The sequence below is a fragment of the Sapajus apella genome, unplaced genomic scaffold, assembly GCF_009761245.1.
Source record: "Sapajus apella isolate SASKATOON/1434 unplaced genomic scaffold, GSC_monkey_1.0 scaffold45, whole genome shotgun sequence".
Lineage (NCBI taxonomy): Eukaryota > Metazoa > Chordata > Mammalia > Primates > Cebidae > Sapajus > Sapajus apella.
Window position 1 is genome coordinate 15640581 of NW_022436985.1, and position 144179 is coordinate 15784759.

Genomic DNA, 144179 nt, shown 5'->3' on the forward strand with positions numbered 1-144179 from the left:
TGGGTTTCCTTATTCTTCTGTACGATGGCTATGTAATTCTCCAATTCTTTACTATCTTTCTTATGCCTTCAAACAGATTTAAAAAAAATATTTATTCAGTTTTTCAAGTAGTTTTCAGCAACATGTTTGGTCTGATCACTGTATGCATTAGTGAACCCTCTTTCATATGCCTTTAATTCTCAAAGGACTATATTCTTGGTACTCAAGAATTTCTGGAGTAAACACAGTGCCTACTTTAAATTATGATAAGAATATTCATTTAAATGTGCTTGAGATTGAATGAAAAGATGTGCCAATTTATAAAATAATTATACAATTGAACTATCTGTCTCCTTATGTCCCAAGTTTCCTTTTAAACTTGCCCCAATTATAGGCAAAATGACCCTAAATTTCTTTCCTTTTTTTAAAAAATGGCACATTTATTTTTGGTATAGTGTGAGTAAATCAAGTCCTTCCCGTAGTCTTTTAGCACGTCTGAGATAGGATTTTAAATAAACAGGGCTTCTGAACCGTCTATGTAAGTCAGCTGAGATCAGGAAACTATACTTTGTAAGTTGAAATCTTTTTAGGTTTCTTATGTTTTTTAATCCAATTTAGAAATTAACTTTTCTGGTCTGCAGACAAATGAAGTGGATTTTGCTCACATTTGAGCCAGAATATTAAAGAGGAAATAATATCCTCCTGAATGTCAGAGTGTTGACAACAAGGTGGATTTGAATAAGAGACTCTTTCAGAAAGAGACAGATGAAAATCAATAGGAAATAAACAAGTTTCCTACAAATCTACTCACCACTGAGAAAATTTCCCCCAAGAGCTTGTTTGTACTCCATCATTGTAGAGATTTTGTCACCTTCATGCAATTTCTCTCATTTGGTAGACAAAGCGCAGTGTGGATTTTACCATTAGTTATCATGTATGCCATATTATAATTTCATCCCCACTTATTAGTTGCATTGTCCTAGTTAAGCATTGTACCACAGTGTACCCCCAAACCAAGAAAAACTGAACTGATTTAGTAATTCTTCCTGCTCTCCTGAACCTAGAACACTTGGGGTTTGACATTTTTTGTTTGTGTACTGGGAAAATCGTGTAAAATTTATGTAGAAAGCATCAATTCTCCAGAGATATGAGTGAGCCAAAATCAATTTCTTTTCATGTTATATAACTATACTGCAAATGACTGGATAAAATGGAGGGAAGTAAAATGAAATGTATAAAGTGGGTTTCAATGGAAGAATTTTAATGTTATAGTTTATCACATATGGGTATATCACCCATAATATTTAAACAGCTATGGTTAGAAAGAAAAACAAGATAATTTCATATTCTATGGGGCAGAAAATATGCTCACAGTATTTTTTTTATTTAGTAAGGTTTGTGGCCCATTTTCTAGAAAACGTTCCTGTATTTAATGATATGTATATATTCATAAAATCCTACACATTACTTCTTATTATATTGGTTACTTACAACTTTTCATGTGGGGGTTATTATCGTTTTATAGTTTATATATGCACATTATATTAAATATTTCTTTAGTGTCGATGAGAAAATAAATCATCAGTATGAGAAAACACTGGCATTGTAAGGTATTCTTCTGGAATTATTCAACCTTTCACAAACAAATGAGAAAGATTATAGGATTAGACCAAATCCTGGATTTCTTTTCCTCTCTGCCCATCTGTATTCATTATAGTTGAAAGATAGACAAATGAAGCTATTGGTAGCTCAGTCTTTAAAGCTTTATTACAATTTAAAAGCATTGAAAGAGAGAAAAAATGGAAAAATTTTATCAAAGGCTGGAAATATCATCACATTAAGTAGTTGAATATTCCTGTTTAAAGACAATGAAGAATGAAGATAGGGTTGTAAAGATATGACTTCATTATTGGTATTACTCTATATTCTCAATTTCAAAGAATTGAGCACAGAGCTGTTAAAGGCCTGTGTCAGAATGCAGAACTGACAATTGGGCACGTAAATGAAATCGGTCAGTGATTTTCAGTTCTATATAAATTGCACCAGGCAAGTCCACAGCCCTGGCTAGAACTCTCACCAGAATCAAATACTTCTCTGGAGTGTTGATCTGGCTCTTGTTATACTTCCTGGATCCCAAGAGAGTAGACAGAGAAAAGAACAAAGCCAGGGAGCACAAAGCCGCCCCGGGAAATGCAGAGGCTATCATTAGTCTTCTCCCCACATTCATTCTTCTCTCCTTTTCCCAAAGCACCCTTCTTTTAATACAAGATTCAACTTTTGTCAACACAGTCCATGGGCTCTAGGGGAAGCTGAGTACATCTCTGTTTCCTGGGAATCCCTGAATGGCATCAACATAATTCTGTCTCTACTGCCACAGTGATTGATTCTGGAATAGATATGTGTCACAATAACAGATGATTGCTGGGGATCTTGGATAGAGTAGTTTCTTCATCTTTAAGAGAGGGCTTCTAGGAGAGATGCTACTTTTCCTCTGGATATGTTTTTGATGTTAAGCCTGAAACTACTATGGTCAACTTGAAGAAGACATATGGAAAAAGAAGGAAGAGAAATAGGCCAGAACCCTGACCAGACCATATCTGACAAATGCTTTTAGAGCTGTGAGCTAATAAATTTCCATAATTGTTCATGCCAACTTAAGGGTTGTTTACTTCAGCGAAGATTATCTCTCCTGCTAGAGAAAGGAGGTCCACTTTAAACCCAAGCGGTTCTTTATCCAGAGGACCACCCACAGGGTCTGTTTCAAGGACCCCTTGGCCTATTTGATCTAATAAGAGAGCTACAGAGATGCTCTCCTCTGCTCCAGATCTATTTAAAAATTTCACCATTTGTGGTCACGCTCTTCAAAGTTCTCTGATTTATAAGCCTAGAGCACACCTCCATAGGCCATGCCTGCTAGAATGGATCCTCTGCATGCAATCTGATCTAAATCCTCATGCCTGGGGCCCGAAATGCCTGCCATGGTCACCTCCACGTTTTGGAATACAGATCAAATGGTTCTTCTTTCTGCTAGGGCCTCATTTCAACACAATGTCTAAGAAGAAGACCTGTTGGTGGAAAAGACTCATTCTCACTCATAGACTCCTTCCTGCCTTCTCTAATTCCCATGTCACTTTTGTGTTTTACAAAATATTAGTCCAGGCACATAATCAGTTTCAGGAAAACCTGTTGAGTCCTTCTCATCTGAAAGTGGAAGCTTTTGTGATAGAAGCAATTTGCCAGTGGAAAGGCTTGGTTAGGTGTGATAATAAAGCTGGCACCTAAATGATCTCTAAGTAGGCCCAGTAAGAGATCGTTATAGCTGGTTTGTACTCCAAGGGTAAAATATCTGTACTGGGGCTATGATATGCTACAAATAAACTTTTACAGTGAGAGATCCATGATATTTGTGTTGTAGCATATTATAAGCTTGTAATCAGATAGGGATGTATTTTGTACTTTCTTTTAATATTTACCATCAAGTCAAGAGTAATGGTTTTTATGCTTGGTTGAGAATTGGGGGTAGAGTAGAACAGAGCATGTGAAAGTCATAACACTTTCGATATGACACCTTAAAGCACTGATGTATTTATTACCATTCTAAATACTAGGCAGATTTTGCAGGTAGAATATCTGACTCTATTACGTATTTAATTCCAGTGGCACTAAGCTTCTTTGTTCTAACCATAGGGCCTTTCTCTGTTCCTTGTTCTAGCCACAGAAGTACCAGTCTAACATCTAAAACAATTGCAAAGCAATTACAATTTTTACTATAATCTCTTCGACAATGCCAAATAAAGATGACATAATGCACTGCAAGACTTCTAAAAGCCTTTTACCTATCTTGCTAAAGTCTCATGTATCAGGGTATGGTAGATGACTTGAATCACTCCTGCTCTCTCCAAATTCTTCAGAACTTCAACAGCAGCCCTTACTGGCATTTATTTTCTTGTCCCTACTCTCTTATTTTCTGAATCTATTTGCCTAGAGTAAATTTTGGCCCTTTCCTATAAAAATCAGTCAAGCCAATATAGGATTTTCTGATTTCTCCCTGTCACCCATTTTTAAGATCTGCATAGTGAGACCTAGGAATTGTGCATATGAAGACATAATTCTCCTTAGCAACACTTAAAAAATTGTACTTATTAATTCTTTTTAGCATCACCTTTGATGTGTCCAACATTTGCCTCTCCAACATCTCTTCCCACCACAGCCCCATTTACAGGCACATTTCTGCCATCAAAGTGTTTTAAACAGAGGAGTGACATGATCATACTTCCATTTTAGAAAGATTGCTCTGACTGTTTTTTGAAGAATAAGTTGGGATTTACTTAGAGTGGGGAGGAGGAGAAGAGTAGGGAAATCGATTAGAAACCATGGGATGGTCCAGAAAAGAGATGTTGATAGTTTGGACCAGGGTGGTACTAGAGCGGCAGCAAAGGAGATAGAAATAAATTAACAGGTTTGAGATATATTTTGGTGATTTCTGGCTAGGGAGGAAATAGAACTGCTATCTAGAGTAGGGAATGTAGACAGAAGATCTAGTTTATAGGGTAAAATATTGAGATTGGTTTGGAGCATGTTGAGCATTACTTCTATGGGATAGCTAGTTGAAGTGTTCATTCAGCATTTTACTTATGTAAGTTTAGGGGTGAAGGCTAGAGATATGGTTTTTGGAGCCATCAAAGCCAGCTTACAGATGGCTTTTGAGCCCATGAATTGTGATGGACCTATCTTGAGAAGGCATACGGACTACTGAGGGTATTACAGCAGCAGGCCTGGGAGTACTGCCATCTAACAGGTGAACAAAGGAAACTTGAGGGAAAACCAGGAAAAAATAGGATAGCCTCAGAACTACTGGTTTAGACCAAGGGAAATAGAGTCCTTGGTCTGATCAATGAATAAATTAGACCACTGCAGATACAATGCTTACTTCTGAGTGCCAGCCTTTTACAAGGGCAGCGATAATCACAGTGTGTCAGAAGGAAAACCATCGGATGGTGTGGAATCTGGAACCCATATCAAAACAGACTGGTGAATACTTTCATATAGAGATGATATTTACGGGGAGCCTATTTGCTATGCTGAAGAGGGATTTAACTTTGTTTTTTTAGTTCCAGAAGGAATAATGAGGGATTAAGGAAGCACATTTCAATCAATATAAAGAATAATTTTTACCAGCAATTAAAAAATGGAATAGATTTGTTTAGAATGAGCACCCTTTAATAGAAGTGTGTGGGGAGGGTCGGGCACGGTGGCTCAAGCCTGTAATCCCAGCACTTTGGGAGGCCGATGCGGGTGGATCACGAGGTCAAGAGATCGAGACCATCCTGGTCAACGTGGTGAAACCCCGTCTCTACTAAAAATACAAAAAATTAGCTGGGCATGGTGGTGCATGCCTGTAATCCCAGCTACTCAGGAGGCTGAGGCAGGAGAATTGCCTGAACCCAGGAGGCGGAGGTTGCGGTGAGCCGAGATCACGCCATTGCACTCCAGCCTGGGTAACAAGAGTGAAACTCCATCTCAAAAAAAAAAAAAAAAAAAGAAGTGTGTGGGGAGGACCTGGGTGACCCCTAATGAGCCATGGTGGAACAGGGACTCCCGTCCTGAGTAAAAGGTTTAACTGTTGAGGTACCTTCTTAGAAGTCAGTGATTCCGTTAAATAGTTGTCTTTCTACATATACATATTTAATGCATATATTGTAGGCCACCACACACACAGGGTCCGTGTTTGTGTCATTCAGTAAGCTTAGGGTGAATAGAAGGAGTGACATTTTATTCTTTGGAGACTCTAAGTGAAAGTGACATGAATCTTCACCATGTTCACATGGGCACTTATGAAATTTTGTTGAGAATTCCTCTGAGGGAGAATGTCTCAGTATTGCATCAGTTTTGTGGCCTTGAACTGAGACAGTTGATGAGACATCTTATAATAAGAATAAGAGGGCAAGATGCCCTAAGGGCTTCACATACATTTATATCAAAATGCTGTGAAGGAAAATCAATGTTTTGCTTCTGGCAGTGAAAATCCAAACCTCACCAAATTACTAGGGATGAACATTTTGTTTTCAAACACTAGAGAGAAGAAAAAAGCCCCCCCTAACCTTAGCAAGTGCTTCACTATGCGTCTGGTTATGACATGGTATGATAGGCTTGGCAATGACCCTATCTTGGAATTGTAATTCATTCCTTATTTCATTCAAGTGTTTTTTTCTAAATTGCCTTGGTGAAATGCTTCCCAATCACCCAATGTAAAATCTCACATGATGCAATATTTCATTTCCTCTTTCTATGAATTATGTTTTTCCTTAATACTTGTCTTCTCCAGAAAAAGGATCTGTTCTGCACAGTAAAAGAAACTATCATCAGAGTGAACAGACATCCTACAGAATGGGAGAAATTTTTTTTTTAAATTTTACTTTAAGTTCTGGGATATATGTGCCAAATGTGCAGGTTGTTACCGAGGTATACATGTGCCATGGTGGCTTGCTGCAACTGTCAACCCGTCATCTACATTAGGTATTTGGGAGAAAATTTTTGTAATGTATCCATCTGACAAAGGTCTAATATCCAGAATCTACAAGGAACTTAAACAAACTTACAAGAAAAAACAGCTCCATTAAAAATTTGGCAAAGGACATGAACAGACACTTCTTGAAAGGAGACACTTATACAGCCAAAAAAACATATGAAAAGAAGTTCAGCATCACTGATCATTAGAGAAATGCAAATAAAAACCACAATGAGATACCATGTTGCACCAGAGTGGCAATTATTAAAAAGTCAAAAGACAACAGATGTGGGCTGGGCATGGTGGCTCACATCTGTAATCCCAGAACTTTGAGAAGCCAAGGTGGGCAGCTCACCTGAGACCAGGAATTTGAGACCAGCCTGGCCAACTTGGTGAAACCCTGTCTCTACTAAAAATACAAACAAACAAAAAGTTGGGTATGGTGGCAGCTATTCGGGAGGCTGAGGCAGGAGAATCGCTTGAACCCAGGAGGCAAAGGTTGCAGTGAGCCGAGATCTCACTACTGAACTCCAGCCTGGGCAACAGAGTTGAGTGAGACTCTGTCTCAAAAAACAAACAAACAAACTAACTAACAAACAAAGCCAAAAAATAAAACCAAAAAACAGATGCTGATGAGGTGGTGAAGAAAAAGGAATGCTTTTATACTGTTGGTGGGAGTCCAAATTAGTTCAAACATTGTGGAAGGCAGTGTGGCCTGTCTTTACACTGGGTCTTGTGGAGGGTGGGTGGAGAGAGGGACAGCATCAGGAAAAATATTACAGCCAATGCACACTGGGCTTAATAGGTGATGGGTTGGTTGATAGGTGCAGCAAACCACCATGGTACACGTTTACCTGTGTAACAAACTGACACGTCCTGCACATGTAATCTGGAACTTAATAAAATAAAATAAAATACAAAGAAGGATCTCCTAACAAGGATTTGAGTGCAAGTAGTTTATTTGGGAGGTGACTGCAGGAAGCCCAGTAGGGGAATGGGAGGGTGAGACAGGGAAAGGAAGGAAGCCAATTCAGGGTGTGTCAATCAACAGGTTACTGCCGCTGACAGCTGGGATTCAGTCCCACTGGGGATATTTGGGAGCCTGCACAGTATGCCTTGGAGTTGCTACATGTGTGAGGCAAATGAAGCTGGTGTGTTTATCTACCCACTCTCATCACTCTGTGATCAAAGGCTACTGTGTGGGGGATAGGAGCTTTAAATTCCCAACTATTCCATTCTCTGTGCTTGGACATGTGTCTTCCAGCTGTCAGAGAAAGCCCCCTGCTTTGCTTTGTAGTAGAAGCCTTGGGGTCAGAGTGGATGAGAATGGGGAGTCTCAAGGGAATTTGAGAAGGGCACTGACAGTATCTGCTAGAAAGCGCGTTATTCCCTAATGGACTGGGTATTTTACTTGTTTATCTCTATCGTGTCTGTCTCCCATTATCACATAAGCTTCACGAAGACAGAGATTTTCTCTGTTTTGTTCACTGAGTAGTACTAGAAGCATGACCACTGGGTTATCCATTCAGTATTTAACAATTATTAATTAGTGCCTACTCTGCCCCAGGTGAGAGTACTGCTCTCATACTCTTTGATGCTGCCATGTCCAGCAGGCTAGGTAGATCTCTGCTGTTTTTGCAGCTAATCCTTAGCCTATACTGGGTCAAGAAATTAAAAGGGTAAGATGATAATTAGACACATACTTTGCTGTAATACATATTTTTGGTAGCTAAATAAATAATGACAGCATGACCTGCTAGGCCAGAGAAAGATCAGTGGGGTGTGGGAAAAAATGCAAACAATAGGTTATAGAGCTTACTGTAACTCTGACTTCCATGTATAGTCTTCTTGCTAACTGAGGGGGTCTGGACACATGGAAACCCAAAACCAAAGCCTACCATTGGCCAATGATTAGATTCAGGTCTCAGGAAGTTGCAACCTTAGGATCATAATCAAGGAAGATATTTTTGCTTAAATCTGGCAAATTGCACAGAAGACTCATTGAGTTTATAATTAACACCTCTTTGGGAGCATTTTAAAAAACCATGTACAACTGTTAAATGACATTGAGCCTGCCCTGAGCTTTTTTCCTGCTACTGATTTTTTTCTGCCTAAGTTTAGAATATTTATTTAAAAATCTTTGGCCCATCTTTTCAGCTCATCACTGTTCTCTTTCTGAGTTCCAGTTTTATCACATCTAGCTTCCTATTATTTCTTAATTTACAAGCCAATGTTTAGTTCTCACTTACCTGCTCTATTCTTTGACTCTAAACCAACCAAAACTTACTCCATCCCATACCCATGACCAAGCTCCTATTCTTTCTGAACACATTATAGATAATTAATTATTATTCTCAAAAACTATGAGTCCTAGTGTATTTTTAAATTTTAATCAATAGGCAAATGAATTTTGATTATACATTATTTATATATAGCAATACCTCTTTTCCCTTCTATTAGTGGTGTTAATCAAGGGTTGACCAGATTGAAAACACTTTCAAGTTACATTTCTACAGTTTCTACCTTTGAATTTTCCTCAGTGGCCAAATATGTAGGCAGCCAAATGTATAGCTAGCCCATAGCTCTAGTAATCATTCTTGTTAACACTCTTTAGTGTTGCTTCTAACAGGAGACTTTCCTGTATCCAGCACAAGAATATGTACTGTTTTAAAATCATTAGTGGGAACCTCTAGACTGTATCCCAAAATGGGGAGGAAATTTATTTCCAAATGCAAATTGAAAACATTTTAAAGTTTAAAGCAGGGAGAAAAATTTAAGAGTTGTTTGTTTTATGTAGTCACATCTGGCTTGGTAATAAAACTTCAAGAAGAGGCAATTTAGGGAGGTTTTGGTAAATTAGGTTATCATCATTTAATAACATTTTTGAATATTATTTATCATGTGTTATTAAACTAGGCATCATGTGAAACAAGATGGTCATAGCTAAATACCTGTAGGAGAATTAAACATGGTTGGAAGGTTCTGTACCCCAATATGTTAAGGTTTACTAACAGCGTCTGTGAGTAGAGCTAGTGTTTACTGGGTCTTTTTTGTCCCAAAGATGGTATTTAGACCACAGCAATCAGCCAAATTATTAGGCCATGTGGGATCCACTAAGGCCTTCTTGGAGACCTTAATCTTTCTTTTTTTTTTTTTTTCATTTATTTATTTTATTGCATTTTAGGTTTTGGGGTACATGTGAAGAACATGCAAAATTGTTGCATAGGTACACACGTGGCAGTGTGATTTGCTGCCTTCCTCCCCATCACCTACAACTGGCATTTCTCCCCTTGCTATCTCTCCCCAGTTCCCCATCCCCCACCGTCCCTCCCCTATTTCCCCCCAACTGACCACAGTGTGTAGTGCTCCCTTCCCTGTGTCCATGTGTTCTCATTGTTCAACACCCACCTATGAATGAGAACATGTGGTGTTTGATCTTCTGCTCTTCTGTCAGTTTGCTGAGAATGATGGTTTCCAAGTTCATCCATGTCCCTACAAAGGACCCAAACTCATCGTTTTTGATGGCTGCATAATATTCCATAGTGTATATGTGCCACATTTTCCCTATCCAGTCTATCGTCGATGGGCATTTGGGTTGGTTCCAGGTCTTTGCTATTGTAAACAGTGCTGCAATGAACATTCGTGTGCACGTGTCCTTATAGTAGAACGATTTGTAATCCTTTGGATATATACCCAGTAATGGGATTTCTGGGTCAAATGGAATTTCTATTTCTAGGTGCTTGAGGAATGGCCACATTGTCTTCCACAATGGTTGAACTAATTTACACTCCCACCAACAGTGCAGTAGTATTCCTATTTCTCCACATCCTCTCCAGCATCTGTTGTCTCCAGATTTTTTAATGATCGCCATTCTAACTGGCGTGAGATGGTATCTCAATGTTGTTTTGATTTGCATTTCTCTGATGACCAGTGATGATGAGCATTTTTTCATATGTTTGTTGGCCTCATGTATGTCTTCTTTTGTAAAGTGTCTGTTCATATCCTTTGCCCACTTTTGAATGGGCTTGTTAGTTTTTTTCTTGTAAATCTGTTTTAGTTCTTTGTAAATTCTGGATATCAGCCCTTTGTCAGATGGGTAAACTGCAAAAATTTTTTCCCATTCTGTTGGTTGCCGATTCACTCTAATGACTGTTTCTTTTGCTGTGCAGAAGCTGTGGAGTTTGATTAGGTCCCATTTGTCTATTTTGGCTTTTGTTGTCAATGCTTTTGGTGTTTTGGTCATGAAGTCCTTGCCTACGCCTATGTCCTGAATGGTTTTGCCTAGATTTTCTTCTAGGGTTTTTATGGTGTTAGGTCTTACGTTTAAGTCTTTAATCCATCTGGAGTTAATTTTAGTGTAAGGTGTCAGGAAGGGGTCCAGTTTCTGCTTTCTGCACATGGCTAGCCAGCTTTCCCAACACCATTTATTGAACAGGGAATCCTTTCCCCATTGCTTGTTTTTGTCTGGTTTGTCAAAGATCAGATGGTTGTAGATATGTTGTGTTGCCTTCGAGGCCTCTGTTCTGTTCCATTGGTCTATATCTCTGTTTTGGTACCAGTACCATGCTGTTTTGATTACTGTAGCCCTGTGGTATAGTTTGAAGTCCGGTAGTGTGATGCCTCCCGCTTTGTTCTTTTTGCTTAGAATTGACTTGGCTATGAGGGCTCTCTTTTGGTTCCATATGAAGTTTAAGGTGGTCTTTTCCAGTTCTGCAAAGAAGGTCATTGGTAGCTTGATGGGGATAGCATTGAATCTGTAAATTACTTTGGGCAGTATGGCCATTTTCACGATATTGATTCTTCCTAACCATAAACATGGAATGTTTCTCCATCTCTTATTTTGTTGAGCGGTGGCTTGTAGTTCTCCTTGAAGAGGTCCTTTACGTTCCTTGTTAGTTGTATTCCTAGGTATTTTATTCTCTTTGTGGCAATTGTGAACGGAAGTTTGTTCTTGATTTGGCTCTCTTTAAGTCTGTTATTGGTGTATAGGAATGCATGTGATTTTTGCACATTGATTTTGTATCCTGAGACTTTGCTGAACTTGCTTATCAGTTTCAGGAGATTTGGGGCTGAGACGATGGGGTCTTCTAGATATATAATTATGTCATCTGCAAATAGAGACAATTTGACTTCCTCCTTTCCTATTTGAATGCCCTTTATTTCTTTTTCTTGCCTGATTGCTCTGGCTAGAACTTCTAATACTATATTGAATAGCAGTGGTGAGAGGGGGCATCCTTGTCTGGTGCCACATTTCAAGAGGAATGATTCCAGTTTTTGCCCATTCAGTATGATATTGGCTGTTGGTTTGTCATAAATAGCTTTTATTATTTTGAGATACGTTCCATCAATACCTAGTTCATTGAGGGTTTTTATCATAAAGCGCTGTTGAATTTTGTCAAAGGCCTTCTCTGCATCAATTGAGATAATCATGTGGTTTTTGTCTTTGGTTGTGTTTATGTGGTGAATTATGTTTATAGACTTGTGTATGTTGAACCAGCCTTGCATCCCCGGGGTGAAGCCTACTTGATCATGGTGGATAAGCTTTTTGATGTGGTGTTGCAATCGGCTTGCCAGTATTTTATTGAAGATTTTTGCATCTATGTTCATCATGGATATTGGCCTGAAGTTTTCTTTTCTTGTTGAGTCTCTGCCAGGTTTTGGTATCAGGATGATGTTTGTCTCATAAAATGATTTGGGAAGGATTCTGTCTTTTTGTATTGTTTGGAATAGTTTCAGAAGGAATGGTACCAGCTCCTCTTTGTATGTCTGGTAGAATTTGGCTGTGAACCCGCCTGGACCTGGGCTTTTTTTGGGTGGTAAGCTCTTAATTGCTGCCTCAACTTCAGACCTTGTTATGGGTCTGTTCAGGGTTTCGGCTTCTTCCTGGTTTAGGCTTGGCAGGAGGCAAGTGTCCAGGAATTTATCCATTTCTTCCAGGTTTATTAGTTTGTGTGCATAGAGTTGTTTGTAATAATCTCTGATGATGGTTTGAATTTCTGTGGAATCTGTGGTGATATCCCCTTTATCGTTTTTTATTGCATCAATTTGGTTATTTTCTCTTTTCTTTTTTATTAATCTGGCTAGTGGTCTGTCTATTTTGTTGATCTTTTCAAAAAACCAGCTCCTGGATTTATTGATTTTTTGAAGGTTTTTTTGTGTCTCTATCTCCTTCAGTTCTGCTCTGATCTTAGCTATTTCTTGTCTTCTGCTAGACTTTGAGGTTTTTTGATCTTGCTCCTCTAGCTCTTTCAGTTTTGACGATAGGGTGTCAATTTTTGATCTCTCCTTGCTTCTCATGTGGGCACTTATTGCTATATATTTTCCTCTAGAGACTGCTTTAAATGTGTCCCAGAGATTCTGGTATGTTGTGTCTTCATTCTCTTTGGTTTCAAAGAACATCTTTATTTCTGCCTTCACTTCATTGTTTATCCAGTCAACATTCAAGAGCAAGTTGTTCAGTTTCCATGAAGTTGTGTGGTTCTGGGTTAGTTTTTGAATTCTGAGTTCTAACTTGATTGCACTGTGGTCTGAGAGACTGTTTGTTATGATTTCCGTTCTTTTGCATTTGCTGAGGAGTGATTTACTCCCAATTATGTGGTCAATTTTAGTGTACATGTGATGTGGTGCTGAGAAGAATGTATATTCTGTGGATTTGGGGTGGAGTGTTCTGTAAATGTCTATTAGGTTTGCTTGGTCCAGGTCTGAGTTCAAGCCCTGGATATGCTTGTTAATTTTCTGTCTTGTTGATCTGTCTAATATTGACAATGGGGTGTTAAAGTCTCCCACTATTATTGTGTGGGAGTCTAAGTCTCTTTGTAAGTCATTAAGAACTAGCTTTATGTATCTGGGTGCTCCTGTATTGGGTGCATGTATATTTAGGATTGTTAGCTCTTCTTGTTGCATTGATCCTTTTACCATTATGTAGTGTCCCTCTTTGGAGGCCTTAATCTTTCAATTCACAGAAGAAACAAGCAACAGCGGTACAGACATGCAAATGAACAAACCATCTGGTTCTGCAAACACTAAAAAATAAATTAGAAGAATAGAGAAAAAGCCTTTACATTATGTTAAAAATTAGGAACAACAAAATGTACGTTTTAATCTATAAGCTCCGTTGGTATTCCATAAAGGTTTTCTCTCAAGTAAAACAATGCACTAGCTGGTGTGATAAATTAGCAGACACCTTCTTTGGCATGAAGTATTCCTGTGTTGCAAATCACTGATTTTATTAGATGGTAATACTAGCAGCAGTCTATTGCTGCCTCATGAAAAATGCATAATAATTCAATTTAATTTTAATGATCCTGGAAAATAATAGTAGATATTTGAGAACAGTCTACTTGCTCATATTTCTAGTATCTAGTCATATTTGTGGAAGGGAATGTGATTCATAAACTTTTGTTGCTATTTTTTTAACAATGGATGAATCCAACTCAGTTTATCTTCACCTGTCCAGTTCAAGATCATCTCTCCCCTCAGCATATTTCTTGCATCTTTTTTACAGCTTTTTTGCTTATTCACTTGGGTTCTAAACTCATTGGAGGAAGATCAAAGGTAACTCAGTTGAACATTTAAACCCATTATAACTCTTGTGCGTGGTAGAAATGCACATAATGGTTTACATTTTTATTTTGGAGAATAACTGAAAATAATTGTGTGGAGTATTCTCTTTGGACATATCTCTAAGATAAATAAAGAAAATGGATGAATGCTAGTCTTGGAGTAGATTGTAACTCTGTCTTACTTGCCTTCTAATTTCATTTGTTTACTGATATGTAAATCTTTATTCATGTGACACCTCCACTGTGTGAAAGTCATGCTATTCCTGCTAATGCAAACCCTCTGGGAATTCACAAGCGCTTGATGAGTTCTCTCAAATAGGGCTCTATATCTTTTCTCTTTGACTATAGGGAATGATTTATCCATCACAGGGTCAATATTGGAAAAGAACAGGGCATTACTATATTTTTGTGTGTTCTGATTCTTGTGTGTTAGCACCACTATCTACCCATCAATTAGACCATAGCATTTTTCAAATATCTCACAATAAATGAACATGCTATTTCTCAAGTTCCACAGTTGTTTAAATTACTTTTCTAGATACAGATAGTTATATTTGTTATATACATATAGTTATCAGAATATGTTCTTCACCTGATTTTGCCTGTTTGAACTATCATTTACCAACAAAAACTGCAGTTACTTTTGCACCAGCCTAATATTTACTTTAATAAAATATTACTTGATCAGTTACCCATGTTTTATTACTGTCCATTTTCTTGGACATATGCTGTTAGTATGATGTATATTTATTGGTGTACAATTTCAGCAGTATGAAGACTGATATTATTCTTTTGTTTTATTACATTTTATATTTATTTATTTGAGACTGTGTCTCACTGTGTTACCCAGGCTGGAATGCAGTGGCATGATCATGACTCACTGCAGCGTCAGCCTCCTGGGATTAAGCAATCCTCCCACCTTAGCCTCCTGAGTAGCTGGAACCACAGGCATGTGCCACCATGCCTGGCTAATTTTTGTATTTTTTGTAGAGATGAGGTTTTGCTATGTTGTCCAGGCTGGTTTGAATTCCTGGGCTCACATCATCTGCTTGCCTCAGCTTCCCAAAGTACTGGGGTTACAGGCGTGAGCCCCTGTGCCTGGCCTGTTTTATTACATTTTAATGGCTTTAACAACCATTTGTGTCTGATGCTACTAAGAAACTTATCCTTTAATAGATATGTAATACTTTGAAAATAAGTGGTAACTGGAATTTCTTAAGGGAAAATCTGATTACTAGAATTATGATAAAGGGGTCTTTTCAGTTTCCTCAGGGAGACTTAGAATAGACTCTAGGTAGAGAAATGCTGATCGAAAAGTAATGCAGAGTTTACTTGTTAAGTTTGCTTTATGGGTGTGTATGCCTATATCAGACTGTTTACCTGACTCACTATTTGGAGGCTGCATTCTATTCTCTGACATATTGGATAATTACTGTTTCTGCAGATATTCGTGACCAGCCCTAGAAGTCCTTGTGTTTTTATGGCTCAGATTCCATCTATTTCTTTAGTCTTACATTAATATACTTTTACAGCCAAATCTACTTGGTCCATCCTATTGTTCCTCGGTGAGTAAAAGGTTGATTGATCCTCTAAAGATAGAGAACATATTCCAGATATTCTCTTTATCTGGAAAATAACTGATTTGGACCAAACCTTATAATAATCTATTCTCATAAACCTAAAGAAGAAATAACTGTCTTAATTTGTAAATTTTGGCTAATCTTTCTTGTGGCAGATGGAAATGTCAGTAACCATTCATAATCTCTCCAACTGAAATATGAAGTGTATTTTGTTTTTAATTGGATTTTTTTAAAGTGTGAAAATATCTTACTACAGCACATGGTTTTTGCTGTTGTTGTTTTCTTCCTGAAACATCTGCTAGGACTTAGGCTACAGGATAGTTGACTCTATCTTCTTCAGCGAATACCAGTACTGGTACTGATATCTTCAACATATAGGCTCAGTCTCTCCAGCCCCTAAGTCAAATCTTAATTGATCCTGAGCAAGGTAGACCTTCTATTAGACTCTCGGGCAGTTGGGTAAAGAATGCAGCTGTAGTTGTACAGCTGTAGTTTCTGTATCCTGTGTGATTGAGTTGTCAGGTAGAGTTGGACTTTGGGGGGTATGCATGCTTTAATACACATACAGCTTCTTACCATCATGGTTCTTTCTTTCTTTCTTTTTTAATTTTTTAAAAAAATTTTACTTTAAGTTCTGGGGTACACGTGCAGCTCTTGCAGGATTGTAACACAGGTATACACATGCCATGGTGGTTTGCTGCCTTCATCCCCTCGTCACCTACATTAGGTATTTCTCCTAATGTTATCCCTCTCCAATCTCCTCACCCCCTGCTATCCCTCCCCTAGCCTCCCATCCTCCAACAGACACAGTGTGTGATGTTCTCCTTCCTGTGTCCATGTGTTCTCATTGTTCAACACCCACTTATGAGTGAGAACATGGAATGTTTGGTTTTCTGTTCTTGTGTCAGTTTGCTGAGAATGATGGTTTCCAGATTCATCCATGTCCCTGCAAAGTAGGGTCAAAGATGAGTCCCTATGAACTCATCTGCATAGTATTCCATGGTGTATATGTGCCACATTTTCTTTATCTAGTCTATCTTTGATGGGCAGTTGATTTGGTTGCAAGTTTTTGCTATTGTAAACAGTGCCACAATGAACATATGTGTGCATGTGTCTTTATAACAGATCAATATATTATTCTTTGAGTATATACCCAGTAATGGGATTGCTGGGTCAAATGGTATTTCTATTCATAAATCCTTGAGGAATTGCCACAGTGTCTTCCACAATGGTTGAACTAATTTACACTCCCACCAACAGTGTAAAAGTGTTCCTATTTCTCTACATCCTCTCCAGCATCTGTTGTCACCAGATTTTTTAATGATCACCATTCTAACTGGTGTGAGATTGTATCTCAATGTAGTTTTGGTTTGCATTTCTCTAATAACCAGTGATGATAAGCATTTTTTCATATGTTTGTTGGCCACATAAATGTCTTCTTTTGAAAAGTGTCTGTTCATATCTTTTGCCCACTTTTTGATGGGGTTGTTTGTTTTTTTTCTTGTATGTTTATTTTAGCTCTTTGTAGATTCTAGGTACTAGTCCTTTGTCAGATGGGTAGCTTGCAAAATTTTTTCCCATTCTGGTGATTGCTGGTTCACTCTAATGATTGTTTCTTTTGGTGTGCAGAAGCTCTTAACTTTAATTAGATCCCATTTGTCTATTTTGGCTTTTGTTTCCATTGCTTTTAGTGTTCTAGTCATGAAGTCCTTGCCTGTGCCTATGTCCTGAATGGTATTGCATAGGTTTTCTTCTAGGGTTTTTATGGTGTCAGGTCTTATGTTTAAATTTTTAATCCATCTGGAGTTAATTTTTGTAGAAGGTGTAAGGAAGGAGTCTAGTTTCTGCTTTCTGTACATGGCTAGCCAGTTTTCCCAACATGATTTATTAAACAGGGACTCCTTTCCCCATTGCTTGTTTTTGTCCAGTTTGTCAAAGATCAGATGGTTGTAGATGTGTGGCATTACTTCTGAGGCCTCTGTTCTGTTCCATTGGTCTATATCTCTGTTTTGGTACCAGTACAAGATGGTTATTTCTTTTATATACTGATTCATCCTAATACTAGCTTTTTGCCTTCTTCTTGACCACATTTCCAAATGTTCTCACTTGGAGCCCTACTTCCAAGAGATCTAAGTTGCCTGGAAATAAAAATAAGATAGAAGGAATTCAGTTGTCCAGAAGGTAGTAAAGACTATCTCTAGAGCATGTGGGGGAACTTTTTCTGGTTTGGCCTAACCCATATCCACTGTCTGAATTCTTATACTACTCCTTATATCTGTGGTGTTTCCTAAATGATGGATAGCCTAACTTGGGAGGCACTTCGTACCCTATACTTACTGTCTCTTTTCTTTCTATTTTTTTTTTTTTTAATAGAGGTGTAGTCTCACTATGTTGCCCAGGCTGGTCTCAAACTCCTGAGCTCAAGTGATCCTCCCACCTTGTCTTCCCAAACTGCTAGGATTGCAGGTGTGAACCACCATGCCTGGGCATGTCTCTTTTCTTAACTTTTCCTCAGTTTCTGAAGTTTTTCACAGATTAGAGCAATGAATAACATGAACTTTCCTATCTGTGATGTTGTGGTGGCTGGTGCTAGAGTATAGGGAAGATATTTAATAGCATTCCAAGGGATATATAAAACCACAAGATAAGTTGTTATCATTTCCCAAAAGTTAAGCTATTATTTCCTAAAGTTCTCCAGTTTACTTTGGGCTCAGTGCAGGTAGTTCTGCTGCTCCACTTGGTGACCACTGGAGCTAGAGTATTTAACACAGAGTGTTTGAATGACTAAATCAGAAATGGGATCCTTGGTAAACTGAAGACTTTATTTGGGAACCAAAAAACTTAAAAACCAAAACCTTCCGTTCATTGCTGAACTGTGTATTTTTCCTGAAAAGTATGTGTTTTTCCAGAGCAAAATTTTGTTGGGGGTTATGTTACTGAAGCATGAACAGAGATGAATAAGTGGAGGTGTGATGTAAAGGCATACTGTACTCAAAAAACAAAGACCTGCAGCAGATTTAAATTCCAACTCTTGTTATAACTTTTCAAAAGATTGTGAAAATATGAAAATGTACATGAATCAAGTTTTAAAATACTGCATGATGGGTGGATGAGGCTGTTCATTGTACCATTTGTTTGAATTCTCAGGCATGTTTTGGCAGTGCAAGAACTCTGTAACTTTAACAAATTCAATAAAAAGTAAATATAAGAAAAAAAAAAGATGGAGTGTTTGAAATGGTTTCTTTACTAACGTGACTGGTGCTTCAGCTGCAAGGGCAGCTGGAGCTGGTGGTTAACCAGGCATCTCTGTCTCTCTCCACACAGTCTTTCCATTAGGGTAGCTGAATCTTTTTACATGGTGGCTCAGGACATCAAGAGAGAGAATTCCAGGAAGACAAAGCTCATTGTGAAAGTATTTACTAAACTTCTGTTTGCATTATACTTGCTAATACCCCACTGGGCAAAGGAAATCACATGCCCCCGCCTAGAGTCAACATGGAAAGGGCTTGAATACTGAAGACATGATTCAGTGGGAGTCAGCAATGGAGTAATGTGCCATGAATTTTAAAGATGAAGCATGTAATTTCAAGATAAATTTACTCTTATGGTAGGCCAGGACTCAGCTATACTGGATAGTGCATTTCCTTTTTCTGTTGTTGAGAACCAGTCCAAGCCAGTTTAGTATGCACAACTATTCACTTCTTTTTGGTATATATTGGGAGTTGTTAATGATTGGTGGTAATGAGGGTTAATTACTCTCTCATAACCTTGTATCAGGTTATTAGAAAAGCAAGTCCCAGACCAAATTCTACTATTCACATAGAGTAGCATGTCTGAAAGCAGGCACAAAACAATATTGAACTACTCTGTAAACATAGTTTAGGGATCTAGCCTAGGGCTCTTTTCCTAAGGATGTAGTTTCCAGAGCTCGCTAGAATCTCTCATCCTCTTTGTGTAAGCATGGAGAACATCCATAAAATATTTCTAATTTCCCAAGTGGAAGCTGAATTTTTATCAATTAACCAGCCACAAATCCCACCAATAAAAACCCACTTCTAACATTATGCTGATTAGAAAAGCTCCAACATTGAAGGAAGACAATAATGACTAAAGACCTTTTAGTCTTTTCTAGTGTATGACCTTTCTAATAAAATTAGCTAATCATCCCTAAGAGTAGATATATGATCAGGGCAATATCCTGTAGCAAGAAGGTAGCTGTAATTGACACACACAATCTATATTAAAGAATATTAAAATAAAATGGGGATAAGTTGGTCAAAGGGTACAAGTTATAGCTACACATGATAAATAGGTTCTGATAATCTAGTGTGCAGCAAGAGGTAGATACTAAATATTCTCCCCATAACAAGGATGACAATATGTGAGGCAATGGATATATTAATTACCTTGATTTAATCATTTCATAATATATACATATATTAAAACATCACTTTGTACACCATAAGCATATGCATTTTTAATTTGCCAATTATACCTTAATAAAGCTGGGGCTAAAAATGTATAGATACAATAATATGTGCCTTAAAGGGTGCTTTGGTGGAAAAATTGGAGAAGGCTTTACCAGCTTCACAGAAAATTAGGACCTTGAGGATTATGCCCTGTGGATGAATTGCTTCTGAGAACAGCATCTTCCCAGTTCCCAAGTAACTGTTTCCAAAACCAATCTAAGTTTCATGCACATATGAAAAGTCCATAATGTTAAAATATTTTATAAAAATATTTTATTGTATTTTAATTGTTTATTTTCAAACACACACAAAAGTAGAAGCTGTACTGATCACCCAGTTCCGTGAATATCAGTATATGACCAAGTTGCTTTATCTCTAACTCCCTTTCACTTTCCTCCCTGCTCTTTACATCGGATACATTATTTAAAAGTAAATCCCAGATATAATGGCATTTCATCTCAAAGCACTTCAGTGTATATTTCTAACAAGGGATAAGAGTTTTCCTATTAGCCTAAGAATGATACTATTAATACACCTAAAAATGAACAATTTCTCCATGTTGTTAGTGTTCAAATTTCTCTGAATCATAAATGTGTATTTATAATTGCAGATGCTCCTCAACTTACAGCAGAGTTATGTCTTGGTAAATCTACCATACATTGAAAATGTTACAAGTCAAAAGTACATTTAATATACCTAAGCTATGAACATCGTAACTTAGCCTGGCTATGTGCTTAAATATGCTTAGAACATTTGCATAAACCTACAGTTGGGTAAAACCATTTAACACAAAGCCTATTTTATAATGGTGTTTAATAGCTCATGTAATTTATTGAGTACTGTTCTGAAAGTGAAAAACAGGATGGTTGTATGGGTACTCAAAGAATGGTTTCTACTCAATGCACATCAAAAAATTGTAAGTCAGGGACCACCTGTATTTTGATTCAGGATTCAAACAAGGTTGCATTTGGTTGGTATGTACTTTGGGCCCCATACTTCCTGCAAATTGGTAAATTCAGAGCAGGGTTTTTCAGCCTCAGCACTCTTATCAATAAGTACTGGATAATTATTTGTTGGGTGGGGGGCACTGTTCTGTGTTCTAAGTTGTTTAGCAGCATCCCTAGCCTCTGTCTACTAGATGCCAATAGCACTGGCCTCCAGTGTGACAACGAGAAATGCCTCTAGACATTTCCTAATGTGCCCTGCAGGCAAAATTACCCCAGCTAAGAGCCACTGAATGAGATTAGATCCCACTGATATTTAATATTTTGGCAAAAATATTTCACCATTGATATTTCTTATTGCACCACATTACAAGCATCTCGTTTTGATCATGGGTTCAAGTGTTAGGAACATGATTCATTAAGTTTCCCACTTATCTTTTTTTTTTTCCTTTTTTTTTTGAGATGGAGTCTCTGTCACCCAGGCTGGAGTGCAGCGGCGCCGTCTTGGCTCACTACAACATTTGCTGCCCAGGTTCAAGTGATTCTCCTGCCTCAGCCTCCTGAATAGCTGGGATTACAGGTGCCTGCCACCATGCCCAGCCACTTTTTGTAGTTTTAGTAGAGATGGGGGTTTCACCATTTTGATCAGACTGGTCTTGAACTCTTGACCTCATGATCCGCCTGCCTTGGCCTCCCGAAGTGCTGGGATACAGGAATGAGCCACCATGCCCAGCCAGTTTCTCACTTATCTTATGCCAAAGCATTTCAACAGCTGTTGATGATCATTGCCTAGGCTAACTGTTTTATTAGGGAATGCAGGAGAGATTTTCCAATTTTATATTCTTTCAGCACTTATTTTCTGGAATTGTTCTATATAGCAGAACTTTTCCTCATTAACTATCTGATCATCATAAAACAACTTCTACAGGAGTGGGAGAATAAATTGGGTTAATTCTCATTATTTACCATTTTTCTGAAAAACGAATTGGTGTCCAATGAGTCTTTTTTTTTTAGTATAACTGAATGCATGGCTTTAAAAATATATTTGATGCATTTTAATCCACTGTGATCATTATTTTTTTCTGATGCTCAAATTGCCCTGTGGGAAATATGAGCTCCTTAAAGTTTGCTCCTGTCTCTTTTGACAAGAGTGTGGTCTTTAGTAAGTTTTCAATTTTCTGGTTTGACAAGGTGTTATAGGATCATCTCATACAATTCCCTTTTCTAGTCTTGAAGTCAGCCATTTTCCTAATAAGTCTTGGTTTGTTTCACTGGGAGTTTTTATTTAGTGATCATGATCTGTGTGCTAGGGATGCTCATTGATTTTGAGTTTGTTTCTAGGTTTTTCTGGAGAATAGAGCTTGAAAGTAAGTTTTTTCTTTTAAAGGGAAAAATTCAGTGAGTTCTCACTGATGTTTCTAATCAAGTTTAATATTATAAAGATTTTTATTTAATTCCTTTGATATACTATTTGCATTTCATTTCTTTTACACTAAACATTTTGTTTCTAATGACTTAATAATTACTTACTGGATGGCAGAATAGTAACAGCTCCAGAGTGCAGTTCCCAGCAAGAAGAATGCAGAGGGTGAGTGATCACTGCATTTCCAAATGAGTTTTTACTGCCCACAGACCAGGATATTTCTGGGCTGAAAAGCACCACGAGTTTCCAGCATGGCTGTTTCAGCCAGTGCCATGGGTCTCCAAACAAAAACTTGCACAAATCTGGGCAGCTGTTTCAACAGGTACCTGGAACACCTGGGAGATAGAGCTGCCCATTCAACTGAAAAAAAGGAGGCTGAAACAGGGAGCCAGGTGATCTGGCTCAGTGCATCCCACCCCTCAACAAAGACCAGCAATCTGAAATGCTCTGGATTGAGAGTTTCACAGTAAGCACAGCTGGACCTGAGACAGTACAGCTCAGTAGGGGGAAGGGCATCAGCCATTACTGAGGCAGTGCGCTATTACTGAGGCAGTCCGCCATTACCGAGGCAGTCTGCCTTTACCGAGGCAGTCCGCCTTTACTGAGGCAGACCACCATTACCAAGGCCGTTCTAACAGGAAGTTCACACAGCAGTTGGGCAGAGCCTACAGCAGCTCAGTAATGCCTCTGCTGGCAGACTGTGGCTAGACTACCACCTTGCTGGGGAGGGCATCTCTGAAAAAAGGCAGCAGCACATCAGGAACTTATAAATAAATCCCCACCTTCCCAGGACAGAGACCCTGGGGAAAAAGGAGTTTATGAGTTCCACTGCAGCAGACTTAAATGTACCTGCCTGAAGCTCTGAATGGAACAATGGAGCTCCCAGCTCAGCACTTGAGCTCCTGTAAGGGACAGATTGTCTCCTTAAGCAGCTCCCTGACACCTGTATATCCAAAAAGAACCTTGTAAAGGAGAGCCCAGGCTGACATCTTACAGGTACCCTTCTGGGATGATGATAAAAGAAGAAGAAATTGGGAGCAAGCCTTACTGTTCTGCAGTAGCTGCGGGTGATCCCCAGGCAAGCAGGGTCTGGAGTGGACCTCCAACAGGCCTACAGCAGAGGGGCCTGATGGTTATAAGGAAAACCAAAACAAAGAAAGAAATAACTGCAACATCAACAAAAAGGACTTCCACTCAGAGATCCCATCAGAAAGTCACCAACTACAAAGACCACAGGTAGATAAATTCACAAAGATGGGGAGAAACCAGTGCAAAAAGGATGAAAATACCCAAAACCAGAATGCCTCTCCTCATCCAAGGGATCATAACTCCACACCAGGAAGGGAACAAAGCTGGATGGAGAATGAGTATGATAAATTGACAGAAACAGGCTTCAGAAGGTGGGTAATAACAAACTTATCTGAGCTAAAAGAACATGTTCTAACCCAATGCAAAGAAACTAAGAGCCTTGAAAAAAGGTTTGATGAAATGCTAATGAGAATAAAGAGCTTGGAGAGAATATAAATGACTTGATGGGGCTGAAAAACACAACAAGAGAACTTCGCAAAGCATGCATGAATTTCAATAGCTAAATCGACCAAGCAGAAGAAAGGATATCAGAGATCGAAGATCAACTCAATGAAATAAATGAGACGGGAAGATTAGAGAAAAAAGAGTGAAAAGAAATGAACAAAGCCTCCAAGAAATATGGGATTATGTGAAAAGAACTAATCTATGTTTGATAGGTGTACCTGAATGTGACGAAGAGAATGAATCCAAGCTGGAAAACACTCTTCAGGATATTATCCAGGAGAACTTCCCCAACCTAGCAAGGCAGGCCACCATTCAAGTCCAGGAAATACAGACAACACCATAAAGATATACCTCAAGTGGAGCAACCCCAAGGCACATACTCATCAGATTCACCAGGGTTGAAATGAAGGAAAAAATGCTAAGGGTAGCCAGAGAGAAAAGTCAGGTTACCCACAAAGGGAAGCCAATCAGACTCACAGCGGATCTCTTGGAGGAAACTCTACAAGCCAAAAGAGAGTGGGGGCCAATATTCAACATCCATAAAGAAAAGAACTTTCAACCTAGAATTTCATATTCAGCCAAACTAAGCTTCATAAGCAAAGGAGAAATAAAATACTTTATGAACAAGCAATTGCTGAGAGATTTCATCACCACCAGGACTGCCTTACAGGAGCTCCTGAAAGAAGCACTAAACATAGAAAGAAACAACCAGTACAAGCCACTCCAAAAATGTACCAAATAGTAAAGACCATCAACACAATGAAGAAACTGTGTCAACCGACAGACAAAACAACCAGCTAGCATCAAAATGGCAGGATTAAATTCACACATAACAATATTAACCTTAAATGTAAATGGGCTAAATGCCCCATTCAAAAGACACACACTGGCAAATTGGATAAAAAGCCAAGACCCGTCAATATGCTGTATTCAGGAAACCCATCTTACATGCAAGGACACACATAGGCTCAAAATAAAAGTATGGAGAAAAATTTGCCTAGCAAATGGAGAGAAAAAAAAAAAAAGCAGGAGTTGCAATCCTAGTCTCAGATAAAATAGACTTTAAAGCAACAAAGATCAAAAGAGACAAAGAAGGGCATTACATAATGGTAAAAGGATCAATGCAACAAGAAGAGCTAAGTATCCTAAATATATATGCACCCAATACAGGAGCACCCAGATATATAAAGCAAGTTCTTAATGACCTACAAAGAGACTGAGACTCCCACATATTATTATCAGGAGACTTTAACAATCCACTGTCAATATTAGGCACATCAGTGAGACAGAAAATTAACAAGTATATCCAGAACTTGAACTCAGACCTGAACCAAGCAAACCTAATAGACATTTACAGAACTCTCCATCCCAAATCCACAGAATATACATTCTTCTCAGCACCACATCACACCTACTCTAACACTGACCACATAATTGGAAGTAAATCACTCCTCAGCAAATGCAAAAGAATGAAAATCATAACAAACAGTCCCTCAGACCACAGTGCAGTCAAATTAGTACTCAGGATTAAGAAACTAACTCAGAACTGCACAAGTTCATGGAAACTGAACAACTGCCTCTTGACTGTCGACTGGACAAAAAATGAAATGAAGGCAGAAATAAAGATGTTCTTTGAAACCAACGAGAACGAAGACACAGCATACCAGAATCTCTGGGACACATTTAAAGCAGTGTCTAGAGGAAAATTTATAGCAATAAATGTCCACATGAAAAGCAAGGAAAGGTCTAAATTTGACACCCAATCATCAAAATTGAAAGAGATAGAGGAGCAAGATTAAAAAAAACTCAAAAGCTAGCAGAAGACAAGAAATAACTAAGATCAGAGCAGAACTGAAGGAGATAGAGACACAAAAAACCCTTCAAAAAATCAATAAATCCAGGAGCTGATTTTTTTTTGAAAACATCAACAAAATAGACCGAATGCCAGCCAGATTAATAAAAAAGAAAAAGGAGAAGAATCAAATAGATGCAATAAAAACCTATAAAGGGGATATCACCACAGATTCCACAGAAATAAAAACTACCATCAGAGATTACTACAAACAAGTCTATTTACATAAATCAATAAACCTGGAAGAAATGGACAAATTCCTGGACACTTGCACCCTCCCAAGCTTAAACCAGGAAGAAGTTGAAACCCTGAATAGACCAATAACAAGGGCTGAAGTTGAGGCAGCAATTAAGAGCCTGCCAACCAAAAAAAGCCAAGATCTAGATGGGTTCACAGCTGACTTCTACCAAACTTACAGAAAGGAGCTGGTACCACTCCTTCTGAAACTATTCCAAACAATCTGAAAAGAGGGAATCCTTCTCAAATCATTTTATGAGACAAACATCATCCTGATACCAAAACCCGGCAGAGACTCAACAAAAAAAGAAAACTTCAGGCCAATATCCACGATGAACATAGATGCAAAAATCTTCAATAAAATACTGACAAGCCGACTGCAACAGCACATCAAAAAGCTTATCCACCATGATCAAGTAGGCTTCATCCCGGGGATGCAAGGCTGGTTCAACATACGCAAGTCTATAAACTTAATCCAACACATAAACAGAACCAAAGACAACAATCACATGATTATCTCAATAGACGCAGAGAAGGCCTATGACAAAATTCAATAGCCCTTTATGCTAAAAACTCTCAGTAAACTAGGTATAGATGGAACATATCTCAAAATAATAAAAGTTATTTATGACAAACTGAATGGACAATATCATACTGAATGGACAAAAACTGGCAGCATTCCCTTTGAAATCTGGCACTAGACAAGGATGCCCTCTCTCACCACTCCTATTCAATATAGTATTGGAAGTTCTAGCCAGAGCAATCAGGCAAGAGAAAGAAATAAAGGTATTAAGTTAGGAAAGGGGGAAGTAAAATTGTCTCTATTTGCAGATGACATGATTATATATTTAGAATACACCATTGTCTGAGCCCAAAATCTCCTGAAAGTCTCAGGATACAAAATCAATGTGCAGTAATCACAAGCATTCCTATACATCAATAACAGACTAAACGAGAACCAAATCAAGCGTGAACTCCCATTCACAATTGCTACAAAGAGAATAAAATACCTAGGAATACTACTAACAAAGGATGTAAAGGAGCTCCTGAGGGAGAACTACGAAACACTGCTCAAGGAAATAAGAGAGGATACAAACAGATGGAAAAACATTCCATGCTCATGGTTAGGAATAATCAATATTGTGAAAATGGCCATACTGCCCAAAGTAATTTACAGATTCAACACTATCCCCATTAAGCCACCTATGACCTTCTTCACATAACTGGACAAAACCACCTTAAACTTCATATGGAACCAAAAAAGAGCCTTCATAGCCAAGACAATCCTAAACAAAAAGAACAAAGCTGGAGGCATCATGCTACTTGACTTCACACTATACTATAAGGCTACAGTAATCAAAACAGCATGATACTGGTACCAAAACAGAGATATAGACCAATGAAACAGAACTGAGACCTCAGAGGCAATGCCACACATCTACAACCATCTGATCTTTGACAAACCTGACAAAAACAAGCAACGGGGAAAGGATTCCCTGCTTAATAAATGATGCTGGGATAACTGGCTAGCCATGTGCAGAAAGCAGAAACTGGACTGCTTCTTGAAACCTTACACTAAAATTAACTCCAGATGGATTAAAGACTTAAACATGAGACCTAACACCATAAAAGCCCTAGAAGAAAACCTAGGCAAAACGATTCAAGACATAGGCATAGGCAAGGACTTCATTACTAAAACACTAAAATCATTGGCAACAAAAGCCAAAATAGACAAATCGGATCTAATTAAACTCCAGAGCTTCTGTACAGCAAAAGGAATAATTAGAGTAAACTGGCAACCAACAGAATGGGAGAAAATTTTTGCAATCTACCCATCTGACAAAGGGCTAATATCCAGAACCTACAAAGAACTAAAACAGATTTACAAGAAAATATCAAACAAACACATTCAAAAGTGGGCAGAGGACATGAAGGGACACTTTTCAAAAGAAGACATATATGAGGCCAAAAAACATAAGAAAAAATGCTCATCATCACCGGTCATTAGAGAAATGCAAATCATAACCACATTGAGATACCATCTCATGCCAGTTAGAATGGCAATCATTAAAAAATCTGGACACAACATATGCTGGAGAGGATGTGGAGAAATAGGAATTCTTTTATGCTGTTGGTGGGAGTGTAAATTAGTTCAACCATTGTGGAAGACAGTGTGGCGATTCCTCAAGGACCTAGAAATAGAAATTCCATTTGATCCAGCGATCCCATTACTGGGTATATATCCAAAGTAGTATAAATCATTCTATTATAAAGACACATGGACACATATGTTCATTGCAGCACTGTTTGCAGTAGCAAAGAACTGGAACCAACCCAAATGCCCATCAATGATAGACTGAATAAATAAAATGTGGCACATATACGCCATGGAATACTATGCAGCCATAAAAAAAAGATGAGTTTGTGTCCTTTGTAGGGACATGGATGAATCTGGATACCGTCATTCTCGGTAAACTGACATAAGAACAGAAAATCAAACACCACATGCTCTCACTCATAGGCAGATGTTGAAGAGTGAAACACATGGACACACGAAGGGGAGCATCACACACTGGGGTCTGTTGGGGTGGACTGGGGGGGACAGTGGGGTGTAGGGCAGTTGGGGAGGGATAACATGGGGAAAAATGCCAGATATAGGTGACGGGGGGATGGAGGCAGCAAACAGCATTGCCATGTATGTACCTATGCAACAATCCTGCATGATCTGCACATGTACCCCAGAACCTAAAGTACAATAATATATATATATATAATAATAATTACTGTTTTATCTACCACATATAAATTTCAAAATAATATCATTATTATTATTAACAATATTATTATTGAATGTAGTTTAGGATTTCCCTGCAGTTATTTTTATTCTTAGGCTATATACCTTTGGGGAGAGAGATTGTTTTATTCACTTTTTATTTTTAGAGTTTAGTTTTATTTTCCATTTTAAATTAATTTTTTAATAATTATGTAAAACATTTACTTGGTTTCTCAATAAATCCTATGAACAAAAAATAATCAGAGAATTTGCTTGCTTATGCTGCTATAACAATATACCTGAGACTGGGTAATTTATAAATAATAGGAATTGATTTCTTACAGTTTGGGAGGCAGGGAAGTTCAAGATCAAGGTGCCAGCAGGTTCAGTGTCTGGTGAGGCCTCCTCTATGCTTCTAAGATGGCACCTTGTTGCTACATCCTCCTGAGGACATCACCTCTATGTCTTCACATGGCCCCACCCTTAATATTATGACACTGGTAATTAAGTTTCAACATATGAATTTGGAGGGACACATTCAGATTGTAGCAGAAGTCTTGCTTCCACTTCTGCCCCCTCTACTCTATTCCCTCCCTTTTCTTAGAGCATGTACCCTCAATGGGTACCTTTACTCTTCCCAAGGGGGTAAAATTTTTTTTGGGTGTTGTGGGAAAAAATTTGAATAGTCATAATAGTTTGTGGCCCTCCAAATCTCAAATTTACACAATGAAATCTTGGTTCTTAGTATTTAATTTCTGTCATTAGAGAGAATTTAAACACTTTAATTTTTCCTTCAGGAAGATAATAAAGAGATTTAGAAACACTGCTTACAGATGATCATGTTGTTATATTTGAATATCCTTCCATTGAATCAAAAATGTATTCATATAAGCATACAATTATATGTATTTGTGTTTTCTTCTTTCTTAGTTAAAAGGCACAAGCCTTATACATGTGCATACATACTGCTTTGCCCTTGCTTTTTTTCACTTAACAATATATTTTGGAGAAAACTCTATGGCAAAATGATCTCCAGCTGAGAGTACTGCTATATAACAACACAGAGCTTTCTCATCTCAGCATCATACCATTTTGTGCATGTACCATAGTTTATTCAAGCAGTAGCCTATTGATAGGCATTGAGTTGTTTCCAGTCTTTTGCTATTACAAAAAGTGCTACAATAAATGCCCTTATGCTTACTTACATCATTTTACTTCTTTGCTAGTGTATCTTTGGTAGAATTCTTAGAAGTGGGATTGCTGAGTCAATTTATAGAAGTATATGTAATTTTTCTAGACATTGCCTGAATTCCCCTCCTTGGGGATTGTACTACTTTACATTTACAACAGCAAAGTATAAGGGTGTCTGTTTTTCCATAGCCTCACCACAGAGCATGTTGTTAAATATTTGGAATTTTGCCCATATGTTTACGAGACATTTACTTTTCTTTTTCTGTGAACTGTATCATTTGCCCATTTTTCTATAGGTATCTTCATATTCTTTTCTAACAATTCTCTATTAGAGATTTAAGACCTTACAAATAATTTATATTGCAAATCTTTCCCCAGAAACCTCCACAAAAGTTTATGTTTGTCTTTTGATTTTGCTCGTGTTATTTTTCAGTACAAAAGTTTCTTTTTTGTTTGTGATCAAATTTATCACTTTTCCTTTATCACTTCTGGATTTTAAGTCAAAGAAGTTTTCTCAAATTCCAGGTAACAAAAGAGTAACCCAGGCTTTCTAATAATACTTATATCATTTGTTTATTCATTTATTTAACATTTAGATTCATTTGGAATTAATTCTGGCATATAGTGAAAGAAATGACTCCAGTTTTACATTTTTATGCATAACTAACCAGATGTCCTTTAGACAGTACATTTGTTCCCTACTGATTTGAGATGCTGCTTTTATAACATTCTAAACTTCTGTATTCAGTGTAGTATACTTTTGGATTTTAATTTCTTTTTCTATTGGTCTATCTATCAATTTGTATGCTTATACTGAAGGCTTTATAATACGTTTTAATATCTGGGGGTGGGGGGCTAGCCTCCCTTCCCCATTGTTATTTTTTAGTGTTTCCATTGATATTATTGCTTGTTGTTTCATACAAAATATATAGTTAACTTGTCTAGCTCTGAGAAAAAAATGATAGATACAGGCATACTTCAGAGATATTGTAAGTTCAGTTCCAGACCACTACAATAAACAGAATATCACAATAAAGGAAGTCACGTGATTTTTTTTGGCTTCTCAGTGCATATAAAAGTTATGTTTACACAATAGTATAGTCTAAGTGTGCAATAGTATTATATCTGAAGAAACCACATATATTTCTTTTCTTTCCTTTTTTTTTTTTGACACGGAGTCTTGCTCTGTTACCAGGCTGGAGTGCAATGGTGCAATCTCGGCTCACTGCAACCTCCCCCTCCCGGGTTCAAGCAATTCTTCTGCCTCAGCCTCCCTCAGCCTCCCGAGTGGCTGGGACCACAGGCATGTGCCACCACACCTGGCTAATTTTTTTGTATTTTTAGTAGAGACGGAGTTTCATCGTGTTGGCCAGATGGTCTGGATCTCTTGACCTCGTGATCCGCCCCCCTTGGCCTCCCAAAGTGCTGGGATTACAGGCGTGAGCCACTGTGCCCGGCCCATGTATATTTCTTAATAAGAAAAATACTTCATTGCTAAAAAATACTACCACCTGAGGCTTCAGCACGTGGTAATCTTTTTGCTGGTGGAGGGCCTTGCCTCATTGTTGATGGCTACTGACTGATCAGGGAGGTGGTTGATGAAGGTTGAGGCAGGCGTGCAATTTTTGAAAATAAGACAACAGTAAAGCTTGCTGCATCCATGGACTCTTCTTTGATGAAAGATTTCTCTGTAGCATGCAATGCAGTTTGATAACATTTAACCCACAGTTGAACTTCTTTCATAGAGTCAATCCTCTCAAACCTTGCACCTGCCTTATCAACTAAATTTATGAAATATCCTAAACTGTTTGTTGTCATTTCAACAATGTTAACGGAATCTTCACCAGGAGTAAATTCCATCTCAGGGAACCACTTTCTTTGCTCATCCATAAGAAGGAAGTCCTCACCTCTTTAAGTTTTATTGTAAAAGTGCAGCAATTCAGTCATATCTCCAGCCTCCCCTTCTATATAGTTCTCTCGCTATTTCCACCATATCTGCAGTGACTTCCTCCACCAGAAGTCTTGAACCCTCAAAATCATCCATAAAAGTTGGAATCACCTTCTTCCAGACTACTGTTAATGTTGATATTTTGCCCTTTTGTGAGTCAGGAATGTTCTTAATGGTACTTAGAAGGGTGAATTCTTTATAGAAGGTTTTCAATTTACTTTTCTAAGATCCAGCAGAGGAATCACTATTTATGGTAGCTATAGCCTTACAAAATATATTTCTTAAATGTTAGGACTTGACTGGGCACAGTGGCTCAGCCTCTAATCCCAGCGCTTTGGGAGGCCGAGGTGGGTGGATCACCTGAAGTCAGGAGTTAGAGATGAGCCTGGCCAACATAATGAAACCCATCTCTATTAAAAATACAAAAAATTAGCCGGGTGCCTATAATCGCAGCTATTAGGGAGGCTGAGGCAGGAGAATCGCTTGAACCTGGGAGGAGGAGGTTGCAGTGAGCCAAGATCACGCCGTTGAACTCCAGCCTGGACAACAAGAGCAAAACTCTGTCTCAAAAAAAAAAAAAAAAAAAAAAAGAAAAAGAAAAAAATTAAGAGTTGAAAGTTGAAATTACTGCTTGATCTATGACCTAGAGAATGGATGTTGTGTTAGCAGATGTAAAAACAACATTAATCTTCTTGTACATCTCCATAAGAACTCTGTGTGTCCAGGCAGATGGTCAATAAACAGAAATATTTTGAAAGTATTTTTTTCCCCCTGAGTAATAGATCTCAAAATTGAGCTTAAAATATTCAGTAAACCATGCTGTAAACAGATGTACTGTCATCCAGGCTTTGTTCTTCCATTTATAGAGCACAGGAAGAGTAGATTTAGCATCATTCTTTCTACCCCCCCAAATTCCTTTAAACTTTATTTCTGTGAATAAAAGAACTTGGGACAATTTAGCTCAATTATAATAAAATATTTACCAAGCATTATTTTGACCAGGTACCCAGGTTTAAGTTATGAACGTTGACAGTGTTCATTATATAACCACATTTGAAGTTATTAAGGACTTAACCATTTTCTAATATTAGCCTATTTTCTTTATTTTTATTTTTATTTATATTTTTATTATATTTTTTATTGCATTTTAGGTTTTGGGGTACATGTGAAGAACATGCAAGATTGTTGCATAGGTACACACGTGGCAGTGTGATTTGCTGCCTTCCTCCCCTTCACCTATATCTGGTATTTCTCCCCTTGCTATCTCTCCCCACCTCCCCACCCCCCTGTCTCTCCCCCATTTCCCCCCAACAGACCCCAGTGTATAGTGCTCCCCTCCCTGTGTCCACATGTTCTCGTTGTTCAACACCCGCCTATGAGTGAGAGCATGCGGTGTTTGATTTTCTGCTCTTGTGTCAGTTTGCTGAGAATGATGGTTTCCAGGTTCATCCACGTCCCTACAAAGGATACGAACTCATCATTTTTGATGGCTGCATAATATTCCATGGTGTATGTGTGCCACATTTTCCCTGTCCAGTCTATCATCGATGGGCATTTGGGTTGGTTCCAGGTCTTTACTATTGTAGACAGTGCTGTCATGAACATTCATGTGCATGTGTCTTTAAGAGTAGAATGATTTATAATCCTTTGGATATATACCCAGTAATGGGATTGCTCGGTCAAATGGAATTTCTATTTCTAAGTCCTTAAGGAATTGCCACACTGTCTTCCACAATTGTTGAACTAATTTACACTCCCACTAACAGTGTAAAAGTGTTCCTATTTCTCCACATCCTCTCCAGCATCTGTTGTCTCCAGATTTTTTAATGATCGCCATTCTAACTGCTGTGAGATGGTATCTCAATGTAGTTTTGATTTGCATTTCTCAAATGACCAGTGATGATGAGCATTTTTTCATATATTTCTTGGCCTCATGTATGTCTTCTTTTGTAAAGTGTCTGTTCATATCCTTTGCCCACTTTTGAATGGGCTTGTTTTTTTCTTGTAGATCTGTTTTAGTTCTTTGTAAATTCTGGATATCAGCCCTTTGTCAGATGGGTAGACTGCAAAATTTTTTTCCCATTCTCTTGGTTGCTGATTCACTCTAATGACTGTTTCTTTTGCCGTGCAGAAGCTGTGGAGTTTGATTAGGTCCCATTTGTCTATTTTGGTTTTTGTTGCCAATGCTTTTGGTGTTTTGGTCATGAAGTCCTTGCCTACACCTATGTCCTGAATGGTTTTGCCTAGATTTTCTTCTAGGGTTTTTATGGTGTTAGGTCTTATGTTTAAGTCTTTAATCCATCTGGAGTTAATTTTAGTGTAAGACATCAGGAAGGGGTCCAGCTTCTGCTTTCTGCACATGGCTAGCCAGTTTTCCCAACACCATTTATTAAACAGGGAATCCTTTCCCCATTGCTTGTTTTTGTCAGGTTTGTCAAAGATCAGATGGCTGTAGATATGTTGTGTTGCCTCCGAGGCCTCTGTTCTGTTCCGTTGGTCTATATCTCTGTTTTGGTACGAGTACCATGCTGTTTTCATTACTGTAGCCTTGTAGTATAGTTTGAAGTCTGGTAGTGTGATGCCTCCCACTTTGTTCTTTTTGTTTAGGATTGTCTTGGCTATGAAGGCTCTTTTTTGGTCCCATATGAAGTTTAAGGTGTTTTTTTCCAATTCTGTGAAGAAGGTCATTGGTAGCTTGATGGGGATAGCATTGAATCTGTAAATTACTTTGGGCAGTATGGCCATTTTCACGATATTGATTCTTCCTAACCATGAACATGGAATGCTTTTCCATCTGTTTGTGTCCTCTCTTATTTCGTTGAGCAGTGGCTTGTAGTTCTCCTTGAAGAAGTCCTTCATGTTCCTTGTCCTTCATGAAGGACAAGGCAAGAAGTCCTTCATGCCCATGTATTCCTGGGCATTTTATTCTCTTTGTAGCAATTTTGAATGGCAGTTCGTTCTTGATTTGGCTCTCTTTAAGTCTGTTATTAGTGTATAGGAATGCTTGTGATTTTTGCACATTGATTTTGTGTCCTGAGACTTTGCTGAAGTTGCTTATCAGTTTCAGGAGATTTGGGGCTGAGACGATGGGGCCTTCTAGATATACAATCATGTCATCTGCAAATAGAGACAATTTGACTTCCTCCTTTCCTATTTGAATACCCTTTATTTCTTTTTCTTGCCTGATTGCTCTGGCTAGAACTTCCAGTAGTATATTGAATAGGAGTGGTGAGAGAGGGCATCCTTGTCTAGTGCCAGATTTCAAAGGGAATGCTTACATTTTTTGCCCATTCAGGATGATATTGGCTGTTGGTTTGTCATAAATAGCTTTTATTATTTTGAGATACGTTCCATCAATACCTAGTTTATTGAGGGTTTTTATCATAAAGCACTGTTGAATTTTGTCACAGGCCTTCTCTGCATCAATTGAGATAATCATGTGGTTTTTGTCTTTGCTTCTGTTTATGTGGTGAATTACGTTTATAGACTTGCGTATGTTGAACCAGCCTTGCATCCCCGGGAAGAAGCCTACTTGATCATGGTGGATAAGCTTTTTGATGTGGTGTTGCAGTCGGCTTGCCAGTATTTTATTGAAGATTTTTGCATCTATGTTCATCATGGATATTGGCCTGAAGTTTTCTTTTCTTGTTGAGTATCTGCCGGGTTTTGGTATCAGGATGATGTTTGTCTCATAAAATGATTTGGGAAGGATTCCGTCTTTTTGTATTATTTGGAATAGTTTCAGAAGGAATGGTAACAGCTCTTCTATGTATGTCTGGTAGAATTCGGCTGTGAACCCATCTGGACCTGGGCTTTTTTTGGGTCGTAGGCTCTTAATTGCTGCCTCAACTTCAGACCTTGTTATGGTCTATTCAGGGTTTCAATTTCTTCCTGGTTTAGGCTTGGGAGGAGGCAAGTGTTCAGGAATTTATCCATCTCTTCCAGGTTTACTAGTTTATGTGCATAGAGTTGTTTGTAATAATCTCTGATTATGGTTTGAATTTCTGTGGAATATGTGGTGATATCCCCTTTATCGTTTTTTATTGCATCAATTTGGTTATTCTCTCTTTTCTTTTTTATTAATCTGGCTAGCGGTCTGTCTATTTTGTTGATCTTTTCGAAAACCAGCTCCTGGATTTATTGATTTTTTGAAGGGTTTTTTGTGTCTCTATCTCCTTCAGTTCTGCTCTGATCTTAGCTATTTCTTGTCTTCTGGTAGGTTTTGAGTTTATTTGATCTAGCTCCTCTAGCTCTTTCAATTTTGATGCTAGGGTGTGAATTTTAGATCTCTCCTTGCTTCTCATGTGGGCACTTATTGCTATATATTTTCCTCTGGAGACTGCTTTAAATGTGTCCCAGAGATTCTGGTATGTTTTGTCTTCATTCTCGTTGGTTTCAAAGAACATCTTTATTTCTGCCTTCATTTCATTGTATATCCAGTCAACATTCAAGAGCCGGTTGTTCAGTTTCCATGAAGCTGTGCAGTTCTGAGTTAGTTTCGGCATTCTGAGTTCTAACTCGATTGCACTGTGGTCTGAGAGACTGTTTGTTATGATTTCCGTTCTTTTGCATTTTCTGAGGAGTGATTTATTTCCCATTATGTGGTCAGTTTTAGAGTAGGTGTGATGTGGTGCTAGGAAGTATGTATATTCTGTGGATTTGGGGTGGAGAGTTCTGTAAATGTCTATTAGGTTTGCTTGTTCCAGGTCTGAGTTCAAGTCCTGGATATCCTTGTTAATTTTCTGTCTGGTTGATCTGTCTAATATTGACAATGGGGTGTTAAAGTCTCCCACTATTATTGTGTGGGAGTCTAAGTCTCTTTGTAAGTCATTAAGAACTAGCCTTATGTATCTGGGTGCTCCTGTATTGGGTGCATATATATTTAGGATCATTAGCTTTTCTTGTTGCATTGATCCTTTTACCATTATGTAATGTCCTTCTTTGTCTCTTTTGATCTTTGTTGCTTTAAAGTCTATTTTATCAGAGATGAGAATTGCAACTCCTGCTTTTTTTTGCTCTCCATTTGCTTGGTAAATCTTCCTCCATCCCTTTATTTTGAGCCTTTGTGTATCCTTGCATGTGAGATGGGTTTCCTGGATACAGCACACCGATGGGTTTTGGCTTTTTATCCAATTTACCAGTCTGTGTCTTTTGATTGGGGCATTTAGTCCATTTACATTTAGGGATAATATTGTTATGTGTGAATTTGATATTGCCATTTTGATGCTAGCTGGCTGTTTTGTTCGTTAGTTGATGCAGATTCTTGATTGTGTTGATGCTCTTTATCATTTGGTATGTTTTTGGAGTGGCTGTTACTGGTTGTTCCTTTATATGTGTACAGCCTCTTTCAGGAGCTCTTGTAAAGCAGGTCTGGTGGTGATGATTCTCTGAGTACTTGCTTGTTCACAAAGGATTTTATTTTTCCTTCACTTATGAAGCTTAGTTTGGCTGGATAGGAGATTCTGGGTTGAAAGTTCTTTTCTTTAAGGATGTTGAATATTGGCCCCCACTCTCTTCTGTAGGGTTTCTGCTGAGAGATCTGCTGTGAGTCTGATGGGCTTCCCTTTGCGGGTAACCCACCCTTTCTCTCTGGCTGCCCTTAGCATTTTCTCCTTCATTTCAACCCTGGTGAATCTGACGATTACGTGCCTTAGGGTTGCTCTTCTTGACGAATATCTTTGTGGTGTTCTCTGTATTTCCTGGACTTGAATATTGGCCTGCCTTGCTAGGTTGGGGAAGTTTTCCTGGATAATATCCTGAAGAGTATTTTCCAGCTTGGATTCATTCTCTTCTTCACATTCAGGTACACCTATCAAACGCAGATTAGGTCTTTTCACATAGTCCCACATTTCTTGGAGACTTTGTTCATTCCTTTTTACCCTTTTTTCTCTATTCTTGCCTTCTCGTTTTATTTCATTGAGTTGATCTTTGATCTCTGATATCCCTTCTTCTGCTTGGTCAATTCGGCTGTTGAAACTTTTGTATGCTTTGTGAAGTTCTGGCGTTGTGTTTTTCAGCTCCATCAATTAACTTATATTCCCCTCTATGTTGTCCATTCTTGTTAGCATTTCGTCAGATCTTTTTTCAAGGTTCTTAGTTTCTTTGCATTGGTTTAGAACATGGCCTTTTAGCTCACTGTAGTTTCTTATTACCCACCTTCTGAAGTCTGATTCTGTCATTTCATCACACTCGTTCTCCCTCCAACTTTGTTCCCTTGCTGGTGAGGAGTTGTGATCCCTTTTAGGAGGAGAGGTGTTCTGGTTTCAGGTGTTTTCATCCTTTTTGCACTGGTTTCTTCCCATCTTTGTGGGTTTATCCACCTGTTGTCTTTGTAGTTACTGACTTTCAGATTGGGTCTCTGAGTGAACTTCCAGTTTGTGGGTGCAGAAGTTACTTCTTTTTCTTAGCTTTCCTTCTAACAGTCTGGTCCCTCTGCTGTAGGACTGCTGAGGTCCACTCCAGGCCCTGCTTGCCGGGGGATCACCTGCATCAGCTGCAGAACACTAAGGGTTGCTACCAGTTTCCTATTCTGCTATCTTTGTCCCAGAATGATGCCAACCAAATGTCAGTCTGTTCTCTCCTTTATGAGGTGACTCTTTGGTTGTATGGGGGTCAGGGAGCTGCTTGAGGAGACAGTCTGTCCTTTATTGGAGCTCAAGTCCTGAGCTGTGAGCTCCATTGTTCATTCAGAGTTGCTGGGCAGGTACATTTAGGTCTGCTGCAATAGAACTCATAAACTCCCTTTTTTTTTTTTTTTTCTTGGTGCTCTGTCCCAGGGAGTTAGGGCTTTATTTAGGAGTTTCCATTGTGCCACTGCCTTTTTTTTTTCTTTCAATGCTGCCCTGCCCAGCGAGGAGGCAGCCTAGTCACTGTCTGCTTGCAGAGGCTTTGCTGAGCTGCTGTGGGCTCCGCCCAGCTGCTGTGTGATCTTCCCTGCAGTCCTTTTTATATGGGTGTAGTTAGAACTGCCTTGGCAATGGTGGCCCACCTCTGTTATGGCAGACTCTCTCTGTAGTGGCAGGTTGCCTTGGCAGTGGTGGGTTGCCTCAGCAATGGCATGCTGCCTCAGTGATGGCAGACTGCCTCCATAGTGGTGGAGTGTCTCAGTTATGGTGGACGCCCCTCCCCTACAGAGCCAGACTGCCCCGGGTTCAGCTGTGCTTGCTGTGAAACTCTCAACCCAGAGCGTTTTCAATTACTGTTTTTTCTTTTTTGTGGGGTGGAGGGGGGGGTGGAACCAGCCAAGCCTGATTACCTGGCTCCCTGACTCAGAGTCTTTTTTTTTTTTTTTTTTTTTTTTTGTTGAATGGTCAATCTCTCCCAGTGTTCCAGTCACCTGTTGGAAAGGCGCCAGGATCTCCCGTGCTGCGACTCACTGAGCCAGCTGAAACAGCGGCGCTGAGATTCCTGGCGGTTTTTTTGCCTAGGAATCTCCTGGCCTGGCTCACTATTTCAGATGAATGGGCGACTCTGCCATCTCAGGGCTCCAATCGCCAGCTAAGAGGGCACCCGGGCCAGTGTCTTTTGTACAGAGAACCGCTGTGCCAGGGCACGGGCCGAAACAGCCGTGCTGGTAACCCGTGGGGCTCCTCCACCTGGGAATCTCCTGGTCTGTGGGCAATAAAAGTCCATCTGGAAATGCGGCGTCCACTCACCATCTGTACTTTCACTGGGAGCTGCAATCCTGAGCTGTTCCTAGTTGGCCATCTTCCCCCGATCTCCTCTTAGCCTATTTTCTAACTGCTTTTCACGTATATGCCCATTAACAAATGGAATGTCTGTTACATTTATTGGTTTGTGAGTGTTTCTGGAAAACTGCAGTATGTGTGAAGACCAATTTCCATGCTAGCATTGCATGCATCCAAATATTAATGCACAGAGGCACAGAATTAGTGCAACAAGAGAGCATATTCAGACATGCCTCATTCCCCTTTTTATTGCTTGTTTTGCTTATTACTTCTTAAAACAAAAATAAGAATCTTGAATTCATCGTTCAACTGCCAAAGTAATGGCAGGGGACATACTCAGGGCTTGAATGAAATTGTAAGCACTAGCTGGTGCAAAACAGTAGACATTGGTGTATATATACCATATATAGATATGACCTTATTATCCAAAACTCTTCTCAACCAGGGCCTTTCAAACAAATTGGTAACAACATGATTTATGTTAAAATATACACAGGAAATAACAGTGCGTTCTTTGGGAATTTAAGAACTCAGACTATCCAAATTTGAATTCATGTCTGTAGGAAGTGAGAAGCTTGTACTAAGCAACTGTGCTACATTTCTGCTGCAGCTAGGTTATTTTGGACAATTATACCTAAACTATCCTTGGTTTCATCTAGCAAAATCTATAGGGTACCAAGAGGAAAGCATGCCAGCCAGTTAGGGGTTTAATAATGCATTATTTTTATTCTCTCACTCTGAGAAATTGAATAAAAAAATGTAAACCAAGGAAAATAACTCAAGATGTATGGGCCTCTTACGCTTTAAAAAAGAAAAAAAAAAGGCACCCATCAATTTTGCTCAGATATAGCAGGCTTAATCGTCCTATATTTTGAAAAGTTTTTAAGAATGGTTTCTAACATAGGAGAGGGAAAACATCCACTATCCTTTTTCAGAATTTTAAATGGTGGGAAGTAAACATTCTTTACACCCAAAACCTATGGCAGCAGTTCAAATTTGACCAAGGTAAATGTAGAATGGAATTGTTCTAAACACAGCTAGGACTCAGCAAGTCTAACACACTAAAATAATATGATTACATTTTAAAAGAAAATACGCAAAAGCCAAATATAAATTTTGAGATTTTTTTATTCGAAGGTAATCTTAATGCTATTCAATTCACAAATGCTAATTTAAATACCCAATCCCATTTATCTAAAACACACACTGCAAATACATAGATATTATTCTCTTCACATGTCAGCATCTATTCATCTCATGGTTTGGAAATGGGGAGAATAGATTCCCCTTAAACGCAAGTCAGCAGGTGTTTCTTCACAGTTAACTTTAGTAAAATGCATACAAAATAGTAATTAACAATGATCTTCTTTACTTGTTAACTCACAAGGAAACACCTTCAAAACTGCATTTTGTTAAAGTTTCTGTACTAAAGTGTAGAAAGACTGAAGTACACAAATATTGAAAAGTTAAAAATTCCTCAGTTTTTTATTCCTGGTACCACTACCACAATTTACAGGGCAATATACCTGATGTAATGAAAAGAAAAGGACAAAGACAAAGCTACAACAGATAAAAGACCTCAGGAATGTACATCTAATTGACACTACATTGTACTTATCAATAGCTGCAGTTTTTGCAAACTGTGGCTATGACAGTCCTGTACGAGAAGGGTTTCCTGTTTAAGCTGCAGTAACTTTTCTGACGATGGATTATCGTTCCTTCTGTGGCAGATTTTTACAGTACCTCTAATGCACTGGGGACAACTGTCTCAACTTGCAGCTTTTGTGAAAACTATTCACTCTCCCTCCTGCTAACAACTGTAGCCCTTTACTGCTGTTTTTAGAACTTTCTGCTATCATATTCATCACTTCCACCACCAGATCCACAACCACCACCGCAGGAACTGCCTGAGCTTCTTCCACTGAAACTGCCCTCTTTCATGGGTCCATAATTTGATTGTTGTTGTCCACTATAATTTCCAAAATTATTATAGTTCCCACCATCACCATAGTTACCACCGCCAAAATTTCCTCCTTCATTGTAACCATCATGTCCTCCACCACCATCACCATATCCACAACCTAGGTTTCCATATCCTGGTTTACCACCACCACAGCCCCCTCTACTACTGTAACAAAGACCACCGCCATAGTTGCCACCATCATCTCCAAGTGTATTATATCCACCATCACCTTCTTCATAACTACCTCTGCTGCCACCACCTCCACCACCATAGTGCCCTCTTCCACCAAAGTTTCCACCACAGCCAAAATTATCTCCACCACCTCCAAAGTTTCCTCTGTGACCCATAAAATTGCCAGATCCACTTTCACGACCTCTCTGTGATCCAGCAAACTGCATCTCTTATTTAGAAAGGGCCTTTTTCACTTCACAATTATGCCCATTATTAGTGTGGTATTTCTGAACAACAATTTTATCAACTGTATCATGATCATCAAAAGTCACAAAAGCAAATCCTCTTTTTCCCACTCTGCCTGTCCTCCATAACTTTTATGGTTTCAATCTTGCCATACTTTTCAAAGTAGTTTCTCAAATTATATTCTTCTATGTCTTTAATACCACCAACAAAAATTTTCTTCACTGTTAGTTGGGCACCAGGCTTTACAGAATCCTCTCCAGAAACAGCTCTCTTTGGTTCCACTACATGCCCATCAACCTTGTGTGGTCTAGCACACATTGCTGCCTCCACCTCTTCAACACAAGAATAAATTACAAAACCAAAGTCCCTGAAACGTTTTGTTTGGGCGTCTTTCATTACTATACAATCTGTGAGTGTGCCCCATTTCTCAAAATGTTCTCTTAAACGATCATCTGTAGTTTCACAGCTCAGACCACCAATAGACAGTTTTCTCAGCTGCTCTGGTTCATTTGGATCATGGCCCTCCTCCCTACTGCGGTGGCGACAGTGATGGATAAAGTTGGCTGGGTACACCCGGGCAGTGGTTTTACCTCAATTTTGAGAGATTTAACATCATTCTTAAGGGCCCTAGGATTTTTGGAGTGGTAAATGAGCATCAACTTCAACCTACTAATTCAACCTGCTGTATTAGCCCCTAACAAGAGTCATCCTGTCCTTTGAAACTTTTAAGCCAAGCATTGACTTCTCTCTAGCTGTGAAAGTCCTAGGTAGTGTCTTCTTCCAATAGAAATCTGTTTCATTTACATTTTGTTATTTAGCGTAGCTACCTTCATTGATGATTTTGGCTAGATCTTCTGGATGAGTTGTTACAGCTTGTATATCGGCACTTGCTGCTTTTCTTTCCACTTTTATGTTATGGAGACAGCGTCTTTCCTTAAACCTCATGAATCAACCTCTGCTCCTTTGCCAGTTTCCAACTTTTCTTCTCTAGCTTCCTCACCTCTTCCAGCCTTTGCACAACTGAAGAGAGTTAGAGCCTTGTCCTGGATTAGGTCTTGGCTTAAGGGAACGTTGGGGCTGCTTTGATCTTCTACACAGACAACTAAAACTTTCTCTAGATCAGCAAGAAGGCTGTTTCACATTCTTATCACTCATGTGTACACTGGAGGTAGTACTTTAATTTCCTTCAAGGTCTTTTCCTTTGCATTCGCAGCCTGGTTAACTGTTTGGCACCAGAGGCCTATCTTTCAGACTGTCTTGGCTTTCAACATGCCTTCCTCACTAAGCTTAATCATTTCTAGCTTTTGATTTAAGGTGAGAGATGTGCAACTCTTCCTTTTGCTTGAATACTCAGAGGTCATTGTAGTGTTACTAATTGGTCTAATTTCAATGCTGTTGTGTCTCAAGGCATAGGGAGGCCTAAGGAAGAAGAGAGGTGGGGAAATGGCCTGTCAGTGGAGCAGTCAGGACATACACATTTACTGATTAAGTTCATTGTCTTGTATGGGCTAAGTTCATGGCATCCCAAAACAATTACATTAGTAACGTCAAAGATCATAGGTCACAGATCACCATAACAGATATAGTAATAATTTTTTTTGAAATAATTATGAAAATTACCAAAAAGTGACACAGAGACACGAAGTGAGCACATGCTGTTGAAAAATGCTACAAACCATCAATATGTAAAAAATGCAGTATCTGAGAAGTGCAATAAGGTGAAGTGTATTAAAATGAGGTATGGCTGTATTTTTCATTGGGATTATGTTAAATTCATAAAGTCATTTAAGGAGAACTGACATTTTCATGATGTTGAGTTTTCCTAACAGAAGCACAACGTGCCTTTTCATTTGTTCAAGCCTATTTCTGTGTCTTTCCCAAGTGCTCTACAGTCTAGACACATTTTGACTGTCATACACTGTAAAGAGCAAGGCTGTCTCTCTCCCATCCCACACACAACTTCCAGTACATATGTTTTCAGACTCATCCTCTCATTTTTGTAGTCAGGATCATTTAAACCTGATTCTTCCTTTCTGGAAAATTTGGGAGATAGGGAGAAGAACTGCACCTAGAATGGTAAGGATATGGGCTTTGGAGTCAGACTGCCATTGGTTTAAATTTGGTTCTGTCATTTATCAGCTCTGTAACCAACAGCAAGTCCTCATTGACAAAATAGAGATTTTTACCTGAACATTACTTCATTCTTATGCTGCTATAAAGACATATCTGAGACTGGGTGATTTAGAAAGAAAAGAGGTTTAATTGGCTCATGGTTCTGAGGGCTGTACAATATTCTGCTTCTGGTGAGACCTCAGGAAACTTAACAATTGTGGCAGAAGGCAAAGGGGAAGCAGGTAGATCTTACATGCTGGAGCAGAAGGAAGAGAGAGTGAAGTGGGAGGTGCTAAACACTTTCAAACAACCAGATCTGGTGAGAGCTCTATCACGAGACAGCACTAGGGGGATGGTGCTAATATTAGAAACCACCCCCATGATCCAATCACCTCCTACCAGGCCCCACCTCTGACATTCGAAATTACAATTCAACATGAGATTTAGGTGGGGAGACAGAGCCAAACCATATCACACCTTTCATGAAAATAAGAATTGGATAGGATAACATATATGAAGCGGCTAGCACAGTGTCTGATACGAATAAGAGCCCAGTTTAAGTGATCGTTGTTACTTGCCCTGGGCAGTAGCGATTCTGGTAGTGAATAACTTCCAGTATGGAATTGAAAACCCTATCACAGGCCTCCTGATGAGTTTGTAACATATCATACACTGTTACATATATTTTTAAAGAACCTCTCCAACTTCCACCCATGTTAATTTCATTGATTCCTGGCAGTATCGTGCTATTTTGAGGTTTTCTTATTTTACCATGAGTTGGCATTTTTCAGACTCAATATTTTGTCTCACTTTTACAAAATGCTGGAGTAACCTGAACATAGTGGCAGAAGCTTCACTAGTCTGAACAGTGATGGATCATGTTTTCCTGGAAGCCATCAGTCAACAGTAGCTAACAAGAATATGGAGTGGGGCAGGAGTGGGAGGGGGTACGAAGGTCACTTTACTTGGTTCACTGACTACTTGCCGAGAGCCCTTTTGATTGATGTAGTAAAAATTTCTGCTAATTGCATTACTATTTCAAAAGAGTGTTGACTTGCTTTCCTCAAGCAGATTTCTGATTTTAGTTAAGAATCAGCATTCTAAACTTTTACCATTTCATGCAGACAGCAACATTAATTGAGCACCCACTGTCTACTGAGTGCTACTGAGTGCTACGCAACAGAGTTAATAGTAAGTAGAAGGCCACAGATGGCTTGTCTTAGGGGTTCGGGCTGGCTGTACTGGGGGAACATGGGTCTGGCTGATGGGTCAATTTATTGATTTAAGGAAAGTGGGCTGGTGAGTGCTCAGACACCATGGAGGGTGCAGGGCTGGGTATGCTAGTTGACCTGACATGAGGGCCACCACAGGGAAGCCAAGGTAGGGGCAGGAATGAAGATTCTTTGTTGTAGATGCAGGGAGTGAAGCTTGGTGCTATGGCCAATAGACCAAGAAGAGGCAGTCATGTAGTCCTAAAGCCTCGAATGAAAGCTATGGAAATCGAGCAGATGGTGGGGCAGAAGGTATGTCAAGGTCAGAGGCAAGTAGCCAGCATTTCTCTTGGGAGGTGGGTTGCCCTGACAGGCTGTGAGGGGAGGTGCCACCCTTTGCAGAAGACAGCACAGGACAGCCCTGGGAGTCAAGCCAGTGAGCAGGGTCTCAAAGGGACCCTGAACTCAGGGTGGGAGAGGCCCTGTACCTGGAGCTAATGGGCATCCAGCAGGGATGGAATCATATCAATAATAGGAGCATCTTCATTTATTTAGTGCTTTTAATGCTTCAGAGAGCTTTCTCCTCTTTTACCGCACGTGTATAAAGTGCTGCCCTTTCCCTGGGAAGACAATGCCAGTGGCTTCCCATCAGCTCTTGCCCTTTGCATTGTTTTCCCAGAAGTGCTTATAGACTTGTTTGATTAAACCACACTTTTCAGTCTCATGATAACCCACAGGAGTTAGAGATGTCAGAGTGAAACCACGTACTGTCCTTATCCTTACACTTTTTGAATTAAAAAAAAATTTTAAATAGCTTTGGGGGATATAAGTGGAGATTTTTTTTACATGCATATGTTGTGTGGTGATGAAGTATACTCACACTTTTCTGAGATATGAACATACACATATTCATTTTATCAACTGAAAATTCGTATTGTGCATGCACAAGGTAGCAGGAATTGCTTTGGTGCTATACATGTATGCATATTTCGATGTAAAAGATGTGTGTATATGTTATTATCCTAGAAAATCTCCTACCCAGAGGTCAGACTGGCAGTGGCCTCAAACATTCAGAACACAAGTTGGAAAAGGGTCATAAGGGAGGCTAGAAGCTGCAGAGGGGTAGAGACTTTATTCCATAGGAAAGACAGAATTGCCCTCAGGCAGTCGCTCAGAACCACTGTGCGTATAACGCAGCAGATGATAGCAGCAGGACTCACCGACCTCGGTGAGAAATGACAGCTGACAGCAGAGGGAAGGGACAGAAGAACTCTTGAAAGCAAAATCATTTCTTTTGAATTCTCTCTGGTTCTTCAGCACAGTGGTTTGAGGCCATTTCATTCTGAGCAGTGCTGCATTAAACAGCACAATAATTAACAGCTGTAATGCTACTAGCTCCTATTTGCATAGCTTTAAAAAAAATACAATTCTTTGCACTATATCATCTTATTAAATCAATGCAAAGTCCCTATGGCAGCATTCATCAGAATCACCTGAATGTTGTTAAAACACTCATTGCTGCTTCCTTGTCCTACCTCCTTGCAACTTGAGTTTCTATTTCAGTAGGTATGATGTGGGGCTCCGAATCAGTTTTCCTGACAATTGCCCACATAACTCTGCTGCTGCTGGCTGGGGCCACACTTTGAGAACGACTGCCCTCTGAGGTATGCGTGGCTTCTTGTATTATTATTGTAAATATTTTACATAGGAAAAATGAAGTTTCAGAGAAGTTGAATTACTCAACCAAAGTCACCCAAGTGGCAGATTTCAGACTTCAGTTTGTCTTTGAAGAATAAGCCGTATGTTTTTTCAACTATATGCTATTGTCTCAGATTTTTTTTTCCTAAAAAAAGAGAGTTTAACACATGCTAGATTTTCTTCAAAATACTTGAAATTAAAACCTTGTCATTCTAGTTTATTAGAAAATTTATGAATGTAACATATATTTTTCCTTCACAATACTGGATGGGATTCTTGGTATGTCTAGGTTCTGGAGCACTTAGAACACTTAAATAAATGCTAAGACATTAGGGTGACTGAGTAGAAAAGGAACACATGGAGGAAGTAGGAGTTGAAGTGACTGGGGCAGGTGCAAATCCTTTGGAAAAGAGCCATGAAGTAGTGGAAAGGTATGAGAGTTAGGAGATCAGAAGGAAGCTGGTATTTTAGGAGCATTTCCCTGCATGGATAATTTACCTAACCCAGAATGATTGTATTGACTTTGATTTGATGTTGCTCCTCTCTAGAGGGAGTCTGTAAGGGTTTTCTCCAACTAAACAAGCATTCTGCTTCCATGTTTAGAATGCCTAAGAAAATATCCTATTATGTTCATGGAAAATATCCTATTATATTCAAGAAAATATCCCTTATGTTCATGTTAATGTATCTATTTTTCTTCTCTGTGAGTGATTTCCCAAGTCCTTTCTAAACCAATTACAGAATTATGAAGAAGCTTCTTAAAAAGCATCTCTAAAGGTATTTTAAAGAAAATTCTGAGATCACTTATGTCCTTTCATTTCAAGACTGTGATAGCTGCCATTAGTGCAGAGATGTGACATAAGTCTTTCATGGTGTAACTAGGCTGGATCATGTGGGGTTCAGTCAGGAAAACAAAACCCCTGTAGGCATTTTAAATATGGAGAGATTTAATATAGGTATTGAGGTGTTTACAAAACCACGGGAAAGACTGGAAGAGTGAAAATCGTAGGGACTGCCATTGGCTTCGGGTTTACAGCTACAGAAAAGCAGAGGGCTATTGCCGTTCAGAATCAGGAACCTGCAGGAATGCTGACGGTGGCCTCACAGCTTTCTTCAGCCCTAAGGGGCTGAAATGGGAAGGAAACAAAGAGGCCACTGAATAAACATTATCTGTGAAACACATATTTGTCTGCCAGTGCTGCCGGAGGAAGAAAAAAGAATGTCTTCTTCATCTCTTTCACCTTACAAATCTTGCAGGAGTGCAGTTTTAATGATGAAATTTAAGACATTTCAAGTTTGCAGGATCCATGTGGAGTAAAATTTATGTCACTGCACAGATGTGACTTTTTCTTCAAATTATCAAGTAGGGGTGGACACATGGAATTTTGCTGGAAGTAGATGTGTTCACATCTCATTATCAAACCTCTGAGCTATGACATTTCACTGCATTTGCAGTTTCTGTATTTGGTTTTGCTTGACAGGTATTAATGACTTACTGATTATATTTTTAGTTATAATAAAACTTTAATTCTTAGGAAACATGCTGAAGCAGGAGCTCCCATTAATTAGATTCCCTCTCCCATAGGCCTTCTTTGGAAAGAAGTTTTATCACTGGTAAAACAGGAAAGTTTTGAATTTTACCCCCAAAATTTAACAATATATCTAATCACTCAATTAATACAAGCCTGCTATGGTTTAAATGTGTCTGTATTGGAAACAATCCCTCATGCAACAGTGTTGAGAAATGGGACCTTTAAGAAGTGATTAGGTCCTGAGGGCTCTGCCCTCATGAATGAATTAATGTCATTCTTGCAGGAATGGGTTAATTATTGTGAGAGAGGCTTTATTATAATGGCAAGTTTGGCCCCCTCTCATTCTCTGGCTCTTGAGCATGCTCTCTTGCTCTCCACCTGCTGCCCTGGGATGATGCAGCAAGAAGGCCCTTACCAGATGCAGGCCCCTCGACCTTGGACTTCTCAGACTCCAGAAATGTAAGAAATATATTTCTTTTCTTTGTAAATTAATGTTTGGCATTCCGTTATAGCAACACAAAATGGACCAATACAATGTCTGTTATACAAAAGTGGGAAAAAAATAATATTTTATATATTTATATAACTAATATATATTTGTTTAATCTGTGCTCCTTTATTGGCATTCTAATTGGTTGCAGGTTTTGTTTTTCACTTTAATTACCAAAGCTAATAAAAATCTCTGATTTTTGCATCCTACAATAAGCAATATCCTTGGATAAATTCCTAGTAGATTTTTAGCATCTAAAATGACATACTTTTAGAAGATTTTAAAATACATATTTGGAGGAGGATCCAAGATGGCCGTTTAGGAACAGCTCAGGATTGCAGCTCCCAGTGAAAGCGCAGAGGGTGAGTGGGCGCCGCATTTTTATTGCCCACAGACTAGGAAATTCCCAGGCGGTGGAGCTCCACAGGTCACCAGCGCGGTTGTTTCGGCCAGCGTGGCTGTGCTGGCCGGCGCCGCTGCTTTGCCCCGCGCGGCTGCTTTGTCGGCGCCCCGGAGCAGTGGTTCTCCGTACAAAATACACCGGTCCGGGGGCCCTTTTGGCTGGCAATTGGAGCCACAGAAAGTTGCCCATTCATCTGTTTAAAAAGGGGACTGAGCAGGGAACCAGGACAGTAGATTCCAGGGCAAAAAAAAAAAAAAAGCGCCACAAACCTCAGTGCTGCTGTTTAAGCCAGCGCAGTGAGTGGCCGCAGGGGAAAACAAACAGACCCCGGCACCTCTTCAACAGGCGACTGGAACACCAACTTAAAAAAGGCTCTGAGGCAGGGAGCCAGGCGATCAGGCTCAGCTGGCCCCACCCCCACAAAAGAACAGCAACCAGAAACTCTGGATTGAGACTTTCACAGCAAGCGCAGGTGAACCCGGGACGGTCCAGCTCTGTGGGGGAAGGGTGTCTGCCATTACCGAGGCAGCCCGCCGTTGCCAAGGCAACCTGCCACAGCAGAGAGACTCCGCCTCAACAGAGGCGGGCCACCATCCCCAAAGCAGTTCTAACTACACCCATATAAACAAGACTGCAACGAAGTTCACTCAGCAGCTGGGCGGAGCCCACAGCAGCTCAGCAAAGCCTCTACAGGACAACAGTGACTAGGCTGCCTCCTTGCTGGGCAGGGCAGGCCTGAAGGAAAAAAAAAGAAGGCAGCAGCATAACGGAAACTCATAAATAAAGCCCTAAATCCCTGGGACAGAGCACCTGGGAACAAAAAGCAGTTTATAAGTTCTGCTGCAGCAGACCTAAAAGTACCTTCCCAGCAGCTCTGAATGAACAACAGAGCTCACAGCTCACCATTTGAGCTCCTATAAAGAAGAGACCGTCTCCTCAAGCAGCTCCCTGACCCCTATATATCCAAAGAGCCACCTCATAAAAGAGAGATCACATTGACACTAGGTGGGTATCCTTCTGGGACAAAGATAGCAGAAGAAGAAAACTGGTAACCACCCTTACAGTCCAGCAGCTGCTGCAGGTGAACCCCAGGCAAGCAGGGCCTGGAGTGAACCTCAGCAGACCTACAGCAGAGGGGCCAGACTGTCAGAAGGAAAACCAAGAAACAGAAATAACCTCATCATCAACAAACAGAACGTCAATCTGAAAGATTTGAGACCCAATCTGAAAGCCAGCAACTACAAAGTCGACAGGTGGATAAATCCTTAAAGACGGGAAGAAGCCAGCGCAAAAAGGATGAAAACACCTGAAACCAGAACACCTCTCCTCCTAAAAGGGATCACAACTCCTCACCAGCAAGGGAACAAGGTTGGAGGGAGAACGAGTGTGATGAAATGACAGAATCAGACTTCAGAAGGTGGGTAGTAAGAAACTTCTGCGAACTTAAAAAACATGTTCTAATGAAATGCAGAGAAACTAAGAACCTTGAAAAAAGATTTGACGAAATGCTAACGAGAATGGACAAAATAGAAAGGAAATACAAGTGACTTGATGGAGCTGAAAAACGCAACACGAGAACTTCGTGAAGCATGCACAAGTATCAACAGTCGAATTGGCCAAGCAGAAGAAAGGATATCAGAGGTCGAAGATCAACTTAATAAAATAAAACAGGAAGGCAAGACTGGAGAAAAAAGGGTAAAAAGGAATGAACAAAATCTCCAAGAAATATGGGACTATGTGAAAAGACCTAATCTACGTTTGATAGGCGTACCTGAATGCGACGAAGAGAATGAATCCAAACTGGAAAATACTCTTCAGGATATTATCCAGGAAAACTTCCCCAACCTAGCAAGGCAGGCAAACATTCAAGTCCAGGAAATACAGAGAACACCACAAAGATATTCGTCAAGAAGAGCAACCCCAAGGCACATAATCGTCAGATTCACCAGGGTTGAAATGAAGGAGAAAATACTAAGGGCAGCCAGAGAGAAGGGTTGGGTTACCCACAAAGGGAAGCCCATCAGCAGAAACCCTACAAGCCAGAAGAGAGTGGGGGCCAATATTCAACATCCTTAAAGAAAAGAACTTTCAACCCAGAATCTCCTATCCAGCCAAACTAAGCTTCATAAGTGAAGGAAAAAATAAAATCCTTTGGGAACATGCAAGTACTCAGAGAGTTCGTCACCACCAGGCCAGCTCTACAAGAGCTCCTGAAAGAGGCTCTACACATATAAAGGAACAACAAGTATCAGCTCAACTAAAGGGCAAAACACCCAGCTAGCACCAAAATGGCAGTATCAAATTCGCACATAACAATATTAACCCTAAATGTAAATGGACTAAATGCCCCAATCAAAAGACACAGACTGGCAAATTGGATAAAAAGCCAAAACCCATTGGTGTGCTGTATCCAGGAAACCCATCTCACATGCAAGGATACACAAAGGCTCAAAATAAAATGCATATTTATAAATTGACTCCTAGGAAGATTAGAACACTTTTAATCTACTAGCTGTGAATAATAGTTCCCAGTTCTCTGAACTCTTACCAGTATTGGGTCTTATATTTTAAAAAGCTTTGCTAATCTCATATTTAATATGTATTTAATTGTTTTAACTTGGTTTTCGTTGATAACTAGAGAGGATGAAGATTTGTTTATATGTTATTATCTTTTTACATGTATTCTCCTAATAAAATTACATCTTTAGCCTATTTTTCTATTGGGTTGTTAGAGTTCTTTAAAAATTGACTTATAGTAGCTCTTTATTAATTAAGGATAAAATCACTTATTCCTTATTTATGTTGGAAATATTTTTCTTAAACTGCTGTTTCCCTTTTTATTTCATATTTTTATTTCTGAAGAATTTAAATATTTTAGTTAATGAAAATTTCTGTCTTTCAAGTAAATGGTGTCTGCTCTTGGGGTCATACTTTAAAAGTCTTTCAGCACTCCAATATTATGTAAATATTCAGCTATATTTTCCCATGCTTTTAGAATGTTATTATTTATTTTTATTTATTTATTTTTGAGAAGAGCCTTGTTCTGTTGCCCACACTGGAATGTAATGGCATGATTTCAGCTCATTGCAACCTCCACCTCCAGGGTTCCAATGATTCATGCCTCAGCCTCCCTAGTAGCTAGAATTATAGGCATACACCACCATGCCCGGCTTATTTTTATATTTTTAGTAGAGATGGAGTTTCACCATGTTGGCCAGGCTGGTCTTGAACTCCTGACCTCAAGTGATCTGCCAACCTCAGCCTCCCAAAGTGCTGGCATTACAGGCATGAGCCACCATGCCCAGCCTAGAATTTTATTTTTAATTTACACTTTAATTCCATGAGGAATTTCTTTCTTCTTCTTTTTTTTTGGGGGGTGGGTGAGAATTTCTTTATTCAGGTTGTTCATCTTTTATATCTAGATTCCTTCCCAGTTCTCAGAACCCTTTACCTCAGGAAAAGGGTTTTTCAATGATAGTTTGGCAAGCAAGGAGTTAGAGAACGGGGAATGCTGATTGGTTGAGCTGGGAATGAAATTATAGGCAGTAAGCCTGTTTTCTTGCACTGAGTCAGTTGAGGAATTTCTTTCATTATGGAGAGATCAAACCAGGGACCATGTTCAAAGTATTTAACAACCATATGCTGTAGGTACTGGCCAGTTATAATGAATGCCAGCCATAGAACCTGGGTGTGGCCAGATTTGTAGTTCTTACCAAATATCAGCCCTGGATGAGATTTATTTTTTTTTCCCAAACAGTCAGTGATTGCCCTGATACAGATTACATCCTTTCCCCATTGACTAAAAATGTCTTCTTTATCCTATATCAAATATTTTTGTATTTAGATCTCTTTCTAGACTTCATGATTGACTTCCATTTGTAAAGTCAACACTGATTATTGTAGTTTTATGTTTGAATATACGGTGCAACAATTCATTAATTCCAGGGTGGCAGGGAGACCATCAGAAAAAATAGCTAATGCACACTGGGCTTAATGCCTAGGTGATGGGTTGATAGGTGCAGCAAACCTCCATGGCACGCATTTCCCTATGTAACAAACCTGCACATCCCGCACATGTATCCCAGAACTTAAAATAGAATAAGTGAACATAATGTAATAACCAAGTGAGTTAGAAGGAAACACCATGCTCTGAGTTCAAATTATGAGTCCTTTATTCAGCGGGCGACAGAGAGTCAGCTAACGCTCAAAATCTGTCGGCCCTGAGGAAGGGGCTTGATTTCCCTTTATACCTTGATTTGGGTAGGGGAGGGGGCAGCCTAGCTGAAGCAGAATTTTACAGAAGCAGAACAAGCAAGTTAGTAGGAAGAGGCTGATAACCAGAGGGCAGGAGGTTCCCAAGATTTTTGGTTGCTAAGGGTATTTCCATACAATCACTAAGAGGGGTAGCAGGGGGAACTTTCCATACAATCAATCACAAGGAAGTTATTCACAATAGCAGGTAGACTTGCCAAACAGTATGCGGCTACAGTGGTTACAGGTGCTGTGAACAGTGTGAACCACTCTCAAGGTTCAAAGCTTAGAGTGCAGCGTGACCCAGTAATGTATCTGAGGGGCTGCGGCCGGGAGGGACAGGCTTGAGAGAGCTTGACAGGTTTGCAGGTAAGATGGAGTCAGTTAGGCTAACCTAGGTTAGGTTATCACAATAACATAAAAATTAAAACTGATAAAAGACAAACCAACAAGCAAACAATTCATTAACCTTCTTTTCAAATCACTGTGACTAGCAGGCAAGGAACAGTGTCACCATACTGGTGACACCTAATCTTCAGGAGGTAATAGTGCTTCTGTTACACAATGAAGGCAAGAAAGAATATGTTTTGCTCTCCTGTGTCCCATTGGCACGCCTTTTGATGCTGTCATCCCCAGTGTCAAAGGTAAGTGGACAAATACAACAGCTATAGTCTTAGATGGACACCATAACAAAGGGCTTAGACACTACAAGAGTGTGGGTGTGAGCCACCTCACCAAGCAAGTGCCCAGACCAGAGGAGTTGCTAGTCTGTCTTCCCTTCCTCCCTTCCTCCCTCCCTCCCTCCCCTCCTTCCTTCTTTCCTCTTTCCTTCTATCCATCCATCTTTCTGTATTTTTATTTCTCTCCTCTCCCTCCCTCTCTCTTACCCCTTCTCTCTTTCTCTCTTTCTGAAAAAAAGGCAAGATACTGGTTAAGTGGGCTCATACATTTTAGAAAGGCCCAAATAGAATTGCCAAGAATTGCATAAGAACGTTCTGTTTCATAAAACTCATAGTTCTGTAAGAAGCTTCTATCTAGATAATGACATAATTAGGGATGATTATGTCATTAGGGATGATGTAGGCAAATATGAGCTCGGCAACCAAAGTCTACAATAGAACATATGTGAAATGTTTAAAAATTACTGAACAAATGCCATGAAGGAATTGCTTCCTGTCTTTTGGAAGTTAAAAATAAACTAGATGTAGGTTTCTCACCTATGAAAGTAATGACATAATTTTCGTAAAAAATTAAGAAGGTCGTATGGAGGCCTTCTCACACAGCAAGACCTCTTCCCAATAGTTTCTTGTGTATCCTTTAGAAAGTTTCGACATATGTACAAAAATAAAGAATATCCCTTAAAATATCTCCTTCATACAGACATGAGATAATACTGAATGTAATATTCTGCAGTTAATTAACATCAAATTTTAGACCTCTTTTTACATCCCTATATAAAGACCTATTAGTCTTTACTGTATACAGTAATATGCTCTATAAATAAATCATAATTTATTTTACTAGGTGTTTTTAGATGCTCATTTGATAGGTTCCAGAATTTAAAATTTTATTATTATTTTTTAAAGAGATGGGTCTTTCTGTGTTGGTCAGGCTGGTCTTGAATTCCTGGTCTCAAGTGATCCTCCCACTTTGGCCTTCCAAAGTGCTAGTATTACAGCCATGAGCCACCACGCCTGGCCCTGGTTCCATATTTTTGTTCTAAGAAAAGCTGCTGCAATGTGATTATTGTACAGTTAACTTTTTTTTTTTTTTTTTTTTGAGATGAGGTATCGCTCTGTCACCCAGTTGGAGTGTGGTGACATGATCTTGATTCACTGCAACTTCTGTCTCCCAGGCTCAATAGATCCTTCCACCTCAGCCTCTGAGCAGCTGAGACCACAAGCGTGTGCCACCATATCCTGCTAATTTTTTGTATTTTTAGTAGGTATGGGGTTTTGCCATGTTGTCCAGGCTGGTCTCAAATTCCTGAGTTCAGGCAATACACCTGCCTTGGCCTCCCAAAGTGCTGGGATTACAGGCATGAGCCACCACACCTGGCCTATTGTATAGTTAACTCTTAAATAACACAGGTTTGAACTCTGTGGGTCCACTTATAGGTAGATTGTCATCCACTTCTGCCACCCGTGAGACAGTAGACCTCCTCACCTTCCTTAGCCTACTCAACACAAAGATCATGATGATGAAGACCTTTATGATGATCCACTTCTACTTAATAAACAGTAAATATATTTTCTCTTTTCATGATTTTCTTAATATTTTCTTTTCTCTAGCTTACTTTATTGTAAAAACATAGTGTATAATACATGTGAAAATCAAAATATGTTTTAATTAATAGTTAATGTTATCAGTAAGGCTCTGGTCAACAGTAGGCTTTTTGGCAAGTCAAAAGTTATGCATGAATTTTTGCATGGGGGAGTCAGCACTCCTAACTGCATGGGGCAGTCAGCACTGCACTTTCAAGGGTCAACTGTATTTATAGTTATTGTGTATCGGTCAAGAAATTTGTGGATAAAATATCTGAAGTAAATTCCTGCAATAGAAAGTATGTGCATGTAAAACTTTGGTAGATAGTGCCAAAAGCCCTCAAAATATGATGCCAATTCATTTCCTTACTGACAGTGTATACAAATATAGAGGAAAGGTAAACATACATATTTCAATTAAAAATCGTTCACAAAATAGATTGGATTTGCCTAGTTTCAATCCAGAGTGCTACACCAGGCTCCTAGAAGCAGAGGTCTATGAGATGCTAAATCAGAAATTACTAAAAATCAGAATTATTTCAGAAAATAGGCTAAGTAGACATTAAGTCCCTCTGTTTTCCATTTTTGAGTCATAGTTCTTACATAATTTTCTTTAGGAGATTATTTCTAATATTTCTCTTTTTAATAATTTCAGCTTTTATTTTAAATTCAGGGGGGGTACATGAACAGGTTGTTACCTGGGTATATTGCATGATGCTGAGGTTTGGGGCAAACTTGATCCCGTCACCCAGGCACTGACCATAGTACCCAATAGTTAGCCTTTCTGTCCTTGCCTCCCTTCCCTTCCTTCCTGCTCTAGTAGTTCCCGGTGTTTATTGTTGCCATCTTCAAGTCCATGTATACTCAATGTTTATAACTTATAGGTGAGAACATGCAGTATTTGATTTGCTCTGTTCCTGTGTGTATTTGCTTTGTTTCTTTTAATCACATATTTTGTTGGCTATTCATTTCCCTTCCTTTGAGTTCCTTTTGATTGCCCTGATTTAATTCCCTTTTAATCATATTGAATACTCTCTCTCATTTCCTTTAGAAGTTATTTGTTTTCTCCACTTCTCAGGTACTGCCTAATTATTTGCTGTGTGAATTGTGGGTGCCTTCATGCCTGCATGCTTTCATATTTGCCTACCTTAGTTCAATGATAGTGTCACTGATGTTATCTTCAAATGTTTCCATATTTTCCTTGATCAGTAGAGCTTTATCCATGTGCGAGATTAGTGGTCAAAGTAATAATTATTTATAAGACTTAATGTGATTGATTTTATTATTTCTGTTATGAATGTAAATAATGCATCTCAAGTCAGATGTGATCTTATGTAACTCTTTTATTTTATAAAACATAATCTCTGTAAGTAATTAACATTCACATTATTTTAAAAAAATCACTTTATAAGAATACAGCTGTGGGGCCGGGGGTGATGGCTCATGTCTGTAGTCCCAGCACTTTGGGAGGTGAGGGTGGATCACTTGAAGTCAGGAGTTTGAGACCAGCCTGGGCAACATGGTGAAACCCTGTCTCTACTGAAAAATACAAAAATTAGCTGGGCGTGGTTGTGCACGCCTGTAGTCCCAGCTACTGGGGAGGCTGAGGCACAAGAATTGCATGAACCTGGGAGGTGGAGGTCATGTCAAGATCACACCACTGCACTCCAGCCTGGGTGACAGAGCGAGACTCTGTCTCATAAATAAATAAATAAATACCATGAAACCATCACCACAATTTATGCCATAACATACCCATAACATGCCCATATGTGTCACCTCAAAAAGTTTCCTCCTACCATCTTATTTTTTTGTGATAAGAATACTTAATATAAGATCTATTCTCTTGGCAAATTTGTAAGTAGAAAATATAGTATTGTTATTGTTTATATTCTTTATGAACATTCACTAATTTCTCAAAACAATTCTGACAGCTTTACATTTCATATATTATTAAGCAATCTGTATAATGAGCTTGTTTATTTGGACAAGTTCAAATTATCATTCATGGTTTTGTGGAAAATATTAGATTGAGATCTGATAGCAATGAAAATATGGTAACAAATATTAACAATTGTTACCTCTGGATAGTGGGAGTCCTTTTTATTTTTTTTGCTTACCTATATTTAAAAATTTATTAATGATAACCATGTATGGCTTTGTTTAAAAAATAAATAATATTTTAAACACAGTGTGTTTTTCAAGAGAGCTCAGAGAATACCCATGGAAAGAGAAAGAAAAGAGTGTAGAGTGTATGAGATGCTGGCTCACAATTTATGATTTTGTTCCTTCACTGATTCTTAAGGGAGCTGAGAAAAAATAATTTTTATGTCTTTTATTCTTACTAGAAATGGATTATTTAAGCCGGTGAACATACTTAATTTTTCAAACTTTATGACCTTGTATATGAAAAAAAAAACCTGTGAACACTGGAGAGACTTTCTACTTGCAAATAGTCTTCAGTTTTTCCTGAGCAGAATTCTTTGCGTTCCAAAATGAATATTTTAAGAATCTGTATTAATTTGCTGGACTGCCATAACAAAATACTACAAACTGAGTTGCTTATATGACAAATTTATTTTCTAACAGTTCTGGAGGCTAGAACTCCAAGATCATGGTGTTGGCAGATTCCTTCTGAAGGCCATCTTCTTTTTAATTATTTCAGTAGTTTTTGGGGTACAGATAGCTTCTGATTACATGGATGAGTTCTTTAGTGGTGGTTTCTGAGATTTTAGTGCACCCATAACCTGAGCAATGTACACTGTAACTAACATGGAGTCTTCTCTCACCCTCTTTAAACTTCTCCCTCCCCCAAATTTCCAAAGTCCATATCATTCTTATGCCTTTGTGTTCTCATAGCTTAGCTCTCATTTATAAGTGAGAACATATGATATTTGGCTTTCCATTCCTGAGTTACTTCACTTAGAATAATGGCCTCCAGCTCCATCCAAGTTGCTGCAAAAGACATTATTTCATTCCTTTTTATGGCTGAGTAGAATTCCTTGGTTATATATACCATATTTCCTTTATCCACTCGTTGGTCAATGGGCACTTATTTGGTTCCATATTTCTGCAATTGTGAATTGTGCTGCTATAAACCTGCACATACAGGAATCTTTTTCATATACTGACTTCTGTTCCTTTGGGTAGATACCCAGTAGTGGGATTGCTGGACTGAATGGTAGCTCTACTTTTAGTTCTTTAAAGAATCTCCATACTGTTTTCCATAGTGGCTGTACTAATTTACATTCCTATCAGCAGTGTAAAAGTGTTCCCTTTTCACCACAGCCACACCAGCATGTATTTTTTTTGACTTTTTAATTATGGCCACTATGGCTAGGAGTAAGGTGGTATCTCATTGTGGTTTTAATTTGCATTTCTCTGATGATTAGTAATGTTGCACATTTTTTTAATATGATTGTTGGCTGTTTGTATGTTGAAGGCCATCTTCTCTTTGTGTCTTCACGTAGTCTTTCACCTGCCTGTGTCTGTGTCAAATTTCCTCTTCTTAAAGAAACATTAGTCATACTGGGTTAGGACTCACCATAATGGTCTAATTTTAGCTTAATTCTGTAAAGATCCTATCTCCATATAAGGTCACATTCTGAAATACCGGGGTTAGTACTTCAACCTAGGAATTTGGGGCTGGGGGAACACAGTTCAACCCATTACAACATCTGAAAAACTTTCCTCTCTGTTGAGAAGCCTTTTAGTTCTGTAACCACACAGTGGACGTTATATAGTAGTATTTAACGTTTTTTGAGTTAGAATTTTTTTTGAAAATGAAAAGTAGGGGCATGGCACCCAGGAAAAAAAAAAGCACATATATATTTCCACATCAAGGAGTTTACAAACAGCTATCCCCATCCTCAACCCTCTTTCTCTCTATGGATCCCTAGGATCAAGAATCCTGGTACAAATGCTATTAAAACCACGAAGTCAGGGAATTCAGTGACCAAATTCATCAACTAGCTCTTCGTAAGTCACACAACTTAGCAAGCAAAGTTCATTGGTACTAAGTTACAATTTTATATCTTTCACCTGAATATTGACAATTGAAGAAACTGAAAGCAGTCCTGTAAAACTCATCCTCAGTCCAGCAAAACCAAAGTCTAAGCACAGGTCAGCAGCTCTTCCAAATGACTGGAGCAGTTCTCCCAGTTTCTAAAGATGTCTCCTGATGCCAGATTTTAATCACAGATCAATTGTAAGGGATGACAGTCCTGCTTTTGGGCATTTCCTGGGTTTGAGCCTATTAAGGGTGAGGTGCAGCTATGCTTGGCTACATCTGGAACTCCAATGAGGGGTGGTCCAGCTTCGGTTAGTAGTAGATAAGAGAAATGTTGGCTAATTGGGCAGACATTCCACTTGAGGCTTTTTTCCATATAGAGCCCATCAATGCATGAGGCTCAAAAGGAATTTAATATTACTTGAAGCTGGGTCAGATTTCCTGGGGCTGGGCCTCTAATCAGTTCCTGAAAATGAGGAGGATTAAGATATCCTTAGCTTTGTTATCATTCGTAAATAAAGAAGATGAAAAAATTAAAGTCAGCATTTATGGAAGTGAGCTTGAGATGGGCCCTGTACCATATCAATAGAGCTTTCTATAGAATATGTGGACTTGAATTAATGTTTGGACCTGGTGCTGAAAATATTTGAATGATTCTGTTTTTTTTTTTTTTTTTTTTTTTTCTGGTACATTATATGAATGTGTCCAACTGAGGCCAGTCCCTCACTTTTTGTTTTGTTAGTACAACACCTTGGAAGGGTTTGTGAGGAAAAGTAATTAATATTTGGGTTCATTTTATTTCAGTGTTCTGAGACATTATGTAGTTCTAACTTTTGCTTTACAAGTCATTTAGATTTGATTGAAGTCTATTGTCAAAACAAAATTTAAAATGCTTAGTCAAGAATACAGTGAAACTGGAAATCATATAAAATTCTGCAGTATATAGCTACATCAAAATTCTGTACACAGGCCAGAAATACAGTAAAACAAAAAAGCTTGCAAATATACCAGAAAATTTTAAATTAAATTATAAACTTTTAATGGATCTGTAGTTTTATACCAATGTATTTCATTTTCTTTGTCTTTTTATTCATACGAAAATTTATGTACTTTTGAACCTATGTTATTTTATTTTTTTTTTCTGGAAATTAATTGCTCATTAAAAATTATTAACAAAATCTAATTTTACTTAAAACAAATTGATTCATTAATGTATGAAATAAACCTATGTAATGCATAAAACAAACTTATTTAAAGAAGGGAATTAGAGATCCTATACTGGATAAATAAATCAGTATCAATATATTAATATTTTTTTCTTTTCTTAAATTTGAAAATCCTTTCAATGTACTGGCTGATTTTTTTTTGTCACTTAATTAACCTGCAATTGTCTGTGCTATTTAAGTTAAAAAAAACATCACAAATATACAAAATTAATGTTTTTCTCTTCCTAACAAGACTCTTAGGAAAATGTTTATTGGTTTGACATTACATGAAATACTCAAAACAATGCTAAAAGACTGAACATTTTAACCTTACTACTGGAAATAGTATTTACAGTTTTGCATACAGATGTCAAGAGTTCCATAGAATTATTTTTTTAAAAAAATCTGACTTGGAGTTTATTCAGATTTCATCAGTTTTCCTAACATCGTTTTTCTGTTCCAGGAGTTAAGCCAAGATACCTCATTGCATTTACAGTGCATTTTATTTTAGTCATTTATATATTTAGTCATTTCTATTGTTCCCATATTTTATTATAATCGCCAAGCAGCAGAAATCTTGACTGGTGTGTGTTTGTGTGTGTGTGTGTGTGTGTGTGTGTATGTGTGTGTGTGTGCATGCACGCATGCTTGGATTTTTTTTTTCTTTCCTCCTGTATGGAACAATGGTAAAAGTAATCTTTTGGGATTTATGGGATTTAAAATCAAAGTGACCTGAATTTTTGTTAAGTGACCGGAATTTAATCCCAATTTTGCTACTTAATTTTGGGGCATTGATTAAATCACCCAAGCTCTCTAAATTTTAGTTTCTTCTCTGTAAAATAGAAATAAAAATGATAATACTTATCTCAGTGAGTTTTAAGGACTAAATATGAATATACAATAAACTAGTGTTTATACAATAAACAGTAGTGATTGTTGCTATTATTATTACTTATTGTGTAGTGAAGATGCTAAAGGAAAGAGAATTATCTAGTGAACAGATTGTCAAGGATGATTTTTAAAAATGGGGGTGGGGGAATGGCACAGAAAAGCCACAACTTGAAAAATCAACTCTGAAATAATCAAGAATCAATTGCTTGGTAAAATTAAGAAGGTTTCCTATTTCCTGCCAGCATATTTATATCAAAGTGTGTAACATGGAACCTGTTTTGTTACTTGGCATGTTCCCGGCCATTTGTAAAGAAAATGTTTAGCAGCTGTTGCTCTGGGAGGCAGATGGATGGATGACATTTATGAATTGTATTTTTCTGATGGAGAAACTGAGGTACCAAGTGGTTAATTGTTTTTCCTAACCTTCCACATCCATGAAACATCAAATTTGAAATTATAGTTCATGAATATCTTCTGCCTTCTAGCTATGTGCTGCAGAAAGGAGTTACCAGTGGATGAGACGGGAAATGTCGTGGGGCTTGCTCTCAGGGAGGCCAGCTGAAGAGCGGTGCTTTTGTATTTGGTACAGATGGCCAACTGGTAGTGCTTACCAGGGCTTCCCTCCCCTGAAGCCCCCACCCTCAAGTGACAGCTTTCTGCATCTTCTTGTCTAATTAAACTACCAACAGAGAATGCCAGTTATCTGCTTGTGTGACACCTCTGAATATTAAGTAGCTTTTGTAATTAATTATTTTTTGAAAGCTTTGATCCTCCATAATTAAATAAATCTTTGAGAATTAATAATTAAATAAATCTTTGAGGTTAGCACAGAATATGGACTGAAAACCGCCATGAGTGACAACTTGGCTGCTAGGGAAGAATTTTGCATCCAATATAGTGTCTCTATTGATCAATCTTTGAGGCTCTGAATGCTCCCAATGCTAACATCACAATGTTTTTCTTTCTCTGTATTCCTGTGCACCCAAGTGGAACCAATAGTTTTGCACAGGATAAGATATAAAAATGCAGATTGGCTTAAATAACTTACTGCCCAACAAGGCAGCCTGTGTAGTACATGAGAATATGCCATAAGCAGCTGTCTGGTTCATGTCACCCTTAGAGTTGTGACTGTGATGCTGTTCAGTAACTTTTGTGTCCTTTTGTACTGACAGTGACATGGAGACCAGATAATGGATGCTGGCAAGATCTGGAAATCAAAGCCATGGAAATGGTGGGCTGGCTCACCCCAGAGGACAATCTAGTATGTCACCACTAGTAGCTCTAGATGGGGAGTTTGCTTTCTTTTTTTGCCTTGGTGGGGTCAGACAGCTGGGGAAGCAGGACAGACCTGCTGCTGCAGGGATATTCTGTCTCCAGGACCTGGCATCATGTGATTCGGTTTGTTTGATGAAGCTGTTTAATCTTACTCTTTAGGGGTCTAGGCTCTTTGCTGCTTGAATTGTATAGCGCACGTGTTTAACCAGAAGCAGTGTGGTGGAAGGAACTGTGAGTGGAGTTAGGTGAGCAAAAGTGGAAAACAGGTCATACCCATGCATACCTTTACAGACTATTTCCTGTCCCCTTCTCTTTCTTCCTTACTGCTTTCCAGTTCCCCATCTTTCCCCTTGACCATGTGTCCTGAGTTTGTATTCTCGTTTGGTTGGCATCTAATCATGTGCTTAGATTTCATCTTTGAGAGTAGTGGGATTATACCTTAGCATTACAGAATTTTACATGTAGATGGTGTCTTAGGAGTTCTGGACAAGCCATGGAGACTCTTGAATCTTACATATTCTGAAAAGATTCCAGGGTTCCTCCCAGGGGTTTGACTTTTTGTTAGATAAACTAAGAGAACCCGTGCAAATGCAAATCAGCAAGAACCTGGGAAGTTCTTACCAGCTTAAAGGAGGCAGTATAGCCTAAAGACAAAGATTGTAGCTGATTAAGTTAGAGGGGGTGGGAGGTAACCCAGCTCCACCATCCTGCTTTGTTGCCCTGCGTAAATTACTCAGCTAGAGCTCAACGCTAGTTGTAAAATGAGGTAATAACAGCTATTTCACATAGGGCTGCTATTTACAATAGCAAAGCCATAAAACCAACCTGAGTGTCCACCAACAGTTGGTTGGATTAAAAAAAATATGTATATACCATGGAATACTACACAACCACAAAAAAATGAAATCATGACCTTTGCAGCAATGTGGGTGGAGCTGGAGGCCATTATCCTGGTGAACTAACACAGAAGCAGAAAATTATATATCACATGTTTTCATTTATAAATGGGAGCTAAATAAGGGGTGCGCATGACATAAAGATGGCGAAAATAGACTCTGAGGACTCCAAAGGGGTTAGAGTGGGAGGAAGGTAAGGGTTGAAAAATTACCAACTGGGTACAATGTTCAATATTTGGGTGATAGATACACTAGGAGCCCAACCCCCATCATTACACATGTAATATCCATGTAACAAACAAGCACATGTGCCCCCTGAATCTAAAATTAAAACAAAAACCTAGGAGTGCTATCTGGCTCAGAAATTTAGGTGTAAGGATAATGGTTCTAATGATAATTATCATTGTAATAATATACATTGAATGATGTGTACTCCATATATCTTGTTTTTTGACATAGTTGTTTATTTTGAAAAAGTACTATATCTGTATGGCTTAAAATTAAAAAATTTTAAGAGATATTTAGTAAAAGTTTTCCCCCTTTCATCTACTGAGTTACCATCTCCCAGAGAAATAAATAATGACTGCTTTTCATTTCTTGTATAAACTCCCAGAGGTGTTTTACACATAGACAAGAAAATATGAATACACACACACACACACACACACACACACACACACACACACACACAAACACACATCTGTATCTTTTTCCCCTCCTTCATGGCACACATAGTAACACATTCTATGTTGTTCTCCACTTTGTGCTTTGTCTTTAGTTAATCCTCACAGCAGTCCTACATGGAATAGCTGTTATTACCTCATTTTACAATTAGAATTCAGCTCTAGCTGAGTAATTTGCTCAGGGCAACATAGCAGGATGGTGGAGCTGGGATCACCCCTGCTGTCTAACTTGATCAGCTATGATGTTTCTGCCTCACTCAGGCTGGTACGGGCTCCCTAGGGTTCCTCCTGACTTGCACAAGTTCTCTGGGGAACCCGTGCAGTACTGAGTCTAACCACAGACTCCAGCCAATAGTTAGGAGCAGAAAGACTCATTCAGCTCTGCACCCATTGGCAATTTTTCCCATGAAGTAATGATTTTTAAAAATTGCAGTCAAATACACACATAACACATAAAATTTACCATTTTAACCATGTTTAAGTGTGCAGTTTCGTGTTAAGTACATTCCCATTGTTGTGAAACCTATCTCCAGAACCCTTTTCGTTTTGTGACACTGAATTTCTATATCCATTAAACAACTTTCCATTCTCCCCTTCATCAGCCCCTAGTAATCACTCTTCTACCCTGTGTCATTAAGAATTTGACTACACTATGTACTTCTTACAAGTGGATTAACACTGCATTGTCTTTTTGTGACAGGCTTATTCCACTTAGTGTAATGTCTTTCAGATTCATCCATGTTGTAGAATGTGTGAGATTTTTCCTTTTAAAGGCTGAATGCGATTTCAACGTATATACCACATTTTCTTTATCCATTGATTACACTTGGGTAGATTTCACCTTTTGGCTGTTGTGAATAATGCTGCTGTGAACATGGATATACTAATATCTGGGTCCCTGTCTTCAATTCTTTTGGGTTATATGCCCAGAAGTGGAATTTCTAGATCAGGTGGCAATTCTATTTTTACTTTTTGAGGAACTACCATACTGTTTCCACAGTGCCCACACTAGTTACATTCTTACTGTCAGTGCCTAAGGGTTCCAACTTCTCTATATCCTTGCTTACACTGTTATTTTCTGTGTGTGTATGTGTGCTTGTGTATGTGTGGTTTTTTTTGATAGCAATCATCCTAATGGGTGTAAGGTGGCATTTTTTACAGCATGCCATTAAACATATTTCTTAATTCTTGTATTGGGCACGCCTGCCACAGACTTCAAAGTTCTTCTCACCTCCCCGACCTTTTTTTTTTCTTTTTTGTAGAGATGGGATCTCACCACATTGCCCAGGCTGGTCTTAAACTTCCAGGGTCAAGCAGTCCTCCTGCCTCAGCCTCCCAAAGTCTTGGGATTACAGGTATGAGCCACTGCAACTTCAAGAGGGAGCCTGGCCAGGCCCTTCATAGTAAAGGGCCTATGGAGGAACATCCAGCTCAAGGCCAGGCAAGGCTGGCAGCTCAGCCCAGCAAACCTGCTCAGACCCCTCCACCCACTTGGGGCCCTTGGTGGCCTCACTGTGACTTAGTGTGGTTGCATCTTTTTGCTTGTGATTCCCCAGCAGAAAGACTTTCCTGACCTTTGCTAAAAAGAAAGGATGGGCTTCCAAATGCAGAGGAGCCTTTCCTGTCTCATAATCCTTCCTGGATGATTACTTGCTTTGTTAAATTTTCCATTCAATAAGCAAAGTCATTGTGAGATATGTCCACACTCCACTTCACGGTGTCCTTTTTTGTTTGAGACAGAGTCTCGCTGTTGTCACCCAGGCTGGAGTGCAATGGTGCGATCTCAGCTCACTGCAACCTCTGCCTCCAGGGTTCTAGCAATTCTCCTGCCTCAGCCTCCCATGTAGCTGGGATTACAGGTGCCCACCACCACACCCAGCTAATTTTTTTATTTTTAGTAGGGACAGGGTCTCACTATGTTGGGCAGGCTGGTCTTGAACTCCTGACCTCAGGTGATCCACTTGCCTTGGCCTCTCAAAGTGCTGGGATTACAGACGTGAGCCACCACGCCTGGCCCACAGTGTCCTTTTTAAAAATCCTCCCTGAAAGAAGATGGCAATATTTTTCTTCTTCAGGGTATATCATGTCTTATGCAGACTCCCTAGGTCAGTGACTCAGTTGGACAATTTATTTATTTGTTTTAAATTTATTTTATATTCCAATAGGTTTTTAGGAAGCAACTGGTGTTTGGTTACTTGAATAACTTTAACAGTGATTTCTGAGATTTTGGTGCACCCATTGCCTGAACAGGATATACTGTACCCAATATGTAGTCTTTTATCCCTCACCCCCGTCTCACTGTTTCCCCTGAGTCCCCAAAGTCCACTGTATCATTCTTAAGCCTTTGTGTCCTCATAGCTTAGCTCCCACTTATGAGTGAGAATATACAATGTTTGGTTTTCCTTCCTGAGTTACTTCACTTAGAATAAGTGATAGATAAGGGAAATGACCCTATAGCCTTAAGGTCACCATGCTTACATTACTTCAGATGCAATTAATGACAGTTTTTTTTTGGAGACGGGGTTTCGCTCTTGTTGCCTAGGCTAGAACCTCCGCCTCCCGGGTTCAAGCGATTCTCCTGCCTCAGCCTCCCGAGTAGCTGGGATTACAGACATGTACCACCACGCCCAGCTAATTTTGTATTTTTAGTAGAGTTAGGGTTTCTCCATGTTGGTCAGGCTGGTCTCGAACTTCCAAACTCGGGTGATCTGCCCACCTCAGCCTCCCAAAGTGCTGGGATTACAGGCATGAGCCAGTGTGCCCGGCCTAATTAATGACAGTTTTGCTGCCTTTCTTAGAACTTAGGTGCAGTGTGGTATGCTTATCAGAAGCCTTCTGTTTTTATGTTATTATGGAGGGACTTATTACAGAAGGACTTATTACTCCAGCTGTAGGAGTGTTGGCCTTGGACAGCACCCAGCCGAGTCCCTCTCTGGGACTTGCCCTTGGCGGCAGACCCTTGCTGAACTTGCTGATTCTTTACCCAACGTCGCCTTCCTATCCCCAAGGCATTTTGCGTCTAATGACTAGGATGTCTGGTTGATGCAGCGGTATAAATGCCTGGTGTCTTCAGCCCTAACAGGAACAACTCTGAAAAGTCAGTAGGATCAGCTGAAGCCATAGTTGTCCCTGCACTGTGACCCAACTCTTCCTTCTGCCCAATGCTGCTCTCTTCTCTCCCCTCCAGGCATTGGTCCTGAGAGCACTGCCCAATGAATGTCCTGCATGCAACTTCCATTTCAGCCTGCTTCTCAGGGAGCCGAATTGGGGCATTAGACAAACCTTTGAAGAATATTCTGGATTAATTGGGTCTTTTAAAAAATTGTACCAAGAAGTTTGAACTGATGTCTTAAACTCTTTGTAAATCTTCTTGGAGAGTAAACATGAAAGTGATAAGTTAACTCAAGTTTCAATATATATGTATATGAATACATACATAATATATATATATTACTATTGTTATTACTTCTTTTTAGAGACAGGGCTCTGCTCTGCCACCCAGGGTGGACTGCAGTGGCTTGATCATAGCTCTCTACAGCCTCCAACTCCTGGGCTCAAGCAATCCTTCTGCTTCAGCCTCCCCAGTCACTAGGACTGCAGGTATGTGCCACCACATTCAGCTATTTTTGTTGTTGTTGATGTCGCTGTTGTAGAGACAGGGTCTCCCTGTATTGCACAGGCTGGTCTCAAACTCCTGGTCTCAAAAGATCCTCCCGTCTTGTCCTCCCAAAGCACTGGGTTAAAAATATATGCCACTGCACCCAGCCTATAACATATTATATACAAGGTATGTTATCTACAAGTTTATATGCAGACACATTTCTAGTAATACTGCAACATCTCAAAAAGAACTTTAATTGGGACAGTTTGGAAATGATATATTCTCTTAATTTACTAGGTTTTTTTTTTTTGGCATTCTTTCCTTTCCTTATGCAACAAATGTACAGTTATCAAAGGGAGCAGGAAACTCCTTGGGTTTTGTGTTTGGGAGAAGGGCAGGATGATTGGTGGGAATAAGGATATGGAAGATATTTATGAGCTGGTTTTGCGAAAATTAAATCTGAGGATTAAAAAAAGAAAATACAGAAAATAAAATAAATATTTGTGGATCCTATTATCTAGAATTAATAGTTTTAAAAAATTGTCACATTTGATCTTTAAACACATGAAATAAGATATTACAGACACAATACTTAAGATTTTCTCTTAACAACCTTTTGAAGCCCTTGTCCTTTCTGCTCCCAGAGCTTGGCTGAATCACTGGCCAGCACAGCAGCAGATCCTTGGCATGAAGAACACTGATGGGTAAATGTGGGCAGGAGCCAAGGCTGGGGGTTTACTATTTAGCATCAAATGAGCAGAGTGATGAAATCAGTGCTGAAAGCAAAACACACCTTTTCTGAATATGGACATTCAATGATAATGGAGTTAGGAAAGTACAAATCGAATTCCAGACAATGAAACTTCAGTGAACAAACCCTTTGGGAAAACAGCTCTTTTATGAAACTGCCAGTAATATTCTTAAAGTCTTCAAAATTTGCAGGGATTGCTTGGCTTGCGTAAAGGGGTTTGGAGTTCATAATGAATTCATGCATAGCACATCCCAAGTAAATGTCTTCTCCTCCTTTCCCACTCCAGTAAACCCACTGCTGAGTCACATGAGTCAGAAACCTGGGACTCTTCCTAAAATTCTTCTCTGGCATGTCCAATTGACTTAGCCTCTAAAGAGTTGTTCAAATCCCTTTCTTCCTCTTTATGCTCACTTCTGTCTATTTGGACCCTCATTAGTTCTGGATTGTTCTATTGCAGAAGCTTCCAGATGGCCTTGATACTTTGGATCTTGCTCCCCTGCCACCTACCCCACCCACCATGGTGCAGGGTTTACACCACCACTGTAGGTGCTTCCCAAAATGCAAATCTGGCAGAGCATTTCTTAAACAAAAACATACCTTGGCAGTTCTCCACTGCTCATAAATTAAGTCCAAGCCCTCCCCCATCCCCCCAGGGAGGGCTCCAGCCCTCTGCCTTCTGGCCTCCGCCTGGTCTTCAGGTTCATGCACCATCTCTCCAGCCTCATACTTTATATTCCTGTAATGCTGAACTGATTGTATACCCCCACCCCCAAATATTTTACAGCTCCATGCCTTTCATCAGGCCTCTTTTTTTGTCTTGTAATATAACCCTAGATTTGACCACTTCAGTTGGCTAGCTCATGCTTCGAGACTCAATGCTAGTGATTCAGGAAATCTTCCATCATCTCTTTCAGTGGGGCTCTCTGTCTGTTTTTATGTCTGTACCTCCTACTCTACTGTAAGCTCTGAATCTTATTAAACTCTGCATCCCAGCATCAAAAACAGTACCTATATTTAGTTGTCCTTATAAGTGTTCATTGAGTGCCAGATCAGGGTGGGTGGGAGAGAGGTTGAATTACTCTTCAGAAACCAGGAGTGTGGCCAGATCTAAGCAGTGTATGAACTCCCTGTTGCTGGATGGAGCATTAGTGAGACAAGGGGATGCCCAACACGGGCGTGAGCAGAAGCTTTTGCCTTACCTGCAGTGGTCTCCTCTCTAAGGAGGTAGAGGGCTGGGCTCCAGGTAAGTTTGAGTATTTGCTAAATCTCTGAGAGCCTCTTGGGATCACATAGGCTAGATCACTGGAGCTGGGAGAGATAGCATGGACTTCGTTTCATGGGGCAAGTGGAAGGGAAGGGTGAAGGTGGTAGATGGGACAAGATGTTATTGAGCACTGCTGGAGTACAAAAAAACAGTAGCAAATTTTGCATGGGAGGGACTGCTCAGATGACATATTCCTTTCTTTTTCTTCTTCCTCTTCTTTTCCTTCTTTTCCTCTTTATTATTCTTTTCACTTCATCTTCCTCTGCCTTTCCCTTTAGTTTTGCAGACATGCTACATTTTGTGTTCCAAATGACCCTTTAATGGTAGTGATATATAAAAAAATGTAGAGAACATCTGTAGAAGTACAAAATAAATTTGGGCTCAAAAGGAGGTTTGAAATTAAAATGAAGGAAAGTAAAGTAGTTCATTAAGCTTGGCATCACCAGCTTTCAAATCAACTGTAAATTAAGCACTGCATTACACAAAGCACATTGCCTTGATGCATAAATCTAGTATTATTCTTGCTGCTAAAACAAAGTACATGTTCAAGATGATGAGTTGTGAACCCCAATGGGAAAATACATGGGGTTAGGTGATACGGTACAATGCTTAATTTCCCCCAGCCTCTGTCCAATATATGTAAGGTATTGAGTTCCATTGGTCATTAGTGGATCACAATTGGCATAAAATAGTTACGACTTTTCGTCAATGGTTTGAGATGCTCAAGATGAATACTAGACTTTAGAACATTTATATTGCAGATAAAACCACCAATGATCGGACCACATAAATATCTGATGAAATTGAATTTATGGCATTTTTTTGCATTTTCCGTGTTTAGTTTAAAATATGTCCAAAGGCCAGGATATCATTTCAGATTCTTTTCACAGTATGGTCTTTTGACTTGCATTAGAATAACCTGAAATGTCATTTTGATCCCTGGGCCCCACCTCAGAGCTACAAGATCGGAATATCAGGGAGCAGGTCCTGGGCTCTGCGGTTTGTCTGAAAGCCCATTAGGGCCCATTTTCCATGTATGCTCACTTAGAGTCTTCTGATTGTGCATTATGAAAGTGTTGGCTGGTATCAGAGTAGCATGGACTGAAGCAATGAAACATACCTTAAGCTCCAAATGCTGTTGGATGGAAGATATAGTTTGCTGCCAGAAATAGCTGAATTGGAGTTAGAAAGTATAAATGTGGTACCCTTTGTGCCAGACAAATGGCAAAACTAGTGAGCTTTGAGGAGGCTGACTTAGTGGTGGGGAAGGGTTCCTGGGTGGCCACGGGAAACTCTTAATGTAGTGAGATGACAAAGCAGTGGCTCAAACAGTGTCATGACCCAGGAGGTCAAGGTCTTAACCACTGTCAGAGAGTCTTAGCCACAATTGTATTTAGCTGCCTGAATCATGCACAGGAGGTTTTTTCTGAGCACAGTCCTGACCTTCAACAAAACCGCACAGGGAAGTGGGCTGTTTTGTAGGCTGTGAATTGCATCTCAGCCACAGCCGGTTTCATCTGCTGCTCTGTACGGCTCCTGGGGCTTCAGCTAGCCAGCCCTTCTGCCACTGTGGTGAGGAAAGCCTGCAGTAAAACTGCGGTGCCAGATGCATATGCAGTCGGCCCCTTTTTCTTTGTGCATGAAACAGAAAGTCATATCATGATCCATCTTCATGGCTTCCAACCCATTTGGGGGTATCTCAGAAGCATTTAAACACATTTTCCTGCTCTGATCCATTTCTTCTTCTGACACTTGAACAGCACTCTTTTATATAACTCCTGTATCTAGCAACATAATTCCTAATAAAGTATATCAGTAAAAAGGGACCCTCTATTTTATTTAATAGAAGCATCACTGTCCATGATATACTTATATGACATCTTAGAAAAAGATATTAGATTTATTGCAAAAATTTTTCAGGCTACTCTAGCACTGGGAGTATGTGAACACTCACTACTAACTTAGAAGCTGTTGCTTCTCCAGTGCTCTGCCCAGATTTGTCATGAGCAGATCGAGAGGGTTATGGCTCACTTGTTTAAACTCTGGGTGTTTCTTTCTGGCTACAAGAGAAAACATTTGGGCACCATGAGGTCTTGGACGTGCCACCATCCTGATCTCACAGAGAACCCAGAAGCTCTGCTTCTGTGCCAATCAAAGCTAGAACATTCTTGCAGACCTCCAGATTGTGGTGCTTACAAAACTTTTCGGGGACGCAGCAAGGCTGCCTACACTGAGCTGAGAGGGAGGATAAAATAAGGCAGAGAGTAAAGGGCTTCTACCTTCAGGGTCTGTGAGAGTGTTGCCCACTGGTTCTGCCTTCTTGCTGAATCTCTCTGATATTTCTAGACTCTGGGCCTTGTCTGTCTAGAGCTATGACACCTATTAGTGCCTCCCAGCTTACCTGACCTCCCTGGGATGCACTTGTTTTTTAATTTAATTTTCAATTTCATGCATACATAGTAGGTGTATGTATTTATGGGATATGAGATGTTTGATATAGGAATGCAATGAATAATAATCGCATCATGGAAGATAGAGTATCCATTTCTTCAAGGGTTTATCCTTTGTGTTACCAACAATCCAATTATACTCTTAGTAATTTTTAAATGTACAATTAAGTTATTATTGACTATAGTCACCTGGTTGTGCCATCAAATAGTGGACCTTATTAATTCTTTCTAACTACCTTTTTGTACCTATTAGCCATCCCCACTTCCTCTTCACCCCTCCCACTCCCCTTACCAGCCTCTGGTAACTGTAATTCTACTCTCTGTCTCCATGGGTTCAATTGTTTTGATTTTTAGAACCGACAAATAAGTGCAGTGTTTGTCTTTCTGTGCCTGGCTTTTTTCATTTCACATAATGACCTCCAGTTCCATCCACATTGTCACAAATGACTGAATTGAGTTCTTTTTATGGCTGACTAGCGCTCCATGTGTATAAGCACCGCATTGTCTTTATCAACTCATCTGTTGGTAGACACTTAGGTCACTTCTAAATTTTGGTTATTGTGAACAGTACTGTAATAAACATGGGAGTGCAGGTATCTCTTCCATATGCTGATTTCCTTTCTTTTTAGCATATAACCAGAAGTGGGATTGTTGCATCATATAGTAGTTCTATTTTTAGTTTTTTGAGGAACCTCCATACTATTCTCTATAGTGGTTGTATTACTTTAAATTCCCACCATCAATGTATGAAGGTTCCCTTTTTATTCCTCCACATTCTCGCCAGCAATCATTATTGCCTGTCTTTTGGATAAAGGCCATTTTAATTGGGGTGAAATGATATCTCATTGTTGTTTTGATTTACATTTCTCTGGCAATCAGCGGTATTGAGTACGTTTCATATATACCTGCTTGCCATTTGTATGTCTTCTTTTGAGAAATGCCTATTCAGATATTTTGCCCACTTTTTTTTTTATTGTACTTTAGGTTCTGGGGTACATGTGCCAATCATGCAGGATTGTTGCATAGGTACATACATGGCAAGGTGGTTTGCTGCCTCCATCCCCCTGTCACCTATATCTGGCATTTTTCCCCATGTTATCTCTCCACAACATCCCCACCACCCACTGTTCCTCCCCTAGTCTCCCCAGTAGACCCCAGTGTGTGATGCTCACCTCCCTGTGTCCATATTTTCTCATTGTTCAACACCCGCCTATGAGTGAGAGCATGCGGTGTTTGATTTTCTGTTCTTGTGTCAGTTTGCTGAGAATGATGGTTTCCAGATTCATCCATGTCCCTACAAAGGACACAAACTCATCATTTTTATGGCTGCATAGTATTCCATGGTATATATGTGCCACATTTTCCTTTCCAGTCAATCATTTATGGGCATTTGGGTTGGTTCCAGGTATTTGCTATTATAAACAATGCCACAATGAACACACACATGCATATGTCTTTATAATAGAATGATTTATAATCCTTTGGATATATACCCAGTAATGGGATTCTTGGGTCAAATGGAATTTCTATTTCTGTGTCCTTGGGGAACCACCACACTGTCTTCCACAGTGTTTGAACTAATTTACACTCCCACCAACAGTGTAAAAGTGTTCCTATTTCTCCACATCCTTTCCAGCATCTGTTGTCTCCAGATTTTTTAATGATCGCCATTCAAACTGGCGTGAGGTGGTTTTTATTTGCGTTTCTCTAATGACCAGTAATGATGAGAATTTTTTCATATGTTTGTTGCCTTCATAAATGTCTTCTTTTGAAAAGTGTCTGTTCATATCTTTTGCCCACTTTTGAATGTGTTTGTTTGTTTGTTTTTTCTTGTAAATCTGTTTTAGTGCTTTGTAGATTCTGGATATTACCCCTTTGTCAGATAGGTAGATTGCAAAAATGTTTTCCCATTCTGTTGGTTGCTGGTTCACTCTAATGATTATTTATTTTGCTGTACAGGAGCTCTGGAGTTTAATTAGATCCATTTGTCTATTTTGGCTTTCGTTGCCATTGCTTTCGGTGTTTTTGTCATGAAGTCCTTGCCTATGCTTATGTCCTGAATGGTATTGCCGAGGTTTTCTTCTAGGGCTTTTATGGTGTCAGGTCTTATGTTTAAGTCTTTAATCCATCTGGAGTTAATTTTAGTGTAAGATGTCAGGAAGGAGTCCAGTTTCTGCTTTCTGCACATGGCTAGCCAGTTTTTCCAACACCATTTATTAAATAGGGACTCCTTTCCCCATTGCTTTTGTGAGGTTTGTCAAAGATCAGATGGTTGTAGATGTGTGGCGTTGCATCTGAGGCTCTATTCTGTTTCACTGGTCTATATCTCTGTTTTGGTATCAGTACCATGCTGTTTTGATTGCTGTAGCCTTGTAGTATTCTTTGAAGTCATGCAGTGTGATGCCTCCAGCTTTGTTCTTTTTGCTTAGGATTGTCTTGGCTATGCAGGCTCTCTTTTGGTTCCATATGAAGTTTAGGGTGGTTTTTTCCAGTTCTGTGAAGAAGGTCATTGGTAGCTTGATGGGGATAGTGTTGAATCTATGAATGGCTTAGGGCAGTATGGCCATTTTCAAGATATTGATTCTTTTTTCTTTTTTCTTGCTTTGTTGTCCAGGCTGGAATGCAATGGTCTGATCTTGATTCACTGCAACCTCCGCCTCCTGGGTTCAGGCAATTCTTGTGCCTCAGCCTCCGGAGCAGCTGGGATTATAGGCATGCACTGCCACCATGCCTGGCTTTTTTAAGTAGAGGTGGGGTTTCACCATATTGGCCAGGCTGGTCTTGAACTCCTCACCTCAAGTGATCCAGCCTCCTCGGCCTCCCAAAGTGCTGGGATTATAGGCGTGAGCCACCACGCCTGGCCTGGACTTCTTATTTGTTCTGTTATTAATCTCTCGTCAGATGGGCAGTTTGCAAATATTTTTTTTCCCATTCTGTGGGTTGCCTCTTCACTTTTTTCACTGTTTCCTTTGCTCATGGGATGCCCTTTTTATTAAGGCTGAATCTTGCAGCCTTGTTTACCTGCCCTCGCCTCTCTTGCTGGCAGTATCTATCAGATCCCCACCTAGGAAACCAGGCCTTGGGTACTGACTCCTCCTGGCTCTCCAGCTTCTGTTTCCATCAGAACCTAGATCCTACTGAAAACTTGACTTAGGCCCTATGTGGGCAGGCATTATGTTGATTTGCTCATTGTCGTATTTCCTGTGTAGTAGCTACTCAATTATTGTTGGTCAAGTGTAGAATGAAGCTGTGTACAGACTATGGCATTTCAAAAAGGAAATCTACATTATGGGGTTTGGAACCTTGAAGGAAAATCATTTGAATAAAAGAACATGAAAGCTATGATTCCATTTCTGTTCACAGTAATTCCTATAGTTCCCTATAGTTTTCAAGAGATATTTCCTACATTCTTTTCAGCTCTTAGGACTAACAAAAAAAAAATAGCTTTAGCATTCCAAAATACTGACTTAATAGCATTATCCTTTCCACGCCCTCTGTAATATGAACGTACACAGAAGGTAAAAAAAAACTCTCTAAATCAGAGACTTAAGTTGAATAATACTGAGGCTTAAAATCTAGAAGAGGCCACTGTAAGTGATGTTTCTAACTCTGAAAAAAACACTCTCATCCCTCGCCCCAGCTCAAATATTATAAGAGCCACCTTTTCCACCTAAAACTTCTTGGTAAACAAGATTGAAAAATGAAACCAATGATACATATTTTTTTAATCCCAGTTCTTATATATTGTAAAATGAGAGGAAAAATCACTTATGACCCTGCTGCCTTAACTAAATCCACTTCTTGCCACTATATTCCTAATATTGGGATGTTAGTATCTTTTCTGAATTAAAGCCTGAGCTGAACTAACAATTCATCCTTTTTTCTTTTATGTTTTAAATTGATTGGATTTGACTTCTTGTTGACATCCCACCATTTGCAGCATGGCAAATGGACTGAGGCTGATATCACAACCAAGTTTTTCATGATATAAATTAGAAATTTTATTCTTCTTAAACAGAAGGAACTAAAGAAAGCAAACAGACTCTTAAGACAAACCAAATCTCAATAAGAAAATATGTTTTTACATCAATTTTAAAGGAGCAGAATGTACCTTAAGATAGGAGCCCAGTGAATCGTTAAGTTGGTCTCCGTATGTGTTTATGTGGGAGAAAGATGGACAGAAAAGGGATTCTACTATCTTTCCCATGACAGTTTCAAGGAGCAACCATCGTCATAGTGATTAGTACTTGTAGGAAGCTGTAAGTTTGCAAATGTTTTCCCATCCCAGCCTCTCAACAATCTTGTGATGTAGTAGGATAGGCAGTCTTGTTTCCTAACCTCATCTTATACATAAGAAATTGGTGCTCAGGATGTTATAAATCTTAGCAGTAAGTAAGCAGTGGAATTGCGAATCATGCATTTTGCTCATTTCCACATACCACCTCCTGAGATAGTGACTGCTATAGTTCTTTGGAGGCTGACCAATTTCGTTAGCTATGGATGGCCTGAAGATTGGGGTTGGTATGAGATATTTACTTTTCATGCAGTTTTTTGGGAAGTTTCTTTTTTTTTTTTTTTTTTTTTGAGACTGAGTCTTGCTGTATCACACAGGCTGGAGTGCAGTGGTGTGATCTCAGCTCACTGCAATCTCTGCCTCCCAGGTTCAAGTGATTCTCCTGCCTCAGCCTCCTGAGTAGCTGGGATTACTAGGCACCCACCACCATATCCAGCTATTTTTTTTTTTTTTGTATTTTTAGTAGAGGTAAGGTTTTACCATATTGTCCAGGCTGGTCTAGAACTCCTGGCCTCAAACGATCCACCCACCTTGGCCTCCCAAAGGGTTGGGATTACAGATGTGAGTCACTGTGCCTGGCTCTGAGTGGGCTTTTAAGGTGTAATTTTGTCAGGCTGCTTTCTACCCAGACCCCTTCCTAAGCTTCCCTTGCCTCAGGAATGATGACGCTACACCATGTGGCCCCTGCTCCAGCCTCTGATCCTCCAGTTTGGCCCCCTGCTCACAGCATGCACCTGCCTCCTTGAGTCTCTGGAGCAGGGTGATCTCCGCTGTCCAGCTGGTCATTCCTACTGAAATCACAAAAGTCTGCTCCCGGAGAGACATCCTGACCATCCTTTTCTGAGCATGGGGTTTCACCATATTGACCAGGCTTGTCTCAAACTCCTGATCTAAAGTGATCTGCCAGTCTTGGCCTCCCAAAGTGCTGGGATTACAGGCATGAACCACTGCACCTGGCCAAGTTTCTTCTTTTAACACGTACTTAGGATGGTTGCCCTAGCATACCATTGCTTATTTGGTCCATATTCTGGAATAAACATTGGAATTTTGTCTACCTGGAGTTTATTCAAATAAACTATTATCTTTGATATAAATTATGTCAAACCTACAATAAAAATAAATTTGAAGGATGTTCAAATTTGGTTTGATTTCTTTTGGATGCTTTGTTGTTGGGTTTAAGTGATGACATAATTCACAGTTCCTGATAGGAAGTAGAATGAAAGTCTCATGGTACTGCCAAAATATGTCATTTTCCTTTTAAATTCCTTACTCACTTGAGTTTTGTTTTTTTTTCTGTTGGAGAAAGAGACATTAGAGCAGATTTACTCTATAGCTAATTCTTGGTTATATTTGCCCACAGTCCATTACCTGCAATTCTGGATTCCTGAAAGCATTGAAAATCCTCAATTTTTCTATAAGTTTGGTACAAACTTATTTGGTGGAAATATCAGACCTAGACTAAAACAAGGCTATTTCTAGTTATTATTTATTTCATTGAATGTGAATATTTATGTATTTTGCTACAGAAATACTAGTATAAGGTGCTGTTCAAATCTTGTTTAGGGTATTACCTAATTATGATTGTACCATAAAATCAAAAAATTCTGAATTCTGAAATGCATCTAGCCCAAGGTTTTTGGGTAAGAGATTCTAGACTGGTTCTGAAGAAGAAGAGGGAGAATAGGTGTGGATAACACAGAACAGTGGAGGAGTGCAATAGGGTAGACTACGTTACCTTTCATCCACCTGAGTGCCTTCCATTGTGGAAGCCTACACATCTATACCCTGTTGGACTCAGATACACCCATATGACTTTCTTTGGCAAATAAATATGAACAGAAGAACCACTGTCATACAAATTTTTAAGAGGCAATACATAGCTCTCCATTCTCTCTTTTCCTTCTGCCATGGGCTCAGCAATCCTCCAGATGAAGGCTGGAGTCCTGCCTCCTGGGTCCCCAGTGATGCCTGACATGGAGCTCTGGCTGATCTGCACTGGAGATGTAGCAGGAATGAGAAAAACACCTGTGTTGTTTAAGTCTCCACAGAATAACTTAGACCATCTTCACCGACACATACAAAATCATATGCCCTGGGATGGAGACATCCATTCATGTAACATCTGTGGGTACTGCCACAACTAAGGTGACCAATGCAGTCATTGTCCTCTAGGGGTCTGCCACCTTGCTACACAAATGAACGGTTAAGGAGATGCCGTATCAGGCCTGACCTGCAGCACAGCCTTTTTTCCTTCCCAGCTCCAGTTCTGGTTCCCATATGTAGGCCCAAGGCCAAATGTTCCCTAAGTATCCAAATACATGCTTAGATATGAATACATACATTTTTTTCTTACCTTACTGGATTTAGTAAATTATATAAGTAAGTCGTGCTTATTATCATACATCAAAGTATACATAGAAAAAAGGTTATTTTCCTTTCGTCTTATTCCAAGGCCACCCCTAAGGTAACCAATGTTAATAATTTGTTGTGTACTCTTCCATACCTTTTTCTGTACAAGGCAAATATATGAGATACATAGGGTTAGTTTTTCATGTTATTCTACTTGGAACATTACTTTGCCAAGGACATCCATCCAATTCAGTTATTGGATCTAATTAGGCTTAATTAAGTCTTTTAATTATTAATAGCTTCCTTTATTGAATGTTTAGGCTGTCCAAATTACTCTTATAAGGACTTACATATATGGAATCCTTTCAGCAACTCTGTGAAGTAGATACTATTATTATTGGCATTTTCAGTTTGAGAATGAAAATTGAATAATTTGTGAGTCACCTAGCTTAGAAAGTGATAGAGCAAGAAACAGGCAGTCTGGCTCTTAACCTCTGAGTTATGTTGCTTCTCTAATTGCATAATAATCCACAAATGAGGGGAAAATAATTTATTCAATCATTTCCCTTCTGATTGGAGATTGAGGTGATTTCCTCTTTTTTTTTGCCACTGTCATTGATGCTGAAATAAACCATACTGAAAGAAACAATGCCAAAATACATACTGATACTCTTATTTCTGTTGAAAAGAATATCACATTGATTTTTTCTTGTGCCTAATTTGAGAGTATTCTACCCACTGTGGCAGTCTCAGTCCTGGTTAGGCAAGGGGTCCTGTTTCTCATAATTCCTACTCCAAGGACCAGTTAGGAATTCTTGTTTCACCAGATCCTCTGAACACCCTCTCCAATACAGGACAGTGTGGAGAACATTGTTTAAGTCAATGCAGCCTACATTTAGAAACAGGAAGAAGTGAACTGTAAGGGATTATCTTCTCCTAGATGTGTCAGATGCAATCACACGACATGAATTTATGAAGTGAAGTGAAATATTTGTTTTGATTGTTCACTGATTAAGAATACACTCTAATGCACAATCTTGACAGACATCTAGGGCAGCTGCTCTTACTGTAAGAATCTGGGTCAGGGTTGCCCAACTTCTAGTGTAGCAGTCTCATTTCATTAAGGAATTATGCAAAGAAACCTCAGTTGGGTCTACACAATTGGCTGCTTCATCTTCAGTATTTAATATTATGGAAGCCCCAGCAATTGCTGTTGTTATTGTCCATTGATTTGTAATGTTTTCTTCTTTGTTGTTCAGTATAGAGTTTGGAAAAGCAATTAGCTGGGTACTTTAAAAAATGGACATAGTATATTGAAAGTGGACAAATAATTTAATATTAAATAATTATTGAAGATATTTATGTCAGACAAACCCCCACATGTTGAAGATGCTTAAATTGGGGTATTGCAGAAACCTGAAAATGATTTAAATGGAAATCACTAAAAATCTCTAGAGGTATGTTTTAAAAATTTAATCTAGAAGCACTGCAGGGTAGGTATTTATCAACAGATTGCTACAATGTGCTACCGTATGAAAATTGGACAGTGAAACAGACTCAGTTACTTTTAGGTAAATTATTCAGTGCAATGCAGAGAACAAAGTCATTGCATAAATTGAAAGATCTTGTATTTGTGGTTGGGAAGTGTATTTTTGTGTTGGATAGGGGTTGAGGGTAATGTGTTCTCCTTTAAATTGGTTCTTTTAGTATGATGTAGGATTTAGGATAACCAATAGTCTCTCCTATTGTATGTATTTGAAAAAAATGCATTCAAAATCTTAAAAATTGAAGATTGCATAGTTAAGAAATTCTGCTGTCAAAAGCAAAGCATCACAGCATCTCTGTCCTGGAATGCCAGTTTGTTCATTTCTCCCCTCAGCACTTCCTTCCATTCTGTTTGCATTTCTGTTAATGTAGGGGAAGGGCACAGGACGATTTAGGTATGAAGCCTCACACAAAGCATTCAGGATGGAGGCCTCAGTTCTTTTACTCTGTTTATGTGAGGGTAGGGAAGGTGACAAAAATTTTAACCAATCTTACATTATCTTGAATACCACTATTTTCACTAGCAGGAGCCTATTTCTACATTCATGGTACTGATTAAGATGCCCCCTAATTTAACCAAAAGAACTCTCTTTCTGGAATTCTTTATTGTCATTAGCAAAGGCCAGGTGATGGCCAAGATATAAATACATGAAGTGCAAGCAGTAGTCCCTCTGGTGTGTGGACTTTTACCCCATTAATGTGGGTTCCTGATTGGGACGACTGGCTGTCTTTGAGCAGAGCTTAAGCTAACTGATATGGTTTGGCTCTGTGGCCCTAACCAAATCTCATCTCAAGTTGTAATCCGCACATGTCAGGGGAATGACCTGGTGGGAGGTGATTGGATCATGGGGGCAGTTTCCCCCATGCTGTTCTCGTGAAGGAGTTCTCACAAGACCTGGTGGTTTTAAAAGTAGCAATTTCCCTTGTGCTCTCTCTGTCTCCTGCTGCCCTGTGAAGAGGTGTCTGCTTCCTTTTCATATTCTGCCATGATCGCTAAGTTTCCTGAGGCCTCCCCAGCCATGTGGAACTGTGAGTCAATTAAACCTCTTTTCTTTATAAATTGCCCAGCCTCAGGTAATATCTTTATAGCAGTATGAAAATGGGCTAACACACTAACACATTCTTGTGTTCCATTGTCTGTGCTGAAGACTTTTAAAGTAAATGATGGTTCTTTTAAAGAACCATGATGGACTTATGCAAGCCTTTAAACTCAGCTGCTGTCCATGTTGTTGCTATCTTTCCATATTCATGCAGATTTTGCCTTTGGCCACGTACTCGTTTCCATTTCTAGCACAGCTCCTGCCCCAGTTTTACTCATGACAGCAGTTTTCCTTTTACACCTAACTGGATGAAGAGCGGTAATCTGGTTACTTTTCTGAGTAATCATTTAAGTTACTTTATTTACTATTGCTATTGTGCTAAATGCGGTTAGTTTGGGTCTGAAAGATTTAAAGATCTGCTAAAACAGAAAAAATATTTAGAAGTTTCCCTTTGGTGGGGAAAGGTTTCCACTTTAATATTTTGGGGTTCTGCTTCCTTTCACCTTTAAAGTGAGGGGTTTGGACCAGAGTAGCTCTTCCTTCCCTGTAGCTTTGATAATCTGAGGAGGTCGTCCTTGCCCCAGCAGAGGCTTTCTAAGGCTAAGCTTGCAGCTGCCTGAGAAGTAAAGCCATGGAATGGGGCCTGCATTTTAAATGGCCTGCTCACTTGGGTATGGGTCTTTTCCCTCATGATGGTGAATCAGAGAATTCTTGTCATCGCTATTTGATATTTCAGTCAGCTCTGTTCTGGTAGTGACAAATGGATGTTTATGGTAATAGTACCAAGGCTCTGCTATCGGTGGGGCATCCTTTAGACTAGGAAGTACATCAAAGGGGAAATCTGTGGGATTCAACTCCCTTCCTTCAGTTTTTATGCAGTCATCGATCAAAAAAACACGATGAGTATGGCACATCTCTCCATTTTTGCTTTTAAATAGAGTTCTGCAGTCTTAGCAGGTTGCATAATTTGTTCAAGGCAGAAAAATCTCTTTGCTTTTGAATATTGAGAGTTGTCTTAAAGGAATAATGGGGCTGGCATTGATGTCTGCATTTAATCTCAATTTAAATATTATTTTATAGTAGGCTTTTACTTCAATGTCCATTTGTTCTTTAATGATAGAGTAATTCCTCATTATACAGAAATTCATCATAGTGAAAATGGAAAGAACTTATAGATATTTATTTGAAACACAGTATCTGTTGATTAAATTCAAGGAATGTGCAGATTCCTTGTCTGATGTTCTAATAAAAGGACTCCATTTGTTCTTTTGTTTCTGTACTTTCTTTGTTGCTTTCCTCTCTGTTGTCTCTTCTTCAGTTCCTGAGATTTTGCTCATTTCAAAAAAGGGAGCAGCTTAGACCATGTGGTTGGGCATTGTCTGAGCCTGCTAGTCATTAGAAAATATAGAAAAAAGAATTTGCAGAGATTGACTACTTTTCCAGTCCGTTTTTTTTCCTAGAGAGTTTAGCTTAACTCTTTCTGCCTTTCCTTTAAGTCATCAAGCCATCAGGTTAAGCAAGGACAAATCATATACACTTAGAGTCATATTTTGATTATTCTTAATTTATCAAATATTTAAAATTCAAGGATGTAATGTATTTTTTCTATAATCTTAAATTGTAATTTGTATTATGTTTTAATTGAAACTTTCTCTCTCTCCACCTCCTGTTGTATCTTTTGGAATAATATATACTTTTCTTTGCCTTTTGTTGCTGACCCTGAAGACATCTCATGACACCCCAATTCTTACTTAAATTCATATTTGGTCAACCTGTTTGCTTTCTCAGGCCTACTCTTTGCATTTTCCCAACATGTTCTATACCCTGTTTCAATAGGCTAACCTCACACTCTGGCTTTAGGTTGGCTTGGCCAATGGGAGTGATGGCAGGGATTAGAGGGAAGAAGGAGGCTGAGGCCTGAAGGTGACCTCCCTTCCCTCTTTTTGTAGTGTTCCATGGGTTGGCTGTATTTCTGGACTGGGTTATAGTTTCTGAAAAATGCCCCTAGACACATACCTTCTTTGTCTCCAAATTATAGTAGCCACATTGCCCCTTTAGGTTTACGGGTATTAACAGGGACCACTGATACTAACTCTGCATTGTCTCTTAAAGTTTCCCTACCTGCTGGCAACCTCACTGTAGATGGGCCCTTTATTACACTTTCCAATTGGTGTTTGCCATCCGTTTCTTGCAGGGATCCTGATATGGTTTGGCTGTGTCCCCACCCAAATCTCACCTTGAATGGTAATAATCCCCATGTGTCAAGGGTGGGCCAGGTCAAGATAATTAATTCATGGGGGCAGTTTCTCCATACTTTTCTCATGGTAGTGAATAAGTCTCATGAGATATGATGGTTTTATAAATGGGAGTTCCCTTGCACAAGCTCTCTTGCCTGTCTCCATGTAAGTCATGACTTTGTTCCTCATTCTATTTCTGCCATGATTGTGAGGCCTCCCCAGCCATGTGGAACTGTTTCCTGTATAAATTACCCAGTCTCAGGTATGTCTTTATTAGCAGCATGAGAACAGACTAATACAGGTCCTGATAGATAAGCTAATTCAATGATACTCATGTTACTGAGAATTAGTACGGTATAGTGGTTACTTCCATTTGGAGAAAGACTGATCTAGGTTTGACTACATTCTCATCACTTACTGACTATGAGTAGAAATCACTTAACCACTCTGAGCCTCAGTTTACTCAAATTTAGAATGGGGATATTACCAACTTTACAGAATTGTTACAAAAATATGTATGAGTTATCAAAAATGCTATTATATTAGTTTGGATATAATATATATAACATAGTGTAATTAATATAATATAATATAATATAGTATACTATAATTATATAATGGTTAAGTTCCCCCTTAATATACACTGAATACCTTCCTACTGGTAAGGTCTGGTAAATTACCAAGCAGTTATTTATTTATTTTTTTGATGGAGTCCCACTCTGTCTTGCTCAGGCTAAAGTGCGGTGGCACGATTTCAGCTCACTGCAGTCTCCACCTCCTGGATTCAAGCAATTCTCCTGTCTCAGCCTCCCAAGTAGCTGGGACTACAGACGTGTGCCAACACACCTGGCTAATTTTGTGTTTTTATTAGAGACGGGGTTTCATCATGCTGGCTGGGCTGGTTTGAACTCCTGACCTCAGGTGATCCACCCATCTCAGCTTCCCAAAGTGCTGGGATTATAGGCATGAGCCACCATGCCAGGCCCAAGTAGTCATTTTTATTTTTCTTTTTTAGCTCCCCCATACTTTGCACTGCTGATGTTTGTGTTTCGCATCATGTGGACCCCCACCACACACATGCCCCACAAGTTCCTGCTTATCTAAATGGCGCTATGTTTCCCATGGGTGGTGGCAACTTCTTTGATGATCTTACCTTAAGTCTGTGGGATTTTCAGATGAGTCTTCTTCAGATGATGAGTGGTGGAAGCAGGGGTCCCTGGTGAAGTAGAAGTCATTTGCTGGTGTCTTCATTCTGAGCATTGGCTGCTGCTGACTGTTCAGATACTATGCATTACTGGGCAATCCAACTGCTTTAGAGGATAGCTTTTTTTTTTTTAAATCTCTGTCTCAAAAAAAAAATCTCTAAAATATTATACCATTTGCCAAACCCTGAGAGGTGTTGCAAGGATCAGCTAATTGATGATTTTAAATGTTTTGAACTGGCAGAGTGTTAGTAAGAAAGGCAGGCTAAATAATTTTAGCGGGCTCAATGGGAGTACAAACTGTACAAAATGACTCTCTTAATTTGCTTTGGTATCTAATAGAATTTGCTTATTGTATAACATGCCCCATTAAAATGAGTTATGTGTGTTATTACATTAAAACATGACCTGGGAAAATGCTTTAAGATAAAAAGAGGTATTTGGGAAATATACAAAGCTTTTGTCAAAGGGAGTTGCAGCTTCAAAAGCCACTTGGGTTTTTCTGACTCAAGGGAGGCCCTGTGAAGCATGATTCATTTGTTAAGAGCCTATTGTGTGTCAGGTGCTGGAGATGTGTTACCATAGTTCCCAGCCTCAAAGGCCCATGGAGTAGAAGAAGAGGCAGATATACAAACAGTCAAAACTCTTTAAGTATGTGATAGGGTTGCCATGGATGAATATACAAGGCACAGAGTGATAAAATAAAGTGGTAATTAGCTCAATCTAGGGGGAAATCGGGAAGGATTCATAAAAAAGTAAAAGCTTGAGTTGATCTTTAGGAATAAGAAAAATTTGCCACCTAATAGAGGGGTGAAGAACATTCCAGACAGAGGGAACAACATATGAAAAAAATTTCTCTCTGTGTCATTCAAATATCTTAAAGAATTTCAACTTCCTTTATATCTGGCTTCTATCTTATTCTTTACACAAAGTAGATATTCAATTAATACTTGTAAATGAATGGTAGTGGGTGGTAGGATTATACACAGTGATTTCAATTTTATTCATTGGGCTTGTCTATATTTTCTAGATTTTTGGCAATGAACATGTCTTTCTTTCATCATTAGAGTATTTAAAAATATTTGGGGTAGGGTTGTCAGAGCCTGGCTGCAGTGGAGGTGAAGGTTATTGTGGTGAAAGAAGTCAGTAGACTTTGGGCTTTGGTGTTTGGGGACAGCGGTGGGGCAGAGGCTCGATTGTCAAGCATATTGTTGGAAATGAAGCTAGAAGGATGGGTCGGGGCTCATATTTCTGGACTTTATGTTATAGATGGAAACCACTGAAATTATTAGGCAGAGGGACCATAATAAGTGTACTCTAGCAACACTGAAAAGCATAATTTGGTTATGGGAAAGATTTGAGGGAAGAGGACCATTTGTGAAACTTTCATAATCCAGGTGAGAAGTATGGAAAGTTCTGTTTGGGTAGGGGAAGAAGATGATAATGCATTTGGTTTCAGACAGGATAAAGTTACAGTGTTGATGAGATCATCGCAGGAGGGCTAAAAAGTCCTCAGCACTGCTGCAGGAGACAGATCAGCACCTAAAACATCACTGAGGCTGGAGACCTGGGAGAACTGGGGGAGGAGGACGTCTGGGATGTCACAAAGGCAAGAGAAAAGCAGGATAAAACGGTCCTGTAAAAGCGGGGGGAAAGGAGGGGAAGGTGGTTTGGAAATGAGCAAATTTGTCAGGAATGAGGTCATTTTCTTTTCTCCAGACATGCCTCTCCCTCTCTGCTTTCAGGTTTCTGCTCAAAAGACCTTGCTTCAGAGATGTCTTCCCAGACCATCTACCTAAAACAGCACCCTTCGTCACTTCCTATCACCTTCCCTGAGCACTGTTTTAAAATGTAGATTTTAGTATTATTCAGATATGATGAGATCAACAGATTAGGAGAGAGCTGCCCTCAAAAAGGTAGTTTGTTACTCACAGTTCTGAAGAAGACGGGGTATGGCATGCCATGGGAGGCTGATGGCGGCAGGGTGTCACTCAGGGAAGGACCCAGAGTCAGTCAGGAGGAAGAGGGATGGGAGCAACAAACATCAGCAGGAGCCTTTATTGTGGTTTTCATGGGAAGGAACAGGAGAAGCAGGGTGAGCAGATTTAGGATTGCCTAGTTTGAATAATTTCACTGCTTTGGGTAATAGGGCTTGTCCCTAGCTGTTTGGTACCTGGTTCTGGGATGACTAGGGCAGGGAAATAGTGACCTGAGTGTGAGAGCCCAATAAAGGAGGTGATTGGGGTATGGGCTTCCAGTTGGCTGGTTTGCACATGAAAGACACACTCTAAGAATTGGCCACCTCTGGGAGGAGCAGTCTCTCCAGAATCAGTACAGCCCCAGATGTCAAAGCATCACAATAAAAAGACAGACTTTCTGTTCCTGAATTAATTCATTTAGGATGTTGGCCTCCAGCTATATCCATATTGTTGCAAAAGACATGATTTTGCTCTTTGTTTATGGCTGCATAGTATTCCATGGTGTATTACGTACCACGTTTTCTTTATCTAATCCACCATTGATGGGCCTCTAGGTTGATTCCATGTCTTTGTAGAAGCTAAACATTGAAAACATATTGACATAAGCATGGGAACAAGAAACACTGTAGACTACTGGAGGCAGGAGGGTAAGAAGGGAGTGTGGGTTGAAAAACTACTTTTTGGGTACTATGCTTACTACATGGGTGACAGACTCTGTACCTCATGTCAGCGTCATGCAATATACCCATGTAAAAAACCTGCATGTGTACCCCTTGTATCTAAGACAAAAGTCAAAATTAAGCAAAAATGAGTAAAATAAAGTCATGCTTAGTATGAGCACCAGCTGTCATTATACTGTATTTAAGCAAATACATTTATTTGCTTAAATGAAGTGGTGCCAAGACTGGAACTAGGGTAAGTGAGTAAGGCACTCCCCTTGGACACAAAATGTAAGGAGGGCCCCAAAACAATAGTCAAGATTTAAAAAAATCTATTTATTATAAGAAGCACAATTAACACAAAAATATGATGAACAAAATATTAAAATTTTATGTATGTATTTATTATTTTTGAGATGGAGTTTTGCTCTAGTTGCCCAGGCTGGAGTGCAGTGGTGTGATCTCAGCTCACTGTAACTTCCACCTCCTTGGTTCAAGCGAATCTCTTGCCTCAGCTACCCAAATAGCTGGGACCATAGGTGTGTGCTACTATGCCTGCCTAATTATATATTTTTAGTAGAGATGGGGTTTTACCATGTTGGCCAGGCTGGTCTCAAACTCCTGACCTCAAGTGATCTGCCTGCCTCTGCCTCCCAAAGTGCTGGGATTACAGGCATGAGTCTCCATGCCTGGCCAAAATATTAAAATTTTAAATAAAGACAGGATTAGTAGCAGTGTTGTTCTGAGCCATGAAACAAAAGAGCCTGAAATAAAAAGAGAAATCATTATCTTTTGTTTTTTAAGAACTCTGGTATTAAAATAGTGTTTATCTTGGTTACTGAGGTTTTTTTTTGGCACACCCTTACCTTTTGCACGATGGGCAAGTGCCTTGCTTGCCTCACCCTCCTCCTGGGTCTGGGAAACACCGTGGGGGACCCTGGGAAGGGGTAGAAGGTGGGAGAGAAATCAGGAGCTGAGGTTTGGCTGTTCTTCAGAGGAGGTGTGCCTTTTACAATTATCGTTGGCTTAGATCCATTTAGTTTTAATGAGAACCATGTTAGTTAAGAATATGTTTGGCAGAAAATAACATAACACTTTGGCTTAAGCAAGTGATGATTTATTTTTCTCACATTGCAAAAAATCTGGAGGTGACCGCTGATGGAGTTGTTTCAGTGGCAGTGTGGTCAGATCTGATGTCTTTCTGGGTTTAGTTTTTGTTTTTAGAAGAAGGAGCACCGTCCACCTCTTTCCCTGACATCAAGAAAGCTCAATTCTTATAAGAAAAATGATTGGGAAAAAAAATCAAAGAAAAACGAAAAGAAAAGTCAGTCCTTTTCAGAAACATTCTTCTTCTTCTTCTTCTTCTTCTTTTTTAATTGTACTTTAGGTTCTGGAGTACATGTACAGATCATGCAGGATTGTTGCATAGGTACATACATGGCAAGGTGGTTTGCTGCCTCCATCCCCTCATCATTTATATCTGGCATTTCTCCCATGTTATCCCTCCCCAACCTCCCCAAGCCCCGCAGTCTTTTATATCTCCCATGTTATCCCTCCCCAACCTCTCCTAGCCCCCCAACAGACCCCAGTGTGTGATGCTCCCGTCCCTGTGTCCATGTGCTCTCATTGTTCAACACCCGCCTATGAGTGAGAACATGCGGTGTTTGATTTTCTGTTCTTGTGTCAGTTTGCTGAGAATGACAGTTTCCAGATTCATTCATGTCCCTACAAAGGACACAAACCCATCATTTTTTATGGCTGCCTAGTATTCCATGATGTATATGTGCCATATTTTCCTTGTCCACTCTATCATTGGTGGGCATTTGGGTTGGTTCCAGGTTTTTGCTGTTGTAAACAGTGCTGCTATGAACATATGTGTGTATGTGTCTTTATTATAGAATGATTTATAATCCTTTGGATATATACCCAGTAATGGGATTGCTGGGTCAAATGGAATTTCAATTTCTAGATCCTTGAAGAATCGCCACATTGTCTTCCACAATGGTTGAACTAATTTACACTCCCACCAACAGTGTAAAAGTGTTCCTAATTCTCCACATTTTCTCCAGCATCTGTTGTCTCCAGATTTTTTAATGATCACCATTCTAACTGGCGTGAGGTGGTATCTCAATGTGGTTTTGATTTGCATTTCTCTAATAATCAGTGACGATGAGCATTTTTTCCCATGTTTTTGGCCTCATATATGTCTTCTTTTGAAAAGTGTCTGTTCATATCCTTTGCCCACCTTTGAATGGGCTTGTTTTTTTATCGTAACTCTGTTTTAGTTCTTTGTAGATTCTGAATATTAGCCCTTTGTCAGATGGGTAGATTGCAAAATTTTTTTTCCCATTCTGTTGGTTGTTGATTCACTTTAACGATTGTTTCTTTTGCTGTACGGAAGCTCTGGAGTTTCATTAGGCCCCATTTGTCTATTTTGGCTTTTGTTGCCAATGTTTTTGGTGTTTTGGTCGTGAAGTCCTTGCCTACGCCTACGTCGTGAATGGTTTTGCCTAGGTTTTCTTCTAGGGTTTTTATGGCGTTAGGTCTTATGTTTAAGTCTTTAATCCATCTGGAGTTAATTTTAGTGTAAGGTGTCAGGAAGGGGTCCAGTTTCTGCTTTCTGCACATGGCTAGCCAGTTTTTCCAACACTATTTATTAAACAGGGACTCCTTTCCCCATTGCTTTTGTGAGGTTTGTCAAAGATCAGATGGTTGTAGATGTGTGGCATTGCATCTGAGGCCTCTGTTCCATTCCATTGGTCTATATCTCTGTTTTGATACCAGTATCATGCTGTTTTGATTACTGTAGCCTTCTAGTACAGTTTGGAGACAGGTAGTGTGATGCCTCCAGCTTTGTTCTTTTTGTTAGGATTGTCTTGGCTATGTGGGCTCTATTTTGGTTCCATATGAAGTTTAAGGTGGTTTTTTCCAGTTCTGTAAAGAAGCTCATTGGTAGCTTGATGGGGATAGCGTTGAATCTACAAATTACTTTGGGCAGTATGGCCATTTTGAAAATATTCATTCTTCCTAACCATGAGCATGGAATGTTTTTCCATCTGTTTGTGTCCTCTCTTACTTCCTTGAGCAGTGGTTTGTAGTTCTCCTTGAAGAGGTCCTTTATATCCTTTGTTAGTTGTATTATAAGGTATTTTATTCTCTTTGTAGCAATTGGGAATGGGAGTTCACTCTTGATTTGCCTCTCTGTGAGTCTTATTTGTATATAGGAATGCTTGTGATTTTTGCACATTGATTTTGTATCCTGAGACTTTGCTGAAGTTGCTTATCAGCTTCAGGGGATTTTGGGCTAAGACAATGGGGTCTTCAAAATATACAATCATGTCGTCTACAAATAGAGACAGTTTGACTTCCTCCTTTCCTAATTGAATACCCTTTATTTCTTTTTCTTGCCTGATTACTCTGGCTAGAACTTCCAATACTATATTGAATAGGAGTGGTGAGAGAGGGCATCCTTGTCTAGTGCCAGATTTCAAAGGGAGTGCTTTCAGTTTTTGCCCATTCAGTATTTTTTTTGAAGGGTTTTTTGTGTCTCTATCTCCTTCAGTTCTGCTCTGATCTTAGTTATTTCTTGTCTTCTGCTAGCTTTTGAGTTTTTTGATCTTGCTCCTGTATCTCTTTCAATTTTGATGATTGAATGTCAAATTTAGATCTTTCCTTGCTTCTCATGTGGGCATTTATTACCATAAATTTTCCTCTAGACACTGCTTTAAATGTGTCCCAGAGATTCTGATATGTTGTTTCTTCATTCTTGTTGGTTTCGAAGAACATCTTTATTTCTGCCTTCATTTCATTGTTTATCCAGTTGACACTCACGAGCCAGTTGTTCAGTTGCATGAAGTTGTGCGGTTCTGAGTTAGTTTCTTAATCCTGAGTTCTAACTTGATTGCACTGTGGTCTGAGAGACTGTTTGTTATGATTTCTGTTCTTTTGCATTTGCTGAGGAGTGATTTACTTCCAATTATGTGGTCAATTTTAGAGTAGGTATGATGTGGTGCTGAGGAGAATGTATATTCTGTGGATTTGGGGTGGAGAGGTTTGTAGATGTCTATTAAGTCCGCTTGGTCCAGATCTGAGTTGAAGTCCTGGATATCCTTGTTAATTTTCTGTCTCGTTGATTTGTCTAATATTGACAGTGGAGTGTTAAAATCTCCCACTATTATTGTGTGGGAGTATAAGTCTCTTTGTAGGTCCTTAAGAACTTGCTTTATGTATCTGGGTGCTCCTGGATTGGGTGCATATATACTTAGGATCATTAGCTCTTCTTGTTGCATTGATCCTTTTACCTTTATGTAATGCCCTTCTTTGTCCCTTTTGATCTTTGTTGGTTAAAAGTCCATTTTATCAGAGGCTAGGATTGCAACTCTGCTTTTTTTTTTTTTTCCTCTCGATTTGCTTGGTAAATCTTACTCCATCCCTTTATTTTGAGCCTATGTGTGTCCTTGCATGTAAGATGGGTTTCCTGAATACAGCACACTGATGGGTCTTGATTTTTTATCCAATTTGCCAATCTGTGTCTTTTGTTTGGGGCATTTAGCCCATTTGCATTTATGGTTAATATTGTTATGTGTGAATTTGATCCTGCCATTTTGATTCTAGCTTGTTGTCAGAAACATTCTTCTAAAACAAGTTCTTCTTCAACATCTTGCTCAATCCTGAGTCAGATGACACCCTCACCCCTTTCCTCCAGCCACAAAGGAGGCTGAGAAAGTGAGGAACAGGACTGTCAAGATTGAGTAGGACCAATCTTGTTCTGTTGCTTGTGGTTGGGCATTTTGTCCTTTTTACAGGGTTGGAATTCTTAGCCTGAATGATTATGAAAGTAATTAATGGTGTCTGCCACAGGACCTTTGACTGCTGATGTCCTTCCACAAAAACAGGGATATTGGTACCTTGGCATATTTATATATTTTTCTCCTTTGATATATAGTAAACATCTTCCTTACTGTCCTGCATGGTATCCAGCCTACTGATTTTTATGGACTTAGAACCCTGTGGTATTAAAGGGTCAGTGTGTTGTACCCCTGGGGATCAAGCCCTCCAGCCCCGAGGAGAGGTGAACACGGAAAGCATTACAATCATGGCCTGCTTTCTCATAAATGACTCTGAATTGGCTGCGTGTTTAAATCTTTACTCCTGTTGGGACTTCTGTCCAGGAACCTTACCTCATCACTAGAGACAGATGCTGTTCCTGGGTTGAAGACCCAGGAAAATGGATCATTACATTTTTCTCCTTAGCTGTACACTAAATAAGGAATCGCTATTTATTGATTTAGAAAAGTTCCTGGCTGGGATTTAAGATCCAGTAGAATGTGATAGAGGTATCTGGGATTCTTACAGCATCTCCTTAAAAAAAGAAGAGTATGCAAATTCTATGGTCTAGATGTCCAAAAGTCAAACCCATGTCTATCTACTCCCTATATGGGAGTATTTTAATATGGAAGAAATGAGTTTACTAATACTGTTTGGAAGGAGAAAAGAAATGGAGAACACATCTGAACAAGTAGCAAGGAAGTTTAGATGTGTGTCTGGAAAGAAGATCCTGCTTGGGTGAGTGTGGAAGAATCTGTGTTGATGATGGACGTGCACTGTGAGTCTCCATATCAGCTTTGACTGCCACTTGCTTCTTTATCTTTTTTTCTCTGCTTCTCTGAGCCACGGTAGATCCATTGCTTGTTCATGTGATTGCCTTCTCTGGTATATTTGCCAAGGAAAGTCTTCATTTTATGCACACATAGAATACTTTTAAGTTGAACCATGTTTTACTCTAGATCCCTAAAGTTAGATGAGTCCTAACTGAATAACTCAGTCTAGAATTTCTTTCTTTGCCCTTTGAAGGACTTTTACAGAGATAGTGTCTTCATAGGAACAGTGAAAAAGACTTTGGCAGGGCTGATCCTAACTGCATTAGTTGCAAACCAAATGTGAAAGCCTTGGTAAATATGTAACTGCACTTGGTTGTTTTCTAGGTAATGTTCAAAGAAAGAGGCCCAGGTCCTGTCTTTTGGGTACATATTATCTAAGATTTTTTAAAAGTGTAGAATAATTGATGGAGGTGATTGTTCTACTTCTTATCTATAATGCGAGACTTTGTTATCTTTATTATTATTATTATTTTTCAATAGTGAGAATCAGAGGAACTGTCCTATCAGCTCTGTAATTATAACCTTAGATTGCCTTGCTTCTTGCTCAGAACATTTCCTTGCTTGCATTGATTCACTTTAAGAAATCAACCTTCCAAAGATGCACCTGCTTTTCATACCCTATCTAAAAACTCTGAGCCTAATCTGTAAGCTGTGAAAAATGGACACTCACTTCCCCTAATGAGACAGTATTTCAGAACCTGTGTGGTGTTCTCTCTTGCTTCAGTAATTCAATAACATTCAAAAGAATACTAAAAAAATAAAACCCCAAATAAAAGTTAGTGTGTATTCTCATCGGGGATTTTCTACATAGCTAAAATAAATACATCTTTTGAGTTTGAGGGTGAAGACTGAGGAGCAAGTCCACTGAAGCTCACATCCAGTCTAGATCTTCTGACTAGACAGTGTGATTGGGTGCTTTTGACTATTCCAGCCTTCCTCAGTTGGGGTACTAACTTTTCTAGGTTCTCTCTGATATCCCCAAGGGAGGTTCTTCCAGAATATTTTCAGTACAGTTTTATAATTCCTGACATAAATATTTGTTGGATGATCAAATGTCTGAATACCATGGCTCTCTGAGCCTACAACGGACCCTTGACATTTCTGGTGACCATCTCTGGAGACATTCAAGAATCCCCAGATTTATGCATACCAAACACTTCTGTGGCATATAATTACCTCACGAAAAGGATATTTTTCCCACTGGCTAGAGCAGTCACTGAAATTTCAGGATTTTCTACCCTATCTTCATATAGAGCATACTGATTCTTTTAAGTCCTAGATCCAAGTCCATTGCCAAATTTGACATTCTACTCTTTAATGTGTTAAAAATTCTAGTGGGAACTCAAACCTGGATTTCAATTTGAAATGCCCTTGAGATTTCCTCATTACGCTGCAGGTACTAGGTCTCTTTCTTTCGTCTGGTGACATTTACTCTGGTATTACAAGATGGCACCTTGTCTGTCTCATGGCAATTACTCTGTCCCACTGTGGCAATGTTTCTGTTTGCTGTTTGTCCTGAGAGTGGTTCCTACATGGCTGATGCCCACTGAAGGTGCTGCTGAAGCTGATGCCTCTGTTGCTAATGTCAGCCAACTCCTGTGCCCAGGAAGCACAGGATGCCAATGTCTGATGTCAAGGCCCTGCTATCTGTACTAGGAGTGCTGGTTTCTAGGCCACAGAGCTGCCAGCACGAGGGCTTGGAGGCCCTACGATGTTCTATCTCATAAAGGGCAAAAGATTATAATTTTGTTATTTTTCTGCTTCTTAGGCACCCATTCCTTCCTTATCCAAGCCAAAGTACAAAATAATTCAAGTTATAGTTCAGAACTCCTTATAGCATAAGAGTGTATAGGAGAAATGCAATTTAAAAAAAGGTCAATTTAAGCAATGTGAAAAATCTGGTAGTCTTTCTAATCACTGTGTCTGAAATATGCCAAATGTGGGGAGTTTGTTCTTTTTTTGATTTTGGGAAGGAATTGTATCCTGTATGTGACTAAATTCTTAAGTCAACATATAAAGAAAAATAATGAAAATAGGCAAGGAGTGCTCGAAATTCTCTTAAATTGCTCATAGATAAATATAGATGGCCGTATTTAATGTCACAATGACGACTGACATACTATCTTTTAGTAAATCTAACATGGCTGGATTTTCCACCAGCATTGAAACAAATTACTATTTATTTGACTGCTGAAAGTAGTTGTGTTTAGGGGCCATGTTATATCAGAAATACAGCTTTAGATTCTGTAATCCTATGGAATCTAGCAAGATGTTCCTGCTGTGAGAAGTGAAAAACAGAAGCCAGCTAAGGGAAAAAAATGGGGCGTATTCACACCTTCCATGAAATAATAGTAAAAGTAATAAAATAAAATTAATATTTATCAGATGTACTTTTAAGCACATTACATACACATTACATACACGATCACTTAATCCTTACAAAAAACTAGAAAGTGTCATCATTCTACCCATTTTATAGAAAGTAAAATTGAGGCACAGAGAGGTAGAGAAGTCAAGTGACTTGCATGGTGAGAAGGTGGCAGAGGTGGAGTTCAAACTCAGGCAGTCTAGCTCCAGTGCTTTTGTTCTTAACTGCTGTGCTCTACGCTTTTCACCACGATTGCACTAGTTTACTGATCTTTCCCCCTTTACTCTCTAGGGAGGATGGAATTTAATAACTTAAACATTTTTAATGATGAGATTTTCTCGTTGTAGCAAAAATTCAAATGATACTAAAAGGCATAGAGTATACCATAAAGAGATGATCGCCCATATTCTTGTCCCCACATATAACAAATGTTAGGGATTTGCGTATTCTTCCCCCTGGGATTTCTTTTAACATGCATTCAAACATATATTGTTGTTGTTCAGTACATACTTTAATTTCTCTTTTCACTTATCAATGTCATAGGCCCCTTTCTGCATCTGTTTGTAGAATTCCACCTCCTCCTTTTAAAGAGCTATTTTTAGCCACACACTATTCTACTAAATGAATAAACTATCATTTATGTTTGTGTGTTTCCCTATTGATGAACAGTCAGGATTTACAATTTTTTTGCCAGATTTTTACTATTATAAACTCTGTGGCAAACATGCTCATTTGTTCTCATAGTCTTCTGTGTATTTATTTTTTAGCTTTAAATCTTTAACCCACATGGAATTTATTTTGTGCAGGAGGTGAGGTGGGGATTACAGTGATTTCTTGACTTTCCTCATTCTAATGATTACTCACCTGAAGAGATCCAGTCTCCAGGCACCCAAGTAAACACATTACATCTGTTACAAAAATACATCGAAAATTGTAATAAGGAGAATCTCTGTGTTGGAAAATAGTAGGTAGTGTTTAGGGAAGAGGCAGCAGAAACAGCAGGCTCAGCCAATATAGAACTGAGCAGAGAACTCTGCTTTCAGGTTGGAATGCTGCATTCTAATTAGCAATATTACTCCCAAATGTTTAGCTGCAATGGTGGGGGGATTAGAGACCCCTGCTTGCTCATCATAATTCAGAACCTGAATATCACAGTGTCTAATTAGATCTTCTCTCTTTTGAAAGGTCAGCCAATAAAATTATCATGTTGTGTCATTCAAGGTCTAGAAGTTACTTTGCTAGAAGCTTGATGGATTTTTTTTTTAAGTTAAAAATTGTCCTGTTCCTGTCTAGTGTCTTTTAGTAACCTTTGCTAGACTAAGATTCTGGCAGGTTATCATGCAAAAGATACCTGAAATCCTTCAGCCACTAAGAACAATTCTAGTCCTTCACGTATTTTTTCTTTACCACTTTGGACATTATGCCAGAGAGAGCTTCTCTACCTTAAGCCTTGTGGTATGTTTTCCTGGGTGTTTGCTCACAAATCAACATTCAATCCACTCTTTGTTTTGGATCTTGGATACTGTAATTGAATATTACTTTCAATTAATTTCCAGGGGAGAAAAATCCTAAGATAAGCTATGCTTTTCTGGAAACATTATCTTTATACAGAAATTAATGACGCCAGATTTTTCCCCAATTTTATTGCTTGGCTGTGTCTAAATTGGGGAGATATCTTGATTCTTTTACATCACAAGATTCTTAATTAGAATTCTGTATGGGGTGACAAGTTCAGACGACAAAAACTGCAATTATGGGCAACCCTTCTGTATGGCAGTTGCTGCTGCCTGGCTCCATTGACTTAGCCCCTCCTGTAGAGGCATCCTCTTGGTTCATTGGACCACCTATCTTAGTGCTCAGAGCTGTTGAGCTAAAAAGTCTAAGGATCTGATATATGGAGAGGGGTATTTAGGGCTGACAATGATCATTATTACTATTTTACTACTTGTGATTGTCATCTAGACCACTAATTTCCACACACAGGTAAGACCCAACTATTTTAGTTACATTCTATGTTAAGTTTTGTGGGGTTATGAAGGAAATCTCATCACTACAAATACCAATATTTTCTAAAGTGTGGCTGCATTAGATTACCTGGGTATTTAGTCAAAATGCTGGCTGTTGCATTCTATCCCAGAACCAGAATCTGGTGGTAGACCTCAGGAATTTATTTTTAACAAGTCTCCTATGCTATGTACATTAACGTTTGAGTATCTGATTTATAACATTGCTTCTACAGGAAAAATGTTCTCCTAGTTCTAACCAGCTGGCTTCAAAGTATACCTTTGTGATTTTGTGTGTGGGTGTGTTGGGTTTTGCTTGTGTGTGAAATCAGTCGTCTGAATGACAATCACATTTCTAAAGTGTATAGTAAACAACTGGTGAATAGATTATGGCTCAGGATGTTTAAGGTTTAGTTCTAAGCTAAGGTGCTGAGGACTACACTGAGAATTACTACGAGAATTAAAGCACAAAATGAATATTCAGCTGGAAGGTGAAACTGCAACATTTTTGCAAATCCTGTGAGACTTAGCTTTCCCAGGGTTACTTTTGGGAGATCCCTTTTTTTGTGCTCTGTGTCTAGAGATGACCCTTTATCTTCTCTTTCCCAGTGTGGTAGACTCCTTCTTCTTGATCTTTCCAGCCATAAGCAGAGTTTTTATAGAAGATTGAGGAATCAAAGCGAAGTAGTTGGTCACACTGCCGTATCACACAGCATAGAATTCAACTTACAATCATGTATTAAACATTCCTGGCCTTGACAGTGTTTTTGGCCATCTCATCACAGGATATGTCTCACCAGTCAAAGCCACTTCATATCATATCCTGGCCACTCTCATTCTGGCTCCTTGGTCTCCTTCATTTCTGTCACCTCTCCAGGATTGGTCTCAGGACTGCCAAGTTCTTATCATTCTTTTATTCAGAAAACATCAACTCATACTTGTTTGAGCTCCTACTCCCAAACTCCCCCCAGAGCAAACACCAACCAAGGTGCTTTGTTGCATAAAAGGGCTACCTACTTTGTCTTTTCTTTAACGGAATCCATCCTACTTAGAATATAATTTTGGGATTAAACAGCATTTTCCTAAGGTCTATTATATATTTCTATGTAATATGTAGAATGTATAATACATTTCTATATAACAAGGTCTACTATATATTTCTTCAATGGAAAAATTAATTCTATGTTGGCTTTCCCAAATGCATAAAAGCTGAGAAGGAGTTTTTCCTTCCTACATTATCAAATAATCTTTTTGCTGGGAAATGGTCATCTAGAAAAAGTTAAGCAGAATTTTTGTAAGGTTTTAAAAGGCAAATACACATCAGGGCCTCTCAGTTAATCTCATCAGCCTTTATGACACTTTTACTAACATATTAAAAAATACATCATTTTGCTGGGCAGCGCAGCTCTGAAAGAAAAAAAAAAAAGAAGGCAGCAGCACAACAGAAACTCATAAATAAAGCCCTAAATCCCTGGGACAGAGCACCTGGGAACAAAAAGCAGTTTATGAGTTCTGCTGCAGCAGACCTAAACGTATCTGCCCAGCAGCTCTGAATGAACAACAGAGCTCACAGCTCACCATTTGAGCTCCTATAAAGAAAAGACCGTCTCCTCAAGCAGCACCCTGACCCCTATATATCCAAAAAGACACCTCATAAAGGAGAGATCAGATTGACAGTAGGCGGGTATCCTTCTGGGACAAAGATAGCAGAAGAAGAAAAATGGTAACCACCCTTACTGTTCAGCAACTGCTGCAGGTGAACCCCAGGCAAGCAGGGCCTGGAGTGAACCTCAGCAGACCTACAGCAGAGGGGCCAGACTGTCAGAAGGAAAACCAAGAAACAGAAATAACCTCATCATCAACAAACAGACCATCAATCTGAAAGATTTGAGACCCAATCTGAAAGCCAGCAACTACAAAGTCGACAGGTGGATAAATCCATAAAGATGGGAAGAAGCCAGTGCAAAAAGGATGAAAACACCCGCAACCAGAACACCTCTCCTCCTACAAGGGATCACAACTCCTCACCAGCAAGGAGACAAGGTTGGATGGAGAACGAGTGTGATGAAATGACAGAATCAGACTTCAGAAGGTGGGTAGTAAGAAACATCTGTGAACTTAAAAAACATGTTCTAACGAAATGCAAAGAAACTAAGAACCTTGAAAAAAGATTTGACGAAATGCTAACGAGAATGGACAAAATAGAAAGGAATATAAGTGAATTGATGGAGCTGAAAAACGCAACACGAGAACTTCGCGAAGCATGCACAAGTATCAACAGCCGAATTGACCAAGCAGAAGAAAGGATATCAGAGGTCGAAGATCACCTTAATAAAATAAAACAGGAAGGCAAGACTGGAGAAAAAAGGGTAAGAAGGAATGAACAAAATCTCCAAGAAATGTGGGACTATGTGAAAAGACCTAATCTATGTTTAATAGACGTACCTGAATGCGACAAAGAGAATGAATCCAAGCTGGAAAATACTCTTCAGGATATTATCCAGGAAAACTTCCCCAACTAGCAAGGCAGGCAAACATTCAAGTCCAGGAAATACAGAGAACACCACAAAGATATTCGTCAAGAAGAGCAACCCCAAGGCACATAATCATCAGATTCACCAGGGTTGAAATGCAGGAGAAAATACTAAGGGCAGCCAGAGAGAAAGGTCGGGTTACCCACAAAGGGAAGCCCATCAGACTCACAGCAGATCTCTCAGCAGAAACCCTACAAGCCAGAAGAGAGTGGGGGCCAATATTCAACATCCTTAAAGAAAAGAACTTTCAACCCAGAATCTCCTACCCAGCCAAATTAAGCTTCATAAGTGAAGGAAAAATAAAATCCTTTGGGAACATGCAAGTACTCAGAGATTTCGTTACCACCAGGACAGCTCTACAAGAGCTCCTGAAAGAGGCTCTACACATATAAAGGAACAACAAGTACCAGCTCAACTAAAGGGCAAAACACCCAGCTAGCACCAAAATGGCAGTATCAAATTCGCACATAACAATATTAACCCTAAATGTAAATGGACTAAATGCCCCAATCAAAAGACACAGACTGGCAAATTGGATAAAAAGCCAAAACCCATTGGTGTGCTGTATCCAGGAAACCCATCTCACATGCAAGGATACACAAAGGTTCAAAATAAAGGGATGGAGGAAGATTTACCAAGCAAATGGAGAGCAAAAAAAAGCAGGAGTTGCAATTCTCATCTCTGATAAATTAGACTTTAAAGCAACAAAGATCAAAAGAGACAAAGAAGGACATTACATAATGGTAAAAGGATCAATGCAACAAGAAGAGCTAATGATCCTAAATATATACGCACCCAATACAGGAGCACCCACCTACATAAGGCTAGTTCTCAATGACTTACAAAGAGACTTAGACTCCCACACAATAATAGTGGGAGACTTTAACACCCCATTGTCAATATTAGACAGATCAACCAGACAGAAAAGTAACAAGGATATCCAGGACTTGAACTCAGACCTGGAACAAGCAAACCTAATAGACATTTACAGAACTCTCCACCCCAAATCCACAGAATATACATTCTTTTCAGCACCACATCACACCTAATCTAAAATTGACCACATAATTGGGAGTAAATCACTCCTCAGCAAATGCAAAAGAACGGAAATCATAACAAACAGTCTCTCAGACCACAGTGCAATCAAGCTAGAACTCAGAATTCAAAAACTAACCCAGAACTGCACAGCTTCATGGAAACTGAACAACTTGCTCTTGAATGTTGACTGGATAAACAATGAAATGAAGGCAGAAATAAAGGTGTTCTTTGAAACCAATGAGAATGAAGACACAACATACCAGAATCTCTGGGACACATTTAAAGCAGTCTCTAGAGGAAAATATATAGCAATAAGTGCCCACATGAGAAGCAAGGAGAGATCAAAAATTGACACCCTATCGTCAAAACTGAAAGAGCTAGAGGAGCAAGATCAAAAAACCTCAAAGACTAGCAGAAGACAAGAAATAGCTAAGATCAGAGCTGAACTGAAGGAGATAGAGACACAAAAAACCCTTCAAAAAGTCAATAAATCCTGGAGCTGGTTTTTTGAAAAGATCAACAAAATAGACAGACAACTAGCCAGATTAATTAAAAAGAAAAGAGAAAATAATCAAATTGATGCAATAAAAAACGATAAAGGGGATATCACCACAGATTCCACAGAAATTCAAACCATCATCAGAGATTATGACAAACAACTCTATGCACATAAACTACTAAACCTGGAAGAAATGGATAAATTCCTGGACACTTGCCTCCTCCCAAGCCTAAACAAGGAAGAAGCCGAAACCCTGAACAGACCCATAACAAGGTCTGAAGTTGAGGCAGCAATTAAGAGCCTACGACCCAAAAAAAGCCTAGGTCCAGACGGGTTCACAGCCAAATTCTACCAGACATACAAAGAGGAGCTGGTACCATTCCTTCTGGAACTATTCCAAACAATACAAAAAGAGGGAATTCTTCCCAAATCATTTTATGACACCAACATCATCCTGATTTCAAAACCCGGCAGAGACTCAACAAGAAAAGAAAACTTCAGGCCAATATCCATGATGAACATGGATGCAAAAATCTTCAATAAAATACTGACAAGCCGATTGCAACACCACATCAAAAAGCTTATCCACCATGATCAAGTAGGCTTAATCCCGGGGATGCAAGGCTGGTTCAACATACGCAAGTCTATAAATGTAATTCACCACATAAACAGAACCAAAGACAAAAACCACATGATTATCTCAATTGATGCAGAGAAGGCCTTTGACAAAATTCAACAGCCCTTTATGCTAAAAACCCTCAATAAGCTAGGTATTGATGGAATGTATCTCAAAATAATAAAAGCTATTTATGACAAACCAACAGCCAATATCGTACTGAATGGGCAAAAACTGGAAGCATTCCCCTTGAAATGTGGCACCAGACAAGGATGCCCTCTCTCACCACTGCTATTCAATATAGTATTAGAAGTTCTAGCCAGAGCAATCAGGCAAGAAAAAGAAATAAAGGGCATTCAAACAGGAAAGGAGGAAGTCAAATTGTCTCTATTTGCAGACGACATGATTGTATATCTAGAAGAGCCCATCGTCTCAGCCCCAAATCTCCTGAAACTGATAAGCAACTTCAGCAAAGTCTCAGGATACAAAATCAATGTGCAAAAATCACATGCATTCCTATACACCAATAACAGACTTAAAGAGAGCCAAATCAAGAACAAACTTCCATTCACAATTGCCACAAAAAGAATAAAATACCTAGGAATACAACTAACAAGGAACGTAAAGGACCTCTTCAAGGAGAACTACAAGCCACTGCTCAACGAAATAAGAGAGGACACAAACAGATGGAGAAACATTCCATGTTCATGGTTAGGAAGAATCAATATCATGAAAATGGCCATGCTGCCCAAAGTAATTTACAGATTAAGTGCTATCCCCATCAAGTTACCAATGACCTTCTTCGCAGAACTGGAAAAAACCACCTTAAACTTCATATGGAACCAAAAGAGAGCCCGCATAGCCAAGTCAATTCTAAGCAAAAAGAACAAAGCGGGAGGCATCACACTACCGGACTTCAAACTATACTACAGGGCTACAGTAATCAAAACAGCATGGTACTGGTACCAAAACAGAGATATAGACCAGTGGAACAGAACAGAGGTCTTGGAGGCAACACAACATATCTACAACCATCGGATCTTTGACAAACCAGACAAAAACAAGCAATGGGGAAAGGATTCCCTGTTCAATAAATGGTGTTGGGAAAGCTGGCTAGCCATGTGCAGAAAGCAGAAGCTGGACCCCTTCCTGACACCTTACACTAAAATTAACTCCAGATGGATTAAAGACTTAAACATAAGACCTAACACCATAAAAACCCTAGAAGAAAATCTAGGCAAAACCATTCAGGACATAGGTGTAGACAAGGACTTCATGACCAAATCACCAAAAGCATTGACAACAAAGGTCAAAATAGACGAATGGAACCTAATCAAACTCCACAGCTTCTGCACAGCAAAAGAAACAGTCATTAGAGTGAATCGGCAACCAACAGAATGGGAAAAAATTTTTGCAGTTTACCCATCTGACAAAGGGCTGATATCCAGAATTTACAAAGAACTAAAACAGATTTACAAGAAAAAAACTAACAAACCCATTCAAAAGTGGGCAAAGGATATGAACAGACACTTCACAAAAGAAGACATACATGAGGCCAACAAACATGAAAAAATTCTCATCATAACTGGTCATCAGAGAAATGCAAATCAAAACAACATTGAGATACCATCTCATGCCAGTTAGAATGGCGATCATTAAAAAATCTGGAGACAACAGATGCTGGAGAGGATGTGGAGAAATAGGAAGACTTTTGCACTGTTGGTGGGAATGTAAATTAGTTCAACCATTGTGGAAGACAGTGTGGCGATTCCTCAAGGACCTAGAAATTGAAATTCCATTTGACCCAGCAATCCCATTACTGGGTATATATCCAAAGGATTACAAATCGTTTTACTATAAGGACACGTGCACACGAATGTTCATTGCAGCACTGTTTACAATAGCAAAGACCTGGAACCAACCCAAATGCCCATCGATGATAGACTGGATAGGGAAAATGTGGCACATATACACTATGGAATATTATGCAGCCATCAAAAACGATGAGTTTGGGTCCTTTGTAGGGACATGGATGAACCTGGAAACCATCATTCTCAGCAAACTGACGGAAGAGCAGAAGATCAAACACCGCATGTTCTCACTCATAGGCGGGTGTTGAACAATGAGAACACATGGACACAGGGAGGGGAGCGCTACACACTGGGGTCAGTTGGGGGGAAATAAGGGAGGGACGGTGGGGTTGGGGAGCTGGGGAGACATAGGAAGCGGAGAAATGCCAGATGTAGGTGATGGGGAGGAAGGCAGCAAATCACACTGCCACGTGAGTACCTATGCAACAATTTTGCATGTTCTTCACATGTACCCCAAAACCTAAAATGCAATAAAATGAATAAATGGGAAAAAAATACATCATTTATATTTGTGGCCAAATAAAGGAAATCAGAATTATTTCCCACTTGCTAGCAAAAAGAGTTCTCGTGACACCAGGTCAGTGGCATCTACAAGGTCACTCAGGGCGTTCTGTGTGACAAATCATATTTTGAGAATAAAGCAACAAAATTAAATTGTTTTCAGTGGGATTTGCTTTCTTGCAATCTTATCTTTTGTATGTCTGAGAGCTTTCTGTTTTGCCTGGAAAGTCATTTTCCAGACGAGAGACCATTTTATTCAGTGCTCTTATTTTCTTGGTAAGTATTCTAAATTTTTCCTAGTAATTCCTATTTTTATGCACAGTGATTCTCAATTGGTGAGAAAATTATGATCTCATAATCTCTTTTCCTTGTACTTGCTGAATGATTAGCCTCATTTGCTGTGTGGGTTCCACTTCACGGTTGTGAAATGATGAGTCTCCCTGACTCTGGCTGAGCATGTCGTCTTGATGGCTTTGACCTTTTCCATGAAAACAAGGGAGATGAAAAGATGTGACATGTGTGTAAATTGTCACTCAAATGGGGTTATTTTGGCCAACAGTTCAAAATATATGCTTTGCTAAACTCCCAGAAGGTACCAGTAGGCGTGTTTTGTGTTTGGGGTTTCTAAGGCATATAAGAGTCTCACTATTTTTAAGAAATAAGGGTTTTAAAAAATCCGAATTGATCATTAAAAATAAACAGTGAATTTATATCCTGAATAACAAGATGTGTGAATAAATGCATTACAGATTCCCAAGGAAAATTCTGCTCTTGAGTGGTACGGTTAAATTTGCTTCATCTGGACTGTAATGGATATTACTTCCACTGCATTTAATTGGAGTAACTGACAAATTTAGATTCAGAGCATTTTGATGACTTCAAGGGATGTATAAATATCTTACCAAATCCATCAAATGATATTCTCGATTTGGTTAGGGGGTCTCACTGTAGTAATTTGCAGGTGTGACTGATATTAACTTATAAATTTCCTATGACTAGTCCTTTGTTGATTTCAGGCTTCCCCACATTCGGTAATGATTGCTCAGCAAGCATATTTCACCTTCCATCTCTGCAGGCCCTTTATTGCTTTGAGATGTGCCTCTGTGGGTGTATGTTTGCGTGTGTGTGCACTTATGTTTTTAATAGTGATACATGAGACAGTACTTCCCACCAGAGCATATTAATATGAGCTTTTGAAACCACTTCTTACTTGACACATTTCTCTCTTCACTTGGCTGTGCTTTTAGTTAAGGGGACTTGGACTGTGTTTGACTGACTAGGTGATGACAAAACAATAATGACAGTGTTGAAATATACACATGCTCTAATAATCTGTATAATATCACACCTGGTGGATGGTCCAGTACCGTGATATTATTTTTAGTAATCCCCATCAGGGTGGGCTTAAAGTCCAGCATCATAACTCTAATATGTTGCTATCATGGAGCTGATAAATTAACATATGGATGAAGTGATTAATCTTAAATTTTGTTTTTCATTTTCATGACTGAAAATGAGATTGTCATTCCCTGACATTAGAACATGATCTTTTTAAGTCATTTGCTTTTCTTTTCTATCACTAAAAATTTAACCCTATGCCGTTAGATTGCATAGGGTTAAATTTATCACCAGTTTTTGACTCGTTTTGGAGACTTTCAAAACAACTGAAATTGTGTTACAAAGATGAGTATAAATGTATTTAATCCTCACAGCAATTCTATGAGGTTGGTACTTTTGTTATCCTCACTTTAAGAATGAGAGACTTAAGTACAGAGAGACGAACTAACTAGTCTGAGGTCAAATAATCAGGAAACTGCAGAACCGAGAATTGAACCTAGGAATGGTTTTGATGCTGGGGAAAAACACACAAAAACAGAACACTCATGTGGTACTTGTCTTCTTTTTGTAATATTTCAGACATACTAACACTAAAAAAAATTCATTGTTTATCTGACATTCCAATTTCAAACTGTATTTTATCTGTAAATTCAAACCTAAGTTGTTTGAAATTCCATGTTCTTAAACTTTGTGCTAATTCTGCCTAAGACCCAGGCTTAATTGATTGGTGTTGACTTTGCACATCTTGCGTAATGTTTTTCTATATCTACCCAAGACTTTTGGTTATTGTTGTTTGTTTTTAGTTTTTTTTTCTATCCAAGTTTTTATTGTTCAAGAAGATACTTCTTTAGAGGTATAGCTCACTATCCATGGTAGTGAGAAAGTTAGCAAAGCCTTTAATTTGCTCTATGACCAGCATTGTGTCAAAGATTAATGAGGGTTTGTTTTGCCCCTAATGGAGCTCATAATCTAGTAGAAAAGATGGATATGTAAAAAGCTCATTCTATTAAAATGGAATAATAGTTTTTCTGTATTATGAGCTGTTAACTCCCCTTAACAGCTTTGTTATGGGTAGAAAGGAAACGATGTGAAAAAAGGCAAATATCTGTGAATGTGCATGGTGGAAACATGTGTTTGGTTTTGTTTTTGGTTTATTTTGAGATAGAGTCTCGCTCTGTTGCCCAGGCTGGAGTGCAGTGGCACAATCTTGGTTCACTGCAACCCCCCCCTCCTGAGGTCAAGCGATTTTTGTGTACCAGCCACCTGAGTAGCTGGGATTACAGGTGGGCATCCTCATGCCTGGCTAAGTTTTGTACTTTTTGTAGAGATGGGGTTTCACCACATTGGCTGGGCTGGTCTCAAACTCCTGGCCTCAAGTGATCCATCTGCTTCGGCCTCCCAAAGTATTGGGTTTATAGGTATGAGCCAGTGTGCCTGACCTGAGACATGTTTGTTTTTTTTTTGTTTTGTTTTTTTTTTTAACATAAGGTATATGTGATCTGCTTAGTAGTGGATGATGAGAGTGGGATATAGATATGACTTCAAGGACTTCGATGCTAGACATAGAAACTTTATGCTACACAATTAGGAGCCATTAAAGACTTTTAAACAGAGAAGTGATGTGATCAGATACATGTTTTAAAAATATAACTGTAGTAGCAGTATGGCAGGTAGGAAAAAGACTATGGGTAGACCGGACAACTGAGCCATTTTAAAAGCACTGTTGATCATTTATTCTTTGTGATGGGTTGGATGTTGCTATGGACTGAATTATGTCCCCCCCAAATTCATATGTTGAAGTTCTACCCCTCATGGTATTTGAAGATGGGGCCTTTGGGAGACAGGCTTAGATGAGGGAATAAGGCAGGGTCCTCACAATGGAATTAGTGCCTTTTAAGAGAAGACATCAAAGAGTGCTATCCCCAATCCCTCTCTGCCATCTGAGGACACAGTGAGAAGTTGGCCATCTTCAAGCCATGAAGAGAACCCTCTATGGAAACTGACCATAATGGCACCTTGATGTTGGACTTCTAGCCTCCAGAGCCATGAGAAGTAAATTTCTGTTGTTTAACCCACTCAGTCTATGGTATTTTTGTTATGACAGGTCAAGCGGACTAAAACAGATGTACAATTTGTTACAGGCAAACTTAAGTCAAACGCTCCAAAGTTGACTTTGAGGACATACTCTATAAGAACCCATTCATTTTATTTCTATGATGTCCCAACTTCTAAAATTCTTAATTATTGCATGGAAAACAAGAAAATAATTTACATGGGAAAGTAATATGGTCCAATATTAATGCAGAGTATTAGTATAAAATAATTTGTCTATTTTTTAGTGCCTTTAGAGAAAACATGCCGCCTACCATTGATGAAATTTTGTTGGCTGATCCACTTTGTTGGCTCTCTTCCTGTTTGCCCTAAAGACAGGTTCTTGGTTTTCTTCAACCTGATGAGTGACTGGGGAAACTTGCCTATCAGGACTAGAGATCCCTTGCCTTCTGGCTTCTGGTTGGGTTTTGCCAATTCAGGGAACTGAGAGGACATTTAAGAGAGGCAGGAGTATGCAGTCCTTTTCTTACTCTGCTGGACCACAGAGGTTGGCTGCTTCTGTCTCTTGAAAGGCACAGCCTCAGACTCAGGGACGCCCCCTTTGAAAAAGTTCTCTCTGGCTTCTGATACTGCATGTCCTATTCAGGTCTTGGGTGGTAATCTTTTCCTGCCCACCCACCATCATCTTACTAGCCCCAGGTATGGTTCTATTCCTTGCTGATTTCCTTCTTTTTTTCCCATTGAGAGGAGAGAGAAGATTGTCCTAAATCATCAAAGGAGCTCTGCTGGCTTCTAGATATTATATTGGAGAGGAGAACAGCTCTGTGCCTATGTGCAAGTCCTTGGCTATTCCTGGAGTCAGCAAGAGGATGTGGCAGACCAAAAGCACGGTATTGGTCAAACTAACAAAATGCATAACACAGTTCCATCTGTCTTGGTCATATTACATTAGCTTGTAAATTTTATTTTTTTAGAGGTAAAGTAAAATTAGGGAAAAATTGAGAAACAAATGTAAAGTTGCCTGGGAATGTATACGTCAGGGTATTACAAGTCTCGGAAGGAAAAACAAATTGCTTAGGCATGAGTATGGAAGAAAGAGATCTGGATGTATGTTATCAAAAATGTAAAGGCATTTGGCTGGGTGCAGTGGCTCATGCCTGTAATCCCAGGACTTTGGAAGGCTGAGGCAGGCGGATTAGCTGAAGGCAGGCAGATCACCTGAGGTCAGGAGTTCGAGACCAGTCTGGCCAAAATGGTGAAACCTTGTCTCTACTAAAAAGACAAAAAAATTAGCTGGGTGTAGTGTCACATGTCTGTAGTCCCAGCTACTAGGGAGGCTGAGGCAAAAGAGTTGCTTGAACCCAGGAGGCAGAGGTTGCTGTGAACCAAGATCATGCCATTGCACTCCAGCCTGGGCAACAAGAGTGAAAGTTCATCTCACAATAGATAAGTAAATAAATAAATTATATGAAAACCAAACACCCATTCATTTCATCACATGACATTAGAATATGCAGAGGGATTACATAAGATAGGCATTGAGTAGGAAACAAATACACAGTAAACACTTTGCAAATTGTACCATGCTACATAAATGAAAGTTACTACAATAGTAATCCTATTTTTCAATATTCTACCATTATTAGGATGTTCTATCCAGACCTACTACAGGACCATTGTTTTTTGTAAAGATGGCTTTAATTTAATCTCATCTGCTGCAAGTAATTTATGATCTCCTTAGTTATCTTACAACCTTGTGCTTCTGTGAGACATAAGACATAATGGGGGGAAGATGCTTTAGCTCTCAAAAGGAAATCTGAAATGTATTCTACACATCACACTTTGATGATGATAATGCTAATTATTGAATGTTCTCATAAGAGGATCTGAGTGCATTGTGAATAGAATAAGCAACAGGAAGTCTGAGCTAGGTAAAGATGGGAAGTGCAAATCATTCCACTAATGTCTTAAATGCATACAGTTTCCACTCCTGTGCATGGTCTTAATGGAGATTCCCCCTATTTTGTGGAAAAGGAAGTAGAAGCTGTTTGAGTTTCGGACCCAAAGAGACTATGTACAAAACTGAGACTATAATCTAGGCCTCCTAACTTTTACTTTCATGATAGGTTGCCCCAGCTTCCACTCTTTAAAATGCTACAATTTTGATGGGAAATTTGTGAGCACATTGACGGAGAATGAAACCAAACAGCCCAGTCAGTCTCTTAAAAATATGTGACTTGCCACTATAAGGTTCTATTCATCTGAACACTGTGTGGTTGGAATGCACCTTGTTATAATTAACAAGTTTAGCAGGACCTTGGTAGCAGAGGATAGGCATTGAATTCAGAGAATAAATTCTGGTTCTTGGTAACTTTTGACATTGATTTGGCTGTAGTTGTATTTGATAAAGTTGCTTTTACTACTTTAAAATACTTCAAATGGGAAAACCTTTATTTTGACCTCCTTGGAAACCTTTTGTAAATAAACAGAGCTCCAAGTCCCAAATGAATAATAGTGCTCAACTGTAAATTTAATGCAGCGAAACTTACAGTTATATCAGTGCTGCCACCCAACTCAAGCAAGTCAATAGCTTCCTAGCTGCATTTGTACTTGAGGATTGTTGTGGTGGTGGCAAATTTCTTGCTGAAAACTTGAACTGTGAGTAATTAATACCAATGGTGTAGTATCCTATCGATGCCGCTCTAGTTGCCGAGTTGGAGTAGGGAAGGATGTTCTGGTGCACTTTTTATGGCTAATGCAAATTAGCAGATACTTGTGGGAATAAAGTTCTCTCCTTGATCTATGGCAGGAGATAGCTAGTGTGCAAGAGTTCATTTCAGACTGTAATTAGTTTATTCATTAAGGTTTGGGAATTTAATGACACAGCTGCATGAGGTATCATTGAAAGCTACCTGAACATATGGCAGAAGGGTAATGCAAATTCAGTTCCTGAAAGAAAAAGGCAAAATGGTGCAGCTCTGTGCTCTTATTTTATATCCTGCAGTGATTGAAGCAGGGGTAGTGATTTGATTATATTCCAAATCTTCTAATATACATTGATTTTAGATGGGGGTGATACTTATTTTCCTTGAATGCTGCACAAAGTACATATAAATGTATATAACACATCCCCACACACATCCTTAGACATCTAGACACATAGACAAAAGACTGAACACCGTTCTTTGATTCCCAGCAAGAAAGGCTAATATCTATATCTACTAATAATGATTGTTGCCCTTTCTGTTTTTTAGAGTTCATTATTAGTCTAACAAGATTTTAAGTTTGATTAGAGGTGTTTATACACAGGTGAGATAAAACTACTAGTTGTATCTGACCTTTGTAAGACTTATGGGTATTCATACATATATGTAAAATTCAACCTTGCTTGTGCAATATAAGCACTTGGATAGAGAGTTTATCTGAAATGTGTGTATTGTAAAGACTAATCTAACTATGGACTTAGCCATATTATGTAAAGTTTAAAATCCATAGAGCACTTGACTTATAAAAACCAAGGATTGTAATTCAAGTAGGTTATAGAAGGAATCAAATTTTCATTGTTAGGAAAGAAGTCCAGTAGGTTGAAAACATTGATTGGAAGGAAGCAGAACTCGATTTGAACCATTATGCCAAGCCATTCTTATGCCTCTCTCTATTCTTCGTATATCTCCTATAAACATTCTAATTGAAAATGTTATGAGCATCCAACCAGAGAAACAAACAGGAGCTGAATTGTGACAGATCCGTCGTACTTTTGTTCTTGGCAATTGATTTACTCTGCAATTAATGCCAAAAGCTATTTATTGACTACATTATATGCTTATAACACTGTGGTGTCTTCCTCTCGTGACTCTCAATCCATATTGATGGATCACACAAATGAAACAAAATTCTTCTCCCATAACTAAGATGTTGAAACAGGAAGGATTTTGCAAGAATGCACAGTAGGATGATACTAGCGGCCATTCCTGAGAGTCTCAGTATAAGGAAGCTTTATATCTTGTTTTGTGGTTTTCTGTATTATCTAAGTTGTATTAAAATGTGTGTGCATGTTACTTTCATAATAATTCAAAAGTTTTCATTTTCAGAAATAAAGTTGTTTCTTTTTTCTGGGCAGAACCTAATATTTGTGGCTGTGGGAGGCAGGTGGTCGCAGGTACAGCCATGGCTGTAAGTGATAGGCTACAGAGATGTTAGGCTTCAGAGTGAGAACGGGGTCTGAAACTATCCATATCAGAACAAGCCTAGCAGCAAATTCAGCCAAGCAATGGGTTGAATTAAATAAACATAAATTATTTTAAGTGGTGATAAAATCAAGGACTCAGGCAGATAGCATAATCCAAGATCTAGTCTGATGGTGGTCATGGAGCTGAAACAAAAGGAATCAGTAGTCAGATGAGACAGTGCTAGGATCGAGAGACTTTCCTAGATGAGGCGGCTTTTTACCTCATTCCCCCAAACTTTCATATCTGTAGGAAAAATAATCCCCATGACAGAGAAATAGCTACACAAATGAATATAAGAAGAGGCCTGAGGACATACGTGATGGATGAGGCAGTGCAGGCAGACCTTTACTCCAATTGTATTTATATCCCTGGTGTTAACCTCATGATTATATTACCACAGAGAATAACAAGATATTTTTTCTTACAGTCTGTGGACAATTCTGCTATTAAAAAAGACGAAACAAAAACCTTTCACCGAGGCATGGTGGCTTACACTTGTAATCTCAGCACTTTGGGAGGCAGAGGTAGGCGGATCACTTGAGGCCAGAAGTTCGAGATCAGCCTGGTCAACATGGCGAAACCCTGTCTCTACTAAAAATACAAAAATAACTGAGTGTGGTGGCACATTCCTGTAATCCCAGCTACTCAGGAGGCCGAGGCACAAGAATCTCTTGATCCTGGGAGGCAGAGGTTGCAGTGAGCCAAGATTGCACCACTGCACTCCATTTTGGGTGACAGTGAGACTCTGACTCAAAACAAAACAAAACAAAAACCAACAAAAATCAACTTTCCTGTTGGGGTGAGGGGAGAAGCAGCAGAGTTCCACTTCTCCTAGGATAACACAAATTTGGCTGGATTATGTTTAGACTGTTTTGTTTTTTGCAAAGAGGGTTAGTGAAAGCTGTTCCTCCCCTGAATATGTGTTTTCTAAGGAGTATCTGTTGAAACTAATTCCTGATTACTCAAACTTCTGCTGATGTTTCATGTGTGAAGAAGAAATAAAAGTTAAAATCTGCCATTGTGAATTTGATAATACTTTTGAGGAGACAAGAGAAACAATCATTTTTTCATTTTTATATTCAATCATTGAGCAATTATTAACTATACTAGATGTGATATCTAAAACAACAAACAGGGTAGACACATTTCTGCCTTCATGGACATCACAGCTAAATGAATTATTTAAATGTCACAAAACTTCTGTTTTACTTGTCTGCTCCAAAAGCCCTACCTTCTCGCTTGAATCACTTTACTTTTTCTTTATTGCAAATGAAGAATAGCACAAAAATTAAACAAGGCCTTGTAGTGTTAAAGCTTTGCTAATTTTACAAGATGATTTCAGCACATTTACTAGTAGCTGGTGAAGAACTGTGATAATTAAAATTCAGCTATACTAATTAAAACAAATGAACAAAGTCTGTTTAATGTCCTTTTCCTTATGATTTTTAGTGTCTGTTTTGCTTATCCTAACTTTGCAGAATTCTGTAGTTCTCACTCGGGTTTTCCTGTCATAGGGGAAATTTATGAAATTATGCAGCCCAGGAAACATGAAGGACTTCTACAATGTAATATCTGAATAAATGTAGGGCCCTTTGGGTCGGCTCCTTGAGACCAATAAATTTAAACTGATAAATATTCTAAAAGTCAACATATGCAGTATGTTTATATGGTATGTTTTAAATACATATATAATATGTTTTAAAATTCTGATCAATGTTTATTACTTTAATATGCTGAAGTTAAAACTGAGTTCCTGTATGTTTACATTCCCCAAATCTCCTTGGGAATTAAAAGCTATATTTGTGATATGAAATCAACTAAATAAAAGCTACATAGAAAATAGACAGGAAGAAAGAAAATATAACAAAATGTTAACAAGTTTGCCTCTGGGCACTGGGGTCATGAGGCTTGTGTTCGTTTACATCTTTTCTATATTTCTAAGTTTTCAAAAATGAGCACATAGAATGCTTTAGAAACTACAGTAATAGAAAATGCTAAATAATTTCATAGGTTGAGATGTTTTCCATAGATAGGACTTTTCTTTCAAAGCAGGTCTCAACTCTTCCTTTAAACAACCCATTCACATTCAAGATGGAGACATCTTTGGCTCATTTTGTTTTATACATTGATGTTTCATATATTTCTTTAGAACCATAACTCTTTAGGTCCTTTTAAGTGAGTTTGATCCAGTGGAAAACTTAGCTTGATCCTTTCTATTTAATCCAACTTTGACAGTATAGTGCTGCCCCGTCATTTAGTGTAATATTAACAATAATAATAATAACAATATCTTTGCAAAGTGCTAGATCATAGTCATGAAGACTTTTGAGGGAAATCAGATTCCCGTCTGCCAATATGATTTCCATCCCAACTCCACATCCCCAGAACAGCAGAAACTTAATAAGTGGTCTCAAATGAAATGACAGGAAGTTGAGGCTGGCTTCATGAGAGTGGGGTGAGGTTTTAGGATATATGTTTTATACCCAATAAAGATATGGGCTTTGAAGTCCAAGCGTTCGTTTCAGTTCCTAACTCTGCCACTGGATAGTTGTATGAGTTTTGGCAAATTAGTTAGCCTGTCTGAGTTTCTCATCTAAGAAATATACTAATGTGGAGGGTAACTTCTACCTTTCAAGGTTATTGTAAATAGGTAATGTACATAAAACATTTACCCTCGTGCTTGGGACATGTAGTTATTATCATAGCAGGAGAAAGTTGCCTATGGGTAGAAAAGTCCTCAGATAAGTTAATATCCCTGCCTACCTAATTTAGGAAAGCCAATCCTTTCCAAGGATAATTCCCAGCTCTGATAAGAATTTATGAATTACTGTGGCTGAGAACTATTGGGGTGTAGAACCTTGTTAATGGCACTGAATGGTTCTGCAAGTAATCGGTATCATGGCCACATACCAATTAACTTCATCCCTCATTAGCAATGCGTGCCTGCAGACATTACGTCTTTGCTTATCTTACCTCACTAGGATGCCATCCAGGAGAACATGTACATAAAAATCCAGTTGTTGTGTCTTGCTGTTAGCAGAGCAAGTGTAGGGTAAGCACCATTAAGGTTCGATGTATTACACTAACCTCAGTTGAATGAGCCACAAGAAGTACTCCATCTAGGTTGAGGAATGCCAAATTTGAATGACAAAATGGCACTTTCTAAACTTATACCTGAGTTTTACTGGAGGTGTTGGGCATTCTTCCTTTATATCACAAGAGAAACACAGTTTAAAATTGAGCCTGCACTTGAGCCTGTTTGTTGCCTCTTCAAGATTACAATTGAGCATATTTTACATCCTCCTCCTTTTCCTTTTCATTCTTATCAAGAATTATTTACTGAGCAGCTATTATGGCCAACACACTAAGCCAAATTTAGAAATATCCAAAGACGTAAGACAGAATCCCTGCCCTCCCTATCTGCTTGGGCAGTTTGTTATATACAGGGGCTGGAAGAGCCATAATAGAAGGTAGTTTTTGATGATGAATGCCAGATAAATTTTTGTATAAAATATCCTGTATTGACAGTTTGGCAAAAGTAGAGACCACGCCTTTTGGTCTCCTCCAATAACAGTAGCTGAAAACATTTTACTTGCCTTCGATTTTCTCAGATCACAGCAGGTGCTGCTGCCTGATCTACCTTTTCTGTGGGCAGTAAAAGTCTAAGGTGTCATTTGGAATTTGAGAGTCATGCTCCATTAACACTAATGAGTGACTTATGGTTAAATCTTCATGGATCAGCCTGAACATCTCCCTGTAGGTATTGGTTCACATTTCATTTCAATGGGCATCACATCAGCCTGCACTAAAATTGCTTGCATCATTTAACCTGTAAGGTTGTCCAACAAACCCATGATTTATAGTTTGGAAAGTATTCAGCTTAGTCCAGGCTGTTACTGAAAATTTCCTGATTTCTTGATTATAGTTTCATATTCAGGTCAAATACAATTATAAATTTCCAGGACCTAATTGTTTCCTGTAGGACTTGGGTCAAGATACTCTATATGTGGAATAGTAGGACTTTTAAATGACTGTGCTAACAATAATGGAATCATATAAATTTAGTTCTAAAAGCTAGAGGTTTAAGCTACACATCCTTGACAACTGAGTTGCCAAACTTCATATATATAATAAACTATACATAGTTGACTTTCTAATGATTTATAAAATAATTTTCAAATTCATAGGCATGTATGTAATTTTTTAAAATGCTTTCATGAACAAGACAAGAGACCCCCAAAATCCTATTTCTATTTCCTACGCAACTCTGAATAGTGCTTATCTTAATTGTATTTATGTTGATCGCAAATTTAATGTCAGGACACATTGTTTGGATGTATAATTCAAGGTCAGTAAGAAGGAGTTTTGTTATATGATTTAGTCATGAGCCACAGCTTGAGGCATCACCCTCCTACCGCTAATGAGTTGCCTCCAGATTTTCCTCTATAGCTACAAGATTCTGAACCTTTGAACTGCTCCAGGGGTGTGGGTGTCTTTGTGCCTCTGAGTTTGCTCTTTTGTTTGGGGAACTGGTTGTCTACAACCTTTTTGTAACAAATCAAGTGAGTCTCTGTTGCAGTCTGGCTATTACATTGGGAGCCATTAATAATTGGCAATTTGTAGCTGTCATAATGATGCTGGGGATTTTCCAGATAGCTTTTCCCTTTCTCTTGAGAAGGACTAAGACTTGTGCTTATTCCTTTTGATAGGGTTTTAATCAGCAGACATTGGTCATGGCCCTTGACTCACAGTAGAGACAGGAGTCACATGCTTGCCAGAACTTTGCTTTTCTGATGAAGGAACAAGGCTATAGGAGCGCAGGCGTGGAGTGTTTTAGGATAAAGATGGTGGAAATATTGGAGCGAGTGGGAGTGAGAATTTAAAAAACAATTGGCCAATGGGTATAGTTAGTGGGTACAAAAATATATTTAGAAAGAAGAAGACCTACTATTTGATAGCACAACAGGGTGACTATAGTGAATAAAAACTTAATTTTACATTTTAAATAACTAAAATGTATAAATAATTGGATTGTTTATAACACTAAGGATAAATGCTTGAGGGGTTGGATACCTCATTCTCCATGATGCGATTATCATACATTGCATGCCTGTATCAGAACATCTCATGTACCCCATAAATGGTACACATATTATGTACCAACAGAAGTAAAAAATCAAAAATTGCCTAATTAAACTTTAATAACTAAGTCAGTTTTAAAGGGAATAGAAGCAGGAAGTTGAGAGCATTATGTATCCTTTGGGCCTTGGTGCAAATTGAGGTAGGCACTTAAGTTTAGATTAGGAACAATATGGTACTTTCTACTATTTTTATAGCAAATAATATTCTCACATTCAACTTTTTTCACCTTCTTGTCCCTCCACATCTCTCACCCAGTCTTAAGTAAAAGAGGAAAAAAAATTATTCTGTATGAAGTTTCACAGTTTAATGTTCCCTGAGGAACATTTGCTTCAGCATAGGGACAGTGGTGGTTGGAAAGTCTCTTTCCTGTGGAGGTGATGAATGTCCCAGCATCAAGCTGCTTTCTGCCTTACAGTCGTTGTGAACAGGCTTCCCTTGGTCTAAACTCCTGTTCCTAGGCCATCCTTTAGGACTCTGCTTAGATGTTACCTCCTTACCTACTTTCCTTGACCTGTTCTGTCTATACAGCTCCTCCCCTCTGTGCTCTGTGACACCCTCAGCCTCCTGACTCTGCTCCATACTTTGTGGTGCTCATTCCTCCTCTGTAACTGTGCATTGTCTGCCTCTCTCACCACAAAGGAAGCTCCATGAGGACAGGCACTGTGTCTCTTACTGCTGTACCCCCCAGGTATTAGTACCTTATAGAGATTCAAAAACCACAAATTGGATGAGTGTATTTACTTTCCACCTTAGCCTCAGAATATAGAACCTGAGCCTCTAAAACGTGCAGCTCTCCTCTGCTTGTTGCATTATCATGGATCCTTTATTCTCAGATGTGCAGTTTCCCACACTTTAACATTTCTAAAATCAGGGTACACATTAAAAACACACATTTAATGTGGCCGTGGTTCCCACCCCTCAGATCTGCTACTAAACTGTTATACAATTAAATGTGTCTTAGAATCAAGAACATTGTGGTAGATTAAAAAATTACTGCCTTCCCCCAAGATATTCATGTCCTAATCCCCGAAACCTGTAAATATGTCACATTATGTGTCAAAAGAGACTCTGCAGATGTGATTAAATTAAGGATCTTAAGACAGTGAGCTTATCCTGGATTATTCTAGTTGGCCCATGTATTCACAAGGGTCTTTATAAGAAGGAGGTAGGAAGGTCAGAGTCAGAGAAGATATAATTACTGAAGTAGAATTTGGAGAGATGTGGGGCCACAAGCCAAGGAATATAGGCCTCTAGATGCCAGAAATAGCAAGAAAAGGATTTCTTTCTCCCTAGAGTATACATTAGGAACACAGCCCTCCTGACCCATTTTAGATTTCTGACCTCCAGAGCTATCAGATCACAAATTTGTAGTGTTTTAAGTTTGTAGAAATTTTTAACAGCAGCAATAGGAAATTAATACAAACATGCTATTACAAACAATAGGGTATATTGCATTCTGGAAATTTTAATGTCCAGTTTTATAATCTTTTTGTACATTGATAAGTTATTGATTTTATCTCTCTGGTAACAAAATGTCATTGATGTTTCAGGATCTAGACAGGTTATAATTGTGGAATCTTTTGATGTCATTTTGCAGATGCTGAAAATGCCCCATTCATATCCTCTTGATCTACATCAGAGGTCACCTGTAGTTATTTCCTATAATAGGGTGAACAATCATCTCAGTTTGCCTGGGACTTAAGAGTTCTCAGGATACAGATCTTTCTGAACTAAAATCATGAAATTCCTGGGCAGATAGAGATGGGTTGTTCGCTCTACGTGAACATGGGGTGGCTCATGCATATGATGAGGATGTTCTTTGGCTGTAGCCCCTCCCCTTCAGATAGACACGGTGGGGGTTAACACTGCAGAAACATTTATCAAACAATGAAGAGTGAGAGTTGGTGCATATGTGTCCAGCTTCCCTGCTTCCCAGTGGGAACATTCTGAGGCATGTTTCATGTAATCTTCCAGACCGAACCCAATTGCCCATAGCACTCATCAATGACCCTCTTATTGGCTCACCTTCCTTCCTTGTCTTACTTCTTCAAAACTCACCATGCTTCCTGGATTACTTCTCAAGTAAAGCACTTGCACTCAATCCTTGTCTCATGGTCTGTTTTTGGATGAACCCAAACTAGGACATCACCATAGCCTCAAGAGTCTTACGTAATGAAGTGCAAAATCCTTAACATAAGCCCAAACATATGAACCCTGTTTTCCCCTTGAGCTTCTCTCCTGCTACCCTTTCTCTTGCTCACCAGCGTCAACTATACCAGCCATGATTCAGAAACTAATCTGTTCCACATTCCTTCTTTGACATAGGCATTTTCACTTGTTGCCAGAATGCTCCTGTCACGGTCATCCTTTAGGTCCCCACTTGAATGTCACTTCCTCATAGAGACTTCCTCCCGCCCTCCAGATATGAATAACTTTCCATGATCCTCCTGTGCTCTCCTTCATGGTACATGCTCCAAATGACATGAGTCAACTAATTATAAGGATGATTATCTGTTTATATGTGGGTCTTGCAAAGGACCTGAACACACTAGTATCACATGGCATGAATATAAAGTAAGGTTTATTGGAAAAGTACAGGCAAAAGGGTTATCATGGTGCATGTGTTCTTATGATCTGTCCTCTGGCTGACTAGCTGAGATGTAAGCTGAGCTAGGCACATCTGGACATACTGTGGGAAGTGCTCCAAGAGAGGGATGCTGCTGTGTACCATTGTACAGATTTATAAGGAAACTGGAAGAGCTGGAAGAGGCAGGGACATCCAGTCAATATGTAATAGTAGAAGCTTCCTGGACAGGGAGATGATTGCCTGGTTCGATAAGTACTTAACCAGGAGATGTATCATCCCACTTTTTTTTTTTTTTTTTGGTGAGACAGAGTTTTACTTTGTTGCCCAGGCTGGAGAGTAGTGGCATGATCTCAGCTCGCTGCAACCACAGCCTTCTGGGTTCAAGCGATTCTCCTGCCTCAGCCTCCTGAGTAGCTGGGACTATAGGTACGTGCCACCATGCCCAGCTAATTTTTTGTATTTTTAGTAGAGACAGGGTTTCAGCATATTGGCCAGGCTGGTCTCAAACTCCTGACCTTTTGATCTGCTGGTCTTGGCCTCCCAAAGTGGTGGGATTACAGGCGTGAGCTACTGCACCCCGCCCATCCCAATTTTTAATGGAAAATTCCATTAGTTAAAAAAATTTGAGTTTGTACTTCCAGTGTATGTGTATTTATTTATAAGTTTATACATGCACCACTATTAAGCTTAATGTTAAATTGCAGAGAAGCTGAATTTTTTTCTTCTTGAAGATAATAATAAACAAAAAATAAATAAAAATAAATAGAAGTTGAACAATGTCTTTCCATACGGTAATAGACCACATATCACACTTTGAAGATTATTGCCCTTGAGCAGTGCTTTCATGAGCAGACAAATCACCTGGGGAGCTTGTGGTTTGTGAACCGGACTTTCAGTAGTCAGCCTTTAAAGCATCTTGCTTTCCAAATATTTATAAGCCACTGAGATGTGGATGCTCAGGTTAGACAGGCTGAAACGGTCTTTTCTGTTATTTTGGAATGATTTTCTTCTGTCTCATGCCTTGCTCTTACCAGGCCGAATCAGTGGCATGTGTGCGACCTTCACTGTGTTGCCTACTGGAAAATACACAAAGTGAAGAGCAACTGGGCAGGGTGAAAGTTTGTTGACTCTTCATTTCTCCTGGCTTTTGAAATTGAATTATCTATTTTTATTTCTCTGAAGAGATTGCAAGAACACATGGAATCCCACAAACAGCCTCTACACTGGGTGCTTTTCCTGCTCCATTTCATTTCATATCTGGCCATAACAGCAGAAACCAGTCTGAATATAAAGAGATGCTATGTGTGTGTGTAAAGCTTGGCTTTCCCTTCTGACCCTCTATTTGACCTGCTGTGAGGGATGGGGCAAACCACTCAAGCTCCCTGTGCTTTGGGATGTGGGGAGGATTTCCCAGTCAGTGACAGAGTCTGAGTGATTTGTAGGCATTTGTGTGCTCATTGTCTTGCCCTCTAGGCATTAGCAGTGTTGTATCAGGAGGGCAACAGGGTTCCAAATAGATTTAATATTCCTTGTATGAGCTTCAACCATCTGCCCGCCAGCTCACAGTGTGAGCATAATATATGTTTCCAGAATCAAACACAAAGAGCCTATTTTTTCCCTTTCATTTTCATTTTTTTTAAAGCCTTTTAGTTGAGATCATTTGTGTTTTCTTTGTCTTTTGTGATAGGTTACTAGGGTCACCCTTTCTGCAATCATATTTACTCTCATTTTGTTATCCAATGCCTCTGGCATATTTAAATAAATCATCCCCCTTTTCCTGATTTCCATCTTGCCCCTACAGAGTATATCCTTGAAATAAACATCTATAAAAATCTTGTGATAAGCCCATGAGGTGATTGGGATTAAATGACAGGTATTCCCAGTGGGGACAGATTAGACCATGGATACCTGAAAATTCTTTCCAGGCTAAATCTGAGTGCCATTTTCCTGAGGGATGAAACTTTAGCTTTTTTCCTCCTTTGAGAGAAATCTTGTGACTGTTGATGGGCCTATTCTAGTAGCTGTAGCTCACTGCATGACTACAGTTATTTGGTTATTGGGTCTTTGAACTAGAATCCTTTTCTCATTTTTTAAAAAGGTAATTGACATGAATGATCTTGAGCTCCTAAAGAGAAGAATATAAGCTGAAGCAATCAAATGGAGTTCTTATCTTAAAACCTCACTTAGGTTAGAAAAATTTGGTAGCAGAATTTGGAAAACTCTTTAATTTACATGAAAGTTGGGTGGGGATACCACTGCAACTCTCCTAGCATTATTCAGCAAGTGTGGGCAGGGGTGATGATAGTAAAGTAAACTTGGTATGCTTTCTTGTGCAGGCTTAAAAACATAGGGATCAAAATTCTTCAGGTCTGCTCATTTTTATTCTGTCAGCAAAATTGGCATTGTTCTGCATTTGACAGTGCATGATTAAAACTGCTTCCTCTTTAAACTCATTCCACATTCCCTTCTCACTCCATGGTGAGGCTGAGCAAGCCCAATCCTTGCTTCTCTTCTGGGATGCCAGAAGATGATGAGATGCCAGGTGAGGATGTGGGTATGGAGGACTGCCTGGATGCCTATTCAGGCTCCATCTCTTCCTAGCTCTGTGACCCTGGGAAGGCCATCTGCATCTCATGCAGTGTTTTCCTCAGTTGTAAAGGAGGGATTATGAAGGTATCACCTAAAGGAGTTGATGACATGATCACATGTAATAATGAATAATAATATATGCAGAGGGCTTAGCACACTGCCTCCCAAAGAGTAACATGCTGGCTATTGTTACTGTTATTATACTACAGAAATGAAACATGGAGAAAAATAGACCTGTTGATTCCAGATCATGACTTGTTCTGCTTGGCTCTGGAAGATGACTGAAACACACCTCTGTCCATGGAGAATTGAGAGGCCCTGAAGAATGAGAAAATAGAAATGGCATAAAAGAAAAAGCTTTGGTTTAAGTATGTGGCTGCTATAGAACTCATGGAGGTGTGTGATTGGATGGAAACTGCCTCTCCTTTTCAGGCTGGTGCAGGATTAGCCTTGCTCACTCCCCAATACCCTCAGGTGTTTAGATTTGGTCTGACTCGAGTCATTTTTGACCTATATTGATTGCAAGACTGCTAGAGCCCTCTATCAATGGTGACAAAGGGGTGACCTTGTCTAGAACTCTTTAACCAAGTATCAAACCAGAGCAGATCTGGACCTTGGTGGATAGGGAGAACTGAGCCAAAGTTTAGGGGATGGGGTGGATCTGGCCAGAGGCAAGAGTCTGTGCAGCACTTGTCCCAGCTGTCTCTCATGTGGACATCCACTGACACAGGCCACACCAGTTAGGTGATGGACCAGTCCAAGAAGGGGTGGAAGCAATGAAATGCAAGTAAAAATGATAGTTGCCTCGAGTCCCTTCTGGGTGATTTTTTTGACCTTTAGGTTTCTGGCTCTGTTTCCCATAGAGGACCCAGGCTGGCTCACTGTTCAACACTATACCTCCTGCACCTCTGCTTTGTAGCAGCTGGCGCCCTCTCTCTGTTCCATTGCCTGTGATCTTTACGCTCTTTGATCTCTGCAGCCACCATTATTCACTTGGCAGTGCACAGTCCTGGCTCGGATGCTTCCTTACCTGCTGTCTAGCTATGATCCTACTCACTGCTGCCTACTGGGCTCCAGGGGCTCCAGATTGATGCTTCACTTCCTGCCCAAGTGAACACTGGCTCTCCACTCTTGATCTTTGGTTCCTAAGGGGTGGCATAGCCTTGATGCCATTGTGGGTTTTGTGGTTGTCACACAGTACCAGTCTCCTCTGTCATTAGTGTTGGCCCAGGCACTCCCACTATCACCATGGTGAACCAGGTCCTTTGCCACAGCACAATGACTCTTACATCAAATCCCATACTGAGGAGGGGGTGGCTTATTCTTTTAGTTTATTATCACAGCTGTAATATTGCAAGTTTTCAATTTTCTCCAGTTTCTCTCAGCTCATTTTCTCCAGGCTATGCCTCTCCTGTAAGTCACAATACAAGTTCCCTTTAGGGATGGATTAGGAGGGAATTGGCATCACATTGAATGGCTTAACTCCTTCAACAGCCTAACCTCCTTTGGTGCTGACCATTAGCTGATTAGACTGACCCAAATCTTGAATCCTTCCCGTATTAGAGAATGTGTCCTTCCCATCCAGGATAGCCAGGGAATGGGTTGGAAGGTTATGTGTATCTGTTTGCTCATTAAAGAATCTCTGGTCATCAGTTTCAAGATATAGTGCAAAGATTCTTCCAGGGAGTCCCATTATAGTGTTTCAAATAAGGAAACTTAGGCTCACTGTGCCGGGACCTCAAATTGTTATATAAGAGGGGTAAACTTGGCTGTGATGTGGGAGTGGTACCCCAAATCCATGATGCTGAGTTCTCCCTTCCTTCATCTGTCTTTCCCTTCCTTCTTTCTTTTTTTTTTTCACCTTACTCAGAGAAGAGTTCATTTTTCAGTCAAAGTCTCAGTCCAACATGGTGTTGGGGCAATGACTCAATGGAAAGGGTATGTGCTATCCATCAAGAGATTTAGAATCTGGCCCCAGCTCTACCAATATAATGGCCATGTAAACTTGGGCAAAAAACATAGCCTCTCTGTGCCTCTGATTCTTTAATTGTAAACTGGGAATTGAGAGAAGCAGACACACACACACACACACACACACACACAGAGAGAGAGAGAGAGAGAGAGAGAGAGAGAGAGAGAGAGAGAGAGAATATGTATATGTAGTGGGGATTGGATGAAACACTCTTTTGAATGGATATTGGCTTCTAGCAACTAGTGATGGAAAATGCCTGGTATACACAGGCTTTGCCACCCACCTTCTTTAAGGCAGAATGGGGACCCAGAGAGACATCACATGCTTGCTTACTGTACCAAGAAAGAAATGAAGCAAATATTAAATCAATAGCATTATGTGAACACAGAGGACAAAACTATTTTCCCCCAAATTGTTTTGATTGCTGCTAGTAGCTGCTATTTGGTATGCAATCCATTCAGATCATCAAAAGCAAAAGCAACATACAGTGCATGAAAAGCTGTTGTAATTGGCACCATTGTAACTCTATACGGTGTGTGATCTTCGCTGGGAGGAGGGAGAGTTGTAGGATAACTTGTAATCTAATTTTCTTTGTTGTAAATAGAATGTTACCATTGAATTTCTGTAGAATAATTATAACATCTCACACAAATAGAGTGTCTTTCTCAGAAGGTGCTTAAAGAGCTCAATAGACATTCATTCAACCTTGTAAACATAGTAAAACCTGGCTTGCTTCATTTCTCAACTGAAAATTCCTATTAACCAGCGTCTCTCCTCATCCATCCTACTAGGATAAATGATTGTTATGCTGGTGAACTTGACACCCTGAGAAACACTGAGGTGCCTTCTGAATTATCAAATAATTATGAAACCTTCAGTAGACTTTCAGTGTTAATTGCAATTTAAGACAGCCTAATTTTTTGAAAAGTAGTAATTAATATGCTGCAGAGACAATAATTGGTCAGAATAGTTGCTTAATCAGACTGCTCTATTTCCTGACCATACTGAAGTACAGAGTTTACAATCCCAACTGTAACACAGGATCTCCCTTTCAGAACCACAAAGGAAGCAGGGTAAATGAAAGTGTTCTTTGTGACTTGACAGGCATAAATTACCCAGAATTAATCATTCTGGGCAAATGACAGTTTCCAAAGGTTGATTCTTCAACTTCAACATTCTCTTGTAAACTAAATGAGAAAATAAGTATGTTTTAAACACAGATTATATTTGCCTCTTAAGACTTTCACATTTCTAGTTATTAAGGCTATTGTTGATAACTGTTGGCTCTTAGCAGCAACGGGGAGTGTCTTTAAAATCAAATTTTGGATGATATTTAGTAGAGCCTTTTCACAAACGCCAGAGATTTCTTCAAGAGACTGTCAGTGCAGTAGACTTAGTTGTGTTAATTGGTCCATCCTAAATGATTTATTAAAATGATAAGATCTTAATTAAGTTAAACTTGATTACTTAAAAAAGTCTAAGTTCTTAATTATGAGATTGTAAAAAAAGTATTTAAATTGATATTACACTAAGTTCATGGCAGAGAATCTAGAAAATTAAAGAATGTGTAAAGAAGAAAATAAAAAATCCATAATTTAATCACTCACAGAGAACTATTTTTGCCTTTTGGTGTATTTCCTTCTATTTTGCCCCTAATGTATACATATACATGTAAGTACTTTACACATTTAGGATATGCTACATATACTGTATGCTGTCCCCTCTTGACATTACATAAAGACATTTTCTAGGTCGTTATTCTTTTAAAACACACTTAGTTTTGACTGTATGTACCACACTATATTAAGCCACTACCCTGTTGTTTTTATGGTTTACAAATTTTAGCTTTATAATGCTGTAACAAGTCTCCTTGTTCATTTGTTTGTTCATATATTTATTTATTTAATCAATTTTTATTGAGTATTGCATGCCAGGCTTTGGGCCATGAGCTGAGGATGTATCATTAATCATCACCCTAGTAAGAGTTAACATATTACTGTTAGGACCTTCATTAGTATAATAATTATATGAATATAATCATTCTAATAACTGAGTATAATAGTATTACCTAATTAAGTTCTTATGAGGTATTATTATCCCTGTTTTACAGATGAGGAAATGGAAGCTTAGAGAATTGAAGTGACTTGCCCAAGATCACTCAGCTGGCAATTGGGAGAGCCAGAATTCAAGCCCAGGCAGCCTGAGTTCAGTCCCAGTCTTTTAGCCATGGTGGTTACTGTGTCAGTAGAAAAGATACTCACTTGCCCTTACAGACATGAAACAATTTTAAATGCCAAAATCTTTGAGTGATTCTCAGATTATTTTCTTAAGATAAACTTTAGAAATGGAAATACTGGGTCAAAGAGTATGAACAACGCTAATAGCAAACAATACTGCAGTCACAGTCCTAAATGGGGAAAGACTGTAGATGATAAGATTATTTTTTGGTGTGCTTTCCTTCCTTTTCTTTTTTTGTCCTGGGTATCTGTCCTTGCTCTGCCAGTGACAGGAAGAAATAGACATGGTAGTGATTCAGGCCTGGGCATGCCCTGGAGAAAGTCTGGGCAATGCTTTTGCTGTTGAGGCAGGGTCAGTGGGTTGCTGCCTTTCAGACATTTTTATTTCCTCTACAAGATGCGAGACATCACAGAGGAGGGGGCATACGGAGGAAGAAGCCATCAAAGGAATGAGTCTAGATTGCAAGTAATGTATACCCTCTTAAGATGAATGTCACCACAAGAAAATGCATCTGCTCAGTAAAAATCACCAGGTTCAGTTAAAGATTTTTTTTTTTAATAGCTGCTCCTTGTAGAGGAGGGCTAACTCCTAGGCAGTGTGCCCAGAGTCAGCCTAAAGACCTAAAAAATTTCAATTAGTATTTAGTACAGTCTCCCTTGCACCCACACCAAAGATTATTCATATACAGCAAGTGACTATTTGTAAATATTTCCTGTGCTCCTCATTATTGCACTCCCCTTCTCAAGTCCCTCTCTCTCAAATGAACATCATCTGTCCTTTGCCCTACCTCCTAGTGCTCAGCACAGACTTGATTGATAGCTGTTCTAGGTTTGATTCCTGGCTCTGCCATTAACCCTCTGTGTGGTCTTGGATTGATTCTCAGTTTCTCCCCTTTAAAATAATACAGAGTTGTGTCAATCAAATGAAATGCCATGTGCAGACAAATGAAATAGCGAATCTTTATTGAGTTCTTATTATCGGTATCACAAAATAAAACACTGTTCTAAATGTTTTAAATACACACCTTTACTTATTCCTCAAGATAATCATGCAGGAAGCAGGAGTCTATGTAGCTCTCATGATCTTCACCCTGGAATTACTTCTGTGATATTACATGGCAAAAACAACTTTGAAGATGCAACTAAGGTGACTAATCAGCTGACTTTAGAATAGAAAAATTATCCAGGTGGGCCCAATGTAATCACATAAGACCTTTAAAAGGTAAATATTTTCTCTGGCTGTTGGCAAAAGAGGAAGTCAGAGAGATTTGAAGCATGAGAAGGACTCAATGAGGTTTCTTCTTGAAGATGAAGGGGGCTGCATAAGGAGGCCAGGCAGCTTCTAGAAGCAGAGAGTGGCTTTTGGCTGATGGCCAGCAAGGAAACAAGGACCTCAGACTTACAGCTGCAAGGAACTAGATTCTCCCAACAACCTGAATGAGTTTGGAAGTGGCTTCTTCCCAGAGACTCTAGGTAAGCGCCCAGCCTGGTTGGTTTTAACCTTGTGAGACTCTAAGCACAGAACCCACTTGAACCCACATTCTAATCTACAGAGCTATGAGATAATAAATGGGCATTATCCTAAGCTGCGAAATAGTGGTGATTTGTTATGATAGCAATGGAAAACTAACATAAACCACTTGTGGTAGTTACCTTTATTATTCAACCCATTTTGCAGATGGGAAAACTGAAGTACAGAGAAGCAAAGTCACTTTTCTAAGTGTCACATTTATTAATTATATCTTAGACAATTTTGTGCTGCTCTAATAGAATACCACAGACTGAGTAATTTATAAAAACAGACATTTATTTCTTACATTTCTAGAGGCTGGGAAGTCCAAGATCAAGGTTGACATCTGGTGAGGGCTGCTATCTGCTTCCAAGATGGTGCCTTGAATGCTGTGTCCTTTGGAAGGGAAAAATGCCACTGCATCCTTACATGGCAGAAGACAAGACAAGAGGGGTAAACTCCCTTCATGAACCCCTTTTATAAGGGCACCCAATCTCATTCATGAGGGTGGAGCCCCCATGATGCACAAAGGCCACACCTCCAACACTGTTGCATTGGGGATTACCTTTCAACATGAATTTTGGAGGGAATGAAAATGTTCAATCTGTAGCAATATCAGAAATGGGATTTAAATGGAGGCAGTCTGCCCCCAGAGCCCATGGCACAGTACCTGAGACATTCAGAGGTACTTATTACACATTAGTTTTCTTCTCTTTCAGTTTTAGGACATCCTGGGGTACCTTGCTGCCACATTTCTTGATTTTGCTGCTGGGTGTTAGCTGGTGTTGTGGCAGCGTTCTGGAAAACAGAGAATAAATAAAAATAACATACTTAGAGCATTAGTTTTACTCATGGGGGGGTAGGTCTTTTTGTTTTATAACAAGCCTGAATATTTCATAGGGTAGAATGCAGAAGGTAAAACCAGATAGCCAAAAAAGTTTGAGAAACAGAGATGGCATATTCAAATTAATTTAGTTTGACATCTTTCCTTCCTCTTTTATCCCTTAAATTTACAGTGAATTTGCTAGTATTCTGGAATGGCAATTAACGAAATCGGGACCCAGCTATTTATCAGCATCCATCTTCTGTTCATCCTGTCCAACAGGCATTTATAGAGTGTCCACTCCATGCTCTGGGTGTCACTGATACAGTATGACTTGAAGTAATAAAAACTTTTCTAGTTCTGTTTCCTTGCAAATAAAATCAGGTTATTTGACACAACTTTCTCTACGGTCATATCTGTCACCAAATCTAGTGTTTTCTCAGTCTTCATAAGTTTACGTCAGCATTTTTTACATAGTAGGGCCATGTTTCTCAAAGTACAACCTGGGGTACCATCTACGTCCGAATCTCCTGAGATGGCCCAGGATCAGAATCAGAATCACTGGATCAGAAACATAGGTTGGGGGCCCAGGACCTCTCATTTTAAACATGCTCTATAAGTCATGTCATTCATATGCACGTTAAAGCTTGAGATGTACAGCTATGGGGGTGCAGAATAAATACATAATATAGGCCTGGCCCTAAAAATGTCTTTTTAAATGAAAAGACAAGCCTTACATGTTTGAGACAAGCTCAGGAGCCGGGATTCTCGCTCCTGAACTTCAGTGAATCTTTTTCGGGTTTTGTTTTTTTCCCCTTCCCATTTTGGAGGGAAAAACAGGGCCACACCTGTCTCAGTCACCTGGCTGTGCCGGTCCTTGGCTCTTCTTGCCGGAGCTAAGGACAGGGAGGGAGCTGTGATCTTGGAGCGTATCCGGCCCAGGCCCTAGTGCCTACAGTCACCTTTCCCTTTTGGGGGCTTACCTGGGCCTGCCGGATTCACTGGCTTGGGGATAATGTGAGAACAGGAGGGGGAGTTCCTCCTCCGAGGCTTCGGGAGCCTTTTCCTTTTCCAAAGGAAGGGCGGGGCGGCGCCGGCCGGTGCGGGAGCCCCTGCGGGCGGCTTGCTCCCGGCTGCAGCGACTCTCCCGAGTCAGTCAGCGGAGCGAGGCGGCCGCCTTTCCACCTCCGTGAGCGCTGCCGAGGGGAAAACTGGGGAAGTGGGTCAGCCCGGCGGCTCCATCCACAGACCCTCCCCCGCCCCGGCCGCCAGCTCTCCCCTGGAGCTTCAGGCGTCTGCTCCCGCCCGGCCGAGTCGCCGGAGTGGCCCTGCCCAGGGGCGGGGCGGGCCGGTCCCTGCGCCACGGCGCTGCGCCCGCCGGCGGCCCCTGCCCCTGCGCGGCTCCAGTCCTGCGGCGCCGTCGGCCCGCCCGCCACCCCCTCGGCGGGGCCCTTCCCTTTACTATGGTAATAGTGACATTCAGCGGGAAAGGCTAGCGCGGCGGCGGCGGCGGCGGCGCCCCGGCTCCCGCAGCGCGGAGGCTCTGGCTGCGGACCCGGCTGCGCGCACTCGCACCGTTGGACGCCGGGGGCGGGCGGCCGCCGCTCTCTCCCCGCCCGGCCGGGCCGCTCAGCCGCCGCCGCGGGGCAGCCCCCGAGCCACGGCGCCGGGTGGCTTGCGGGCTGCGGGCTGCGGGCAGGATCCCGGCACTCGGGTTCTGGCGCGGGGATAGGACAGAAGCGGCGCGTCGAGAGGGACCCTGCCTCACCGCTCGTATATGGCAAAGTTTCTCGCCGAGCTCCTGGGCTGCACGTTGCCGAGCAAGGGCGCCTCTCCCATGTTTGAGGTAGGTGAAGGGTGTGTCCCCTGAGGGACCCCTGGCCGGCCCGGGGTCCCCGCCGGGGAGTTGACACGTGTGCAGTTCACCTGCCTGGTTTCCACCTGGCCATGGGGGCGGGGTGAGCAGGGGAGGAGGGCGAGGAGGAGACCCGGAGCTTAGGAGCCCGGATTCTGGCTCCTGAACCTCAGTGAATCTTTTTCGGGTTTTGTTTTTTTCCCCTCCCCAGTTGACAGGTGAACACGTTTTCTGTCATCGGGCTGAGTTCTGCCAGTTGCTCTTTACCTAAAATGCCAGGATGTCTAAAAATGAGCAGTATCCTGCAGTCCTCTTTACTGCCTACTTTGTTTTTTCCTTTTAGTCTGAAAAACAACAGAAAAATCTTCCGGTCAAAAGGTTTCCACCTTTTTACCTCCTCCAGCTGCTCCCCTCCCCCAATCTCCCGCACAGCGCAAACTCCATTTAAGTTAACTTGTGTCTTCTGTGAGTGAGAGACACTAGGGATGAGGAGGGTTAAAAAGAGATTTGCCAAATCAGGTGAACAAATGGCAGTTGCTAAGGCAGGTTCGTCTAATTGCTCACACCTGCTTGCGGTGGCAGTGCTGCTGCGGTGAGGCAACTCCGCACGGAATCATTTAGGAGAGGGCTGGCTGGCTTTCCTATAGTGACCACTCAGTAGGGAGAGTTTCATGCTGTGGAACCCCTCCCCGGCCTCCTCATCTCTGCGGTGAGAACAGAGAGTGTCCTTTGTCTCTTTACCCTGCCCTTCCTCAAGAGACTGCCTGACACGCCGGCCTGACGGACTCGGCCAGGTTATCCAGTGCTGCAGTCTGCGTTGCACTGCGCTCCTCTCTCAGTCACAGCCAGGGTAGCCTGACGACTTTCCCGGCCAGCCACTCCAGGAGCTGGCCCAGCCTTCCCTGTCTGCAGTTTACTGACTGGCCAGAGAAACACAACTTGGTCTCTTCTCTGGTGAACGCAGGAGTTTGTCCTTCAGCAAGGCACCTCTTCAGGTTCCAGACTCTTAATATGTTCCCTGGCTGCTGGCGAGTCTCTTCTCACCTTTGGCACCTGTAGCTGTTCTTACCTTCTGAGATTTTATGGTCACATACCTTTGATTTTGAAGCTCAAATTACCCAACCCATAACCTCCACTGTGTGACAGAATGGCTTTTAAGCAGGGAGATCCCAATAGTAGGTGATAAGGAGGAGCTGGGAAAACAAGAGTGGGGTGGGAGAAACCAGGCTGAAAGGCCTGGGCAGTTGGTAGCCTGAAACCTATAAAATAATGAAGAACCTGGAAAAGTTTTCCAGACCTGCTGGGAAAATCAGCTGTCACCTTTGGCATGCGACATCACTGCCCCTTTGTTGGTCTGTGAAGTGTTATGTAGCATTTGGGGGTCACTCTGGAGACCTGAGATACTTCCTTAAATTGCTTTTCTCTTTGGCTTTCTCTTCACTTGTGTCTGGATTTTTGTTCTTAAATCACCAAACATGCCAAGCGATTTTGGTTGTGTACACTGCCTTTTGGTTATATATTTGGTTGTATATTCCTGCTGCTTTTGTCCTCCAGCTGATAGATGCCCCATCTTGATTTTTCAGGATGATTGGCTCCCAATCATTCCAGAGAGGAGGCAGCCCGTAAAAACTAGCCACAGACATATTTAGACAATTAAAAAAATGAGCGGCTGTTTTGTCTTTGAAGAGTTCCCAGGAAAGGGAATTCCCTCAGTCCTTGGTCACACCTCATGTCTTGTTCTGTGTTATTTTCCACCCATCTAGAGGCAGAAGCTATTTGTAGCATTTGCCTTCTCTGTCTTTCTACAAAGGATTGAGTCATTATTGGCTGACTTGACCTAACACATCCCACCTATGTATCGTTCTTAATCAGTATTGCTGGACAATGTAGGTAATCATCCCTTTCCTACCTCTCGGGAAAATCAGTGCCCAAAGATGAAGAACTGAGTTAGGAATGTGCTTGAGCATGCTAGGTTCTCAGGCAATAGCCCCTTCAACACACTCTCGCTCATAAATGAAGAGGCAGTCATTTGGGAAGGAAGGAGAGAGAAATGTGTAAGAAAGATATTCTTAAACCTTTCTAAATATTCGTTTCCAAAAGTGAAAGTGCTAGGACACTTGAGAGAAATTTAGGCAGCTTTTCATTTTCACCAAATGCTCCAATTCTAACTTTGGTTATCTTTAATTTGAGAGAGATCAGGAGAAGAGATGGATGTTTTTCTAATGAATGGCCTTTGGTTTCATTTTGGTTAGAATGTGGACAAGAATGTAGTTTCTTCCCACTCAGGGCACTTAGGTTTGCACAGAGGATATTCACCCTGAGAACTGAATCTGGGACCTCTTAATGTGTTTGCAGTTGTCTGGCAAGAGGGAGCGAGTGACAGGTTATAGAGAAAACAGGGCCAAAAAAGTCACTGTGGTTGAAAAGCAGCTCCAGTGTGTGCCCTGCGGCACCATCTTCATGGGCCAGGGACAGAGCATGTATACTGGAAACACAAAGTGTCTTAATGATCATTTTATTATCCTTTTGCTTTATCTTAGTAAAGTATTTCAGTTTGTACACCAAGTTGTTGAGAACAATTAAATTTCTAGAAAAAAGCAAAGGATCTTAAGTTTATCCCAGGACCACGGCTGTGCCCTGAGCACTGGTCTGGGTATTTGGAATAATGATTGTGCCACACCAATGCACAGCACCTACAGAAAGAGTGGGCTTGCTGTGTATTCTGATGTCCAGAAGCATGCAGGCAGGTGGGTTTCAGACCTCGCAGGTCCCTGTGTGCTTGAATGGCTGGATAGATGTCTGGCCCTGGCATCCATTCCTCCCCCATGAAGCTCTGAATTATGAACCTGACCTCCTCCTCTAGCCCCAGTCTTGCTTTTCATGATGCCTTAGTAGCATTTGGGGTGGTAGTTCGTCAGTAATGGGGTTTGAGTCCTAGGACAGGAAGTGGTGGGAAAATAATATAGTCAGAGGCTGTTACTTTTTCATCTTTTGTGCCCTTCTTCCCCCCAATCCACAAATCCGGATTTTTATTTTCTTGTGTTTTTTTATTAGACGGAGTCTTGCTCTTTGCCAGGCTGGAGTGCAGTGGCACAATCTTGGCTCACTGCAACCTCTGCCTCCCAGGTTCAAGTGATTCTCCTGCCTCAGACTCCCAAGTAGCTGGGACTACAGGTGTGTGCCACCACATCCAGCTGATTTATATCTTTTTAGTAGAGATGGGGCTTTACCATGTTGACAAAGATGGTCTTGAACTCCTGACCTCATGATCTACCTGCCTCGGCCTCCCAAAGTGCTGGGATTACAGGCGTGAGCCACCACGTCTGGCCAATTATGCATTTTTAAAACCCTGTTATTTTTTATCATCTTACCTGGTGGTACACCTTTAAGAAGCCAAATTCATTGAGCTGAACACGTAGAAAAGGGATGTTTAATTCCATACCACCATTCATGATTATGGTCTCTAGAATTGACAAACTCATGTATACTGTATGTGTTTTTCATTGTTTTCTGTCTCCACTTGTACTACTGCCTAACTGTTACAATACATAATAACTATCAGTTATTGCCTACTCTAGGCCAGGCATTGTTCTGAAGGCATACTATACATGATCGCAGCTATCCTTTACATAGTCTCATGATATAGATGCTAACAACCATGTGTTACAGATGAGAAGATTAAGGTTTAGAGAGCTTAATTTGCTTAAGATCACTCTTGTATGCTGGAGAAAGGATGCAAACACAAGTCTGCTTTATCTCAAAGTTCACTCACGTTCTCCAAATATAGTTACTTGATATTCTGGAGTTCGTTTTGTTTTGCTTTTTGTTTTGCCTTTTGTTTTTTAGCTCCATTCTTAGATATATTCTTTTTGGAAGAAGTAAAGATAATCCCCCATTCTCTCACTGCCCTGACTATGTTACCATTGAGATGTGTATTAGCCAGTTTTCACACTGCTATAAAGAAGTACCCCCCCTCAAAAAAAAGAAAAATAAAAGAAAAAACAAAAAGAAGTGCCAAAAACTGGGAATTAACGAACAAAGAAGTTTTAATTGACTCACAGTTCTGCATGGCTTGGGAGGCCTTAGGAAACTTACAATCATGGCAGAAGGTGAAGAGGAAGCAAGGCACCTTCACAAGGCGGCAGGAAAGACAGAGACAGCAAAGGGGGAAGAGCCCCTTATAAAACTATCAGATTTCCTGAGACCTCACTATCATGAGAACAGCATGGGGGAAACCGCCCCCATGATCCAATCACCTCCCATCAGGACCCTCCCTTGGCATGTAGGTATTACAATTCGAGATGAGATTTGAGTGGGACATAGAGCCAAATCATATCAGGATGGCACAAGTGTCTTATTCCCAGAGACATTTAATCAAAGGCTGATTGAACTTGAAGTTGTTAAGGGCAGATTCAAGTTCAATTGCCATGATGATTTATAGATAGCTTCTATTTATTGAGCATTTCTGTGTATTGGCTTGCTTTATTGCCCCAATAATGCGGTAAGTGGTATTGTCATCCCTGTTTTGGAAATGAGGAAGCCAAGGCTCAGAGTGACTACATGAATTGTCCGAGGTCACTCACCTACTAAGTGTTTTATCTGGAAGGTAAATCCTGGATTCTGGTGCCACAGTGCTTTGCCAGCTATCTGTATTGACTTACCTGGTTTTGTAGCCTCTGATTTTTTGTCTCATCTACTCTATCTTTAGTACTATTACCAAAATCATCTTTCTAAAAGCCCAACTCAACATGGTCCCCATTTACTTTCCACAAATACTTAATTTTTTAAAGTCTGGCATGGTGGCTCATGCCTACAATTCTAGCATTTTGGGAGGCCAAGACAGGAGGATTGCTTGAGGCCAGGCTGGGCAACATAGTGAGACCCTGTCTCTACCAAAAAAAAAAAAAATTAGCCAAGCATAGTGGCATGTGCTTGTAGTCCTAGATACTTGGGAGGCCAAAGCAGGAAGATTGCTTGAATCCATGAGTTCTTGAGCTTGCAGTGAGCTATGATATTGTCACTGCACTGCATTTCAGCCTGGTGACATAGTGAGACCCTGCCTCAAACCCAGTTTTTTAGAGTTTTTTAAATTTATTTTTTAGAGATGGGATCCAGCTGTGTTGTTCAGGCTAGACTTAACCCGCTGGACTCAAGGGTTCCTCAAGCCTCAGTCTTTGGAGCAGCTGGGACTACAGACGTTCACCACTGTACCAGCTACTTACCCCAGTTCCATTAGTGGTTCACCACATGTGCAGATTCAACAGTGTATGCAGACTTCCCCCACAGTATGGTCATTGCCTGGTTAACTTGCCTAATCTTTCCTTCCTATCACTATATTCCTAATATTCCAGCAAATTTACTCCCATTTCTTGATTATGTTCTCTCACTTCCAAGCTGTTACTCTGCCCAGAATATTCTTCCCCTAATAGTCATCTATTGAAGTTGTATCTTTCTTCAAGGTTCAGCTCAAATCTTACTTCCAGATCCACCCATCTTGAACAATATCCAGCCTCTGCCAGAGGCCCACTGAATATTATATGCGTGTGTGTGTTTTCTGAGACCTTGGACAACTTCCTCTTTGAATTTCTCTAACCTCCAGTTATGTCTTCAATGGGGATACCAGTAGTGCTTAATGCAGGGTGGTGACTGTTAAACGAGTTACTGCCTGTGAAGCACTTACTTAGAATAGTGCTCGATACGTGTTAATTGTTCAGACAGTTGCATGTGTGTCTGTCCTCTTCAGTGTCAGGAACCATGTATTTCTTAATTCTCTAGTACCTGGCATGTATTTTGGACACAGTTTTGCATCAAATAAATGTCTGATTGATCAAAGTAATTTTCTGACCCTCAACATTCATAATTTTTTTTGCCTTTACATTATTTACTGTTTATCTGAAATCCAGATTTAACTCGGTAACCTGTATTTTTATTTGCCAAATCTGGTGACCCCATCTTACCTTCTCCCTCTTTCCTCTAGAACCCTGCTGCCAGAGTCCAATCCCATTTACCTGTGGAATCCTTGTTCTTATCCTTCTCTCTTTATAGCTGCCCAAGATCTTGTCCCTAGCCAAGGGAGCCACTTATAGGGAATTGCAGCTGGGTCAACTGTCTGTCCACACTGCCTCACTAGTATGAAAATGCGGGAGTGAGCAAGCTTCCCATTGCAGTGTCAGGGCTGTAACTGAGAAGTGTGTAACTAGCATTCTATTTATTTGTTCTTAATGTGTTCACCAATTCAGTCATTCATTTATTCCAAAAATCTTAAATGCTTTCTTTGTGCTAGGCACACTATGGAAGCCTTGTTAAGAGATACTCAAACTGTTTTGACTGTGGCTTATGGTAAGAAGTGTATTTTACATTGCAATCCTGGATGCACATAGCTATTTATAACAATGAAATTAATTTTCAAGAATAATACTTTTCCTTATGACATGGGATATCCTCTGATCTTTGCAGTTTTATTCTTTCTTTTTCATTCTATTAAAAAATAAACAGATAAAGACCCACTAAATTGATTTCATGGGTTATGACCCACAATTTGAAGAGCACTGCTATATAGGATAAGATTCTATTTTTACTAAACAATTTGTATTACTCCATTATCCCAGTACTATATTTATACATCATTATGCTATACATTGGGAGATTCTGGTTGTCTGTCTTGGGAAACCAGTCACCATGTAATAACATTATTTTTGGGGGGAGACAATGTTTTCAGAGTTTCAAACTACTGATTTGCCAAACAGCATTTGATAAATATCCTGTCTCTAAACTGGGGAGCATTTGGGTAAAAAAATTTGGCATGTTACCCAAACATATTTTATGGTATGGTTTTTAATTTAAACAATGTGCCTGAATTTCAATGATTTCTCTTTTAGCACCCACTAATGACAAATGTGCTCCACTGGTTGGATTGATTTCCAGGGCTACATTTTATAAATCTTTGAATTTTTATATTTCAGCTAACTCCATCCCTTCTCTCCTTAAAATAGATATACTTTCAAGCAGTTTTTTTTCTTTCACTCTCATTTGCCTGTTAAAGACCTTAATTTTGCCCATTACAATTGAGTAGCTGAGTTCCTTTGTCTAAGTGAATCTTGTAAACTCTTATCCACTTGGTCATTCTGATGGGCTTCAAGCATCTAGAGAATGAAACATGTGATCAGACTGCTTTGAAAGCAAATAACTTGGACAAGTATGGCTGTGGCTTCTCTGATTAAATGCTGGTGGATGATCAGAACAGAGAAGTTTACTTCTAGAATAATAGCTCCTAGTGCCACAGCTGGGCTTTCTGTGAGAGTCATTTGAATTTTAAGCTAATGGATACTGGGTTTGTCCTGTAAATTCACAGTTCAGTTTGTTTGAGGGCCAATTGGATTGCTCTACCACATCTGAGCCATTGTATATGCAGGGGCAACTCTACTTACCTTTTGTGTTAGCTGCTTTTAAACTCCACATGTGGTCCTAAATGCTCGCATTTCATTTATAAGAATGTTTGGTCCCATTATGATTACATCTGTCTAATGGTTTCTTGCTGAGAAACTGTTATATAATTTTTTTTCTTTTTTTAGTTTGATAAGGAAAGGCTGGTGTTTCAAATCTGCCAAATGGCCAGTGCTGAGAGCATGTCATAGGGAGCAGGGATAGGAGTTTAATTCTTTGATGTATTTCCCTTTGCTTAGTTCTTTTCAGTTTATAATGGTGTTCTTGTATATTATAAATTTCTTTACTTTGCATGTCTTTGATAAGATATAGTAGGTCCAGTAGTGACATTCACATTAGGAAAGTTCTACCTATGTAGAGTTGCCTACTGAGGTAGCCCATAAATAAAATGGCAACTTTTATTTATCTGAATTTGTGATGAGTAGAATCTGTGCTTTCCACCCTTCGAGATTCTTAAATGCAGTCTTGGCTTCGTTCTCCAAATACCTATAATATATTAAGAGTATCTTATATTCCTTTCAAGCCCCTACATTTTCAAACCAAAATGGAAGCCTCATTTTCCTCCTGGCATCCACCTGAAACCCAGTTCTCCTTTCCAACTCCATTGTCAGCCAAAAGTGCCCATTTTCTTTTCACCTTAAGTAGCACTTTGGTGCCATCTTTGCTTTTTCTTCCTTTTCCACCATGGACAATTTGTCAGTGACTCCTGCAGATTCTTTCTTGGATTTATACCTTTCTTTTTATCCATATAACTCTTCATTCACTGATCTGACAAATGTTTATTGAATGTCTGCTCTGACCTAGGAGCAGTAGGGCCCAGAGAGGATTTCACAATAAGTGACTAATTGTTTTTCTTTCCTCAAGTCTCACTTCTCTCGACTTTTTCTGAATAAACTGCTGTTATACCACAATGCCTCTTCATCATCACTTTCCTATGTAAGAGTCTACATGACTTCCTATTTCCAAAGGGTCAAGTCCCTAAATTCTGCCTAGATTATTTCTAAGGTGTTCTAGTAAACGTCTCACCCTGCCTAGCCAACTTTATTTCCTGCCATTGATTTTTCTTCAAGGATCCTCACATGTTCAAATACAAATTCTTGCCTTTGTTTATGCTATTTGGCAGCCTTCTAACATGACTTATGTCCATTCTTTCTGCTCTTTCTTAACTGAACCCTATGTAATCTTCAGGGCCATATCAAAGAGGCAGCCCTCCATGAAGCATTCCCCAATATAGCAAAGAAACTCAGAGCATGCAGGCTGAGGAACATATATTTGGCTTCCAATCCTGTCTCCTCTACTTCTTAGCTATGTGACCTTAATAAAGTAAGCTACTTCTTTGTGCTTCAGTTTTACTTTCTGTATAATAATAATAATAATAATGATAACTACTTCATTGAGTTGTCATAAGAATTAAAGTAGTTCAAATAAAATACTTAGCATAGTGTCTGGAATATGGTAATTGACAAATAATATGTATAATAATTATCATAAAATTTCCTCTTGACCCCAAACTCTGAACTATCCCTATTTTTTGACCATCTTAGAACATATTGTATACTTTTCTGAATGTTCTGCACTGCTGAGCAAAACGTAGGTGCTAAATCAATGCTTATTAATTTTGAAAACATTCACTGTGCTGCTTTAGCAGAATCTAGAAACCAGTTTATTTCTGAATATATTTAATTATATTTCATGAAAATGTGACAGCCACTCTCCTTTAGTGATCCCATCTCTGATCTATGGGATGTGTATTAATGTTAACTTAGGCAGCAGTTGTGCAAATGATGATAATGTACTTTTATATACAACTGTGGCAGAAGCAGTACTTGAAAAATGTGCCAATTATAAATGCCACTTAAATGAAATTCAACCATAGATTGCAATATAATTAAATACAGAGTATTTTTTATTTTTCAATTGGGTTGCAAACATGTATCCTCAATATAGGTCAAGTGAAGCGAATCCATGCCATAAGTCAAGATTTTATTAATCAATCTTTTATTTTTCATGCCGTTGGTGGAGCATTCTGGTTGTAAGTCAGGTTAGATTACTCCAAAAATAATTTACTCCAAAGAACACTTACCCATTGGGTTTCCTTATCATATTTCCAGTGGGAAAGTAATGATGCCCTACTTCTCTGGAAGCTCTGTTGGGTGCCTGGAAACATGGGAATTTACTTTCATGGAGATTATCTGAACTTGATTGTAAGTCAGGTGAGGGTACCTACAGGGAGGCACAAGGGGCTGAAAACCAAAGAATGACAGTGTTACGAATTGCAAAGAACCTGCATGGGGAGTCCTAAGACCTGGATTCAGAGTCTAGACCATCTCCTCACTAGTTGTGAGCTATTGGAGGAAATCTCCTTACGTCTCTAGTGTCAACTTTCATAGCTTGAAAAAGTATCAATATTCGATTTGCTTCACTCACAGAAATGATGTGAGGCTCTAGTGTGGTAACAAATGCAAACGTCTTTTATAAAATGTCAAGCGTTATACAAATGTAAATTGTCATTACCGATTCAGTAATGATGAGAACAGAAACATAAGGTGTATACTTGGCATCTTGGGCATGCAGGAGCTTGCTGGGGAATGGACTGTTAAGGGCGGTATAAATGATGAAGGATCGAAATGTTTCTATTTGAAGGGTAGAGAAGGAAAGATGAAGCAGTCAGAATTTTCAACTAGAGCTCAAGGTTTATGAATCCAACGCTTAGGTCACCAAACAGGCGTCTCATCTTTCTTTGAAAAGGTGTTTTGGAATGCTTAGGAACTTTGGTGACAGGCTGAATTTCAGGCAGCCTTAAGATACTATGGTTTTATTTTATGGAGATTTCTTTCCCAGAATTATGTTATTCAGTTTAGAGTATAATTGTGAAGGGATATGGTGGAAATTAATCTGACCATGATTAAGACCTCAGAGGAAGGCTGCAGGCTTGAATGCATTCCTATTGGTCAGTGGAGTTTACAGTTTGCCTTGGGCGGAGTCTAATTTTCTAGAGAAAGTACTTGATTTATTTTTAGTTTCTCACCATGTCGAGTATATTTTACCTTAAGCAGTGCGTCCTGCCTCGGGGGAGCCCTATGGAAGATACAAAGTAGGGTAAGGTTAGCCCAGCCTTAAGCTCATAGACAGATGGGGAAGAGTGACTGGTTGAGTGGTTCATTCCCCTTTTATATGTAGGTCCCCACAGTGGCTGTAACCACTGAGGCATATGACAGGTTCATATGTCTCTTACTTTTTCCCTGAGAATCTTCATACTTAGCTTTTGTGAAACTGGGTTAGGCATAGACATCTCTGGGATTTAATTTCCTCTCTGTAAAGTTGATGTTTTAATAGATCCTACCTTATGAGGTAGTAAGGTAGTGTATGTAATGTACTTAGCTCAGTGTCTGTGACATAGTTATTCATAACAACAATAATTTGTCTACTAAACTAGTCCTTGAGCATCCCATGGTGTTAATTTTTAAAATTCTTATTAGTAATTATCTAGAACTGTGCTGTTTACTTGCAATGGGCACAATTGTATTGCAGCCAGGGGAAGGGAGGGAATAGAGAGTATAGAGAAAAGGAATAGTGAGCATTAAAAAAAAAATCTGAATTGTTGGGTCAGAAATTCCATTTCATTCTTTGTTCCAAGTGTAATGCCAACTTTGTTATTAGAACCATGTTAAAACTTTCTTCTAAGAGTTCAAAATACTCCCTCACTTACCCTTTTATATCTGTGACTACTGATGCCTAGAAGGAAAAATAACACACTCGACATTCTCCAGGCAGTCCCTATCTGGTAAATGAGAACCATCTCAAGGATCAGTAAGTAGAAGTAACAGAGGCAATGTTCCTAGATGGTATTAAAAAATTTCCCAGGGGTATATAATGCATTTATAATGGAGGCCCCCCTTGCCATGTCAGAGCTGAGATTTGGCTATGTCCATTGTGTGACAACCTCTGGAGTCTATATGTAGCCAGATAGGTACATAGATATTAAAGTACTTTCTGAGAACTCAACTTTAACTAGGTTTAAGAATAAAATCCTGTCAACATAGGGGAGGAGAGATATCAGTGGCAGAAGACCAATTGAAAGGGCTGCTGGGCTAGATTCAGAAAGATGATCTGAGCGTCTAGGATTATAGACTGCAGAAACAGATAGTGGCTGGTGTTTGAATTTCCTCCCCTTTCTCTCTGCCCCCTAAGTCTAGTGCCGTGTGCCAGGAAAAACAGCTTAACATATGACCCAAGCAACCTGCCACAGTGCCCTTTCAGAGAGCAGAATCAAAGGAAGCAGCTTTTTCAATGCAAGGGAGCACTGGTGGCCTGGGCAGGGCAGTCATGGGCAGTTTGCTGCAGGGGTGGTAGGAGTGCACAGACCACCTGGAGCCAGCCTGGTCCAGTGGCTGCCTGAATTGTTTCAAGTGCTTATATGACATAATTCCCCCAGAGGACACCTCCTGACACCAGAGGGAGGAGGGATCCTTGGAAGAGAATTTTATATTCTTAGGGTGGGAGTGGGATTATGTGGCTAACAATATTTGGGTGTAAGTGATCAGGTGACTTCCTTTGTAATTGTATTTGTGTACATAAAATGGGTCCATATAATCCTGTCAACTTCCTTCTTTCCTATTCCATTCTTGAATCAGTGTTTCCCACAGGTTACAGGTTGGTCTTTTGTGAAATTGAATCCTCCACTCCTATAATTTGGCTGTGTCCCCACCTAAGTCTCATCTTAAAGTCTAGTTTCCACAATCCCCACATGTTGTGAGAAGGACCCAGTGGGAGGTAATTGAATCATGGGGGCAGTTACTGCTATGCTGTTCTCATGATAGTAGATGAGTTCTCACAAGATCTGATAGTTTTATAAGGGGCTCCCCATCTCCACACCCCCATCCCTGCTCATTCTTCTTCTTCCTGCTGCCTGCCATGTGAAGAAGGACTTGTTTGCTTCCCCTTCCACCATGAT

At 39.6% G+C, this 144179-nt stretch overlaps 1 protein-coding gene and 1 pseudogene across 4 annotated transcripts in view; one reads left to right on the top strand and one right to left on the bottom strand.

Annotated features, from left to right (window-relative positions):
* Positions 1-39784: 39784 nt before the first annotated feature.
* On the bottom strand, positions 39785-85769 carry LOC116524375 (annotated as a pseudogene). The gene is made up of 4 exons (XR_004257304.1): positions 85672-85769; positions 82949-83097; positions 49503-49706; positions 39785-42657 (listed from the first exon to the last, which is right to left on the bottom strand). The product of XR_004257304.1 is annotated as a heterogeneous nuclear ribonucleoprotein A3-like (transcript).
* Positions 85770-131521: 45752 nt separating this feature from the next.
* The window catches only part of RASGEF1B (RasGEF domain family member 1B), a 630294-nt gene continuing 617636 nt past the window's right edge, over positions 131522-144179 (top strand). For all 3 annotated transcript variants that reach the window (XM_032239801.1, XM_032239802.1, XM_032239803.1), the window contains exon 1: positions 131522-131773. In XM_032239801.1, the coding sequence (XP_032095692.1) occupies positions 131705-131773 (69 nt within the window). In that variant the 5' untranslated portion in view covers positions 131522-131704. The remainder of the gene's footprint in view (positions 131774-144179) is intronic.